The sequence below is a fragment of the Eretmochelys imbricata genome, chromosome 26 (assembly GCF_965152235.1).
Source record: "Eretmochelys imbricata isolate rEreImb1 chromosome 26, rEreImb1.hap1, whole genome shotgun sequence".
Lineage (NCBI taxonomy): Eukaryota > Metazoa > Chordata > Testudines > Cheloniidae > Eretmochelys > Eretmochelys imbricata.
Window position 1 is genome coordinate 466498 of NC_135597.1, and position 109130 is coordinate 575627.

Genomic DNA, 109130 nt, shown 5'->3' on the forward strand with positions numbered 1-109130 from the left:
CTGCACAGCAGCCCTGCTCACTGACTCCATGTTGAGCAATCCACACACCCAGTGCCCAACTCTGGGGCTTTGCAGGATGGGAGTGGAGTAGATTTCACCCACCGAACTCAATAGGAGCATAGAAGTTTCTGGACGGGATCAGACCAGGGCTCCAGTTAGCCTGTGTCTGGAAGTGACCAGCACTAGCTTCGGCGGGGGCAGTGATGGGCTAACCTGCCCCCAGTGGCCATTTCTTCCCTAATCTCCAGTGGGTAGAGGGGGTGCATGCCTTGCCATAGGAGAGTTTGTAGCCCTTTCTAAACACTTATTTATCCATTTAATATTTTCTGTCACAACTCCGGGTGTTTCTGTCATCCATGTGCATGGTACAGTCTCAAGCCTGGTGAATCTTGCCCTGAGTTTTCCTGTGGCAATTATTTCTGCTTGCTAAATTATATGCTGTGTGAGAAAGTATTTCCCCCTCTGTGTGGGGATTGCCCAGCCCAGGTGGCAAAGCCCTGTGGAGAGGCTGGGCTTCGACAGCCTGCTCTCCGATGCACGACCAGGTGGGAAAGGGTTTGACAAAATGCAAAGCAGCACCATATTTATAAAGATGGCTTCTTTCCAGCTGTTTGAACCCATGTGACCCAATAAAGGGGCCCTGGTTTGCAGGACCCGACACCCTGGCATGTTGCAGGCCTAGAGAATCCAGGAGGATGTGTGGAGAGTAAAGGAATATTAGGAAGGGCTTGAGCCCACCTATGGGACTAGTCCTGAATCCTGGTTCTCCATTGCTCCTGTGGAGAGTTCCCACTCCCCTTCCTGCAGGAGTGCGCGAGGAGCAGGTGCAGGTGGCGTCTCGTGTTCCTTCTGCACCCTCAGGATTCCCAGTCTGCCCTGCACGCCGGCGTACAGCATTCCCGGCCACCAAGAGCAAGGTGCTGGCCTTCCGTTCGTCTTGAGCTCTCCAGGCAGGCATGCTGTCTGAGCACCCAGGTGCAGCTGTAATCTCTCCAGTTACAACAGGACCAATGGATCCAACCAGGATCAATAGCTGGGATCAATTAACTGCAGGCTGATGAGGGGCTCAGCATGTCTCTCAGACTGGTGGCTGTCCAAGCAAAAGCATAAACCTGCACTGTAAGCAGTAATTAAGAAGCAGTTTGCCCTTGGCCCATGCTGCTGGGCACAGTGCCAAGCTCTGCAAGTTCCCAGAGCCGGGATTTTTCAGAAGAGACTCAGACTGAGACAGGTGCCACTTGGCTCTCTGACTAGCCTGGCCTCTAGCTGGGAAACAACAGTGGGTGTTCAACCTGGGTGTGGGCTGCTCCCTGCCACGGGGGGATGGAATGATCCAATGGGCACAGTTCTCTACAACTACAAAAATTGTCTTCTCCATTCAGGGCGACTCTAGAGCTGAGCTAGCGGCATAAATGCTTATCCGTGAATATTCATTTGACTCAGGCAGCAGCTGGGTTTGTGCCCCTTTTGTGTTTGCATTCTGTGAACATGTGAGCGCTTGAGTTTTACTTGCACAAATTCCATGTTACCCAGATGGTATGTGCAGTAGTAAAATTGACAGTTTTCATTAGCTAAGTCATCCAGTCAGGGAACAAAGAGAATAGCAATGTGAGTCATGTAACAAGCCAATGCTGTGCATATTCTCAATGTGCTGTGTACGTACAATTCCCAGACCAAGAACTATCCACTAGAGAAATTCACAGAGAACATAGAATATTTCAGGTGTTTGAAAACGTCACCGTCTGCTTGTAGTTGGTTCATGAACAGGCACAAAAAGGAGCGATGTGCCAGGAAGTGGGGTGTTGTGAATTATTTGCTCAGTTCTAGGAGAATTCTTTTGGCCTTGGAGATATCAGCCAACCCAATTGGTATAATGTGCTATGATGTATTAGCAGCCAGGTGCTGGTGAGGAGCCCACTGTCCCCAAAAGAAGTCAAACACACCGGTCAAAAGATTTAAAAAATAATAATTAAAAAACAATTCAAACTTCAGACCCCCAATCCATGTGTATTTGGTATCAGTCAATTTCACACTGAGGTCTGTCCCTTTTTTATAGACTTTGTCAGCCAGACTGTAATGGGGACTGGCCTCACAACATTCCCTCTCCTAAAGCCCCAGCTGCTCCTGACTGGCTGTACAAGAATACCATCATATGTATTTCAGCTGGGATTATTTTTAACCATCGTAGACACTCTCTCTTCTGGGGTACACAAGTGGGGTGAGGTGATGGCCTCCCTCACTCCACTCAAGTTCTGGAGAAATCCTTGATATCACAGTAGCATTTAAAGCTATTTAAAAGGCATCACTCTCCTTTTTGCTTAGCCTGGTCAAGTGGTGTTTCATTATCATCATTCATGTATTGTGCGTATTACAGGAGTGCCTAGAGACCTAGCTAAGATTGTGCTGGGCACGTTACCTCCTAGTAGCATGTTGTCCACAGACATGGAAATGCAGTTGTCTGTATGTCTGTCTGATTTATTGCAGTTCTTTTTATTATACATAATTTACTAATCTACTGAGATTTTAGAAGGGTTAAGGAGGTGACATCTCTCCAGGCCAATGGAGGGAGAGAAAACAGCAGGAGCAGAGAATGGGAGACAGTTACATGTTAGCCTTTGTCTTGGAGAGATGTTACCTCCTTGCCCCCTCAAACCCTTACTCCTGAAAGTAACGGCAGCTCTTACTCACTGCAGTCAGTGGGACTGTTTGTCTGAATCAGTGATGCTCATGTGAACAGTGATTTGCAGGGTCAGACCCTAGATCTTGTGCTTTAGGGGACATTATTCTCTTGGTGCTTGCTGTAATGAAGGGTTTGTGAATGGCAAAGATTCGATTTATCACTGAAATTGCTCCATGCTCAGCTCTGTCAAATGTCATTTAATTCCATCAGTTCATATTGCATTAGAGTTATGTGTGTTATGATAGTGCCTTGGGACCCCAACCCAGAACACAACCCCTTGAGCTGGGTGCTGTACCCTCACAGAATAGGAATCTGGAGGCCTTATAATCTAAATATTGCCTGTGAGGTGCCTGCCTTTTAGCTGGATTTGAGTGATAGAAGAAATCTATTTGGGGGCTAGGGGGTTCCGCGCCTCTGGATTTTTCCCTGTTGGTATCCTTGCCAAGAGGAAGGACAGGAAACTCTCCTGTTTGTGTAACTGAAAACTTCTGCCAGTGTTGGGACTGATTGATTGATTTGGAAAGGTTTTTGCAATTGGCTCAGACTATCTGGCCCTGCAGTTTTAAGTTTCTCAGTTGTTACTGCTCTTTAATATCTTTTATTTACTGTATAATTCTGTAATGTGTTTCTGGCTTTCAAATGTGATCTGGTGACTCAGTATATGTACAGTTGAAAAGTCTGGCTTTCGTGTTCTAAGGCTGTGTTACTGCATACAGAGTTTGTTGTAAACCTGAGTGAAAGCTGATTGATTTCTCAAACTTTATTCAAATTTCTCTTGTCTCTTCATGGCTGTCCCTGCCACTGTCTCTTTACGTCTAGCTGCAGGACATCAGTCAGTGCAGGAACCTGTGAGTTCATGTCACGATCTAGTTATGCCTCCGTCTGTGCAGCATGTCTCGCACAGCTCCTCATGCATTGTCCCAGCTAATTGCTATCAGCTCCAAAGTCCCAAAGCACCTGGTTGGCCCATTTCACCTTTCGCCTGCCTTATTCTCACGGAGAGGCCTTCTCTACTCCCACAGCTGTAAAGAAAAACTATGCAGTTGGGGAACTCTTCACAGCACAGTCAGATCTGGTACTGCAAGAGCCATTAAGGCAGCTGTCAAGGTTCCTTCCCCACTCTGAACTCTAGGGTACAGATGTGGGGACCTGCATGAAAGACCTCCTAAGCTTATTTTTACCAGCTTAGGTTAAAACTTCCCCAAGGTACAAACTATTTTACCTTTTGTGCCTGGATTTTATTGCTGCCACCACCAAGCGTCTAACAAATATAACAAGGAAAGAGCCCGCTTGGAAACATCTTTCCCCCCAAAATCTCCTCGAGCCCTACACCCCCGTTCCTGGGGAAGGCTTGATAAAAATCCTCACCAATTTGCGTAGGTGAACACAGACCCAAACCCTTGGATCTTAAGAACAAGGAAAAAGCAATCAGGTTCTTAAAAGAATTTTAATTAAAGAAAAAGTAAAAGAATCACCTCTGTAAAATCAGGATGGTAAATACATTACAGGGTAACCAGATTCAAAACATAGAGAATCCCTCTAGGCAAAACCTTAAGCTACAAAAAGACACAAAAACAGGAATATCCATTCCATTCAGCACAACTTATTTTATCAGCCACATAAACAAAACAGAATCTAACACATATCTAACTAGATTGCTTATTAGCCCTTTACAGGAGTTCTGACCTGCATTCCTGCTCTGGTCCTGGCAAAAGACACACACAGACAGAGAGAACCCTTTGTTCCCCCCCCATCCAGCTTTGAAAGTATCTTGTCTCCTCATTGGTAATTTGGGTCAGGTGCCAGCAAGGTTATCTTTAGCTTCTTAACCCTTTATAGGTGAAAGGGTTTTTCCCTCTGGCCAGGAGGGATTTAAAGGTGGTTAGCCTTCCCTTTATGTTTATGACAGCAGCATTTGCTGATAATGACTGTGCAGTTACTGTGGCTATCTGCTATTCTAAATAGAGCGGAAAACTGGTAACCCTGCGGTACCACTCTGAGCTAACTCCTGGTGAATAGTGAGCCCCAGATCTCGCTATGCCCTGCTCCGTCTTTTACCCTCTGCTTTGCACACCTGGGCCGGCTCTGCTGTAACCAGAGCATTCAGCATGAGGTGGGTAACGTCCGTGAGCCTGAGTCTTCCAAGCCAGTGGTTCGCACCCAGGGGGATGTGTATTCCTGGGGGGACGCAGGGCTCTTCCCGGGGGTCCATCACCTCAGCTAGATATTTGTGTCGTTTTACAACAGGCTACATAAAGAGCCCTAGAGAAGTCAGTACAAACAAAAATTCCACACAGACAGTGACTGGTTTATACTGCTCTATATACTATACACTGAAATGTAAGTACAATATTTATATTCCAATTGATTTATTTTATAATTATATGGCAAAAATGAGAAAGTAAGCCATTTTTCAGTAATAATGTGCTGTGGCATGTCTTGCTTACAAAATCAGACATAAAAATACAGTAGTTTTTAAGTGAGGTGCAACTGGGGGTATGCAAGACAGATCAGACACCTGAAAGGGGTACAGTTGTCTGGAAAGGTTGAGAGCCACTGCACCAAGCCACCTGCCCAGCTGACAAACACAGCAGTAACTTTGGTATCTGCCAGGTGTGCAGAACCCCCAGGAGAGCAGCTGGGCAGCATGTGTAGTTTCTGACATTGGGCGTTCACACTGGATGTTGCACTGTTCAGGGTGAGCTGCCAGCAAGAGGCTCCGAAAACCAGGTCCAAATCACAGAGTGTCTTTCAGATTTTCCTTCTGGGTTATTTCTGGAGGGTTCTAGGGGGTTTATGGAAGTTGACTTGGAGGGGAGCCACCCAAGCACCTCAAGGTGGATGTAAAGCAGCTTACTCCTGGGGGAATTCTTGCCACTGCACGTGTGCAACATTCATGTCCCCCACAGACTTCTTTGCTTCCCCACAGAAAAATGACTTTCTGACAGGGAAGAAAGGGAAGCTGCAAGAGCAGTGATGCACCACTCCCTAGCAGTGCAGGTACATCGTTTCAGGAACCTGGAGCAGCCAGTGGAGAGGTAAATCAACACAGGGCTGGGGACACCCCAGCCAGTGGCTCCTACGCTGAGCCGGGATCAGCTGCTGGGCTGGAGGCAGGAGAGGACAGGACTTCCTCTTCCCCTGCAAGGAGTGGCTGGGGCTGTGTCAGACCCACCCCAAGAAACCTCCCCCAGCTGCAGGAAGCTCAGCACCCTCCCCTGCTTCCTGCTCCCATCGCTCTTCAGCTGCAGGCGAGGGGTCATTGTACAGGGAGCTGCTCCCACATCTGCCCAACCGCCATGCATCTAGACCTCCAATACCCAAACACCTCTGCCAAGCCTCACCCCATACACCCAGAACCCTTCTAGCCCCCCAATTCTCAAACCTCACCTCACTGAACCTCAACCCCTGCATCTGAAGCCTCTATCCCCAGACCTCCTGCCTCTGGACCCCCACCCAGACCACTCCCCACTGAGCTCCCTGCACTCAAACCCCCACCCCGATGAGCCCCACCCCCTGCACCATCCTGAGCCCCCACATCCAGACCCCCATGCCACTGACCCCCAATTAGGTACACCCAAACCCCCCACCCACCAAGCCCCACTCCCCCAGTACCCAGACCCCTCCGCTGAGCCCCAACCACTTTCACTTGGAAGCTCCTGCAGAGTCCAGTTGCCCCTGTACTTGGAACACCCCCCCCAATGAGCCTCTGTGCATCCAGAGCCCACCACACCCACACCCCGCACTGAGCTGCCTGCACCCAGATTGTCCCACACAGAATCCTCTCACCCCTCACCTGGATCCCCCCACACTGAGCCCCTCCGCACTTGGATCCTGCCTGGTTGAGCCTTCCTGCCCCACACCTGGTGCACCTGGCACAGAGGGGCAGGGCCCCAGGGTGTTTCTGGGGAAGGCCCAGGCCTTGTGCTGTGTCAGGGTTGGGTGCAGCCTCACCACTGAGTCCGTGTCCCCGGGGTAGGGGATGGGGACACTGGGGAGGCTGCAGGGTGATCTCCAACCTTCATGCAGCCAGTGGCCTGTGCTCCCCACTTCCATGCTGGAGCCTCTGCATTTATTTATTGACAAATAAAACTTCCAGGATTTTGTAGAATTTTTAAAAAAAGAAAAGGAGGACTTGTGGCACCTTAGAGACTAACCAATTTATTTGAGCATGAGCTTTCGTGAGCTACAGCTACAGCTCACGAAAGCTCATGCTCAAATAAATTGGTTAGTCTCTAAGGTGCCACAAGTCCTCCTTTTCTTTTTGCGAATACAGACTAACACGGCTGTTACTCTGAAACCTGTAGAATTTTAAAACGTGAGCAGAATTTTTATTTTTTTGGCGCCGAATGCCCTCAGGAGTAAGCACAGTAAAAGGGTTTGTTAGGTAAAGGGAGAAGGGGAGAGGTTTCCAGGCCCTGGAGGAAAGTGCCCCTTACTTGCTGGGGTGAGTAAGATTGGCCCAGGCTTTTTCCAGGAAGGTGTGGCCTGCCCCACGTTTCTGGGAGCTGGAAATCGGCCTGGTTTGGCTGAGGCACTTGTTGCATGGTGCTGTCTCTCCATAAAGGAAAGAGACCAGAAGGAGGGGTAGTAAGAGCTATCGTCTCTCCTGTGTTTGGCAGGTGTGTGTGTGTGTTCATCACTAATGCAGAACTAATGCAGAGCTAACCGACAGACGTGGAACGGGCCAGGTGTCCCATGCGCGTTGTCAGCAGTCTGCCTTGGGTGGCTTTTTGGAAGTGGAGGGGCTGGTTGTCAGAACAGCAGAGCTGCGGCCACACCCATTGTGGTCCCTTGGAGCTATGCGTTCTCAGTACCTCCCAAGACTAACTAATGTAGCAGCAAAGCAGGTGGCTAGACAAGGCTTGTGGGACCTTATTCCAAACTGCAGAGGACCTGCAGCCTGCAAAGAGCCTCCTGTTCTACATTAAGGGGCCGTATGCAGCACTGCAGGGCATTGCTGATCTGCTCATCCCTGCCTGCGTGACTGCTGCACTGTTTTCCATCCCAGCTCCCTCTGCACCCCAAGCTGAGTACCTTTCTGTATCCAGGGCTAGGCAGCAGTAATGGAATTGCTAAGGATTTAAATTATTTAGCATCAGCTGCTGATTCAGCTTTAAAACAATATGCATGTCTCTTACAGTAACAGCCTGGTGGCCAAAACCTGAGGTGCTGGTTGCTCCCTGAAGCCAGAGGCGGGTGAGTGGAAAACAGGGATTATCACCAGACAGGACTGAAGAGGTAATACAGTGTAGGGACCAGGTAGCTGTTGATGCACTGGTGCATGGTGAATACATGCACACTTTGCAGTCACCTGCCCCAAACTTACCCAACACCCAGGATCCATTGCAAATGCCTGATGGGAAAAGTGCAATCACCTTCCGAGTGATTCAGATCTGCACAGCTGTGGTTGCGCCAAGACCATAATGGTTCAAAAAAGAACTAGATAAGTTCATGGAGGATAGGTTCATCAATGGCTGTTAGCCAGGATGGGCAGGGATGGTGGCCCTAGCCTGTTTGCCAGAAGCTGGGAACAAGCGACAGGAGACGGATCACTTGATGATTCCCTGTTCTGTTCATTCCCTCTGGGGCACCTGGCATTGGCCACTGTTGGAAGACAGGATACTGGGCTAGATGGACCTTTGGTCTGACCCAATAGGGCAATTCTTATGTAAATACAAAAAGCTGCTGCATACCAGTACCCCTCAGTGCAGCAAAACACATGGCTTCCCCTAAATACCACAGCAAGCTGTTAAAGGAAGGCATTTACTCTTCCCCAAGGCAGTGTGTTTAAGAGCTCTTTGCCGCATGGCCTCCCCATTCCCTTAAGTGAAAGAAAAAGAACAGCTGAGGAGGGTGTCTTGAACATTGGCACCAGGCAACAAACAGTAAAGTGAGCCAGATTTCTCTGCTCTAGTTACAGTACACGGACAATAACAGCACAGTCAGAGGAAGGGGCCTTGCATTCTTTCGGGACTATATCTGAGCACAGTTGAAGGTTTTCTTCAAAGTCTCTCAAGAGAAACTCAGGGACAGAACTTTGCAGCTTTAAAAAACTCTTTGTAGCTAAAGAAAAAGTTATCTTTGCAGGTCACCTTTTCCTTCTCACTCCTGTCACAAAAGCCAGGATCTGATTGTTGGAGTCCTGACCAAATCCTAATCTGGTAACTGCTTTCTGCTACCCTATATTCCCCCTGCAGTTGTAACTGGAATACAGTATTCTTCTCACTTCCTACCTAAAACTGTAGTGCAGCATAAAGGTGGCAGAACGGCTGCGGTGTTCAGCCCAGATGTGTCTGCATTTCAGTGGGGGAAGAAATGAATTTGGGGGAAGTTGAATGGCCTCTGTGTGTGTGTGTGTGTGTGTGTGTAATAAGAAGAGGAGTACTTGTGGCACCTTAGAGACTAACCAATTTATTTGAGTATAAGCTTTTGTGAGCTACAGCTCACTTCATTGGATGCAAGCTCACGAAAGCTTATGCTCAAATAAAATGGTTAGTCTCTAAGGTGCCACAAGTATTCCTTTTCTTTTTGCGAATACAGACTAACACGGCTGCTACTCTGAAACCTGTGTGTGTAATATGGCCATATCCTAGCATCAGATGACCATGGCTGAATTAAGGGAACTGTATGTTTTTCTAGCCCAGGTTTGTATCCTAGTTTGCGAAGTGTCTGGGGGCAGAGGGGACAGTGTAAACCGGAAATGATAGCTGGTACTAATTGTGAATTTTCTTGAACTTCTGTTCCGGCCACGAGTTTGACCTTCCGTAAAGGGCATCTTGTTGTGTGCATTGTAAATGGCTTTCCTTTGCAAACACTCAGCTCCTTGAGGGTCTGTAAGGAGAACTCCAGGTGCTCAGTCACTAGAGATAGAGGCATTGTATAGAAGCTTAGTGAAGGATTCACACACACACCCATATGGGGCTTAGGGTCTGGAAATAGACAGATGAGGCCTCTTAGGGCATGTCTACACTGCAAGTAAAAACCTGCGGTTGGCTTGGGCCAGCTGACTCAGGCTAAGGGGCTGATTAATTGCTGTGTAGACGTTTAGGCTCAGGCTGGAGCCCGGGCTCTAGGGTCCTGTGGGGGGAGGGTCCCAGAGCTCAGGCTGCAGCGAGAGCCCAAACACTGCAATTAAACAGCTTCTTAGTACGAGTCAGCTGGTAAGGGCCAGTTGCATGGGTCTCACTGCAGTGTAGACAGGCCCTCAGTGTTGGTGAATCTCCTGAGGAGAAACACCCTGCCACCAGCACTGGCTTTGTTGGGTGGTTGAATGGGGGTGGAGACTGCTTCCAGGCTCAGACCCCCAGCTTTATTGGGACACTCATATTGTGAAAGGTTTAAACCCTTCTCAGCCCTGGCTGTCCGGATGGGATTGCTCTCCTGTGCGGACGGTAGCCTTCCCCAGAACCTGCAGCATTGGAGCTTTTAACTTGTCTGTATGGAGAGAGGCTGCTGATGGCAGGTTTCTAAGACTCATTGCCATTCACCCCCTGTGCTTACCCACAGAGCTAGCCACTTGCAGCCGTAGTCCATCTGCAGTGAGGGCAGGAAGGAGTTTAGAGATGGAGTTTGTTGCAGCTACCATGCTAGTGGGTGAGGTGAGGTGTAATACAGGGTTGAAAGATCAGTGGGAAGTGTTAGGAAGTGTGATTAAAATGGGAATGCAATTAATGTAGCAAGGAGAATGGTTCCACTGGGAGCGGAGCCTGCTTCATCTACAAATAGCAACAAAAACAATTAGGGATTAATTTATTAAATGCGCTGAACCACAGAGCTGACTCTGGTGAGAAGAGAGAGCCAGGAAGGTACAAAATGACAGAGCCCATCACCCGTTACCACTAGATGCCTAGTGAATTTCATAGGCTAGCAGGAGTACAGATAATGGCAGGATTTGGCCCTAAGAGTCTGCAAACATCTCCTCCAATCACTGCACATAATAGAATCGGCAGGGCTGGTTCCAAGCTGCCCGGGGTTGGTTCTGGGGCACACTCCGAGGAGGACAGGGTGCAATGCTGAACGGGGCTGGTTCTGGGGATGGCTGGGTGGGAGGTTACGTGGCACTGGCTCTGGGCAGAGGTTCAGTTTTTAATGGGGTGAATGAAAGATTCAAATGATGGAATTCGAGTTGCCTCCCGATCCTGGCCAGGCCCCAGTGAGCGCGGAGCCTGGGGGTGAAACACTTGGCTTTCTCAGAGGAGTTTCAGCCTGCCAATGCCCCTGGGTGGGACCCAGTTTGTGCTGCCTCCCCATTTTCGCAGTCCAAGGAAGGCTCTTGTGGGCTGGTGGTACTAGCGGCAGTGACCCTCACTTTGCTCTTGGCCACAGCTTGCTCCAGAGACTTCTACAAATCCATCCGGTTGTCACCATTAAGATACCACACAGTCACCGCAGTTATTTCCTGCTCTGGGCACTGTGGGCCTGGAGCGTCCCATTCACTGCTGTGCCCTAGCTGTGGGCCTTTAAGAGAATTCCGAGGGGATGAAGGGCTCTGAGAGGAGGCTGCGTGTTCCCTGCTTCCAGCTGCTCACTGGGCCTGAAGGAGCTGCAGGCCGCAGTGACTCTGCCCAGTACAGCCACGGTACTTCATCGTGCAGGAAGTGACTTCCTGAGCGAGCAGGAAAACCCAGGCTCCCATTCTGGTGTCCCAGTCTCCAGCTGGTGCCCTGCTAAGGAATGAGTTCCCTCACCAAGGAAATCATACCCAAGAGATGGCCTGTCCTCTATGGGCCTCTCTGCAGCAGCGGAAAAGTTGCTCTTCTGACTGTTAGTGGTTCTGGTGGCAGCCATAATATGCCGGGTACTATACCAACCCCAGATAAAGGCCTGGCCCCAAGCCTGCGGAGCTCACATTCTCAAAGGACACAGCAAAGGAGAAGAGGAGAGGATCCAATGGAGTAGCGGCCAGGCAACGAGCAGGCTCAAAGGGATGGTGTGAGGTGATATGTTTGCGTGGCTGGTGGTGTGTTCCTTAGAGGCAGGTGGGTTAGCCCCAGCCATATGCACGTGCCTGTCTCTGGGGCCCTTTCAGCAGTGATTTTAAAGTGACTTGGTTTAAAAATGGTTTAAAAGTGAGCTTTAACTTGTCTGTGTGGAGAGAGGCTGCTGATGACAGGTTTCTAAGGTCATTGCCGTTCACCCCCTGTGCTTGCCTACAGAGCTAGCCACATGCAGTTGTAGCCCTGGCCTTGTAGAAGGGTGTTTTGCATGGGTCCATGTAGCCATGGCCTTGCAGAAGGGTGGTCTGCATGGGGCTACTCCTGGTGTTTTGGAGTGGCCCGTCCCAGACGCCACCAGCCTTCAGACTCTGATCTACATTCATGACATGCAATTATGCAGAAAAAAATGCAGCATTGAATAAACTTGTGATACTGCTTCCTAGGTTTGGGGCAGCAGCATCTACCACCAGGCAGGAACCATGGACTTTCCGGGATACATTTAACTTCTCTAGCATTTTAAGGCAGGGGCCAAGTGTGCTAGGGAACAAATTATCCCTATTGGCAGAGTGAGCACAGAGCCCAAACTGCCTCACCCCCCAGAGGTGGTTGGCTCAGACCCGGGGGGAGGCTGTTGGGGGAGGGCGTGAAGCCCACTGTGTTGCTGCCTGCTCAGTATCTGTCCTGGGATAGGTAGTGGTCTTCAGCTCCTAGGCGTTCAAGCAAACATCTTTCAGCAGCCCGACATTAACTTACTAACCAATGCATCACCCTGGGCTGGGAGCGTGCTATGGCCGCAGAGCTCTTCCTGGCACTCTGCATCCCATCGTTTCCTCTGCTCTTCTAGCGCTCATTGCACACAACCGGTCAGCTTGGAAATTACACGCTGTGCATCGTTAACGTGAGAACATGCTTCAGTCTCCGTTGGGTGGACACTGTGGGGATGGTGTAGCATGGAGCAGCACCTAGTTATGTATTTGGAGGAGTCTGTACCTTACCAAGTTCTATGTGTATACAGAAGAGCCAGTGGCCACTGGTAAAACTGGACTTCCCCACAAGCCTGTCCCGAATGCTCAGTCCCCCTTTGCTCTTTATATTCTCTCTTGCTTTTCCTCCCACCAAACAACTCAGAAATGCAGGTGTAGGACCTTTGTGGGGAAATGGGCTGACCCTGAATCCTTGGATAGGACTCTGCACAGATCCACAGTTCAGTAACAGCTGGATGGCTGGCTAGCTAGCTTCTTCTACAGCACCTGTCAGTGCAGGGATCAATGTACTCCAGTCGTTCACAGAAGAAAAGGAATGTGAATGGAATACAGGGGAAGGCGTGGTTCTGAGGGACAGGCCCACTCACTGTTTTGTTTGTGCCCCACTCACACACAGAGGATATTCCTGCACTTGTATCACAGTGGGGGATTGTCACTGAACTGAGGGACTGTATTGATTGATGTGGGACGCAGGACGCTAGACACCATGGACGGATTGGGGTCACCAGCCTGCACTGGTGTCGGCAGCCTGTGTGGTGACAGTGACAGCGCTGTGCATCAGAAGGGACTCCGCAGGGCTGTGATTCAGAGCTGCACGTATGTTGTGTTATGCAGCAGGCAAGTGGTTTAATTTCAGTTCCTGGTTCTGGCCTCCCAGACCACAATGGGCTCCCTAGAACCACATTCCCTGAAGGTTTGCTCAATGGTTCTCATGCATTTCCCCTGTGTCTCCCTGAGCTATCAGGCCCGCATCTGGCAGAGCATCTTCCACCCAATAACCTCTCTTGGGCAGCAGAACTGGGCAGTGTCTTCTGCTCATTTGACCCTGGGAAGTTAATGAACACAAAGGGCTTTTGTAGCCCTTTCTTGCTCTCTCCTCTGTGTCTACATGAGAGTCTGCAAACTCCTGCAGACTGTGGCAATGTCTGCAAAGGATTCCTGGCTAATCTCTGGAGAAATTGGAACTGGTCAGTGGAGCAGGATTAGCTGCCAATGAAGAGGGGAATAAAAATCTGAAGGGGGGCCCAAAAGGGGGAGACATTTGGCACCAGGGAAACCATGCAAACAGGTCCTGCCCTTGCTAGCAACTGTTCATCTCCACTGGTGTTACTGATGCAGGGTGGCTGGGGGAAGATGGTCCACAAGTGACAGCATTTCAAGCACTGTGGCATCTGTCCTGGCTAGACAGGAACACGGAATATGATGTGATGCTGGCAGGCCAGGTGCCAGCTCAAGCCAAGGTCTCCGTGCCTCAGGTGAACAATGACAAATCCATTGATGGAACAAGTCTGGCTCACTTGTGTGTTGGTATTGTTATGATAGATGTTAGGATTATAAGAATGTGTTTAGTGTTTAGACTTTATGGAATGCTGATCTCATAGCATCTGTATCCCATATTGTATGGTAATATCTGAGCATTTGCATTGGGACCCTTGGTAGCTGTGTAAATCACTGGACAGGAGAGAGGGATTAAGAAGTGTGAAATGCTGGTCTCCAACAGAGGGTGTTCTGTCCTGCCCCACAAGGAAGGCCCCTCAACACCAGCCAGACTAGAGAGGGACATTAAAAAGGACAAAAGACCTTGTTGTTTACTCTCCCCCTCCAATGAAAATGGGTCTTGTTTACTTTCCCCCTCCCATCAGCTGAGTTTGCAGCGCAAAGCAGAAGAGGGGAAGGGAATAAAACCCCCTACCATGGAGGAACTGGAGCTCCTGAGCTGACTGCATACCTGTGTCAGGGTGGCACGTACACAAGAATTACGCTCTGGATCTAGGAACCTGCCTGCTGCATTGTGGCACCTACTGCTAGAGTGAAGGCTCTGCCAGTGATTCCATCAGAGCCGTGGGGCCTGGCGTGCGCGTGCACATGTCCGAAGGGGATTGTTTTTTAAAGGAAACCTTTTCTAATAAGGCCTGAGCTCTGCTGCCACTGCTGTAACTTGGAGCACAGCCCCTGCTGGGGTTAACCCGCATCTCTCCATCATACAAAGCATTTGGCAGGCTCCATTTTTCATGCCTGCATCTGAGCACATCCCAGAGTACTCGCTGCGATGAGCGCTTTCCCAGGGACGGGCTCAGCTGACTTGCAAGCATCCAGGTGGGTGCAGCTGGCTCAGCCATTGCTGTGAGCACCCCAAAGTCATGTTTGTGCTCAATGGCCTGCCCACATGTAGTCACGTCAGGTTCTGAGGCATCTGTTGGCATGGCCCCAAGGCATCCAGATCACCACAGGTCTGCAGTCAGCACATGGGTTCCTGATGAATGGGAGCTAAAAACAGAAATGGAGCACTGTGCTGTCTTGTGTTCACCTAGCGCTTTGCAAACACCAGCTAATTAATCACCAGGCACCTGAGCAGGGTGAATAAAGCCACTGGCACCCTTTAATGGAGAGCAGAATCTGGTCTTCCAGCCTGGAGTGCCAAATAAATGCTCGCCCGTCAGTGTTCATAGTGCACCCATTGTCATGGTATTGGAGCACAGACCAATAGGGGCTGTTTGGGAGGGGTCTGTTCTCATGAGCTGTGCCGTAACTTCCCGCTTCCTGCTCCAAGTAGCTTAGGGCTAACTTCCCTTCTCCCTGCATGCAGGAATCTCCAGGAGGGAAGGCTGGAGCTGGCATCTGCCCTGTGACTAGGAGAAGGAAGTTTCATTGTGTTGCAGTAACATGTAGGGATCAGGTCCCCTTGTGATGGTGCTACACGCACAAGGTCAGAGGCAGTCCTGTCCCTGAGCAGCTTTCAGACGAGGAATTCTGTCCTTACTGTGTCTCATGTTTCCGAGACCTGCCCTGCACTTTTCCTGTTTGAAAGGCAGGGTTCAGGTGCCTGAGGTCGGAGCCCCATTCACCTGCCTGCAGACGTGTTTAGAAAGCATGTTCCAGACACCCTGCCCTCTCAAACGCTCAGAGAAGAGCCCAGCCGCTGTTTACCATAGGCCCTGGCATGGGGCAGCCCCCGTAATCTCCAGTCCCCAGGCAGGAGCCTCCCCTCAGCATCTGCACGTGTGAGAGGCGATAGGGCAGAGGTCTGCTGCTGCTGATAAAGCCCTGTGCCTGCTGGGATCTTGGGCACTTGTTCTGGAGGTAGAGCTCACTGTGCATCTGTGCAGACCCCAAGCACGGAGATGGGGGCTTCCCTTTCACCAATAGGGATGCCAGGCCTGCTGCACCTACGGAAAGTGAGTACTCGGGCAGCCTCTAAAGGCAGTGGGGGACTCTTGCAACTCAATTCCTAGGGCAAGGATAGCTGGAAGGCTGTTTACCTATCCTGTCTGGCGTGTGTGTCTGTCGGAACTGGTAGCATGGGATCAGGGCCCCGTGGTGCTGGGCACCTGTGTGTGCACATGGTGAGACAGCCCCTGCCCCAGAGAGCTTGCAGACCAAACAGATGAGAGACACAGGATGAATCATTGTACAGATGGGGGACTTGGCCAAGGTCACACAGGGAGTCAGTGGCAGAGCCAGGAACTGAGCTGAGCCCCTTGTTTCCAGGCTGGAGAGTGAGTAGCAAGACCATCCCTGCTCCCCACGCCAGCGTATTCTGAGCTGATATAGCTGAGGGGGGAGGGAGATTGGCTGCCAGTTTTCTTTTTTAACGGTAAACAGCAGCGGCCAAGTTGTCATCTTTCCTGCCCACCTAAAGCACTGGGTCAGGCGCACTGGGTGGGGTTTCCATGCAGGCTCCATCTGCCTTTGCTGATGAACTGGGGGCTGTGCTGCCTTTGGAGCCAGGCTAGCAGCAACTTCCCTTCACTAGGTGCAGGTGTTGCTCACAGGGTCCTAGCACAGCTCCCCTTGCCAGTGCAAGGGGGGATCTTTTCTAAGAGCTGTGCTGCAGGCAACCTCCCTCGGGGCCTTCTTCCCTTGATGGCTTACAGCAGTGGTTCTCAACTAGGGGTCCGGGGCCCCCTGGGGCACTGCAAGCAGGTTACAGGGGGTCTGCCAAGCATGGCTGGCATTAGACTCGCTAGGGCCCAGGGCAGAAAGCCAAAGCCCTGCCCCACAGGACTGCAGCTCGGGGCTCCGAGCCCCCCACCTGGGGCTGAAGCCGAAGCCTGAGCAACTTAGCTTTGCGATGCCACCTGTGGCATAGGGCCCTGGGCAACTGCCCAGCTTGCTACCCCTCAACGCCAGCCTTGGCTTTTATACGCAGAAAAAGCGTTGTTGTGGTACAGCTGGGCGGTGGAGTTTTTACGGCATATTGGGAGGAGGCTCAGAAAGGAAAAGGTTGAGAACTGCTGGCTTAGAGAGCTCATCACACGCACAGCAGCCGGGCCAGCATGAAGCCCCTGCGTGTTTCAGCCACAGCGCAGCGCCTTCCTCTCCCGCAGTTTCAGCACAGTGATCAGCCACAGCTGTACAGATTCTAACAGACAGTTCTCTGCTCAGGCCTTTGCCCACTGCATCCAGGCAGAGCGGGTGCGAATTAGTCCTGCTGAAGCAGGGCTAGAAAAAATGAGGGGGAACAGATTGTAGAAATTAGAAGCTGCTCACAAGCAACATTTAAAAGCCTTCCCCTGGGCACAGAATGAATCTGTTCGGAAGGAACCGGATTTGGGTCTGGAGCACTGTCGGTGGGTGCTGGAACCCAGCCCCTCTCCTCAATGCTGGGAGCCATGTGCAGTGTCTGGGATAGATGAGGCTGGGTGCACCATACGTGCCCTTTGCTGGAGAGGCTGCCCCCACTCTCTGAGCTGCACCAGGCAGGCCCAGAATTTGTCCCTGATTTTTACCAGCAAGTGGAATCTGTCACATACCTTCTGTGCACTGGGTTTTTCTGGTGTGTTCTCTGCACATCCCCATCTGCGCAGACTCAGCTACATTTATTTGCTGTCATGGTTCAGGAAGAAAGTGCATTAGGAGAGTAAGAGGTAAAAAATCAAGCAGTCACGTTGCTGCTATGTCTCTCTAACCATCTGTAAGCCCTGGCAGGTTGTAAATAAGAGGTGTAATGCATGAACAGCAAGCTCTAGAGGTTTGTCTTAAATCAGAACCTGGTGATATAAAAATAGCATTCCCCACTCAGGAGGCACAAAGAGCGGGGGCTTCTGCTAGCCTCAAGAGGGAGTGACAGGTGTCACTGGGGTGTGCCTGGCCCATGCTGACAGGAGCTGCAGCCATGTTAACTCTTTCATAGCCTTGGCTCCCCAGTCTGCAGCTCCCTGGCCAGACACCGTGGGATGCTGTTCCATTGACACCTCTGCTGGTGCTGGCTGCCCGGCTGTTGATCAAGGGCGATCGTGAATTTGTGAATAATAAGACAGACTCTTAATCCTGCTTCTCAGAAAACCCAATCGTGTCAAATGGGTGTAGTCTGGGAACAAATTTGCTCAGAGCAGCAGGATTTACGCCCTTATCAAAGGGATTTGATGCCTGCGGTGTGGGCTGTTCCCTGCTTGTGGCACCCTCCCTCTCTGTGTCCCCAAAGCTGCTCTGGCTGCAGCTGCCAGCCAAGTGGGACCCACCCACAGGGGGAGCTGAGGAGCATTTCTAATCCTCAGCCACAGCTGCTGTTTAAGATCCTAAATGGCTAACCAGAGCTCTAGCTAACCCGGGCTCTGAGTGCGCCGTACATTGGTGAATGGCAGGCCGGAAAGCAGTCGCCAAGAGCTGGGGTGCGTTATTGTGCTTGTCTGTGTCGTTATTTGTGCGTTATTTGTGTTATTGTGCTTGTCTGTGTCGTTATTTGTGGTCGCAAGTGACTACACATATACGACTGAGGTGACAAACTAGAGGTGGTTCCTGAGAATTTGGCCCCAAAATGAAATATTTGAAATATGGTTTCCTCTCTCACATCCCTGCCAGGGTCTGTGTTCCAAGAGAGAGGGAGCACGGTGGAGTGGGAGTCATGGGTCCTGAGCTCTGTTCCTGGCTCTTTGACTGAGCCGCTGTGAGACCTGGAGCAAATCACTTCATGTCTCTATCTTTGATCTTCCCCCTGTAACCCGGGACAGTTGGGAAGGTTTATCCCTGATCCCTATAGGACTTGTGGTCTGCCTTAATCCTTGACCTATGTGTTGGCTGTTAAATGGTTCCTGGAGTCCTAAGGATTAATGGAATCCCTTTGTAGATGAGAACAATGTGGTCAATGGATGATCTGGGGCTCTGGGTCTTCTCTTGTGTTGGTGAGTACACAGAATCCTTGGGGCTAGCCTGGCTCATGCACTCCAGAGGGTCTCTAGTAGCTAGTTGGGTTTTATTTGGCACAGTCCTCAGCAAGCTGGGTCAGCTAGCAGCCTCCCTCGGTCTCTGTGCCAGTCCCTCCCCCCGGCTTGCTGCCTCTGGTTCTGAAGCTGTGCGAGAGGAATTAAGCTGATGCCACATGTCTCTCTCTGATTGTGAAGGGGAGCGTGCTGGGGGCCAGAGAAGTGCTGCTGATGGCAGTGATCCTTTGCTTGCTGTGGAACTGCAGACAGGCCACAGCGGTCATGCCCCAGTCCAGCCAGCCTCACTGCCTTACGCTAGTGTCTGGGCCAGTTCAAAATACCATTTCCCATTAAAATGGTTAAACTGGGAGCATTTAAGGGGAATGAAAAGGCATCCCAGCTGGCATAAACGCCCGGGCTGCAGATGTGGGGCTAGAACGTTTCAGATACAGAAGGTGCCTATAACCTAACAAATGGCGGGAAAGGTAACGAAAGCAGCAAAATAAAATGTTTGGAGGTTGAGAAAAGCTTCAGCCCCCCTTTCACCCTAAATGATTTTCCATAGTTGGGGAAGTGCAATATGAATACATTGTACAGCAGTAAAAAAGGAGGACCTGTGGCACCTTAGAGACTAACCAATTTATTTGAGCATAAGCTTTCATGAGCTGCAGCTCACTTCATCGGATGCATTCAGTGGAAAATACAGTGAGGAGATTTATAACACCCATTTTTTCATGTTCTGTGTGTATATAAATCTCCTCACTGTAATTTCCACTGAATGCATTGGATGCAGTGAGCTGTAGCTCATGAAAGCTTATGCTCAAATAAATTGGTTAGTCTCTAAGGTGCCGCAAGTACTCCTTTTCTTTTTGCGAATACAGACTAACACTGCTGCTACTCTGAAACCTGTCATTGTACAGCAGTGTTAATGCCATTTCTTCCTGGGCCCGTTAGCATGGGTGCTGCGTGCCAGGTCGTGATCACAATGCTGGGTTTGGACCAAAGAGGTTGGTGTCAGGCCCCTGTACTAGGGAACCTGATGAGGGAGCGAAGCAGCCTCTCAGCGCTGTTTACAGGGGGAGGGAGTGGACACTCGGGAGGCCAAAGTAAAACAAAGGGACCCACTGCGGGCTTAGAAACATGGGAAGAAAATAGCATCCTGAGGGAGGTGCAGCTACAACATCTGGGAAGCTCTGTCCGGATGGCAGACATGCCACTCGGAAAGGCAGTGCACTGGACGGCAGTGGAATGCCAGTGGGGGAGAAGCTTTTGGGGTGATATGGCAGCCACGTAAGACAATGCTCTTTGTTTGGCGCTGCCTGTGCAGAGGCACTGAGAGCCAGGAGGTGGCGGTGGGGGTTTGTCTGTGCTGGGAAGTTTCATTGCCTTAGAACAGGCCGTAAAAGCTGCCAAAGCGCGTAGTGTAGACAAGGGCTGACCTGTTTCACACTCTGTCAGCTGGCTGTGTGTAGCCCTGGGGGACCATAGAGGGCAAGCCAGGACCTGACAGCCCATATCTCCCAGGAGTGCTAGACAGCATGTGTTCTAAGGTGATGCAGCTTCTCAACATAAGCAGCCCGGTGGGAAAGGACTCGGTTGTTGATCTGGGCACCTTGATATCAGCAAGGCAGGGAGGGGCCATGCAGAAGAGCATGATGAGGTCAGAGAGCAGGTGGGATGGATTTATGGAGAAGATTAGAAATGCTACTTGTGTCTAACTTGGCTAAATGACCACAGGGACTATGGCTACGTTAGCCTTCACCTCCCCCCAAACCCAAGGAGGGAGCAATAGGCCAATGCTGCCAGCATGTTCACCACGCTGTAGGTCTGCTTTGAGCAGAGTTACACAGCACAGCCCCCCACTAGCAGAGGCCCTGTGCTGTGAGACGCAGTGCTGGAGATCTGGAGGGCAGAGGCTGATAGACCCAGCCGAAGGGATCTGCGATAACTGGCCAGGTGGTGAAGGCAGTGAACACAGGGAGAGGATTGGTTTAGGGGGAAGCTAGGAGCACTGGATGGAAATGAAGAAAGGGCTGAACCTCAGAAACCATTTCCCTCTGTAGCCATCTATCTGATGGCAGAGTCATACCCCAGGGAAGCGGTGGAAGCCCCGGCTACTGGGACCACTTAATCCCAGTGTTAATTAGTATTCCAGTGAGTGGCAGGTGTCAGCTTCTTGGAGCAGGGGCCTTCTCTGTCTGTTTTCTGTACAACACAGCTGCATGCCAGTGGCAAACCATACTGCAAGGGATGAAGCCCATGCTAATGTGCTGGAGGGAAGTGTCTTGCACTGGTCTCCAGGGAGTGGACAGGAGTCCTTCCTACCCCTGCTCCGTTTCTCACTCCAAGTTTCCGAACCTTTGGCTTTGTTTCACGTCATTGACAGGCTTCTCTGGCCACTTTGTGTCCAAGGCCAGCGCTGTCCAGCAGCACACAGGGTTGGCTGTCCATCAGCTTGGCTGTGTGGCTGGCCATCACTCACCCCTGGTGCTGTTGAGCAGTGGGGATACCCACACGCAGGCAAAGGCAAAACTGCCTCTTCCCCTTAGCACTGCAGCCTGTCTCTGGGAGGGGGCTGCTGCCCTGCGATTGGCGACTCCGTTACATGCCCAGTCCTTCACTGGTATGCATAGTCTGTCTGTCAAGCACCTTACATGGCAGGGACAAGGTGAGTTTGGGGCAGTGGACTGTCCTGACCTGGTTCCTCCAGGTTGACTCATGCCTGTGATGGGAGCAGCTTTACATCCTGTCTTGTGTCTGATTTAGCTGAGATAAAGCACGGCACATGCTGCTCCTGAGCCTCAGACATGTGGATTTGCAAGCAGATGTCAGCAGGACGCTGAGCAGGGGCTGCTAAGTACCTTGCTGATAGGAGCACATGGCTTTCCAAAGGAAGTGGAGGAGACAGGAGGTTGCATCCGATGAAGTGAGCTGTAGCTCACGAAAGCTCATGCTCAGATAAATTGGTTAGTCTCTAAGGTGCCACAAGTACTCCTTTTCTTGAAGCTGTAGTGTTATCACAAGTGGTAAAACTCAAGAGACAGACGTGCATTAGTGGATTAACTGGGTTGAATTGCTTTCAAGTTCTCCGCCTGAGAGCAGCCCAGGGAAACTTCACTCAGCAAAGCCCTATGATAGAGACGGCTCTGCTGCGTGTGCTTCCTTGCCAGCAAGGACTGCAGAGTCCTAGGATGTCTACACTGCTGCCTGGCCATGACTGCCCTGACTCGCAGACCCTGCAAGGGGGGAGCGTCTCTGAGCCCAGGCCCAGCCCAAATGCCTACACTGCTATTTTTAGCCCTGCAGCCCCAGCCTGAGTCAGCTGAGCTGGGCTCTGAGACTTGGTGCCGCAGGGTTTTTATAGCTGTGTAGACATACCCCGAGAGTTCAAGGCCAGAAGGGACACCAGGTCATCTAGGCTGAGCTCCTGTATTTCACCAACACCCGCCCACTAACCCACCAACTTGTGAGACCGAAGTGTCACAGCCCACAGGAGACTAGACTGCTGTGTACCACAGGCAGCGAACAGGGAGGACCAAGGTGCCCCAGTGCTTGAGCCTTCCCCCTAAGTGGCAGGGAAATGATTAAATGAGGTACATCTACTTGCACAGTAGAATCCTGGTTTCAGAGTAACAGCCGTGTTAGTCTGTATTCGCAAAAAGAAAAGGAGTACTTGTGGCACCTTAGAGACTAACCAATTTATTTGAGCATGAGCTTTCGTGAGCTACAGCTCACTTCATCAGTGATCACTTAAGATGATCACTTAAGATCACTTAAGGACAGTGATCACTTAAGATGAGCTAATACCAGCAGGTGAGCAGGCTCATCTTAAATGATCACTCTTCTTACAGTGTGTATGATAACACCCATTGTTTCATGTTCTCTGTGTATATAAATCTCCCCACAGTATTTTCCACTGCATGCATCTGATGAAGTAAGTTGTAGCTCACAAAAGCTTATGCTCAAATAAATTGGTTAGTCTCTAAGGTGCCACAAGTACTCCTTTTCTTCTCACCTTCTTGTCAACTGTTGGAAATGGGCCATCCTGATTATCACTACAAAAGGTTTTTTTCTTCTGATGATAATAGCTCACCTTAATTGATCACTCTCATTATAGTGTGTATGGCAACATCCATATTTTCATGTTCTCTGTGTGTATATATATATATATCTTCCTACTGTATTTTCCACTGCATGCATCTGATGAAGTGGGTTTTAGCCTATGAAGTGGGTTTTAGCCTACAAAAGCTTATGCCCAAAAAAATTTGTTAGTCTCTAAAGGTGTCACAAGTACTCCTCGTTCTTTCTTCCCACAGAGCTGGGCTTGGCTAGCTGCTTGCTATGCTCTGGCCATTCCACTGCAGGTGGTGGAGGGGCCTGGGGAGCTCTGCAGCATCAAAGCACTGGGGTCACACAAGAAAACCCATGGGGATGCGCCAGAAAAACGGATCTGGGTGCAGAATTGCTTCCTAGAGAGTGACCCTGGGAGCCATCTGGCAGGTGCCAGCGCTTTCCCCAGCACTGGGAAGCAGCACTGGGGTTTGCTTTTGGTGGATTCCTCAGGCACCTTTCTCTGGGGCTGCCAGCCTGGGAAGAGTGAGTGCAGTGCGTAGATGTGCTGGACGGCCGGGGGATCCCTGACTCGGTTCACAGGCCTTGGGATCTCTTCTCTGCCATGTCCCTAGCCAGGTCATCTCCCTGGATCCTCTATGTGCACATCTCCCCTCCCGCACAGGGAAGGTCCTCAGCAAATTGGAAGCTATAACAATTATTCCGCTGCTGCTGTCCACCGATAAATATGACAGATGTGCACCATGCCATTGTTATTCAGCGTTTCCAGTGCAGTCTGGCAGACGGAGGGAGGAGGGGGCTTTGTGCTTGGTGCTGTACAAACATCCAGAAGTGACAGTCCCTGCCCCAAGTCGTGTACAGTCCAGCAGACAAGCAGGCAGGGAGAGTGGGGTCACAAGTGTCGTACACGTGCCTATCCTTTAGTGTGTCAGGAGCAGTGATCGCTACGCGCTACCTGCCTAGCTCAGTGGCTGAGGCAACGTTGCTGAAGCAGCCTTAGCCTCCAGTGTTCCTAGCAGCTGGGCTGAACTCACGTTGCTGGGTGTTTGCCTGGAAAACATTATCTGCTCAGAGCTCCAAAGGCAGCAGCGAGCTCCCTGGGCTGATATAAATGTGTCTGTGTTTCATGGAACAAGGTGGAGTTACTAATAACCTCCCTTCCTTTATCAGCCTTGTGCAGAGCTGCCTGGGCGGGACTGAAGGGGAGGAGATGAGAGTAGGACTCCGTCACTGTCCAGTGTCCTGAGCAGTGAGCTGGGACATCCATCCTCTGATCACGGGCCTGGAAACCCAGCCTGAGCCCAGGCTTAGGGACTTGCACAGTCACTCACGTATGATTTGTTAACTACAGGAAGTTTCTAGCCTTTCTGTTTGCAGAGAGCTTCAGTAGTGCCCAAGAGCAGCAGTTACTGCAGGGGACTAGGTGCCAGGGCTGAGGTTGCCCCACTGGCTCTTCCAGCTGCTCACTGCGGGCTTTGGGCAGATACTTGGGCCTGTGTTTCAAAAGCGGCTTCCAATTTGGGTGAATCCCACAGAGGCTGGTTCAGTGAGTGCAAAGTGAGTCTGAACCGAGAGCCTAATGTGTGTGTTGCATTGGGCTGGACTGCTTGGAAGAGCCCAGCGCTCGGGACTGGAAGGGAAAGCCAAGTGCAGGGGAGGGACAAGGGTGAGAGTAAATCGTCAGCAGAAAGCAGGTAGAATAAGAGTAGTGTCAAGTGCTCCTCTCTGGCCGTTCATCCTGGGAGTTGCAAAGCCCTTGGCAAAGTCTGGGTCTGATCCTTCTCCCATCAAGTCTCTCTTGTTGTTGCGTTCAGTGGGCAATGCCATGCCCAGCATCTCATGGGATCAGGGCCTGTATACGCATGATCCCCTGGAACACAGTGCGTCTGGGGAGGATTCGGTATCTGTTTCAGAGTGCAAGTGCTGCAGGACAGGGAGTCAGGAAGAATATCTCCGCCTACTGGACTACACTGTCCCGGAAAACTGCCCGGGAGACGGAAAGGGACAGAGACTCGGTCCAAACAGTTTGAAGACAGAAAAATACAAATGGCTTCTCTGTGTATGGAGACAGTCAGTGGGTGTGTGTGTGCAGCCGTGCAAGCACTTGTGTAAGTGGCAAGCGAACATCCTAAGATGTGTCTGTGTGTGCAGGGCTGATGGCAGACACACCCTTCTGAGCTCCTCTCGACCTGCCTGCCCTTATTTTAAGAATGATGCAGAAGGTCCTTTTGTTGGAAATTAGCCCTGTTGTGTCATCCCCTTGGTACTTTTTCAATGGCTTAGTTCATCTGCTCTGGCCTCTGACATGGTGACTCACTGACGTAGCAGAGAGTCGCCATGAAAAGACACCCAGAAGTGACAGACAGACGCGCTGTGGCACCAAGAAGACAGTAGAGTCACAGATCTGTTTCCTGTGCCACTCACATCCAAGCTGAGCCGTCCTCTCTTCTCAGGCTGTCCGCGTTGTCTGGCTGCTGCTGTCTGACATCCTAGGATGCGATATGCATCCCTGAGACATGCATGAGGGTTGTGGGGAGAAAAGCCACAGTTTGCCTGGCTCCCCCAGGCCTCAGCCTGGTCTGCAGGGCCCTGTCCCCCAGCAGTTGGGGGCCACAAGCACACCGTAGCCCCCCTCCCCGGTGGCATGTGTTGCCCATTGAATGCTAGGCTCCTTGGCATGTCTTCTGAGCTCATCCTCTCTGCTGTTCTCAGGAGGGCACCTGCAGCTCCGACCCATGCCCTGGCCTGGGCAGCAGTCAGCTGCTTTCTGGAGGAGGCTCAGTAGTAAATATCCCAACTGACAGAATAATGGAGAGAAAATGAACCAATTCCATTAGTGTCTGGCGAGCCCTGCAGGGCCCATGCTGGAGCGAGGAGGGAGCCTGTATTTTTAGCCAGAATGCAGTCTAACTCACTGGCTTGCACAAAGCTGGGGAGTAGCTAGCAAAGGAGGGGGAGAGGGGAGACCAGGTTCGGGTTTCAGCTCAAGTGCTGGACTATGGCAGTTCGACAGGGCAGGTCCGGTCTAGATGCGGCTGTGAGTATTCAACATGCCTCTCCTTTGTGCACCAGGCGAGCTCTGCTTTGCTTTTCTGTTTGCTTTCTAGCTGCATTCCTGGCCACCTCCCTGCTCTGCTCTGTGCTGGGGCTTTGGCAGCCATGGGCTGTTGGAGCCCGTGGAGTTATCTCATTTTAATCTTTGCAGCGCTATGTGTGAGTTATGGACAGGGAAGCTGTACTGTGCTCTGCTCTTCCAAGGGGATTTCTCTGCAAGGTCTCTGGGCAGTGGCTGAAATGCCCACACCAAGCTGAGGTGCTGCCCTTCCGTGGCTCCTGACTGAGCAAAGGAGGCTTCTAGCAGGATTCAGAGCTGGAAAATCCCTCTGCATTGAGGCTGCAACATAAAATGCTCAGCTCTGCCCTGTTGTGAATCGTGGGCTCTCCAGCTCAGCACCCTGGGCTCAGCGTGCAAACTGTGCACTGCTGAGCATGGCACAGGGACATCTCTGGCTGCAGGTCCTGTCTATCACAGTAGATAAACCTGATTGAGCAGAAGGCATCTCAGTGCCACGTGATGCCTTCCTCGTTACTCTGCGCCATAAACAACGGGTCGGTCCCTGGAGTTGGGTCTTCCTCGGAAGGCTGGAGGGAGCCAGCAGGCAGGGGGGTTCACACAGACTGTACACGCTCGCCTGGCATGAGGAGGCTGCTCTGCTGTGATCGGAAACCGCAGCACGGCCTCCAGCACCTCTTCCCTGTAATGCCAAGTATGCTAACACCAGGAGCCTTGTTAGCCAGTTTTGGGTCCAGTGGCTCCCGCAAGAAATGCGGCTGAGGATCTTGCTGCACATCCTTTTGGGGCTGAATGGTAGCAAGGACTGGGTGAGCCTGGTGGGCTGGATCCTACTGGGGGCAGCCAGTGCTGCTTTGACGGGACCTCCGCCCAAGTAGTAATCAGACTCTTGTTTCTCTGGTGCATGGGATTGGATCAATAGCCGGGGCTTGGCTGCATTTCCCTGGAGCGGGAGCAGAGAGGTCAGTCGGTACTGGGTTATCGGACCAAGAGGCTGCAGTTGGAGTGGAGAGAGAGCTGGGTGATGTCCTCACTCTACTGAGCTAACCCACAACTACTGCAGAGAGAGAAGAAGAGAGCCCCAGGCCCAGACACTGCTTCAGCCTACAGCCATGGTACCACTGGCTTGTGTAGCAGCACCCAACACTGTGCATTGTGCGTTCCAGAAGGAACCGTCCCTGCCCTGAGGGCCTTGCAGTCTCAGGGTAGCACCCAACGGAGCTCATGGACCGGGCTGAGCTGGGCCAGGCCCCTGAAGGAAGCAGCACTGGTGATTATATGCCACCTCTTGCTGGGTCAGAACAGAGCAGTGCCCCGTCTGACATGAGGGGTGTTATGCTGCAGAAGCAGCTGCCTTTCCACTGAGTGGGCCTGCCCACTTGCCAGACATATTCCAGCGCACCTTGTGAAAGATGACTCTAGGGGTCAGATTGCTAAGAGCTCAGACTCAGTGTGCCATGCTTACCTGAATATCTGGCCCTAGGTGTGTTAACTCTGGTGTCCTGAGCAAATCCCAGCCTGGGTCATCACCTACTGCCACTCAGTGTTTGCCCCATAGTTTCAGCTGGTTTGCCTCATAGTTTCCCCACTGTTCTTTACTTCCTATCCCAAGTTGTTGCATAGTGTTACTTAAACAGGGGCTGCATCACCCCAGAGGTGGCTGCATTTCAGTGGTGGCTGGATTCCTAGTTCCTGTTTGTGAAATGTTGTGTGATCCTTCGGGGTGCAAGGCGCCCAGTAAATGTGTGTTACCGTCATTACTTCCATTGATTTAGTACAGGTTTCAGAGTAGCAGCCGTGTTAGTCCATATCCGCAAAAAGAACAGGAGTTCTTGTGGCACCTTAGAGACTAACAAATGTATTAGAGCATAAGCTTTCATGGGCTACAGCTCACTTCATCGGATGCATAGCGCTGCGACACTGTGATCCCTTCTAGACCCATTTGAAGGTTTTTCTTCAGATAGCAGAGTTGGTTTTATTATAATTGTAGTTTAACCCACACCAGTTGTTGTAGTTTCTGAGCCAAGAGACCCGGCTCTTTCCAAGTCACTTCTCACATCCTTTGAGCATCTCCGCCCCAGTCTCGCTTTGCTCTGCTGCTAACAAGTCATGATTTGCTTTGAAAATGTTACCGAACCGTGGCTGGGGCCTGCCAGCTCTGGCAATAGGTGCTCGTCCGTAGAGAAAGGATGGCCGTGAGCCTACAGCTCTGGACTGGAACACTGGAGATCTGGGTTTCTGGCTCTGCCATAGATTGCCTGTGTGATTCTGGGCAAATCTCTCTAGGCCTGGTCCCCGTATGCGACAGAAGGGTGGTTATCTTTCCACCCGGCCCGTCTGGCCTGTCTACAGCATAAGCTCTTTAGGCAGGGACTGTCTCACTGTGTATCTGTGCAGAGCCCAGACCCCTGGGTGCTGCCATAATACGCACCCTAATGCGCACAGGCAGTTCTAGTATCGAGGGAAGCCGCCAAGTGTGGTCTGGGGATGGGATAAGCCAAGGGTTTGACCTGCTAACCAGCTCTCTTGTCTTTCCCTCATGTTAGCTAAAACACCTCTCTTCCAAATGCCGACACGGCAGCAAGCCGCAGCCCCATGTGTGCACTCCTAGGGGGTTCTGGTCAGAGGCTCGGGGTCTGCATCAGTGTGCGAAGCGCTTCTCCCTGCCCCCTGCCCTGTGCTCTGTCGCCTCCTGCTTTATGACCCGTGACTATATTAGCATCACCCTGCACAGGAAGTGCAAGGTTAATAATAGCCCAAGTGTCTCAGTTAGCCATGTCTCACCGGGGGCTCTGCCTGCTTTGCTTCCTGAGGGGCACTACGTTGCTGCTCAGGCTGGGGGCCAAGGCCAGAGGCTGCACCCCAGACAAGCACACTGAGCTGGGAGAGGGCCCCGCAGAGCCAAGCAGGACCAATAGCGGCTGGAAATGGTTCTGGATAAACTGGTGAGATTTCTGGTGTGGAGAAGGAGGGCTCCGTAGCAAGCTTGGGTTCATTGTAGATTCGCAGCACTTTTATTTCAAGGGATTTTTAATTGATTTCCATGCCAAGAATGGAGAAATAGTCCATGTCCCACCCACACTGACTTTTCCTGGCCAGGGGAACAGGACCCTGGGCCAGACAGATGTGCCCAGCTGTGGGCAGGGCTATGGCTGGGTTATAAACTCTGTAGCTGTGGAAAGCCTGGCTGTGTGACTAGCTTCTCCATCTCTCCCCAGCTGCTTTGTGTCAGGCCAGCCTTGGGAGCCTCACCCAGGAAGTGGCCAGGGACCACGTCCCTCATGGCACCCCATCATCCATTCCCTCCCCTCCTGGTCCCAGTGCAGCCGCCACTGCTGGGAGGTGCAGCCCCGAGCAAGCTGCTGGAGCTCCGCTATCTGGTGCTGGTTCTTTAACTCCCTCACACCAAGATTGTGATGATGGTGGATTGTTTTCACTGCAGTAGCACCCCAGGCCCTCTTTCTGCTACATGCACAAACACACTGGGCGTGACAGAGCTCTCCTCCCATCCCTCCATTGACCTGATGCGATCCCCGCCCAGCACAGCAAGGGGGAGCCTGCCCTGCTGGCAGGGGCCGGGAGGGGAAGCTGGTGCTGGGACAGGTACAGTGGAGGGTTTGAATGGGGCATTGCATGCATGTTGTTGCAGCACTGAGAGCCCTGCTCCCTTTTCTTGCACATCCAGTGGCCGGCTCAGGGCTTTCAGCGCCGGTAAGAGCCAGGCGGGGTGAGAGCACTGGGGAAGGAAGCCGTTTCCCTTGTGTTCCTGAGCTGGGTCTGCATATAAATGGCAGCTTTGCTGCACAGCATTTCAGAGACAGCTCCTTCTGCTTCAGCACAGACCCCCAGCCAGGCTCCAGCACTGAAGAGGCCGCCTGCTAGCGACAGTTCCCTGTGCTGGTGTGGGACGGGGGCAGCAGGAATTGGGGGGATGGGGTGATTGAGCCCACTGTTGTTGCAAGGTCCCTGCTAGGTCCCCTGGAGCTGGGTGGTGCCACTTGTTCCCTACAGCATGTGCCCAGTGCTAGGAATGACTCATGCCCCTAGCGCTGCAATGGGCACCCTGGGCTGGTCGGAGCCAGGGTATATGCTGACTCATGTGCTCTCTTTTCTCTTCCAGGCCGATGCTGCAACCAGCTTTCTGAGGGCTGCGAGATCCGGGAACCTGGACAAAGCCTTGGAACACCTGAGGAATGGGGTAGATATTAACACCTGCAATCAGGTAGGTTAAGGTCACTAGGATTCTGGTACCAGCCCCTGAGGTCCTATAATAATGTGCCTCTTAGCCCATGTATGACCGCCCCAGAGTGGGGGTTTTTGCTGGGTAGCAAGGGGAGCGAACTGGTAGGCAGAGAGCGTGGCTGGCGGCTCCCCTGAAGGGTGTGAGGAGCTGAGGCCGCTGGGTGGGCGCAGAGTGCTTGTCACAGGATAGAGGGCAGATCAGCAGTGGCGGGTGCAGTCTGTGGGCCTGGAGGCCCATCCTCAAGGCCTTTTATGGACCTCCCCCACCCCCAGCATTTGGTCCCCTGGCTCTTAGCAGCAGTAGATGAAGGTGGAGAGGGGTGTTACCAGAATGCCAGGCCCTTAGGGCTCCCTGGAGGTGCTGGGCTGGCGGAGCTGCTCACACTGCCAGGCCCGGCTCCTCTGTCCAGGCAGTGAGAGCTGCAGTCTCCAGAGGGATTGTCAACAACAGCTGGGCATCTGCCAAAGAGCAGGGCCAGGGCTGAGCAGGGGGAGGGGGAGGGGGCGGGATGGCCCAGGCTGCAGTGGGTGCTCTCAGAGGAGGCTGGGCTAGAGGGGGGTGAGCCCTGACGCACAGACTCTGCTGTATGAGCACCTGCTTCGTGCTGAGCCCCAGAGCCGCCCCGTTCATACTCACCACTCCCGTCGGTCCAGCCGCTGCGGCTACGGGAGCAGCGGCTACAGGCAGGTGGCACCTGACGGTGCCTTTTCTGCACCGCCGGCTGGAGGGGTACATGTACAGCGCTGCTGTGCCCTGGCTCCAGCGAGCCCCTGGGAGCACATCAAAGGCCATGCTCTGCTCCCAGTGACACTGGGGGAACGCCATTGACTGCAGGGGGTAACTCTTGTCACTGAGAGCCCAGCCCAGCCCCAGCCCAGCCCCAGCTCTCTGTAACAGAGTTTGCTCCTAAGGGGGAGCAGGCATCTGCTGTCTCTCCCGGCTTGGAGAGAACTCCTCCGCTCCCGGCATCCGGCCCTGGGCTGGGCCCCTGCAGCACCTTTGCTGACCGGCATCCAGCAAGTGCAGGGGCGGTATGTGGCCACTGGAAGGGTAGAGGAAGCATCGCTGTGGGCAGAGGAAGGCGAAAGTTGTAATGTCTCTGTCGCAGCTGGATGAGCCACTGTTCTCTTCGGTCTGTCAGACACATACACGGCTCATGCAAATGTACACGCTCCCCGCAGCTGTGTGTTTGTGTGTGGTGCTAGGGAGGTGTGCGTGCGCTGTGTGCATGGTGCTGTGTGTGGGGCTGTGTGTGTGTGTATGGTGCTCTGTGTGTGTGGGTGTGGCGGTGGGTGTGTATGTGTGTGCGCTGGGTGTGCTGGGTGTGTGTGCGTGTGGCGCTGTGTGTGTGTATGTGTAGCGCTGGGTGTGCGGTGCTGTGTGTGTTTGTGTGTATGGCGCTGCGTGTGTGTGGCGGTGGGTGTGTATCTGTGTGCGCTGTGTGCATGGTGCTGTGTGTGGGTGTGTGTGTGGGGCTGTGTGTGTGTGCGTGGCGCTGGGTGTGTGTATGGTGCTCTGTGGGTGTGCGTGGCGCTGCGTGTGTGTGGCGGTGGGTGTGTATGTGTGTGCGCTGGGTGTGCTGTGGGTGTGCGCGTGGCGCTGCGTGGGTGTGTGTGTGTAGCGCTGGGTGTGCGGTGCTGTGTGGGTTTGTGTGTATGGTGCTCTGTGTGTGGGGGTGTGGCGGTGGGTGTGTATGTGTGTGTGCTGTGTGGGTGTGCGCGGCGCTGCGTGTGTGTGTGTGTAGCGCTGGGTGTGCGGTGCTGTGTGGGTGTGCGTGTGGCGCCATGGGTGTGCGTGGCACTGCGTGTGTGTGGCGGTGGGTGTGTATGTGTGTGCGCTGGGTGTGCTGTGGGTGTGCGTGTGGCGCTGCGTGGGTGTGTGTGTGTGTAGCGCTGGGTGTGCGGTGCTGTGTGGGTTTGTGTGTATGGTGCTCTGTGTGTGGGGGTGTGGCGGTGGGTGTGTATGTGTGTGTGCTGTGTGGGTGTGCGCGGCGCTGCGTGTGTGTGTGTGTAGCGCTGGGTGTGCGGTGCTGTGTGGGTGTGCGTGTGGCGCCGTGGGTGTGCGTGGCACTGCGTGTGTGTGGCGGTGGGTGTGTATGTGTGTGCGCTGGGTGTGCTGTGTGGGTGTGCGCGGCGCTGCGTGTGTGTGTGTGTGTAGCGCTGGGTGTGCGGTGCTGTGTGGGTGTGCGTGTGGCGCTGTGGGTGTGCGTGGCGCTGCGTGTGTGTGGCGGTGGGTGTGTATGTGTGTGCGCTGGGTGTGCTGTGGGTGTGCGCGTGGCGCTGCGTGGGTGTGTGTGTGTAGCGCTGGGTGTGCGGTGCTGTGTGGGTTTGTGTGTATGGTGCTCTGTGTGTGGGGGTGTGGCGGTGGGTGTGTATGTGTGTGTGCTGTGTGGGTGTGCGCGGCGCTGCGTGTGTGTGTGTGTAGCGCTGGGTGTGCGGTGCTGTGTGGGTGTGCGTGTGGCGCCATGGGTGTGCGTGGCACTGCGTGTGTGTGGCGGTGGGTGTGTATGTGTGTGCGCTGGGTGTGCTGTGGGTGTGCGTGTGGCGCTGCGTGGGTGTGTGTGTGTAGCGCTGGGTGTGCGGTGCTGTGTGGGTTTGTGTGTATGGTGCTCTGTGTGTGGGGGTGTGGCGGTGGGTGTGTATGTGTGTGTGATGTGTGTGTGCTGTGTGGGTGTGCGCGGCGCTGCGTGTGTGTGTGTGTAGCGCTGGGTGTGCGGTGCTGTGTGGGTGTGCGTGTGGCGCCATGGGTGTGCGTGGCGCTGCGTGTGTGTGGCGGTGGGTGTGTATGTGTGTGTGCTGTGTGGGTGTGCGCGGCGCTGCGTGGGTGTGTGTGTGTAGCGCTGGGTGTGCGGTGCTGTGTGGGTGTGCGTGTGGTGCCGTGGGTGTGCGTGGCACTGCGTGTGTGTGGCGGTGGGTGTGTATGTGTGTGCGCTGGGTGTGCTGTGTGGGTGTGCGCGGCGCTGCGTGGGTGTGTGTGTGTAGCGCTGGGTGTGCGGTGCTGTGTGGGTTTGTGTGTATGGTGCTCTGTGTGTGGGGGTGTGGCGGTGGGTGTGTATGTGGGTGTGCTGTGTGGGTGTGCGTGCGGCGCTGCGTGGGTGTGTGTGTAGCGCTGGGTGTGCGGTGCTGTGTGGGTGTGTGTGTAGCGCTGGGTGTGCGGTGCTGTGTGGGTGTGCGTGTGGCACCGTGGGTGTGCGTGGCACTGCGTGTGTGTGGCGGTGGGTGTGTATGTGTGTGCGCTGGGTGTGCTGTGGGTGTGCGTGCGGCGCTGCGTGGGTGCGTGTGTAGCGCTGGGTGTGCGGTGCTGTGTGGGTGTGCGTGTGGCGCTGTGGGTGTGCGTGGGGGGTGGGGCTGTCTGGGTTCAGCAGCCCACGGTGCCCTCACATGGGGCTCCGTGACCCTGCCGTGCAGTGCTCTGTGTGTGGGGGTGTGGCGGTGGGTGTGTATGTGTGTATGGTGCTCTGTGGGTGTGTGCGGCGCTGCGTGGGTGTGTGTGTGTGGCGCTGGGTGTGCGGTGCTGTGTGGGTGTGCGTGTGGCGCCGTGGGTGTGCGTGGCACTGCGTGTGTGTGGCGGTGGGTGTGTATGTGTGTGCGCTGGGTGTGCTGTGGGTGTGCGTGTGGCGCTGCGTGGGTGTGTGTGTGTGTAGCGCTGGGTGTGCGGTGCTGTGTGGGTTTGTGTGTATGGTGCTCTGTGTGTGGGGGTGTGGCGGTGGGTGTGTATGTGTGTGTGCTGTGTGGGTGTGCGCGGCGCTGCGTGGGTGTGTGTGTGTAGCGCTGGGTGTGCGGTGCTGTGTGGGTGTGCGTGTGGCGCCGTGGGTGTGTGTGGCACTGCGTGTGTGTGGCGGTGGGTGTGTATGTGTGTGCGCTGGGTGTGCTGTGTGGGTGTGCGCGGCGCTGCGTGTGTGTGTGTGTGTAGCGCTGGGTGTGCGGTGCTGTGTGGGTGTGCGTGTGGCGCTGCGTGGGTGTGCGTGTGTAGCGCTGGGTGTGCGGTGCTGTGTGTGTTTGTGTGTATGGTGCTCTGTGTGTGTGTGTGTGGCGGTGGGTGTGTATGTGTGTGCGCTGGGTGTGCTGTGGGTGTGCGCGGCGCTGCGTGGGTGTGTGTGTGTAGCGCTGGGTGTGCGGTGCTGTGTGTGTTTGTGTGTATGGTGCTCTGTGTGTGGGGGTGTGGCGGTGGGTGTGTATGTGTGTGTGCTGGGTGTGCTGTGTGGGTGTGCGCGGCGCTGCGTGGGTGTGTGTGTGTAGCGCTGGGTGTGCGGTGCTGTGTGTGTTTGTGTGTATGGTGCTCTGTGTGTGGGGGTGTGGCGGTGGGTGTGTATGTGTGTGTGGCGGTGGGTGTGTATGTGTGTGCGCTGGGTGTGCTGTGGGTGTGTGCGGCGCTGCGTGGGTGTGTGTGTGTAGCGCTGGGTGTGCGGTGCTGTGTGGGTGTGCACGGCGCTGCGTGGGTGTGTGTGTGTAGCGCTGGGTGTGCGGTGCTGTGTGGGTGTGCGTGTGGCGCCGTGGGGGTGTGTGGCACTGCGTGTGTGTGGCGGTGGGTGTGTATGTGTGTGCGCTGGGTGTGCTGTGTGGGTGTGCGCGGCGCTGCGTGGGTGTGTGTGTGTAGCGCTGGGTGTGCGGTGCTGTGTGGGTGTGCGTGTGGCGCCGTGGGTGTGCGGTGCTGTGTGTGTTTGTGTGTATGGTGCTCTGTGTGTGTGTGTGTGGCGGTGGGTGTGTATGTGTGTGCGCTGGGTGTGCTGTGGGTGTGCGCGGCGCTGCGTGGGTGTGTGTGTGTAGCGCTGGGTGTGCGGTGCTGTGTGTGTTTGTGTGTATGGTGCTCTGTGTGTGGGGGTGTGGCGGTGGGTGTGTATGTGTGTGTGCTGGGTGTGCTGTGTGGGTGTGCGCGGCGCTGCGTGGGTGTGTGTGTGTAGCGCTGGGTGTGCGGTGCTGTGTGTGTTTGTGTGTATGGTGCTCTGTGTGTGGGGGTGTGGCGGTGGGTGTGTATGTGTGTGTGGCGGTGGGTGTGTATGTGTGTGCGCTGGGTGTGCTGTGGGTGTGTGCGGCGCTGCGTGGGTGTGTGTGTGTAGCGCTGGGTGTGCGGTGCTGTCTGGGTGCGTGCGGCGCTGCGTGGGTGTGTGTGTGTAGCGCTGGGTGTGCGGTGCTGTGTGGGTGTGCGTGTGGCGCTGTGGGTGTGCGTGGCACTGCGTGTGTGTGGCGGTGGGTGTGTATGTGTGTGCGCTGGGTGTGCTGTGTGGGTGTGCGTGTGGCGCTGCGTGGGTGTGTGTGTGTAGCGCTGGGTGTGCGGTGCTGTGCGGGTGTGCGTGTGGCACCGTGGGTGTGCGTGGCACTGCGTGTGTGTGGCGGTGGGTGTGTATGTGTGTGCGCTGGGTGTGCTGTGGGTGTGCGTGCGGCGCTGCGTGGGTGTGTGTGTAGCGCTGGGTGTGCGGTGCTGTGTGGGTGTGCGTGTGGCGCTGTGGGTGTGCGTGGCACTGCGTGTGTGTGGCGGTGGGTGTGTATGTGTGTGCGCTGGGTGTGCTGTGTGGGTGTGCGTGTGGCGCTGCGTGGGTGTGTGTGTGTAGCGCTGGGTGTGCGGTGCTGTGTGTGTTTGTGTGTATGGTGCTCTGTGTGTGGGGGTGTGGCGGTGGGTGTGTATGTGTGTGTGCTGTGTGGGTGTGTAGCGCTGGGTGTGCTGTGTGGGTGTGCACGGCGCTGCGTGGGTGTGTGTGTGTAGCGCTGGGTGTGCGGTGCTGTGTGGGTGTGCGTGTGGCACCGTGGGTGTGCGTGGCACTGCGTGTGTGTGGCGGTGGGTGTGTATGTGTGTGCGCTGGGTGTGCTGTGGGTGTGCATGTGGCGCTGCGTGGGTGTGTGTGTGTAGCGCTGGGTGTGCGGTGCTGTGTGGGTGTGCGTGTGGCGCCGTGGGTGTGCGTGGCACTGCGTGTGTGTGGCGGTGGGTGTGTATGTGTGTGCGCTGGGTGTGCTGTGTGGGTGTGCGTGTGGCGCTGCGTGGGTGTGTGTGTGTAGCGCTGGGTGTGCGGTGCTGTGTGGGTGTGCGTGTGGCGCCGTGGGTGTGCGTGGCACTGCGTGTGTGTGGCGGTGGGTGTGTATGTGTGTGCGCTGGGTGTGCTGTGGGTGTGTGTGTGTAGCGCTGGGTGTGCGGTGCTGTGTGGGTGTGCGTGTGGCGCTGTGGGTGTGCGTGGGGGGTGGGGCTGTCTGGGTTCAGCAGCCCACGGTGCCCTCACATGGGGCTCCGTGACCCTGCCGTGCAGTGCTCTGGTTGCAGCTTCTTCAGCTGGGCCGAGGTCTGGGGCTCTGGCTGCTCCCATGTGCCTGTGCACCCTGCCACTGGCCCCAGCTGTGCCTGGGGCCTGTCCCTGTGGCTGCTGTTTGAAGGCAGCTGCCAGGCGGTCCTGCTCAGCGCTTGTCCGATCCGGTGCCCTGCACGGGAGGCTGCTGCAGTGTGTCTGGTAGCCAGAGTCCAGGGTGGTGCTGGCTTGACAGCAGCCAATGATCACAGGAGCCCAAACCAATTCAGGGAATATAAGGAACCGGGGGGGAGCGGGGGAGGCAGATTCTCACTGGGAAAGAGCTAAAAGGCTGGGGGCAGGGGCAGAAGGAGGTGAGAGCAATGTGTTCTCAAGCCAACAGTATCTGGAGGGAGCCCCACTCGTGTCCCAGTCCCAGGGGAGTTTCCTAAGCCAGCAAAGAGAAGGCCAGAAACCAGGCTCCTTGGTGGTAATGGCTGTATCCTGGCTGATGAAGGGGCCAGGCTGGAACTGTGATCTCTGCATGCTCAGGGGGCACCCCGGGGGGCTGTTGCTCTGACACGTTGGAGCTTAGGACTGGTGGCATGTTGCTAGCCGGGGAGGGTTTCCCCAGTTGCGGTGGCTGTAGGAGGGTGAGTGTGGAGGGCTGGGGTCTGTGCAGTCACGGCTCCAGACCCTGCAGCAGGGAGTCCATCAAAGGCACCGGTCTCACAGCAGCAAGGGAGTATCAAATTAGCAGCCCCCAGCTCGACACTTGGACCCATCTCCAGGAAGCATTGTCATTGCAATTTATGCTGTGTGAGCCAGTCACATCGGGGCCCATCATCACACACACAGGCTTCTAGAGCTCATGCTCTGGTCTGCTCAGATTCTCATGCCCATCACCGTGGTATCTGAGAGGCTCTAGCCATCCGGCTCATGTTCACATGCTGCCTGTGACTGCGCTGGGCTTGCAGGGGTGGAAGTCAGAAGTGAATTGGCCCAGAGTTGACCTGTAGAAAGTCTGTACCTTTGCTGATCCTTTAAACTCTTTGAATGAGAGCTGTTCCCTTGGGCTCTCCCCTTTCCTGGGCTCCTTCCTCTGGGACAGAGACTCGGACCCCTGCCCAGGTCATGGCAGGTACGCAAAGCAGGAACTGATTGTGTATTTTGCTACCCTGTAAGTCTCCATGGGGATGCTGCTATTGAGTGTCTGGCATGTGATGGATTTGTAGATCTGAACAGTTCACCCTCACCTTAGTGCCAGGCCCCTGGGCTTTGTGCCAGGCTCCATGCTAAGTGGATCACAGACTTACACCGAATCCAGGCAGGATCTTCCGAGCGGGTGTGCTTTCGTTTCCGAATCCAGCACGCTCATTAAACCCAACTGCTGCTCTCTTCTGTGGGCTCCCTGGTGGAGCGGAGCCCCTGATATTGAGCTGCAGCATGAGGCCGGTTACTTGGCATGCTCGCCCTGCTCCTGGGTACATTCACTCACTCCTCAGTGAGGGTATTTAACAGGCCCGCTGCTTTCTCAGATCACTGGGAATGTGGGGGGGACGGGACGTTTAATTCTGAGTCACGTTCTTTTCCTATGCGTTCTGGAGCTCTCCCCCAGTGCAGCACGGTGTCGCTGGATGCAAAGGGAAGCTGGGATCTGTTAGTTCTGCCTGCTCTGTGCTCAGCTTTGGGCATCCCCAAGGCTGGGGGGTAGCAGGTGAGAGTGAGCTGAGGGGGCTGTGGCTACTTCCAAGGTGTGAGAAGTCATGAATAGAGGGTGACTTGAACCGTGCTGCTACTTCACCTTTGAGAATAACTGAAAGCTCCTGAGGAGACCTGAGAATGTGCCCAGCCCCACCGCTTTATTCCCAGAGAGAAGGAATGCTGGGGTCTGGAGGAGGCTGTGCGGGCAGAGAGCAGAGCTCACGCGGCTGGTTCTGGACGGCTCTTTCCTAGCACGATGGGGGATGCAGGTTCCCATCAGCTAGAGTCTCCGTTCAGCGATGTGCAGGGAGCCCTGCCAAGCCTGCTGCTGGTGAGATGCTGTAGTGCCTGGACTGGGAGGACCTGGGAGCGTGTGACTGCGGCAGTCAGGAGCCTCCGTCAGTGATGTCTTCAAACTGGTTCCCGTTTGCTTTGTGCCATCTTGCTGTGGTTAGATGGCACCTTTGGGTTTCCCTCCTGGGGAATATCAGACCTGTGGGAAAGGTCCAACCTCACATGTCCTGTATATAATAAAGGGGATATATGTGGTCAGACCTATCCCACAGGCCCTGTATTCTTACACAAATGCAGAGACCTTAACATGCCATCTGATCTTCATCCCCATCCTTCTGATTCCATCATCATCGTCGGCACCAGTACCAGCATCTTCACTGTGCATCTCCTTCCTCCACGTGTCTGTCCGATTCCTGGGTACTTCACTGCCCTCGCTTTCAGTTCAAGACCTGAGAACAGGCAAAGCCCGTTGCTGCCAGCTTCCTGGTCAATAGGAGCTAGCATTACCTGCTGCCCTCCTGCCATCTGGGCTGTCCAGGTGTGCAGCCAGGTCAATCTCCTAATCTGTAACCTCGCCCAGGCCCTGTACCTCGCTCCCTGCGGAGAGCAAAGCCCCATCTCTCACGTTTTCGGAATGGTTGAGTGTATTGTGCATGCAGCCACTGGCCAGAGTATTTCTGGGCAGCGTTCTCAGCAGTTAGGTGTGGGAACAGGATGCCTTTCCGATTAGGTCACTGCATAGGCTCTGGTCCTCCAGATTGGTTTGGGTCAAATGCTCGAACAGACTGCGTTGTTCTCGAGGCTTGAATACAGCCTCATCGCTCTGGGGCCGGAGAATAATGATTTTTCACAGGTTTCCCAGCATCTGAGAGGATATAAACTGGCCATCGGGAAGTTTAGACAAAGGTTTCTAACCATCAGAGGAGTGAAGTTCTGGAATAGCCTTCCAAGGGAAGCAGTGGGGGCAAAAGACCTATCTGGCTTCAAGATTAAGCTCGATAAGTTTATGAAGGAGATGGTATGATGGGATAACATGATTTTGGCAATTAATTGATCTTTAAATATTCATGGTAAATAGGCCCAATGGCCTGTGATGGGATGTTAGATGGGGTGGGATCTGAGTTACTACAGAGAATTCTTTCCTGGATATCTGGCTGGTGAATCTTGCCCACATGCTCAGGGTTCACCTGATCACCATATTTGGGGTCGGGAAGGAATTTTCCTCCAGGGCAGATTGGAAGAGGCCCTGGGGGTTTTTCGCCTTCCTCTGTAGCATGGGGCACGGCTCACTTGCTGGAGGATTCTCTGCACCTTGAAGTCTTAAAACCATGATTTGAGGACTTCAATAGCTCAGACATAGGTGAGAGGATTATCGCAGGAGTGGGTGGGTGAGATTCTGTGGCCTGCGTTGTGCAGGAGGTCAGATTAGATGATCATAATGGTCCCTTCTGACCTTGATATCTATGACTCTGTGAATCTATATTTACTGACCCTGAACGTGACAGGATGTGTGTGTTACAGAGAGAGAATCTGAGTGTGTTTATCGCCATGTGTGTGTGTCACAGACAGAGTGCCTATGTTCATGTGTCTGGTATGCAATCGTTCCAGAATGTGTGTCTATAGCCATGTGCTGTGTGTGTGTGTGTTAGTTAGTTACAGAGTGAATGTGTCTATGGCCGTGTGTGTGTTACAGAATCTGCTTTCACTGCACAATATCCGTCTCTCCATTTCAGCTTGTTTTCTAGGAGCTTTGCGTCCTCCCAGGCTAGGTGCATTTCCGCTTGGCATGATGCCTCCTCCCTCATGGGATCTGAAAGTCTTTTGAGTCAATTTTCAGCAGATGTGTGTGGATTTGTAGGTTTTACTCTGGTACGATTGGGGCTGTCTCCAGAGAACAACAGAAGAATATTTTACAAGGAATAAATTCATCTCTTGGCTCTGGTACTTTGCAAGGGGCTTTTCTAGCAGGAGATAGAAGGAAAGACTCTGTAGTAAAATTACTCAACCATGAGGGGTTTTTTAAGTTGAATGTTAGTGTTGAGTGTTTCCCAGAAGCTGGATGGAGCTGGAACCCCAGGGATGCTGCTGGGAGCCCTTCCTTGTGTCTCCCACGCAAGCCGGATTTCAGTGGAGACAAATCAATGCCCTAAAGTGACCTTTTACTGCTTTAGAGAAGCACCAGCAGACAGCCAGCACGTGTGATGCACCAGGCAGGAGTGTGTCCCCACAGGGGATGCTCACAGCTCAGATGGTCTCCACACACCCAGCTGCAGGAACAAAGAAGCACCCACGTGCGGGAGGCATTCTCTGGGGGCAGAAGTCCCGGTTGAAACAGCCTATGAGGGTTTAAGCCCCTCCCCACCCGCCGCCCCAGCCCTGTTGGTCACCCCTGGGATACTGAACTGGGCACCAGAAATAAGAGCAGAAGCTGCCTCAGTGGCCTCTCGGGTGCTGACTGTGCTGACAGCTGGATGTGGTGAAATGCTAGCTGCATACCGAGGCTGTGTGTAGGAGAGATGCCAAACCGAGCACTAGTAGAAATGTCCATGGGGGGTTTGTTTTATTGATGACACAGTTTCCTGGAGTGTGTGCAGCTTAACAGCTGCACAGTCTCCTCCTGACCCTGCACTCTTCACTACCAGTGAAGACAATGGAAGCTGTAGCTGAGTGAGAGCAGCATGCCTGGGCCCTCACTGTGCAGCTTGCAAAGCAAGGAAGAAACCAGCAGCTTGTTTGCGTTTTGGCCTCTCCTTGCAGAGTTTGCAGCCCCAGTAGTGCAGCGCTGCGGGGGGGTGGGGGTGGGGTGCATGGGAACCACAAGGCAAGGTTGGCTCGAAATGGGCTCAGCTGAGTGAAGGGCAGAACAAACAGTATCAAAGGGGAAGGTGAATGAGCTGCACATCGTGTCGGGCGCTGCAGGGTAACAGAGACGTGTAAAAGTCATTTGCCATTGGACATAGGCCTCTGCAACTGGTTCTTCTGCTGATGAAAAAAATGACCTCATATTTGCACCTAATGTTTTGTACAGTAACTTCAGTGAAAAATGTTCCCCTGGGGCATTTCCTCTAATACCTGGTGGGTTTTGTGTGCCTGTGTCTGGAGCCAAGGTTAAAGGCAACTGCTGTTTCTGGTACGATCGGTGGCCCAGACAGAGTGCCAAGATACATTTTAAGTTTTTATTTAAATGTTGCTGAATGTTAAGGCTTCTGCAGACTTGTCCTACCCGGCTGGCCCGATGCAGCTCAGTCCTGATCTGCAGCCCCCGGCTAGCCGAGCTGTGGGCGCGTGCCACCCACCTTCGCTCTGCTAATGCACTGTAACGCTGACCTGCAACACCTAATGCTGGGTCCTCTTCAGCAGGGGCAGGAGGTCATTCCCCATTGTGTGCTGTGGGGACCGAGCTGAGCCCATTGTATTAATGTCATTGTGCCAGGGTGGGAATTTGCCAGGACCGCCGAAGTGAGCAGATAAGCCCTGGGCAGGGAGAGCTGCATTGTGGCAGAGTCGTTCTCTTTCTCATAGAGCTGCTGATGGCTCCCGGCGTTCGTTGAGCCCCCTCACGGTGCCCACGGCTCCCAAGTAAGCTCCAGCACCATGCACTAAGTCAGCCTTTGTCACGGAGTCCCTGGGCGATGCTCTGGAACTGCTCCCTACGGAGCCAGGCAGGACTCTGGGGAAGTCTCCTTTCTGGGAGCAGACTGACTGCAGGACACACAGCTTACACAGCTTCCATCTTCCTGGGTCTGACCTCGGAGCCTTCAGCCTCCTCTGCCCCTCCATGTGCTTCCCACAGCAAGTCCACCCAGACGGGCTCCTGGGGCAGCCAGAGGGTCCTGCCCCCCAACTCTGCAGTCGGATGTGACTCTTAGCCAGCCAGAAAAACAGAAGGTTTATTAGATGACAGGAACATGGTCTAACACAGAGCTTGTAGGTACAGAGAACAGGACCGCTCAGCCGTGTCCATTTTGGAGGGCAATGAGCCAGAAAACCACGTCTGCACTTCACTCCTCGTCCCCAGCCAGCCCCCAACTGACTCACTCTCCGCCCCCCTCCTCCTCTGGGCTTTGTCCCTTTCCCCAGGCCAGGAGGTCACCGGATTCCTTTGTTCTCCAAACCTTTAGCTCTCACCTTGCGGGGGGAAGGGCCCAGGCCATCAGTTGCCAGGAGACAGAGTGTCGGCCATTTAAGTACACTGGCCCTTTGCTCTGCAACAATTACACGCCCTTATTCCACCACCTAGAGACTTAAGAAATGCACAGGGGAAACTGAGGCACCCCTACGGTGTTCAGAGGAAACATTAAGAACAGTCGCACTTCGTCACAGCCTTCATCCTCCAGTGCAAGGTGCAGGGAGAAGACTGCATCAGCTGCTGCTGTGTGGTGCCTCGGCATCGGGCTCTGACAGCAGGGCAAACACTCCCACTCCTACAAGGGCACCAGCCCTTGGCCTGCCTTGTAAAGACACCCTCTGGGAAGGGGCTCTGGCAGGGCTCCCCAGGATAGGGAGGGCTGCTCCCAGCTAGGCTTTGGAGCCCACAGCTCTGGGTCCAGTGTACTGGGAGTGGGTTGGGGTTTGTACTGTGCCTAGCCCGAGGGTTCCTGGTCTCTGAGCGGGGCCTCTGGGTGCTGCTGCTGTGCTGATACTAAGAGCGAATGCCTGGAGGAGTGGAGCATTGTGCTGGCAAAGGGAAAACAGTCGAGGCGCTTGTGTTCACCCTGCAGCAGCCAGTGGCATCCCAGACGCCAGGGGCCGGGGGAACCTGACGGGCAGCAGGGTGTGTGTGAGCAGAACAGGCAGCCGTGCGCTGTGCTACTCAGAGCAGCACCACAAGGTGTTCGTCCCAACTGGGGTGGTGGGTGTCGCTGGGAGTCCCGGTGTTGGCTTGGCTGGTGGGGTTTTGTGCTAAACCTAGCAGCCTGCTGTGCAGAGCATTGGCACTGGGGCATTGCTGGAAGAACGATGCTGGGGGTGGTGATGCTGCTGCCAGATGCTGGTGGGTTTGTCTGGCACAGGAGCTCTGTGGGTGGGCAGATGGCGGGCACCAATACATCAGGTGCCAGCAGATTCCCCCTGCTCCATCTGGATGCTGATGTGAGCTGATCTCCTGAGGCAGCAGCTCCTCACAGGGGTTTATCGCTCTGGGATTCTGATGTCCCTGCTTAGAGAGGAGCATTTCGCAGGGAGAGTGAACTGGCTGGACACCAGCAACTGCTGAATCATAGTCCCAGCTCTGAGGCCTCGAGCAAGTTACACCTGCCTCTGTTTCCCCATCTGTATCACAGGGCAGCGAGATTGATCTGCATTGGGTTTGGGGTTGCTGATCTAAAGGCTCAATGCTGTTAGCAGCTGGTGGCCCAGGGCTTCGCTCTGCTCTGTGCAGCCTCGTGGGCTTTGTGTTTGCAGCCCTGGCTCCATGGCAGGGGGGTTCCCCTCTGCTGCCCACAGCTTCCACAAGTGTGTTCCCCAACCTGGCTAACCAGCCCGCCACTCTGCTCTTTCCAGAACGGGCTGAACGCCCTGCATCTGGCCTCCAAGGAAGGCCACGTGAAGATGGTGGCTGAGCTGCTGCACAAGGAAATCATTTTAGAAACAACAACCAAGGTAAGGGCTGGCACGGGCAGGAAATGGGGGCTCAGCACATTCTTTGCCCACATTGTACCCGGGAGAGGCTGGGCTTGTAGCAATGGCACTGGGCTGATGCGCAGGAGATTTGGGTTCTGTTTCTGTCTCTGCCACAGCCTCTCTCTGCAGCCTTGGGCAGGTTCCTTCCCCTCTCTGCTCTATAAACTGGGGTGGGTGAAACTGACCTGCCTCCCGGAGCGCAGGGGCCTTCTCCATGTCATGTGTAAAGCAAAATGGGACTCCCAGTTGGATGACAGGGCTAGAGGAATCATAGAATCATAGAAGGTTAGGATTGGAAGAGACCTCAGGAGGTCATCTAGTCCAATCCCCTGCTCAAAGCAGGACCATGGAGACATCCCTGGGTGAGTAGGTGCAAAGAAATCCAGGCCTGGGTTCAGAGCCTGCCAGGGGAGCACAGCGGGAGAACCCACTCCAGGAGCAGTGAGGGGCTTTCTGACCCTGGGAAAGAGGAGACCACGTCACTGCGCATCCAGGAGAAGGGCAGCAGCAGGTACCTAACCTGTGAGAGCTTCCTCCTGTCCATATCTCCTATCCCAGGTCCAGCAGAACCCCACAGTCCCTTCCTCCCAGCCCTGGGCTGAGCTGCTCAGGCCCAGCCTGGTCCCTGCTGCCCCGAGGCAGCTCCCTGCAGTCGTAGTTCAATAATGTGTCATTGTCACCTTGCCTCACCTGAAAGTCACCGCGGAGGAGAGCAGTGCTCACTCGTGACAGGCGGGACAAAGGCTTTAGCGAACAGGCTGATGAATGTGCAACCTCCAGCACAATCTGTGTCTGCATCTCCCTGCCGGCGCGTTCCCAGCACTTCTGGGCTAGGAGGGCGCTGACATCCGTGGCGTGAGACCCGCAAAGGGGATGCAGCAGAGCCTGGCGTTGGATCGGCTAAGCTCCTGCTCCCCCCTGCTAGGGCTCTGGCTGTTGAGGCCCGTTGAGCCTGACTCAGGATTTTCTGGCTGCACTGCCATTGATTTAATGGGGAATACAAAATCCTCCTCCTCCTTGTGCTGAAAAAAAGGGTGTGGGCCAACCATCCTGTGCGTGCTGCACGGAGCTGCAGGGCCATCCACGGGGCACAGTGGGTTCAGGAGCATCCGCTCCCAAGGGGGCCAGGCCCTGCTCTCCCCTCCCTACCCAGCGCTGCGGGGCTGGGCCCTGCCTGCTCCTGTACTCGCTCCTAGCCACGGCGGCTGGCTCTGTCCGCTGACTTGCCTTTCCTCTGTCACTAGTGGCCAGCTGGTGAGCTGGCTCCAGTCACTTGTTCTCTCGTTTATTGTCTCCCTTTCTCTGCTCCTTGCCCTCCCTGCACTGCCTTCGTCCCTTCCTGCGTTGTCTGACCCCCGTCACACCTTTGCCTTTTGGCTCTTGTGTCCCACTCCCCTGCTGCGGCCTTGCTCCCACACGAGCCCTGTTTCCCCTGGCTGGCAAGGTGCCAGCTGGCCTGGTCCAGCGGGGCCCCTCTCGCTGGCCCAGGGACTCAGGCAGCCTGTGGCTCTGCAGAGCTGCTCATGGAGCAGATGCAGTCAGGGCAGCAGGAGCAGCTGGGGGCATAGGGAGAGCAGCCTGCCGGGTGAGTTAGCAGGGGGACAGCCCTGATCTCAGGCAAACCCAGCTCAGCAAGGGGCACCTGAGATGGGCGTTCAGCAGCCCCCTGTCCCACACTGAACTTCCCCAGGAAGCAGGGTCTCCACAGCCGCCTGCACACAGTGAATCCCTCCCAGTCACCCCCTACGCACCTCTCCAGCATGGAAACAACCACCAGCCCACGCGGCCCCAGCATGGCCTCCTGGCTCCCAGGACCAGGGACACAGAGACATACACACTTCGTCCCCCTCCCTGGTACAGAGTCCGTGCCCATGGCTAGTGCACACAGCCTTCCTGTGTGTACGCTGGGTTTGCCTACCCTGGAGTGCTTGTTTGCTAACTAACTCTCTGTGCCCTCCCTTGGGACATGTGTGGAAATGCCATGGCTTGTCTGCACATGGGGTCTGCACGTGTTGGTTAGGTGTCAGCTAGGGCATGTTGAATTACACATTTCCGTGAGTGCAGACTTGGCCTGTGCGGACAGGGTGCACGCTCCCCAATAGCTCGCAACCTCTAACACCAGCTCCAAGCACACCTGCCTGGCTTCCCCATGCACAGCCACCCTCCGACCCTGACCCGTATGCTGCAGGCTGCTCTGTGGCGTGCCCTGACTCACCCTGTCCTGCTGTGTTTCAGAAGGGAAACACGGCTCTGCACATCGCGGCCCTGGCAGGACAGGAGGACGTGGTCCGGGAGCTGGTGAACTATGGGGCAAACGTCAACGCACAGTCGCAGGTAAAACATGCTGTCTGGAACTGGGTCTGGGTGTTAAACAGCCCCCAGGCAGGTCCGCGGGCTCCTAGCTGGGGTGCCCTGACAATGCTGAGCAGCCATGCCCCAGAGCCCGCCTGCTTCCCAGCTCCACAGTGCTGACGGCCACTCCTTGGCTGGCTTTTCTCTTCCCATTTTCCTTTGAGCCATTGGCAAGCCTTGTGCCTGAGCAGACACGGCGCCTCTGTCCGGCTGGGGAGGGTTAGAAATGTCATGGCAGGGGGACACAACCACGCTACCAGTGGTGGACTGCAGCTGCTGCTCTTCTGGAGGGTCAGTAAGAGCTAGAGAGAGAGAGAGAGAGAGAGGGTAGAAAGGAGGAAAGTGAAACATCCAGGGCCAGGTTTCTGAGGCTCAGCACCCAACTCTGTGGCCACAGGTACTCAGCCTCCAGCGTACACCCAGCATGCTGAGCGCAGCTTGAACTCGGCCCCTAATGACTAGGGGCGGGGATGGGGAAAGCATGTTACCACACTTCATGCACAGAACCACCCAGGAACTGGGTATGTGACAGGGAGATGGTATCCATTTGATCGCCTCCCTGTCACTGATCACCTGTCTGGCGAGGCACTGAGCCCTGCAGGGCAATAGTATAACTTGGCTGTGTCTGTGCAGTGCCCAGCACAACAGGGCCCCGTCTGGAGCTGCTGGGTGCTACTGGGGTGTGGATATTTACTAGCACTAGCGAATAGAGACGCTTTCCCATCTTGTACAGACCAAGCTCTTGACCCTTTGTTCTCCTCAGAGATCCTATGGCACTTTCTGAAGAGCAGGGGTGTTACCCCTGCCAGGTTTCCTGGGACAGTCCCAGCATCCATTCTGCCCCCCAAATGCCACTGGGGTTTCACTCCTCCTCCCACCCCTGCTGTGTTTCGCCATGTGGGGTGGGGGTTGCTGCAGGCGTGCAGGGAGCTCTGGATCCTACAGGGTGAGGAGCAGTCCGTGATGGTGTCATGGAGTCCCTGGGCGATGCTCTGGAACTGCTCCCTACGCAGCCAGGCAGGACTCTGGGGAAGTCTCCTCTCTGGGAGCAGCCTGTCTGTAGTACACACAGCTCACCCGGCTTCCACCTTCCTGGGTCTGACCTTGGAGCATTCAGCATCCTCTGCCCCTCCGTTCGCGTCCCGCAGCGAGTCCACCCAGGCAGGGTCCTGGGGCAGCCAGAGGGTCCTGCCTCCCAACTCCACAGTCAGACGTGACTCTTAGCCAGCCAGGAAAACAGAAGGTTTCTTAGACGACAGGAACATGGTCTAACACAGAACTTGTAGGTGCAGAGAACAGGACCCCTCAGCTGGGTCCCTTTTGGGGGTCAGTGAGCCAGACAACCCCGTCTGCACTTCACTCCTCATCCCCAGCCAGCCCCAAACTGAAACTCTCTCCAGCCCCTCCTCCTCTGGGCTTTGTCCCTTTCCCGGGCCAGGAGGTCTCCGGATTCCTTTGTTCTCCAACCCTTTAGCTCTCACCTTGCAGGGGGGAAGGGCCAGGCCATCAGTTGCCAGGAAACAGGGTGTTGGCCAATCTCTGTGTCCAGACCCCTGCACACACCTGCCCTCTAGGGCTCTGCAACGATCATACACCCTTACCCCACCACCTAGATACTTAAGAACTGCATAGGGGAAACTGAGGCACCCCCACAATATTCAGAGGAAACATTAAGAACAGTCCTGCTTCATCACAGACAGTCATGCATGGCTCTGTGTTTGCAGAAAGGCTTCACGCCCCTCTACATGGCAGCGCAGGAAAATCACCTGGAAGTCGTCAAATTCCTGCTGGAGAGCGGCGCCAACCAAAATGTAGCCACAGAGGTGAGACCCTGCAGGGGGTGGTGCCCAGAGCCCGTGGCCAGTGCTGCTGTCGGGCTATCATGTTGTGCACAGGCTTCCCCTTGCTCTGCATCTTACCTGCCCCTCTGTCTCTGGCAGGACGGCTTCACGCCGCTGGCCGTTGCTCTGCAGCAGGGGCATGAGAATGTGGTCGCCCACCTCATCAACTATGGGACAAAGGGGAAGGTCCGTCTGCCTGCCCTGCACATTGCTGCCCGCAATGATGACACCAGGACGGCCGCGGTGCTCCTGCAGAATGACCCCAACGCTGACGTCCTCTCCAAGGTACCATGGGCTCCCCTGCAAGGGCTGGTGTCAGCTGGCACTCCCATCGGAAGCCATGCTGCAGAGGCTGCCCAGAGCCCGGCACTCCCGCCTTGCTCCCCTCTCTGTGCTGAAGGGTTTGAAAGTCCCATTTCCTTCCAGGCCCTGCAGACCTGGGCTGGCTCAGACTGCACCGTAGAGCATGCTGGGGCAGGGGATCGGCAGCTGGCCCAGGTCTCTGGGACAGGGGGCTGCAGTCAGGGTCAGAGCCTGTCTGCAGTCGGTTGGTCTGTCTGGGGGGCTGCACTGACCCGCCCTTTCTCTCCCCAGACCGGATTTACCCCCCTGCACATCGCGGCTCACTATGAGAACCTCAGCGTGGCCCAGCTCCTGCTGAACCGCGGTGCTAATGTCAACTTCACCCCACAGGTAGGTCCCAGGCAGCCCAGCGCCCACACGCTCGGGGGCAAGGGGCAGGGGCTCAGGGGTGTCTCACTGTGCTGCCGGGATGGCATGATCCGCCTGGAGTCTGCCCGGCTGCTCTGGGGCGTGCGGACTGGAGGGCAGAGATCCCATGGGCTGGGCAGACGGCCGCCTCGCCAGGGGCTCCAAATTGCAGTCAGCAATTACTACCCCAACCCCTCCCACCTGTCCCAGCCGCCTTCACCCCACTGGGGACCTCCGGCCTCTCTCGGCTCTGCTGGGAACTGGCCCCTCACAGCCCCGTCTTCATGCAGCGCACGAACGACCCGTCTCCTCACGACAAGCGTTGGCCTGGGGTCTCCCAGCTCTGACTGCTCCGTGGGGCAGTGGGCTCTGACAGCCCATGGGGTTCCCAGCTCGACGCTCTCTGATGCTATTTCTCTGCCCCTAGAACGGGATTACTCCACTGCATGTGGCTTCCCGCCGGGGCAATATCATCATGGTGCGGCTGCTGCTGGACCGAGGGGCCCAGATAGAGACAAGGACCAAGGTGAGACTCACCGTGTCCCCAGCTTGTGTCCCCCCACCTTGCGTGCATGGGCCAGAGACCCCCCCCGGGGGTGGAGCTGTGCAGAGCCCCCGCAGACCAGAGCCCTTGTGCAGCGGGAGCCACTGGCCATGTGCGTGCACTGTGCAGACGGTCTGGTGAGCGGGTGTGTTGCCGGTCCCTGGGAAGGGGGCAGCGTGATGGAGAGGTGTGGCTGGCTCCTGGAGCGTGCAGGGAGTGTGAGGCTGGGACAAGCCTCCTGCACCCTGTGCGCTTGATTTCACATCCCTGAGTTCCCCAGAGTCTCTAGACACACCCGCCCGCCCCGAGACCCTGACCTCCCTCTCTGTTCTCTAGGACGAGCTGACTCCCCTGCACTGTGCAGCCAGGAATGGACACATGCGAATCATGGAGATCCTGCTGGACCACGGGGCTCCCATCCAAGCAAAAACCAAGGTGCCTGGCCCTGGCCTGTGGGGCTCTGAGAGTTGCCTTGCCAGTTGGCTCTGCCTTGGAGCCTGGGCCTGCTCCCTGGGCGCTGGGGAAGCTAGGGCTCTGAGAGTCCCATGCTAGCTGGGCACTGCCAGTGGGCAGAGACCTGGGAATGCCCCACACTACGGAGGCTCCCTGAGCTGTAATGCATGCTTGGGCCTGCCCCAGCAGCCTGGAGTGGGCTCCTGGCACTCTGCGGGTGGGGAAGAGCAGCTCTGATTTGACGCACAAGGCAGTGTGGGCTTCCCCAGCCCACACCGAGCAGTGCCCCTCACTCACACCCGCCTGCTGCCTCCCGGGGCCAGGCCACGAACATCCCCTGCAGTGGGAACAAGGCTTCTGAGAAAGGTGCAGTTCCCATACCGCAGCCGGCCAGGCAGCAGTGCTGCAGCTTGTCCCCCAGCCTCAGCCCAGCACCATGCATCCTCTGCCCCTTTGCAGGGATCTCAACGCCTGTGCATGGCCCCCAGGCCCTTTCCCTGCCCTGGGTCTCCGGCAGGGGCCAGATTTGTGCCCCATTGGCCCAGGGGAAACCCCTGTGTCCTGCCTGGCTCCGCCCTAATGCCCAGGCTGTTCCCTGCCCTCAGAACGGCCTGTCGCCCATTCACATGGCGGCTCAGGGAGACCACCTGGACTGCGTGCGGCTGCTGCTGCAATACAAGGCTGAGATCGACGACATCACCCTGGACCACCTCACGCCGCTGCATGTGGCCGCACACTGCGGGCACCACCGCGTGGCCAAGATACTGCTGGACAAGGGGGCCAAGCCCAATGCCCGAGCACTGGTGAGTAGCGTGGGCTGGGCAGGGGGGCCTGGTGGGAGGGCTGTGCGCCGAGGGTCTGACCGGACGCCTCCCTGTCTGTTCACAGAATGGCTTTACGCCGCTGCACATCGCCTGCAAGAAGAACCACATCCGGGTGATGGAGCTGCTGCTGAAGACTGGCGCCTCCATCGATGCTGTCACGGAGGTACGCGGCCCTGCCCCGGCTGCGGAGACGCACTTGCCTTGGCTGCCCTTCCTGTGTTCAGGGTGTTGCTGCCGGCATGCAGCAGGAGGGGCCAGCCCGGGGGAGGCTATGCTCCGTGGGGTGGTGGCCCCGGCCCTGCCAGGTGCCTTGCTCTGGTGGTGCTGCCATCTCTGATGCAGTGAGCAGAAAGGCCATGGCCTAGCAGCACCTTGGAGCAGCGGCACAGGTTCACTGCCCATGGTGGGAGGGAGCAGGGAGCTCTTCTCTGCCAGCCTGGCCAGGGGGCCCGGGTAGCCGGGCTGGGTGTGCTGGGCTGCGGCACCTCCCGGACCTGGGAACCAGGAAACCATTCTCCCTCACCCGTGGCCTGTGAGTTTGGGCACCAGCATGAGACACCCCAGGGCTTCTGGGCCTGATCTTGGGGTATGTGGGAAACTCCCCGTCACTGAGCCAAGGTGACAACCCTGGAACGGGCAAGGCCATCGTTGCTGCTTCTGTCAGTGGGGGGCTTCCCCATGCTCCCTGCAGAGCTGGGAAGGGCTCCCCCATGCCACAGAAGGGGCTGCTAGTGGCCTGGAGCAGAGCTGTTTGCAGGAGCTCAGACACTCTGCCCAGGCTCTTCCCAGCCCCCTGATCCCCTCCCAGGGCCATCAGATACACACGGGGGATAAGTCCACCGGGGGGGCAGAGGAGGAGGGCAGGTACTCCTCCCCCCAGCCCTTCCCTGGGGCTAGCCTGTCTCATCTGGCAGCAGAAGCCTGGTCTGTCGGTGATGGTGTCAGCTCCTGGAAATGCGGGGTGGAGGTGGACTCTCGTCCCCCATACGCGGGCACCATGCCAGCTGTGCTGACTTCCTGCCTGTCTCTCTTATCCCCCATGTGCGGGAACCGCGCCGGCTGTACTGACTCTGCCTGTCTCTCTTATCCCCCGTGTGCGGGAACCGCGCCGGCTGTACTGACTCTGCCTGTCTCTCTTATCCCCCGTGTGCGGGAACCGCACCGGCTGCACTGACTCTGCCTGTCTCTCTTATCACCCGTGTGCGGGAACCGCACCGGCTGTACTGACTCTGCCTGTCTCTCTTATCCCCCGTGTGCGGGAACCGCGCCGGCTGTACTGACTCTGCCTGTCTCTCTTATCCCCCGTGTGCGGGAACCGCACCGGCTGCACTGACTCTGCCTGTCTCTCTTATCCCCCGTGTGTGGGAACCGCGCCGGCTGTACTGACTCTGCCTGTCTCTCTTATCCCCTGTGTGCGGGAATCGCGCCGGCTGTACTGATTCTGCCTGTCTCTCTTATCCCCCGTGTGCGGGAACCGCGTCGGCTGTACTGACTCCCTGCCTGTCTCTCTTATCCCCCGTGTGCGGAACCGCGCCGGCTGTACTGACTCCCTGCCTGTCTCTCTTATCCCCCATGTGCAGGAACCGCGCCGGCTGTACTGACTCTGCCTGTCTCTCTTATCCCCCGTGTGCGGGAACCACGCCGGCTGTACTGACTTCCTGCCTGTCTCTCTTATCCCCCGTGTGCGGGAATCGCGCCGGCTGTACTGATTCTGCCTGTCTCTCTTATCCCCCGTGTGCGGGAACCGCGCCGGCTGTACTGACTCCCTGCCTGTCTCTCTTATCCCCCGTGTGCGGGAACCGCGCCGGCTGTACTGACTCTGCCTGTCTCTCTTGTCCCCCGTGTGCGGGAACCGCGCCGGCTGTACTGACTCCCTGCCTGTCTCTCTTATCCCCCGTGTGCAGGAACCGCGCCGGCTGTACTGATTCTGCCTGTCTCTCTTATCCCCCGTGTGCGGACATCGTGCCAGCTGTGCTGACTCCCTGCTTGTCTCTCTTATCCCCCGTGTGCGGGAACCGCGCCGTCTGTACTGACTCTGCCTGTCTCTCTTATCACCCGTGTGTGGGAACCGCACCGGCTGTACTGACTCTGCCTGTCTCTCTTATCCCCCGTGTGCTGGAACCGCGCCGGCTGTACTGACTCCCTGCCTGTCTCTCTTGTCCCCCGTGTGCGGACACCGTGCCAGCTGTGCTGACTCCCTGCCTGTCTCTCTTATCCCCCGTGTGCGGGAACCGCGCCAGCTGTACTGACTCTGCCTGTCTCTCTTATCCCCCGTGTGCGGGAACCGCGCCGGCTGTACTGACTCTGCCTGTCTCTCTTATCCCCCGTGTGCGGGAACCGCACTGGCTGTACTGACTCTGCCTGTCTCTCTTGTCCCCTGTGTGCGGGAACCGCGCCGGCTGTACTGACTCCCTGCCTGTCTCTCTTATCCCCCGTGTGCGGGAACCGCGCCAGCTGTGCTGACTCCCTGCCTGTCTCTCTTATCCCCCGTGTGCGGGAACCGCGCCAGCTGTACTGACTCTGCCTGTCTCTCTTATCCCCCGTGTGCGGGAACCGCGCCGGCTGTACTGACTCTGCCTGTCTCTCTTATCCCCCGTGTGCGGGAACCACGCCGGCTGTACTGACTTCCTGCCTGTCTCTCTTATCCCCCGTGTGCGGGAATCGCGCCGGCTGTACTGATTCTGCCTGTCTCTCTTATCCCCCGTGTGCGGGAACCGCGCCGGCTGTACTGACTCCCTGCCTGTCTCTCTTATCCCCCGTGTGCGGGAACCGCGCCGGCTGTACTGACTCTGCCTGTCTCTCTTGTCCCCCGTGTGCGGGAACCGCGCCGGCTGTACTGACTCCCTGCCTGTCTCTCTTATCCCCCGTGTGCAGGAACCGCGCCGGCTGTACTGATTCTGCCTGTCTCTCTTATCCCCCGTGTGCGGACATCGTGCCAGCTGTGCTGACTCCCTGCTTGTCTCTCTTATCCCCCGTGTGCGGGAACCGCGCCGGCTGTACTGACTCTGCCTGTCTCTCTTATCACCCGTGTGTGGGAACCGCACCGGCTGTACTGACTCTGCCTGTCTCTCTTATCCCCCGTGTGCTGGAACCGCGCCGGCTGTACTGACTCCCTGCCTGTCTCTCTTGTCCCCCGTGTGCGGACACCGTGCCAGCTGTGCTGACTCCCTGCCTGTCTCTCTTATCCCCCGTGTGCGGGAACCGCGCCAGCTGTACTGACTCTGCCTGTCTCTCTTATCCCCCGTGTGCGGGAACCGCGCCGGCTGTACTGACTCTGCCTGTCTCTCTTATCCCCCGTGTGCGGGAACCGCACTGGCTGTACTGACTCTGCCTGTCTCTCTTGTCCCCTGTGTGCGGGAACCACGCCGGCTGTACTGACTCCCTGCCTGTCTCTCTTATCCCCCGTGTGCGGGAACCGCGCCAGCTGTGCTGACTCCCTGCCTGTCTCTCTTATCCCCCGTGTGCGGGAACCGCGCCAGCTGTACTGACTCTGCCTGTCTCTCTTATCCCCCGTGTGCGGGAACCGCGCCGGCTGTACTGACTCTGCCTGTCTCTCTTATCCCCCGTGTGCGGGAACCGCACTGGCTGTACTGACTCTGCCTGTCTCTCTTGTCCCCTGTGTGCGGGAACCGCGCCGGCTGTACTGACTCCCTGCCTGTCTCTCTTATCCCCCGTGTGCGGGAACCGCGCCGGCTGTACTGACTCCCTGCCTGTCTCTCTTATCCCCCGTGTGCGGGAACCGCACCGGCTATACTGACTCTGCCTGTCTCTCTTGTCCCCCGTGTGTAGGCACCGCGCCGGCTGTACTGACTCCCTGCCTGTCTTTCTTGCAGTCTGGCCTGACGCCTCTGCACGTGGCCGCCTTCATGGGGCACCTGTCCATCGTCAAGATCTTGCTCCAGCGCGGCGCGTCCCCCAACGTCTCTAATGTGGTGAGTCCCATCATGGCAAGAGGGCGTGTTGTGTGGGGTCCTGCCATCCCCATTTGGGCTTCCAAGCTGCAGAGGCTCCCGAGGTGTCTCCCTGGACCCTCCCTCGCATGAGTCCGGCCTGAGGCTGCTCTCCGCGGGGTGAAGCCTGCATGCAGTGACTGACAGGCTGCACTGGGGCAGCTCCCCGGGGAGCACGGAACCCCTGATTCACTCTCCTCTCCCTTGTCCCTGGATGCAGAAGGTGGAGACACCCCTGCACATGGCGGCCAGAGCTGGGCACACAGAAGTGGCCAAGTACCTGCTGCAGAACAAAGCCAAAGTAAATGCAAAAGCCAAGGTATGTCTGGCAGGGAGGGGGCTCCGGCCAGCTGGGTCCCCTCTCTCCTTCCACCTGCCTGGGGCTGAGCTGGGCCAGAGGGTTGTGCAATGGCAGGAAACGGTCTGTGGGTTCCTCTTGTGGTTGGAGCTGCCACTTGCCATGGGGAGCTGCAAACGTAGTAGGTGCCTGTGGGGCAGGGCGCACTGAGGCCAACCTCCCTGGGCAGGTTGGTGTCCCCAGCTCTATGGTTCTCCCCTTTTCTCTGAAGCCAGGCTGGGTGCTGGGGGCAACGGGTGCTGGTCTCTCTCCAGAGTGCCGTGCAATGCCCCAGTGGCAGGTCTGAGCCCTGAGGGCTGTCACTCAGTGGGAGGGCTCCAGACTCTGACAGGGCACATCTGTCCCCGAGGCAGCTGTTCCTGGCCTGATGGAGACGCCTGCCAGGTGAGCGAGAGCTGTCCCGAGGATCACCCTGCCTGCTGCTGAGGCACAGAGCTCAGTTGGGAAGGAGATCAGACCTGTGGCCCGTCCAGTCTGAGTTGGGCCAGATCCTGCCGAGCCGGGGAGGGTGGGCTCCCCTCCATGCCCCTGGCTGGGCTGGGAGAGAGCAGTGGGTCCCCCCCAACCTCTCTCTGCTCCTCTCCCAGGATGACCAGACCCCGTTGCACTGTGCTGCACGTATTGGCCACACAAGCATGGTGGAGCTTCTGCTGGAGAACAATGCCAACCCCAACCTGGCCACCACAGCTGGGCACACACCCCTGCACATCACTGCCCGGGAGGGGCATGTGGACACCGCCCTGGTGCTGCTGGACAAGGAGGCCTCGCAGGCCTGTATGACCAAGGTAGGCTGGTGCGGCCTGTGCCCACAGTCCAGGCAGGGGTCCCTGGGCGGGGCTGAGGCGGGGCTGGGTCAGGCCGCTGCTGGGGAAGCCTGGGCCATGTATCTCCTCAGTGCCTTCCTGAGAGGGGAGAGAGGAGGGCTCCCTCGTACCCCAGCTAGTCTCCACGCTGCGTCTCGGGTCCCTCCCCAGCTGTGCATGGCCCTGACGCTCTGTGTTTCTCCTCAGAAAGGATTTACCCCTCTCCACGTTGCAGCCAAATACGGGAAGGTGGATGTGGCCAGGGTGCTGCTGGAGCATGATGCCCACCCCAATGCGGCAGGGAAGGTGAGTACCGCCTGGCCATGGGAGCCAGGGAGCCGGGGGGCTGGGCTGCGACTGACCTGTCTGTGCTTCCCCCCAGAACGGCCTGACACCGCTGCACGTGGCTGTCCACCACAATAACCTGGAGATCGTGAGACTGCTGCTGCCCAAGGGGAGCTCCCCGCACAGCTCAGCCTGGGTAAGGCACCGGCGGGGCTGGGGCTGGCGGCCTTGGGCTGTATGTGGTTGGGAGAACCCACATGGTCCAGCCCTGTTGTGTGCAAGACCGGCCTCCTCCGGCTGCCCACGGCCCTTCCACTGTGACTGGGCACGGAGCCACAGCAGGGACCAGCAGGCCCACTTGGGAGCAAAGGGTGCTGAGCCAATTAACCCTGAACATGCCCTGTCCCTCTGCCAGCCCCGTGGCACCCTCCCCCTTCCCCTTTCATCCACAGCCTGCCCAGCTCTCTGCCCCTCCTTCCCCTGCAGCCTGCCGGGCTCCCTGCTTTGCCACTCCCCCCAATGGCCAGAGCCCTTTGCTGGCTCTGGGCCCCCGGGCTGGGGGGTGGGAGCTGGCTGCCACATAGGAGGATCACCCACAGACGAGAGCCCCATGCAGGCCGTCAGCGAGGGATGTGGTCTCCATGGTGACCACTGTTAGACATGCTGCTGTCTGGCAGTTTGGGAATCGCATGTGGCCTGTGCATTGGGGAACCACCAATGTTAGAAACCTCCATGCTGGCAGCCACTGGGCCAGGCTCGCCCCTGCTCTGAGCCACTGGCCAGACCTGGAAGGGGCCCCATACACCTGTCCAGCCACTTCAGAGACAGGGTCATTTCAGAAGCAGTATTCTCTGAGTGTGCACGCGGCCTCCTATGCCTGACTCTCCCACCGCCTAGCCTGCACGCCAGTACCCTTCTGGCCTGACAGCCCTGCTGACACCCCGGCGAGACGGGTGCTGCACTGGATGGGCTTCCGCTCCACGCTCACACATGGCAGAGCACAGGACAGCGAGCGGGGAGGCCTGGTCTGCACCCCATCCCTAGGACACTGGCCAAAGGCTGAGCCAGAAGCAAGCAGGAGCAATAACTGCCAGGTCCTGGGGAGTCCCTGGCTGGCCCCAGTCAGTGTTGGAACAGGTGGTCTCTCAGATCCCTGCCCTGCTTTGAACTTCGGCTGACCGGCAGGGAGATGTTGGCTCTGGCAGAGAGAGATAAGCCTCGGGGCTCTGGACATGTGCTGGGGGGAGTAGTCCTGCCTGGAGCCTGGCCCGTGGGTGGACTGGTTGGGACCTAGCAGGGCTGCCCAGCATCTGCCAGGTGAGTGACTCCTCTCTCCCTGCAGAACGGTTACACCCCCCTGCACATTGCGGCCAAGCAGAACCAGCTGGAGGTGGCCAGCAGCCTGCTGCAGTACGGGGCTTCTGCTAACGCTGAGTCCATGCAGGGTGTGATGCCTCTGCACCTTGCTGCCCAGGAGGGGCACGCGGACATGGCAGCACTGCTCATCTCCAAACAGGCCAATGGCAACCTGGGCAACAAGGTGAGCAGAGCAGAGCTAGGGACATGGGCTCTCGCCTGGAAGGCTGGGAACAGCCCACTTCGCCAGGCTTTCCTTGCACACGGGGAGCCCTCCAGGGTGGGAAGGAGTCAAGGAGGCAGCAAGAGCCAGTGGCTGGAGAGCAGGGCCCCCAAGTCCTGACCCCTGCACTGCCCTGCTGGCTCTGGGCAAGTCCTGGCACCTGGCTACGTTGGGGAGCCCACTTCCCCCGTCGCCCTCCCCTGGGGCAGGGGCAGTGGTTGAGTCCAGGGGGACCTGTCTTGCTCCTGCCCCAGGGGAGCTTTAAAGGTGTCGCTGGGTGTGCTGTGTTTGAACCACGTATTTGGATGCCAAATTCAAACTGACGTTCCCCAGAGCCGCTCCGCCAGCTTCTCTGGGTTACACTGGGGCTGGACTCGCCTGCCACCTGCCTCCGTTGTTGTACTGCGCTGGACGGCAGTGCCCACGGTCGTGTATGTCTGACATGTTGATAACCGACTCTGCGTCGCGTCACCCTGACCCCCATGGAGGTGGGAGGAGTGGCGCAGCCCTGACCCCAATGGAGACAGGGGGGCGTCACAGCCCTGCCCTCCACAGAGGCAGGGTGCCACGGCCCTGACCCCCATGGAGGTGGGTGGCCTGACCATAGTATGTGACCTGGCTTTCTTTTCAGAGTGGCCTGACTCCTCTGCACCTGGTAGCCCAAGAGGGGCACGTGCCAGTCGCTGATGTTCTGATCAGACATGGCGTCACAATGGATGCAGTGACCCGGGTAAAGAGGGAGGCACAGGCTCTCACTGCAGAAGTGCGGGGCTTAGGCCCCCCCGCACCCCCCCGGCCCGCCCAGACCTGCTCTCTAGCTCCCAGTTCCTGAAAGCCAACAGCAGAAGGCATTTCTCCTTCTGACAGTCTCCTCGGCTTACCTCTCAGGGCTCCTGCCCCACTGTTCCCCTCCTGCCCCAAAGCACGCTGATAGGAGGGGGCTCCTGGCACAGCCAGGGGGCGGGGTGCTTGGGGCACTCTGCAATGGCTCTGAGCTCTTGGCATGGCACTGCCAGGGCACAAGGTTGGTGCCAGGAGTGGCTCCAATCTGATGTGCCTGCTGCACTGTGGGCCCCCCAGCCCCATGGGGATGGTGCACCCTGAGTCAGGGCGAGGGAGCGGGTTGGCGTGCGATGGCTGTGTGAGCCCGGGTCCCTGCTCTGCCTTTCAGATGGGCTACACACCGCTGCACGTGGCCAGCCATTATGGGAACATCAAGGTGGTGAAATTTTTGTTGCAGCACCAGGCAGACGTCAATGCAAAGACGAAGGTACAGAGAGCCCTCTAACCCTCCTCTGCGCCCATATGCCACGCCTGCCTGCAGTGGGCAGCCATGTCCGCCACCTCTCTGCTCTGTGGAGTGCCTCCAGAGGCTGCGGGAGGGGGCAGAGCACCTGGGTTTTGCTCCATCTCATGCCGTGGCTGGGTGGCTGCTGCTTGCAGGGGTCAGGTGGTGGCTGGGCCCAGCACAGACTATGGCTGACTGAGCCTTCCTGGGAGCCCAGAGCCAGCAGCTGGCTCTGCTGGGCACCTCCCCACAGCCCAGCTGCTTTGAGCAGCCCATGTGTTTCTGACTGGGAGGGGCAGTGTGGGAGAGGGCAGAGCAGCCTGGGGACCATCCAGCATGTCCCGGAGAATGGGCCCAGCCCCCTGTGCCTCTCTGACCCCGGGCATCCGGAGAGGTGGACAAATCCCTCTCCCTCTGGGTCACTGGCTGCTGGGTGTCAGTGTCCTGGGGGTTGCATTTGTCATTGTCTTCTCAGATAGATGCTCCATTGACCTGGGGTTAGCCTCAGCCAGTCCTTTCGAATGACCCATTCAGGCTTCAGGCCAGGAGGTGACATTCCTGCCTGTGTCTCTTGTCCTGCCCTGAGAGCACAGTCCCCCACTGCCCCATCCCATCGCCCGCAAGGTAACAGTGCAGCTTATAAGGGAATCTGAGGCACACTCAGGGATCATAAAACCATTGCAACCTGTCGCTTTGTCACAGTCCTCTGCCTCCCTTTGCAGCTAGGCTACACCCCTCTGCACCAGGCTGCTCAGCAGGGTCACACGGATATCGTCACGCTGCTGCTGAAGCACGGCGCCTCCCCCAATGAGGTCAGCACGGTGAGTACCGCGGGTGATGCCAGCCCCGAGGCTGCTCTCTGAGATGTGCCACTCACACTCACCCTGCACACTTGCCCTGCCCTGCAGCTCATGCCCTGCCGCCCCTCGCTCACACGCGCTCTCTCTTACAAGCGTCCTCTCGCTTGCCCCCTCCGCCACCCCTCACACTCCCACTCTCTGGGATCCTGCCACCCACACCAGTGCAGTCCCGCCCCACGCGGCTAACCCTGCCCCCTCTCTCCCTGTGCAGAATGGCACCACGCCCCTGGCCATCGCTAAGCGCCTCGGCTACATCTCTGTCACGGATGTGCTAAAATTAGTTACAGAAGAAACCAGCACCCCGGTGAGTCCCTGCCCCTCCCTCGCAGCGCGGGGCGCTCCCTGCACACGCTCCGGGATGATCCCTGGGGCCTGGCCTTGGGGAGAGGATCCCATGGGGGGTTGGCTCAGCCAAGGGGAGCTCTGGTGCCGCCTGGTGCTGCCCACAGCGGCCCAGGCTGGCGAGGCTCCTGCTGCCCAGCTGTGGTGTCAGCTTCTGCCCTGGGTGGGTCGTCGGTGGAGAGGTTTGAACCCAGGCTTCTGGGTCTGAGTCCCTGGGGTGAGCCGAAGGCCCAGCTCCATTAGCTCCAGGCTGGCCCAGCAGGCTGCACTGGGTGGGCTGGGTGTGCCCGGCTGAGGCTCTGGGGCCAGCCCAGCTCTGACTCTCTCTCCCTCTCACAGTTGGTCAGTGACAAGCACCGCATGAGCTTCCCTGAGACGGTGGATGAGATCCTGGATGTGTCCGAGGATGAAGGTGAGGGCAGGACAGCAGAGCTCCTGCAGGCCAGGGAGCCCCCTGGGCTGGGGGCTCTGCCAGGCACAGTGTCTCTGGAGGGCAGAGAGGAGATGTGCCAATGGAAATAGGGGGAGCTCTGCCAGGAGGGATCTCCCTGGAGGTGAAGGGGGGAGCTCTGCCAGGCGGGGTCTCCCTGGGATCAAGGGGGGAGCTGTGCTGGGGTGGGTCTCCCTGGGGGGTGAAGGGGGGAGCTCTGCCAGGCGGTGTCTCCCTTGGGTGTGAGGGGGGAGCTCTGCCAGGCGGCGTCTCCCTGAGGGTGAAGGGGGGAGCTCTGCCAGGCGGGGTCTCCCTGGGATCAAGGGGGGAGCTGTGCTGGGGTGGGTCTCCCTGGGGGGTGAAGGGGGGAGCTCTGCCAGGCAGGGTCTCCCTGGAGGTGAAGGGGGGAACTCTGCTGGGCAGGATCTACCTGGGGGGGTGAAGGGGGGAGCTCTGATGGGCAGGGTTTCCCTGGGGGTGAAGCGGGGAGCTCTGCCAGGCGGTGTCTCCCTTGGGTGTGAGGGGGGAGCTCTGCCAGGCGGCGTCTCCCTGAGGGTGAAGGGGGGAGCTCTGCCAGGCGGGGTCTCCCTGGGATCAAGGGGGGAGCTGTGCCGGGCGGGCTCTTGGGGGTCTGAGACATCAGAGATTTGCACACTTCCCCAAGGCCACCAAGGAGAGACACCCAGACCCCTGTAGCCCCTGCCCAGGCCCAGGGGCTCTCGCCATGGGTGCAGAGCTGCCCATGGCTGAGGCTGCCCAAGGAGGGTGGGGTCTGGCAGCACACACCACTGCCCCCGTCAGGCCACACCGTCGGGGTCCCAGCTGCAGCAGTTCCCAGTTCCCCGCTGTGGGGAGCCCTGGTGAGCTGCCCCCACGAGCGTGGCAGGGGCCGTGCCTGGTATCCACAGGGCAGTGAGCGTCACATGTGGCTCACGTGCCTCTCCCGCCCGCTCCTCAACTCTGACTCTTCTTGCTTTGCAGGCTCCACTCAGGTCACTGTCATGGGTATGGACTGTGTGTGTCACTGTGGCCCCGCTTCACCGCCCCATTTCACCCACACGTGCTCACTGACCCATCCCACTCCGCGGGGCGTCCCATCGGCCCTGGTTGCTGCTGGGCTGGAGCCAGCCTGGGCCCTAACACCTTTGCGCCCTGCCCATCTGTCTGTGCCCATGCTGCCGTCCTTGTGCTGATTGCATGAATGGGCATTGTCTCCTCCTGACCACCCCCTCACTCCCAGGGGCTCCCAGGCCAGCCAGGGACAGGCAAAGTGCCTGGACAAGGGGTGCTCGCTGGAGGAAGGGAGCCTGAGCCTGTGTTTTGTGGGAGATGGGCGCCCAGGTTTGCCCAGCAGGGACTGCCCACTGCAGCACTCCTGATTTCATCTGGGTGCCTGGGTGCTGAGATGTTCCTGGGCTGCTGTGTCCGGGCCCCTCCTGCCCCAGGGGTTCTGGCCTCTCAGACACCAGAACGCTGGGTTTTGTTCCCGGGGGAATCCTGTCAGAGTGGGCTGAGCCCCCTGCCCCAAGTGTAAATTGGGCTGGTGATCGGGAAGCACGGGTCTCTCCCGTCCCATGCACCAACTCTTCATCCCGTTGCACCATGCCCTCGGCAGGGCGCTCAGGGAGCAGGCCGGGCAGGAGAGCACCCGTCAGCAGGAAGGGTAAGGATCTTCTGGGAGAGGGGCCGGCGTGCTGCCTGGGCAGCTGTAACATCAACCACAGCTCATGTCATGCTAACCCGCGGCATGGGCCTCGCACCCAGAGACAAGGCAACCCAGCTGGCAGATAGCGTGCCCTGGAGACAGGCTGGCCAAAAGTGGTGCAGTGACGGGTGGGGCAGTGTTGCTGGCTGACACCAGGAGCCAAGAAACAAGCCCTGGCTTGGGGGTGGAGATGCCAGCCCATGGGGAGCTGGGCACAACCAGCTTAGCTCTGTGCCAGCCCAGGCCGGGGCAGGGAGAGGACCTGACGTCTGGCCCTCTGCCATTCTGCCCCGGTGGGCTGAGCCATGTCTTGGTTCCAGGGGAGGAGCTGGCTGACACCAGGCCTGAGAAGCAGGATTCCAGGGAGCAGGATGAGGAGAAGGAGATGGAGTTTGTCCCCAAGCTGGATCAAGTGTAAGAAGCACTGCACGGTGCTGTGGTGGCAGTCATGGCATAGTGGGGCAGATGCTGTGAGGCAGAGGTGGCGTGGTGCTGCGGGGGTGCTCTAGGGCAGAGCTGGCATGGCAGGGCAGGTGGGTGCTGTGGGGTGGCCATGACATGGTGGGGCAGGTGTGGTGCTGTGGGGCAGAGGTGGCATGGTGGGGCAGGCATGGGGCTGTGGGGTGGGTGCTGTGGGACAGGCATGGGGCTGTGGGGCAGAGGTGGCATGGTGGGGCTGTGGGGCAGACATGGCGTGGGGGGGCTGGTGAGGGGGTTCAGCCTAGCTCAGTATACAAGGCCCTTTCCAGCCTGAGCTTTACATCCCTGCTGCTGTCCCCAGGGTAATGCTGTCCCCCTTCTCCCCAAGCCAGTGGCTCACACCAGGGGTGCTGGGAGCATGGAGCCCACTCCCCAGAGATGCGGTGGGGTCAGGCCAGCGCCAGGGAGTGCAGGTCACTCATGGCGTGGTCCTTTTGCGAGAGTCGGTGCTCGTGGGCCTGGGGTCTGTGCAGAGCCCTCTCTCAGGGACACCTCACGCTCGGCGGGTGCTCCAGGGCCTGGGGCCCACAGGGGAATCGTAGCACATGAGCGTTGCTGTCAGAGGCTGCTTGTGACCGTATCCCTTGTCACCTGCCCAGGGTGGAGTCTCCAGCCATCCCGCGGATCCCCTGCGTCACACCTGAGACTGTGGTGATCAAACCGGAGGAGCCTGAGCAGGTGGGTTCTGCCCCACCCAGGGCCAGGGAGTCCTGGCTGGCTGCACTGCAGGGTAATGCCTGGCACAACCGAGGTCTGGCCCGGTCCATTCCAAATGCCTTGTCTAGCGAGAGAACGGCTGGGGAGGGCAATCAGAAGCCAGCTGGAGACGTGAGGAGCAGGAGCTGCAGAGAAGCCTCCTCCTTCACCTGCCCTGGGGAAAGGGGGCTTGCAACCACCACACCTCCGCCCTCATGCTGTGCTGGCCATCCAGCTCTTGTGGGGTTTGGCTCAGAGCTGTCCTCTGGGCAGGGGCTTTCCGCAGCCAGCCTGGGCTTGGCAGACCCCCTCTCTCTTGTGTCCCCACCCATGCAGAATGGGTGCCGTCCTGAGCTGCACCCCTGACAATGCCTGTGGGCAGGGCTGGCCCAGGCTGGGAGGTCAGCTGGGGCAGCTTTGAGGGGCCTCTGGCAGACAGGGGTGCTGCAGCTGTATCTCTGGGTGCATGCTGGGTTCCAGGGGCCTTAAAGGAGGCTGGAGCTGAGGCCGGGCCCTCTCTGGCTGGTGGCAAGAGGCAGAGCTGCTGGCAGAGGCAATAAGGGTGCTGAGGTTCCAGGCCACAGGGCCTGCAGGAGTTCAAGGCCACTGCTTCTTGATTCCTCAGGTTTCCAATATTCGGGGCCTTCCCAAGCTGGCTCTGAGCCTCACCAGGTCCCAGTACCAGCCCCTGGCTGAGGTTTTGTAATGGGCTGTAATGAGAAGGGACATTTTTGACATTGGTGAGGCCTCATCTGGAGTACTGTGTCCAGTTTTGGGCCCCACACTACAAGAAGGATGTGGATAAATTGGAGAGAGTCCAGCGAAGGGCAACAAAAATTATTAGGGGTCTAGAACACATGACTTATGAGGAGAGGCTGAGGGAGCTGGGATTGTTTAGTCTGCAGAAGAGAAGAATGAGGGGGGATTTGATAGCTGCTTTCAACTACCTGAAAGGGGGTTCCAAAGAGGATGGCTCTAGACTGTTCTCAGTGGTAGCAGATGACAGAACGAGGAGTAATGGTCTCAAGTTGCAATGGGGGAGGTTTAGATTGGATATTAGGAAAAACTTTTTCACGAAGAGGGTGGTAAAACACTGGAATGCGTTACCTAGGGAGGTGGTAGAATCTCCTTCCTTAGAGGTTTTTAAGGTCAGGCTTGACAAAGCCCTGGCTGGGATGGTTTAACTGGGAATTGGTCCTGCTTCGAGCAGGGGGTTGGACTAGATGACCTTCAGGGGTCCCTTCCAACCCTGATATTCTATGATTCTATGATTTTCTCCCCTTGAACTTCAGTGGGCCTGGCCCTTTCCCCAGCAAGGTCTCAACTGGCATGGGAGTGGTGATAGCCCACCGTACAGGAGCCAGGATTTTGCCAGGAGCCCCAGCATAGCAATTGGGATGGGCAAGCAAGCTGTGTCTAATGAGCTGTTTCCTATTCGCTCAGCCGTCCAAGGAGTTCGACGAAGACTCCTTAATCCCCAGCAGCCCCGCGACAGAGACCTCGGACAACATCAGCCCTGTGGCCAGCCCCGTGCACACAGGGTGAGTGCCCAGCTCCCATGCGCACCCTCATGCCAGGCAGTTGGTGAGTCTCGGTGGGACACCTGGGTTTGTCTGTCCTTGCAGGTTCCTGGTGAGCTTCATGGTGGACGCCCGCGGCGGCTCCATGAGGGGCAGCCGTCACAACGGGCTGCGAGTGATCATTCCCCCCCGGACCTGTGCTGCACCCACCCGCATCACCTGCCGCCTGGTAAAGCCGCAGAAACTGACAACACCACCGCCCCTGGCTGAGGAGGAGGGTCTGGCCAGTAGGATCATTGCACTGGGACCCGCTGGGGCACAGTTCCTGAGGTGAGCGGTGGGGAGGTGTCAGTTCCCAGTTAGAGCCCCGATCTCTACCCCCCTGGAGGGAGCAGGGAAGGTGACAGCCAGGCCTCTGCTTCCCTTTGCTGCTAGCACTGGCAGAGAGAGGGGCCTGGCCCTCCGTTGGGGTCGACTGGCACAGCCCCACTGTAGCCACAGGCATTGCTCAGGCCAATGGTGCCATACCACCCTGTGGCCAGTGGCACTGTGGCAGTTTACACCAGCTGACGGTCAGGCCCAGGGATTTTACACCTTCTGGTCTGTACCCCGTGTCGAGCTGCCCTTCAGTGACATGGGAGCGTGAGTTCTGATCTCAGGGCACCTGGGTGCAAGCCCCCATTGGTGGTGAGTTCTGCCCTTAGAATCAGCCAGTTATCAAGGTTAACTCCTCGGGCACTGTAACAGCCTTACCATGAGTCACAGACTGGTCTCTTGTCACCCAAGGGGGCCTGCCTTTGTGGCTGATGGTCCCTTACAGCACCAATCACAGCAATGCAGGTCACTCCCAGTCCCAAAGGCCAGTCTCTTACCCCAGATCAGTTGCACCTGGAGCTCTCACCAAAGCCAGTGCTCATAGCCAGTCCTGTAATAAATGATGTATAGATTTGTTACCAGGGAAAGGAAACAAGAGTTATTTACAAAGTTAAAGCAGATACACATAGATATACACATACAGAGTTCCAGTCTGAAGTTTCAAAAAGTATTAGAAGCTTCTATAATAAGCAAGAAGGTACGTCCTTTAGGGCTAACCCAGGCTGAGCAGCTGGGGAGCCCTAGAAACCTTGCCTCCAGAGTTCAAGCAGCATAGAGATCCAGTTCCTTCTTGTCAGAGGTTTTTATTCCCTTCCCCCAGTGCTCTGAGCTGAGAACTCAGCTGCTGGGAGAAATCCACTTGTGTGACTCATCTTCATGGGGGGAAGAACAGAGCTACAAACACTTTTGTCCTCTTTAATGTCCCTCTTTAGTCCGTCTGGTGTCGATGAGTCTTCCTTGTTGGCCAGGTCATAACAGCTCTTGTTGGAGAGCAGCACTTTACACTAGTTAATGTCTCTCTCCTGTCTAGTGCTTTGCAGTGGCAGAGACACTTACAAAACAAATGCTCAAATATTACCGTACAATATGGGATCCAGAGGCTATGAGACCTATGCAGGCAGCCGCTCACCAGTGTTCTTAAAGTCTAAACACATGCTAAGAATCCTAATGCCCATTTTAACAATACTAACACCCAGGTGAGTCGGACGGGTTCCAGCCACGTATTTGTCCGTGTGCATCAGAGACATGGGCCCTTGGCATGAGCTGGCACCTGGCCTGCCAGCGTCACACCCCATAGGCAGGTGCTTGGCCCTTGGAGCCCAGCACACTGATACCAAGTGCCGCAAACAAGCAGGCCCCATTATAATGGGCCAGTGGGACCTGTGGAGTCCTTTGCAAGCGGCCAGTCCCATGACCCCTAGGGAGGATTGGGGCGGGGGAGGCCGAGGATCAGTGTGAAGAGACTAGCCCAAGGCCACAGAGTGAGTCTCAGACCACAGATGTCCTGGTTCCCTCTCCTGGGCTTTACCCACTAGGCTCCCCTGCCCTCCCCCGTCTGGGCAGCTTGATTCCCTCCCGGCGAGGCCCTGCTGAGAGGTGCTCCGTGCTGTGTCAGCGGCACAGCTCAGCCCCAGGCCCCCCTCAGCGCCGTGCTCTCCCGCAGCCCTGTGATTGTGGAGATCCCACACTTCGGGTCATACGGGCGGCGGGATCGGGAGCTGGTGGTGCTGCGCAGTGAGAACGGCTCCATCTGGAAGGAACACCACAACCGCTACAGCGAGAGCTACCTGGACCAGGTGCTCAACGGCATGGACGAAGGTGAGTGCGCTAGGCCAGGGGCAGGCTGGAGGGGCTCTGCCACGGCAGAGCAGCTCCCTGTGGGGCAGGGCAGCCGTGCCTGGCTGCAGCTGACAGGCAGGGTGGTAGGCAGAGTGTGCCTGGGCAGGGCTGGCACATGCAGGCAGGGCTGAGGCTTGGTCGGGCAGAGTGGGGGCAGGGATGGGGCATGGCCGGTAGGGGTGGGGCTGGTGGCCAAATGGGGTGGGTTAGTGGTGGGGCTGGTGCAGAGTGTTGGCAAGGCTGGCATGGGGCTGGGTGACATGGGCATGGGTGAAGTGGAGGCGGGGCCAGTGCATGGCTGGGCCCTGCTTTCTCAAAGTGGGGCTGCTGTTACAGAGCTGGAGAGCCTGGAGGAGCTGGAGAAGAAGAGGATTTGCCGTATCATCAGCACCGATTTCCCCCTCTACTTCGTGGTTATGTCCCGTGTTTGCCAAGACTGTGACCTGATTGGCCCCGAAGGGGGGTGTCTGAAGAGTACGCTGGTTCCCATGGTGCAGGCCACCTTCCCGGAGACAGCTGTGACCAAGAGAGTCAAACTGGCTCTGCAGGTAGCCGTCTCCATGGCCCTGGGGACGGACAGAGGGACGGGGCCTGGGCCAGCAGTGCAGGTACCGGGTGTCCCTGCCCCTGGGGATGGACAGACGGACAGAGGGATGGGGCCTGGGCCAGCAGTGCAGGTACCGGGTGTCCCTGCCCCTGGGGACAGACAGACGGACAGAGGGATGGGGCCTGGGCCAGCAGGGCAGGTACCGGGTGTCCCTGCCCCTGGAGACAGACAGACGGACAGAGGGACGGGGCCTGGGCAGGCTGTGCAGGTACCAGATATCCCTGCCCCTGGGGACAGACAGAGGGATGGGGCCTGGGCAGGCTGTGCAGGTACCGGGTGTCCCTGCCCCTGGGGACAGACAGACAGACAGAGGGATGGGGCCTGGGCCACCAGTGCAGGTACCGGGTATCCCTGCCCCTGGGGATGGACAGACGGACAGAGGGACGGGGCCTGGGCAGGCTATGCAGGTACCAGATATCCCTGCTCCTGGGGACAGACAGACGGACAGAGGGACGGGGCCTGGGCAGGCTGTGCAGGTACCAGATATCCCTGCTCCTGGGGACAGACAGACAGACAGAGGGACGGGGCCTGGGCAGGCTGTGCAGGTACCAGATATCCCTGCCCCTGGGGACAGACAGACAGACAGAGGGACGGGGCCTGGGCAGGCTGTGCAGGTACCGGGTATCCCTGCCCCTGGAGTGGATGGGCAGACGGACAGAGGGACGGGGTCTATGCCAGCAGTGCAGGTACCGGGTGTCCCTGTCCCTGGGGACAGACAGACGGACAGAGGGACGGGGCCTGGGCAGGCTGTGCAGGTACCAGATATCCCTGCCCCTGGGGACGGACAGAGGGATGGGGCCTGGGCAGGCTGTGCAGGTACCGGGTGTCCCTGCCCCTGGGGACAGACAGACGGACAGAGGGATGGGGCCTGGGCAGGCTGTGCAGGTACCGGGTGTCCCTGCCCCTGGGGACAGACAGACGGACAGAGGGACGGGGCCTGGGCAGGCTGTGCAGGTACCAGATATCCCTGCTCCTGGAGACAGACAGACGGACAGAGGGACGGGGCCTGGGCAGGCTGTGCAGGTACCAGATATCCCTGCCCCTGGGGACGGACAGAGGGATGGGGCCTGGGCAGGCTGTGCAGGTACCGGGTGTCCCTGCCCCTGGGGACAGACAGACAGACAGAGGGATGGGGCCTGGGCCACCAGTGCAGGTACCGGGTATCCCTGCCCCTGGGGATGGACAGACGGACAGAGGGACGGGGCCTGGGCAGGCTATGCAGGTACCAGATATCCCTGCTCCTGGGGACAGACAGACGGACAGAGGGACGGGGCCTGGGCAGGCTGTGCAGGTACCAGATATCCCTGCTCCTGGGGACAGACAGACAGACAGAGGGACGGGGCCTGGGCAGGCTGTGCAGGTACCAGATATCCCTGCCCCTGGGGACAGACAGACAGACAGAGGGACGGGGCCTGGGCAGGCTGTGCAGGTACCGGGTATCCCTGCCCCTGGAGTGGATGGGCAGACGGACAGAGGGACGGGGTCTATGCCAGCAGTGCAGGTACCGGGTGTCCCTGTCCCTGGGGACAGACAGACGGACAGAGGGACGGGGCCTGGGCAGGCTGTGCAGGTACCAGATATCCCTGCCCCTGGGGACGGACAGAGGGATGGGGCCTGGGCAGGCTGTGCAGGTACCGGGTGTCCCTGCCCCTGGGGACAGACAGACAGACAGAGGGACGGGGCCTGGGCAGGCTGTGCAGGTACCGGGTGTCCCTGCCCCTGGGGACAGACAGACGGACAGAGGGACGGGGCCTGGGCAGGCTGTGCAGGTACCAGATATCCCTGCTCCTGGGGACAGACAGACGGACAGAGGCACGGGGCCTGGGCAGGCTGTGCAGGTACCAGATATCCCTGCCCCTGGGGACGGACAGACGGACAGAGGGACGGGGCCTGGGCCAGCAGGGCAGGTACCGGGTGTCCCTGCCCCTGGAGTGGATGGGCAGACGAAGATGAGGCGGGCTCTTCCCAGGCAGCGTGCTGGTTCCAGACCAGCCATGCTGGGCAGCAGTACTCCATCATCTCCCAGGGCAAGCGGTGCCAGCCGGTGACTGCTCCCGACCTGGGGGAGTGGGGGGGGCTGGCCCTCATGGCCCTGCCTGTTCTGTCCCGCAGGCGCAGCCCGTGCCGGATGAGCTGGTGACAAAGCTGCTGGGGAACCAGGCGACCTTCAGTCCCATCGTCACCGTGGAGCCGCGCCGCAGGAAGTTCCACCGGCCCATAGGGCTCCGCATCCCGCTCCCGCCCTCCTGGAAGGACAATCCCCGGGACAGCGGGGAGGGTGACACCACCAGCCTGCGCCTGCTCTGCAGCGTTGTCGGTGAGAGCACCTGCCCCACCCTGCTGCAACTGCCTTCGGGCAGCGCAGGGTGGCCATGCTGGGGCTCTTTCCCCTGGCACTGCTCCCCCACCTGCCCCAGGGCTCCTTCTCCTCCCCTTCCCCTCTGCATTGCTCCCTGGGGTCCTTCCCCCTTCCACCCTGTGCTGCTCCCTGTTCCCTGGGGTCCTTCCCCTCTGCGCTGCTCCCTGGGGTCCTTCCCCCTTCCATCCTGCACTGCTCCCTGTTCCGCAGGGTCCTTCCCTCTCCCTGTGCGCTCCCCTGCTTTGCTGCAAATGAGATTCACTCCTCCGCAGCTAGGTGGGGGCTGGGGGATGGAAACCGGTGTCTCCAGGGCAGTGGGGTCTCTGTGCAGACAGGCGGCTCTGGGAGTCGCTTGATGGGGGTGGTGAGGGGAAGGTGCTGAGGGGCTGGGATGGAGCTAAAGAAGCTGGGGGCAGGCAAACAGGATGCATCCTGGGCAGTAAGGGTGCTGAGGAGCAGATCACAGTAGAGTAGGGGGCAGATCACGGGGCACTGGGAGGTCATATTCCAGTTGATGAGGGAGCCAGGGGGCAGAGCCTAGGGGACGGAAGGGGCCAGGGTAGATCACAGGCAGCAAAGGGGCCTGGGGAGGATCCTGGGGGACAAGGGGGTGAATCGTGGGTGGTGATGGAACGCGGGGCAGATCCCAGGGGATGAAGCAGCCAGGGGCAGATTCCAAGCAGCAAGGGGGCCAGGTGGTGGACCTCGGTGGGGCCAGGGGCAGATCCCAAGCTGCAGAGGGGCCAGGGGCAGATTCTGCGGGCTGGGGCGGTGCATCAGGTCCTGTTGTGTCCTTATAGGAGGCACAGCCCAAGCGCAGTGGGAGGATATCACAGGAACCACGAAGCTGGTCTATGCCAACGAGTGTGCCAACTTCACCACTAATGTATCCGCCAGGTGAGCGACGGGTGCACGGCGCCTTGTCTGGCCTGGGGGCTGATGACCCGGCTGGCGCTGTGGGGCATATGGAGCTTGGCCAGAGCCCATCTAGGTGCCAGGTCACAGAGCAGGGCTGAGGCGCAGGTGATTCAGTGACTCAGCTGCAGTCCCAGAGGAGGCTGTGGCAGGGCTGGGACCTGAACCCAGCACCCCTGAGTCCCAGCCCAGAGCCTGGATCACAAGGCCAGCTCTTGCTGCCTGAAGGGAAACGTGCCAGTGTTCCCCAGGGTTCCCCTCTGGCACCTCAAGCCCCTGGGCCACCAAGCCCCGGTGGCGTCTGAACAAAGATTCCCATGTGCCTAGGCCACTGCAAGCCTCACACACTTGTACTGTCACATACCTGCAAACGCAGGCCTGCCCTGTCTTCTGTGAACACAGCAATGTCCAGCAGGGGGTGCCCTGGGCAAAAGCAGGGGCCAAGCAGTCCCCCAGGGCGAGTCTGCTCCGGGCTGCTCGCGAGCGGAGAGCCTGCAGTCATGCTGGAGGGTTGTGTTGGAGTTCATTTTATTTTATGGGGTTTCCCCCATTTTTCTGTTCTCTTCCTTTGTCGCTCTCTCGTGACCGACCAGTGCCCGGTGTGCCTGCTGTGCCGTGCACTGCGATGCCGGCCTGGTGCCCCGGAACGGCCCGAAATAGCTGAAATCTTTGTTCTTTGGATGTGGTTTATGGGAAGCCAGCAAGAGCCGCTGGTGCTCAGCGCTGGGGGAGGCCTGGCCTGGGTGCGTCAGGCTCGAGGGGCCCCCAGCTGTGCCGTAATGACCAGCTTGGGGCTCACGCCCTGCAGGTTCTGGCTGGCGGATTGCCCGCGCACGGCCGAGGCCGTCCATTTTGCCACCATGCTGTACAAGGAGCTGACGGCCGTGCCCTACATGGCCAAGTTTGTGGTGTTTGCCAAGATGAACAATGCACGGGAGGGGCGACTGCGCTGCTACTGCATGACCGACGACAAGGTGGACAAGACACTGGAGCACCACGAGAACTTCCGCGAAGTGGCCCGCAGCAGGGACATCGAGGTAGCGCCCCTCCCTCCGCCTGGTGCGCGGACGGCCCTCGGGGAGTCCCAGCCCTCCCCTGCTCACTGCACAATAAGGCCTGGTTTGTGCGGCCCCCGCCCACTTACCCAGCTTCAGTGCTGGGGGTTTGGGGGGGCTGGGTCCTGCCTGCTCCCTGGCTAAGGGATGTCGGGGAGGAGTCATAGAATCACAGCGAGTCCACCCAGGCGGGGTCCTGGGGCAGCCAGAGGGTCCTGCCCCCCAACTCCGCAGTCAGACGTGACTCTCAGCCAGCCAGTAAAACAGGTTTATTAGATGACAGGAACACAGTCTCAAACAGAGCTTGTAGGTACAGAGAACAGGACCCCTCAGCTGGGTCCATTTTCGGGGGCAGTGAGCCAAACAACCACATCACTCCTCGTCCCTATTATATCAGAATATCCTAGAATATCAGGGTTGGAAGGGACCTCAGGAGATCATCTAGTCCAACCCCCTGCTCAAAGCAGGACCGATCCCCAATTTTTGCCCCAGATCCCTAAACGGCTCCCTCAAGGATTGAACTCCCAACCCTGGGTTTAGCAGGCCAATGCTCAAACTGCTGAGCTATCCCCCCCACAATATGCCTGAAGTTTCTGCACCCAGTTTTGCCTGAGCCCCCGCCCCCCACCGCGCTGGGGCCCTGTGGGGCAGGGGAAAAGGGAGCTCTGAGCGTGACCCCTCCCTGCTCTCCCAGGTGCTGGAGGGGATGCCCCTGCATGTCGAGCTCTCGGGGAACCTGGTGCCTGTCAAGAAGGCCACGCAGCAGCGCAGCTTCCACTTCCAGTCCTTCCAGGAGAACCGGCTGGCCATCCCCGTCAAGGTAACAGCCGCCTGAGGGTTTGAGCGGCTGGGCCGGGCTGGGCCACGGGCCCGTCTCTGCTCCATGCTGCCCACCTGTGTTGTGGTGTCTAGGTGAGGGACAGCAGCCGGGAGGCAGGTGGCTCGCTCTCCTTCCTGCGCAAGGCCATGAAGTACGAGGACTTGCAGCATGTCCTGTGCCACTTGAACATCACCATGCCGCCATGCACCAAGGTCAGTGAGCGCTGGGCCAGGGGCCCGGGCAGCTGGGGAGTTACTGGAGGATCCAACCCAAACCCCTGGGGTGGGCTGGGCTCCCTGGGCCTTGCCAGTTCCCGCCAGGGAGCTCCCAGACTGAGGGGCTGGATGGCTCCATTCCCTGTGGGGCAGATGACCCATGGTGGCTTCTCCTCCAGGGGACTGGCAGCGAGGAGCGAAGGAGGACTCTGACACCATTGGCTCTGCGAGAGAGATACAGCATCCTCAGTGAGAACACTCTGGGTATGCAGCCCACCCTGGTATCGACTCCTGGCCGGGCACCCGGCCCGCCCTGCCTATCCAACCCCCGAGTCTGCCTTGCCTGTCCAAGCCCCGAGTCTGCCCTGCCTATCCACCCTGCCGCGCGGCTCCCGCACCCACCCTGCCTAGTCACCCCCCAACCCACCCTGCCTATCCATGTCCATCCTGGCTTCCCGGCCCGCTCTGCCTATCCACACCTGGCCCTCTACAGCCCACTGTGCTTGGGAAGAGCCACAAGAGGGAAGGGCTGGGCCCAGTGGCTAGGCTGCCCTGCCCTACCCCACACTGAGGGGAGTGCAGTGCTTGCAGCTCCCCTTTTCACTGGGTTCTGGCCAGGTTCCCTGCCTGCGACCACACCCGGGCTGCGAGTAGGAGCAGGGCCTGAGCAGACACTGCTGTGACGTGCTCATGTCTCCTAGGGCCTCTGAGCGGCACGGAGAACGCTGACGTGAAGATGGCTGTTATCTCGGAGCAACTGGGCCTCAGCTGGGCTGGTGAGTCTGTGCCTGGCGCTCTCTGCACTGAGGGGGTGCGGACCCCTGCTCTCTGCAGTTCAGTGCACCAGGGCAGGCTTTGCTCACGCTGCTCCCAGCTGCCGGCGGGGCAGTGCCCGGCCCAGCTCACTCTGACATCGAATCAGGTAGCTGGGCTGACAGCAGGCACGAGTTTACGCTGCCTGTCCGGCGGTGGGACTGTTCTGGGGGCTGTGGAGCAGTTGGGGGCTGAGCTCGGGCAGCCTCCTACATCTGTGTGCACCCCAACAGCAGCTCACTGGCTAGGCTGCTGGTGGGTGTGTTCACTGGGAGCACCGGGTCCACATCCTGCTCTGTCTCCCTGACAACGGGGCTAGGAAAGAGAGTACAGTCCCAGCCAGTCTGCATGCATGCTGGTGCACCGTTCCCTCGCACGTCTCTGCATGCCAGTGCATCGTCCCCTCGCACATCTCTGCATGCCGGTGCACCGTCCCCTCGCACGTCCCCGCACGCCAGTACACCTCTCCCTCGCACATTCCCATGCACACATGCCTGTGCACTACCTTTCGGTATGCATGCACACCAGTGCACCACCACCTTGTGTACCCATGCACACTGGTGCACTGCCCCTTTGCGGGTTGTGCACACACACCTTCGCATGCACACACTGCTGTGCACTGCCCTGTGGCATGGATGTACACTGTTGTGCACTGCCCTCTTCCACCCATGCAGGCATGCACCGGTGCACCCTGCACATCGCTAGCATGCACACACACCCCATCTCTGTGCCAGCCAGGACAGGATTTTGCTCTGCATTTGTAAGTTTTCCTGCTTCCTGAAGCAGGGCAGCAAGGTCTTTGGGCCTGGGGCGCAACCCAGCAGGGGCAGTGCTGATATCGCTTGTTACGTTACAGCCACGGCTACCAGGAGGCTCAGGAACCATCCTTCCAGGTCGGAGCAGTTTGTGACCCAGCTGCAGGCAGCCAGGCTGAGCCCAGCGGGCCCTGTTTCACATCCAGTGACACTAAACTGGGGACCTTCTGCCCTTTTACTCCCCCCGCATTATTCTGTCGCATGGGCGGGATGTACACGCTCTGGGTGGACGTGGGTGGAGACACATGGGGGACAGCTGGACCTGGGTGGCATCCGCAGGGCTACTTGCCTAGAAGTGTCTCGAGCAGAGGTGGCCGCACCCGTGATGCTGGTGAGTGGGTGCTGTCCCCTGCTCTCTGTGCTGCACGGGAGCTGGGACTGTGCCTAACGCATGCGCTGTGTTTCCTACAGAGCTGGCCCGGGAGCTGCAGTTTGGGGTGGACGATATCAACAGGATCCGGGTGGAGAACCCCAACTCCCTGCTGGAGCAGAGCGTGGCCTTGCTCAACCTATGGGTCAGCCGTGAGGGCAAGAATGCCAAGAGTGGGTATTTGCCACCTTCTGCAGGGGCGAGGGCACAGGTAGCACCCCAGGGGTTCTACAGGCGGCCTGTGCTGCCAGCCCGGGGCTCTAGCAGGCATGCCAGGCAGGGGGTGGATAGGCAAGGTGGGCCGGGGAGCTGCGCCGGAGGAGGGTAGGCAGGGCAGGCCGGGAAGCCGGGCCAGGCATGGGTAGGCAAGGTGGGTTGGGGAGCTGAGTTGGGCGTGGGTAGGCAGGACAGGCCGGGGAGCAGGGATGGGGTGGACACACACACGAGGCCGCAGAGCCGGGCCGGGCGTGAGTAGGAAGGGCAGGCCAGGGATCCGGGACAGGCATGGATACACATGGTAGGTTGGGGAAGAGGGGATCACTATATCCTATCCAGTCTTTCCCCCCAAAAGAGGCTGGGCCATCCACAGACATGCAGTGCTTCCTTGCACACGCCATGCTATGCTGGCTCATACGTGTGCAGATGGGCGCTGTTGGCTCCCATGCACAGCTGGCCTGCGCTGGGTCACAGGTCTGCATGCGTATCTGTTCCCAGGGGGATTTGCAGCGCAGTTTGAGGGTGGCTGAGTCCGTCGGGCTGGGCCCTCTTTCCAGAGGGCGGGTGAGGCTGGCATGTCATGGGTGGGGGCAGCGGGGATAGATCTGCCTGGCAGGGGTGGGCCTGTGCTGCCTTTTGATGACACCGGCTGCTCCCCCTGACAGTGGAGAATCTGTATGCAGCCCTGAGGAGCATCGACCGCAGCGAGATTGTCAACATGCTGGAGGGCTCGGGCCAGCAGAGCCGCAGCCTGAAAGGCGACCGGCATTACGCTGACAAGGACTATTCCCTCTCGCCGTCCCAGATGAATGGTGAGTCCCTGGCACTCGGGTGTGAACCAACTGGGGACCCCATGCTCCCGTGGGTGAGCCTGAGCCGTGAGTCCCTCGGCAGGGCGGGCGTGACATTGCCCTGGGGACGGACGGCAGCCAAGCAGAGACAAGACACCTCAGTGAGACCAGCGGCCCTGCCAGGCTGTTCTGCTCCAGCCATGCGGAGAAAATCCGAGTTCCCACTGACGTAAAGGCTGGGGGGCCTGGGGCAGGACGTTGAGCCTGTCTGGGCTGCCCACAGACTAGCTGACTGTGGGCAGAGAAAGCAGCCTCAAACCAAGGGCCCGGCCTGCATGGCTCTATGCTGTGGCCAGGTGTGAGTGCGACACAGGTAGACATACCTGCCCCAGCACAGCTAAGAAAGCGGTGTCAATGCGACAGCGTGAGCTGTCCAAACTGGGCACCCTAGGTCCATAGCTGGGTTGCTAGCCCATACCGAAGTCTGCACCACTGCGTCTGCACGGTCTGAAGCCTCCCATGCTGCAGGCATGCCTTGGCGAGCAGTGCGGCCGCAGGGGACGTCGGCAGTGGGGGTGGGCGTGCCCAAGCCAGCGCTCTGGGGGAAGTGCAGCTGCAAGGAGCTCAGCGCCCCAAGGCCAGCCCCAACCAGGCTCTCGGAATAGCTGCTCCCGCCGCCCAGGCTGCAGCCGCCACATGGCTCCTTTTAATGTGCCCATACGTCTGCCCGTGCTGGAAACGACCCCTCCAGCTCCAGTGTAGACGTGCTGCACCCTGCAAGGCCTGACCCCAGCTCTCTAGCCTGCACGCCCAACCTCCCTGGCCCCTCAGCCGCGAGGTTGCACGGCTCTTCAGGCTCAGCCCGGGTTGCAGCGTGTTACTAGTGAGCAGACTGCCCTGCCGGCCCCACCCGTCCCACCCAGCTGACAGGTCTCTGCCCTCTGCCTGCCTTCTGCTGCAAGTCGGGCTCACGCAACTTCCCTTGTAGCCTGTGACAACCCTGGGCGGGGCAGCAGCTTGTAATCAGACAGCCTGGGGTGTCCAGGTGCGGAGGGCTGGGTGCCGGGGGCGTGGTCAGGTGCCTGCAGTGAGCGTAGTGGTCCCGTGTCCCTTTGGGCCCAGGCAGGGGTGTGTGGTCGGGTGCCAGCCTTGGCAGCAGGAGTCCCTTTGGGCCCTTGTGCCTTGCCTGGGGGAGTGGCTGTGAGCTCTGCATGCTGAATGCTCTCTCCTTTGTTCTGTTCTCTCACACATGCCATTCAGGGCTGCCGGGTGCAGGCCGTGTCAACCTTTCTCCTCTGACCTCCTCTTGACCTCTTGTTCTCTCCTCCTCCTCCACTGCCTGTCTCCACTGTCTCCACCTCAGCTGAGCCCTGGGAGAGCGGCCGTCCTGAACGGGCGCGTGCATGGCACCAAGGCACTGCCAACACCTCATGGCTGTGTGCATCCGCTTGGCCCTCTGTGGGCTTCCCCCAGCAATGCCCCAGGGCCGGCTCCGCACGGCACCCCCAGCACAGAGAACAGTGTCTCTGAGTTGGAGCCAGGCGAGCAAAGCCACCTGGCCGGCGAAGAACCCCGGGTGCTGCTGTGCTGTGCCAGGCCTGGCCCTAACTCACTCTGTGCCCAGCCCAGAGAGTGATGGCCTGTGCCCAGCACTGAGCCCATGGCACAGAAGGGTTAATAACCAAACGCCCCTCGTAGGGAGTCGTGCCCCCTGCAAGGAAGTGTTGCTGGACACCCAGGAACCACTGTGTCTCAGTTAGCAGTGAGCTGCCAGCGTAGCAGAGCCCTCAGAGGCAGAGACCTGGGCAGCACTGGCTCTGGGCCTAGCCAGCAGACCCCCCAGGGTTTGTGTGGGCAGCAGAATCGCAAGGGCTGTGCAGGCTGAGGAGGCAGGTGACACGTTCTCTGGGTGCTGACGTTGGGGGAGAGGAGGTTGGCGTGGCTCAGGGGAGCTGTGAGATGGGAATGGGGCAGCCCAAGGCCAGAGCCATTGCAGACTGGCCAATCTGTAGGGAGCGACCCTGAGTTGGGCTAGAGCTGACCAGTGGGGATTCTCTGGCTCTGGAGGTCTGGTCAGGGTGTGCCCAGCATTGGGCAAGTCTTGGCTAGTGCTGGTGAGTGCCCTGCTGCAGGGTAAAGACGTCTCTATGCTGCAGACACATGTTCAGATCAGAGCCAGGGTCCCTGGCACCTGGGGAGAGCAGGGCATGAACAGGCTGAGGTGGCATGATGTGCAGGGCCGTGGTGGCTGGCACTCCTGCCTCTGCCTCTTCAGCTTCCCTGGGCAGTCAGCCACAAGGTGCAAGGACCTGGCAGCACTCGCAGCCACAGAGCGACCGGGACGGGGCCCTTCGGGCCGGAGCCCCAGGGCTGTGTGTGCAAACAGCACGGATGTGAGCCGGTTTGGTTACAGGGCAAAGTGTCGGTGCAGCCACAGCGCCAGGGCACAGGTCCCTGTGGAAATATCCGCGACGTGCTCTCCATGGGTGTGCAAATGGCAGCAGGGGTGCCACCAGGATGCCCCCCTCCCTGCCCACCACAGGTGCTACTGGGATGCCCCTACCCTGCCCCCAAGTGTCCCCAGGACATGCAGCGCCCCATGCCCGTCAGGGCTGTTGGGTAGGAGAGATATCCAGAGCCCTCCAGTGCCTGTAGGGTCTCTGGCCATGGCCCGTGCATGTCCCACCGCTGCCCAGCTGCATCTCCATTTTAATGCCCACATGGGGCTCAGCAGGTGGCTCGGGAAATGAGCAGCTGCTGCCGGGGTGTTGGGTCCCTGTGCACCCAGCCTCCTCCATGCCTCCACCCCTTAGCACTGCGCTGCGCCTATAGGGCAGGAGGGGCCTGGCTGGCTAGCTCTGCCCGCAGCCCACAAACCAGCCAGCCCTGATCTGAGGGGCTCCTGAAGCCCCCACCCTCCTGATTCTGCCCCATTCTGCTTGGGAGCTGCAGTCCAAGGGAATCCTGTACCATCTCTCCCAGAGCCAGACCGGAGTTGAGCCCGGAGGCTTAGCTATGTGGAGGCACAAGACTGGCAAGGGGGCTGTCATAAATATAAAGGGAAGGGTAAACACCTTTAAAATCCCTCCTGGCCAGAGGAAAAACCCTTTCACCTGTCAAGGTTCCTTCCCCACTCTGAACTCTAAGGTACAGATGTGGGGACCTGCATGAAAACCTCCTAAGCTTACTTTTACCAGCCTAGGTTAAAACTTCCCTAAGGTACAAACTATTTTACCCTTTGCCCTTGGACTTTCGCTGCCACCACCAAATGTCTAACACCGGTATTATTATTATTAGGAAAGAGTTCGTTTGGAAACGTCTTTCCCCCCAAAATCCTCCCAAATCTTACCCACTTTTTTCTGGGGAAGGTTTGATAAAAATCCTCACCAATTTGCATAGGTGACCACAGTCCCAAACCCTTGGATCTTAAGAACAATGAAAAGAAGGAATCAGTTTCTTAAAAGAAGAATTTTAATAGAAGAAAAAGTAAAAAAGAATCACCTCTGTAAACAGGATGGTAAATCCCTTACAGGGTAATCAGATTCAAAACATAGAGAATCCCTCTAGGCAAAACCTTAAGTTACAAAAAGACACAAAGACAGGAATATCCATTCCATTCAGCACAGCTTATTTTACCAGCCATTTAAAGAAATCAGAATCTAACGCATATCTAGCTAGATTACTTACTAAATTCTAAGACTCCATTCCTGTTCTGTCCCCGGCAAAAGCATCACACAGACAGACCCACACCCTTTGTCCCCCCCTCCAGCTTTGAAAGTATCTTGTCTCCTCATTGGTCATTTTGGTCAGGTGCCAGCGAGGTTATCCTAGCTTCTTAACCCTTTACAGGTGAAAGGGTTTTTCCTCTGGCCAGGAGGGATTTTAAAGGTGTTTACCCTTCCCTTTATATTTATGACAGGGGCACTGTGGGTTAGAATTGAGAGATCTCAGCAGAGGCAGGGAGGGAGCCCAGGCAGGGCTAGCAGGGAGCTGGGGGGCACAGGCAGAGCTGTGGGCGGGGAGCCCAGGGCAGGGCTAGCAGGGGGCTGAGGGGCATCGGCAGAGCTGTGGGGCAGGGGAGCCTGGGGTGGGGATAGCAGGGGGTTGGGGGGCACCGGCAGAGCTGTGGAGGGGAGGGGAGGCCAGGAAGGCTAGCAGGGGGCTGGGGGGCACCGGCAGAGCTGTGGAGGGGAGGCCAGGCAGGCTAGCAGGGGGCTGGGGGGCACCGGCAGAGCTGTGGGGCAGGGGAGCCCAGGGCAGGGCTAGCAGGGTGCTGGGGGGATGCAGGGAACGCAGCGCTGCCCAGGGGATGGGGACAGTGTGGGCCTGTCCCATCCTCTCCGTGTCTGCACAGAAAGGCTGCTGGAGCTGTTGCCTCTGTCTGCCCCTGTAGGTTACACTTCGCTGCAGGATGAGCTCCTCTCCCCTGCCTCCCTGCAGTACACGCTGCCGTCCCCGCTGCGTGCAGACCAGTACTGGAACGAGGTGGCCATCCTGGATGCCATCCCCATGGCCCCCACCGAGCAGGACGCCCTGCTGGAGCTGTCCGACATGCAGGTGTGGTCCTCGGGGCTCACCCCCTCGCTGGTGACTGCTGAAGACTCCTCTCTGGAGTGCAGCAAGGCTGAGGACTCGGACGCCATGAGTGAAGGCCGCTTCCCGGGGCAGCTGCTGGATGATGTGCACGGCCTGGACCACCTGGGCTCGCTGGATCTGGCTGAGGACGACACAGTGGATTCAGATGCCATGAATGGCCTTATCGACCTGCTGGAGCAGGAGGAAGGTCAGAGGTCCGAGGTGAAGCTGCCAGCGTGTGAGCGCCAGGCCGGGCTGGCGGGGGAGCAGGGCTCAGAGGATGAAGTCTCTTTTGTTTCAGGCCAGCAGAGGGTGCAGGCCGGGATCCTGGAGTCGCCAACTGTGAGCCGGGTCATGGAGAGGAGCAAGGGCAGGTAATGCTTCCTGGCCAGGCTGCTTGGAGCTGGACAGGGCAGCCCAAGGGACCCCTGGGGTGTCCACGCCGCAGGGCAGAGCCACGCTTGGCCAGGGAAGGATTGGATCGGCCAGGGAGCTTCCCACGGCTTTGGGGAATCCCTCAGCAACCACCTGGGGTGCCAGCCCAGCTCCAGGCTCGGGGATGGCCGTGGTGCTCTCGTTGGCAGGGAGCTGAGCTCCCGATGAAGGTACTCTGCTGGGGCTGAGGGCTGCCTGGCAGTCCCTGCCGCTCCTTGCCATAGTGCCTGGGGCAGGGCGAGCACGAAGGGCCTGGCTGGCCTCTAGGCCAGCTCCCTCCCCTTCCTCACCCGCTCCTTGTGCCATCAGCCTGCTGCTGTGCCCAGACAGGGCCAGGCCGCCCGGGCGTGTCTCTGGAGGGCGTTCTGTTGCTCCGTGGGTGGGGTGGGATGTGGGGCTAGTTCGGGATCCACGTTACAAAGGGGGGCTCCGAGTGCAAAGGCCGGTCAGTGGGGCCGACAGTCTGTGTGTGGGCAGGAGAGTGAGGCTGGGCCCACACAGGGGGCAGCATGCCAGAGGGTAGAAACTGACCGTGTCTCTCTCTGTCCTTGTTCCTCTCTCTGCTGCCCAGGCTGAGGGACTGGAATGCAGAAGGCTCCTTTGTCTCCTGCCTGCAGGACCTGCCTGAGGGCTCCTGGCAGGAGGGGGTTCCCAGAAGCCCACGTCTGCTGCCCAGAGCAGCCCCCGGGGCAGCCCCCCAGGGGAGGGGCCAGGAGCAGGTTCTGGGGCCCCCGCCCGAGCGTCTGCGAATCGATCCCCCTGAGGAGAGCGGCTGGCAGCCCCAGCACACGAGGAGCCAGGACTACAGCCAATGGCTGGAGGAGGCAGATAGCAGCTTCTTCAGGCAAACGAGGGTACGAGGGTGACAGCGAGAGCCGGCCCCCGGGGGCTGTGCATTGCAGTGGAGCCACTGGTTGGGGCCCCCTCGCTGTGCGTGAGGCCCATGGCACCCTTGCCGGGGCCAGAGCGCACACAGGAGTGAATGCCAGGCTGCCCTATCTGAAGAGCCTGGCCTGGGAGCCTCCGCTTCTTGAGCAGAGGCACCAGAGCCTGGTGACCTGCCCACCCCTGCCCCCCACCCAGCAGCTGGGGTCCCTCAGCAGAATACCCCATGCTTTGGCACAGAGTGCTGGGCAAGTGCCTCCTGCTGCCCTGCCCCCAGCTCCGGGCACTGCCCCCTGCCAGCCTCCCTGCCCGGGCTCCTGCGGGGGAAGGGGCCCAGAATAGCCTGGCTTGCACTAGGCCCAGGGGTTTGATTTCACATATGAGCCTCTGCCTCTGTTCTTCATTTATAACCCAGACAGCCACCTGCATGCTTCCTAATTGGGTAGCTCCCAGGGCGCCTGCCCTCTTCGGGTCGCCAGCACCAGGCATGGAGAGTCCAGAAATAGAGCTGGCCCGGATGGCCAGGGGCAGGGCTGGGGTTTTGGGAATCCTGCCATGGCCAGGCAGAGCTGGGCAGGGCCAGGGAAGGGCTAGTGCAGGATGGCACATGGAGCAGGGTGGGCATGGCGTAGCAGGCCCTGGGGTGCTGCGGGGCGCCCTGGATCAATCCTCCCAGAGCACTTCCCAGGAGCCCCAGGGTGGGGGACGGGGAGGAAGAGCCCTGCGGTGAATGCAGCGATGCTGGGGGCTGGCCGGCTTGCAGCCCCTTGGCTGGAGTCACTGAGGGGCTGCGTGACTTCTCCACACTCCTCAAAAGTCTGCTGTGGGTGAGACTATGAGTCCTGGCTCGTATCGCCCACGCTGCCCTCCTGCCCCGTCCGCAGCCCGCCACAGAGACACTGCGGGGGGGCAGCTCCCCTCTGCCTGGGGGGAGGGGCCGCGGCTGTCAGTCTGAGGCCAGATGACTTTGACAGAGCTCCGAGTGCAGAGGACAAACCCACCTGCCTGCCCGGCAAGTGGTGCAGCCGGCTGGTATGCAGGAGCTACAATTACAGCAGCCTGCCCAGGCTGCGCACAGAGCAGGGGGCAGCCGAGCCAGAGGCAGCGTGCACGCCCCACTGCAGAGCGACGCCATGGCCAGGATCTAGGCGCTGGGCTCGGCAAGTGGCCATGCGCTTGTGGCCCTAGCAGACGCACCATGTTGGCCTTCCTGACCCAGCTGCTGATCACCCTGGTGCTGCTGGGCTTCTTCCTGGTCAGCTGCCAGAATGTCCTGCACATTGTCAAGGGCTCCGTACGCTTCCTGCTCAAGCACGTCCACCAGGAGCTGGACAAGGAGCTGGGTGAGAGCGAGGGGCTGACGGACGATGAGGAGTCCATCTCCACCAGGGTGGTCCGTCGGCGCGTCATTGTGAAGGTAACACAGGTGGGGAGTGGGAGCCCTGAGGCATCAGGCACTGCCTTGCCTGTGGGGCTGTCGCTGGCCCCAGGGGAGCCATGCAGAGCCATGCAGAGCCAGCCTGGCTCGTCACCTCCTGTTCCAGCTCAGGGCTCTGAGCCTGGCTCGTTCCTGCATGCCCGGAGTGTAGCACTCGTGTGCCCTGGTGCTGGCCCTGCCCCTGCGCTTCCAGCAATGGCTGCTTCCCAGTGAGGGGTCTGGCAGGGCTAGGAGCTGGCGTGGTGTGGTGCAGGGGTGTTGTGCAGGGGGTTGTCACATGGAGTTGGCAGTCAACGGGGAAGTCGGATTTGGTGTCACTTATGCAGGGGCTGGGGCTTTTGCCCCACTTGGTGCCCTGAAGTGAACACAAGGGGCTGCCTGTGGGGCTTTGGCTCCCTGCCCTCCCCCTCACTGCCTCGCTCTGTTCTCTCCCTGGTGCTGCAGGGCAATCAGGTTCAGGATATTCCGGGGGAGCAGGTGACCGAGGAGCAATTCACTGACGAGCAAGGCAACATTGTCACCAAGAAGGTGAGTACGGGCCAGACACAGAGCCCCCCAGTCTCCGCGCAGCGTCTGCCCTGCTCTCCTTGCCCCCAGGGCTGGATATTCTGGGGCCTTCCCTGGAAACACCTCTCACCCAGTTCTGTCTCGGGGGAGCAGCATGCCCCAGCTTGGGGTGCCGATGGCAGGGCAGGGCAGAGCGGGAGTAGGACTGGAGGGGTGGTGTGGCTGAGTCCCTGGGGGTGTGTGGGGCCTAGCCTGGCCAGTGGCAGGCAGCTCTAATGCCCACTCTCTACAGATCATCCGGAAGGTGGTGCGGCGGATCAGCGCGGGCGATGAGGAGAAGGAGGTGATTCTTGAGGGCTCTCTGCAGGAGCCCCAGGAGCTGGAAGCCGAGGCAGATCACTTTATGAAATATGCCATCCTGCATCAGGACAGTCTGGGCAGCAAGGTACAGAGCCTGTTCCTCTCCTGGCCCTTCACCAGCTCTGGGCAGCACAGCCGTGCGCCTGGCCAGGCAGGGCTCCTAGAGGGCTCTGGCTGGATCCTCCCTGGCCTCCTTTCCTTCCCTGTGCTCTTCTTCTGCTGTACCTCTGGGGCTGTGAGGGGCCATGCTTCCCCCCTCGCTGCAGCCTTCTCCTTGCCAGCCGGCTCTCCCGTCCTCCTCCTTGTCCTCTCTGTGTGTGTCTGTCTGTGTGACGCCTCCTGCTTCCTCTCTCTGCTGCTCTCCCCAGGAGGAGGCGCAAGGGCACATCCCAGAATCGGAGCTGATCGGGGGCAGGATGGGGGCTTACATAGTGAAACGAGCCAGCCTGAAAAGGGGAAAGCAGTGACCCCTCCCAGGGCCTCTTCCGAGGTAATGCCACCTTTGTTCTGACTACAGATCCAGCTCTCTGTGCTGTGTGCCCTGTGTGGAGCCCACCCAGCCACTTGCGCTCCCCCTGCCCAGAGGGGAGACTCGGTTGCTCCATTAGGGCATGCTGGAGAACAAGCCCAGCGCTGGCTGCCTCTTCGCCACTGCTGCCAAGCCTGCGAGCCCCATGCTGCTCCTGGGGAAGGGGGCTGGCTTCTCTGCACACTGCATGCCGGGGAGCCTGCCATTGTAGCACCTATCTGTCTGGCTCACATGGCATTCTAGGGGAGGAGGGTGTCAGGCTGTCACCACGGTTAGGACAGCCAGGAGGATTGTTACTGTGGGTTACAGTGTACTGTGGGGACCGTGATGGTGTCACTGCAGTTACAACAGCTACGGGGCTTGTTACCCCTAGTTACAGTGCACCGTGTGGACCACAGTGGTGTCACCATGGTTATGACAGCCAAGGGCATTGTCACCCTGGGTTGCAGTGTACCGTGGGGGCTGCGATGGTGTCACCGCGGCTACGACAGCCAGGGGGATTGTTAGCCTGGGTTACAGCATACTGTGGGGGCTGCGATGGTGTCATCACAATACCGACAGCCAAGAGCACTGTTACTCCAGGTTACAGTGTACCATGGTGGCCACAATGGTGTTACCACAGTGACAGCATTCCAGGGGATTGTAACCAGTAGCTACAGCTTGCAGTGCTGTGAAGATTGCCCTTGGCACAGTCCTTCCCTGCCAGCTCTTGGGCTGAGCTTTGCCCTGGACCCCATTCCCTAGTGCAGCTGCCCCATTCCCCATTTCTCTGCGTGCTCACCTTGCCCCTTGCAGAGGCCCCAGTGCCGCTGCTATAAATAGCCCCTGAATGCTGCCCCAGTGACAGGTTGCTGACATTCCAGCCTGTCAGGCAGTCCCTGCGCTGTCAGCTGTGCCCCAGAGCTTGTCCTGGAGCCTGGGTCTGGGGTTGGGTTTCCTGGAATGAGGTGCCAAGTGCCCTGGAGCATGGGGCTGACCCACGGCGGTGCCTCCTCACGTCAAACGCCCTCTCAGCGACTGGGTGCTGCAGGGAGCTGCACATTGCACCTGGGGGAGGCCAGCCCCTGCTCATGGCACCCATAACTCACAGCCGCCTCCACCTGCCACATAAGCCGCGTTCACCCGCAGCACCCCTTGGGCATTGCTGCCTGGCAGTGCTGCTAACATGCCATGCAGGGCCTTCTTGGTGGGGTCATGAGGGGCTCTGAGCACCAGAGGGCAGCAGAGAACCTACAGCTTGCAGGCGGCTGCAGGTAGGGATGGGGGAGCCGTGGTGGGAGGAGGGCGCAGGCAGTGTGCCCAGGGTGGAGTGTAGGGAGCTGACAGCAGTGAGGGAATAGGAAGATCAGTGTGCCCATGGCAGGTATGTGTGCAGTAGCGATGGGGGGGGGGGGGGGGCTGCATGCCCATGGCAGGGTGTCCAGGGCATTGTGCCCGGGGGGTAAAGGGGCAGATGGGGCAGCGGGCAGTGCGTGCCTATGACAGAGAGGGTTGTTTTGGCTGGTGGGGTGGACGTACCAGGCTCCAGTCCCACCAGGATCTCCTGGCAGCTCAGGGCCTGTCTGCAGTGACGTATGTGCGGGTCTCAGAGGCTGAGCCAGATTGCCAGCTGGATGCCAGGGCCATGGGGCGACCACAGGACAGGTGCCTCCTACTCTCGATGCAGCTTGTGCGCTGGACACTGTGACTCTGGGTGTTGGGTCGTTTCCTGGCCCTCGGACATGGCTGGATGCATGCTTGGACACGGCGTGCCTTGCTGTCCCTCACGCGCTTGCACCCAGGAGCCCTGCAGTGCTGCGGTTCCTGCTGAGAGGCCGGGGGCTGATCTGCAGCAGGAACCTTTCCTGGCTGCCTCTATCCTGCTAGAGCGCAGCCGGGGGGATGGGTGCCTGCCCCGCAAGGACAGGCCCTCCCTCGGGTCTCTGTCGTTTGTGCATGAGACGCATGGCATGGCCTGTACTGCAGGAAGACAGGTATCCAGCCTAGCTCATTTCTCTGCAGTGCTCTGGGGAGGGGGTCCTGGGGCTGGCTGTCCCCAGGGGTGGGGCCTCCCTGCTCCCTCACCCGTGCTCTGCGAGCTGCAAGTCTGGCCCAGCCAGCTGTGCAGCCTGCATTGCAGCGCAGGACACCTGGGTTCTTTCCCTGGAACAGCACGGGCTGAGAGGCAAGGGCTGGTGGCTGCAGTGGTGGCTTTGCGGTGGGGTGTATGTTCCTGCACAGAGCGCTCGTGGGCGGGCGTGGCAGGGAAATAACCTGAGAGAGCCCATCTGGCCCCTGCACAAGGCTGCAAGTAACAGTTAAACCTCTGGTGACGGGGTGGGGACACTCACCCCCCTGTGCATTCGTCATCACACCCTGCCCAGGGACCACCTCCCCTCCCAGACCACCACAGGGCAGTAATCCCCAGTCCATGCGTTCTGCCTCACGCCTCTGCATCCCCCACACGGCCGCCCCGGCTGAGCACATCTCCAATGCAGAAAGCCATTGCCGGGGCCTGTTCCCTCTGAGCAGGCAGCTGACTCCCGCTGTTCACAGCTGCGGCTCCAGCACCCTCCTCACTCCAGACCCTTGGCAATGAACAGACAGGGGCTGGTTTCAGCCAGCATCTCGCCCTTTGCTGGGTGCTGCAGCGTTGGGTGCCAGAGGGTCTCACATCCAGCACCAGGGCTTCTGCTTTCCCAGTTGCCTCCTACCTTTGTCCCTGCCCTCAGCATCAGCCAGTGCCTGGGAGCTGCTGTCTTCTGGTCCAGTAGCCATGCCTGTAAGTGGAGCGTCGGGTCATGCCCCCAGCTCTGGCCTGCTGCCCTGCGGGGGAGCCAGCAGGGCGCTGTTTGTAACCCAAGCTCCGTCTTCTCTGTCCTTCAGGATCTCACCTCCACCCCGAACCACTGACTGCAGCCACGTGCGGCCAGCCCCGCAAGGAGAGGCGAAAGCGGACAGGCGACGGGCGCAGGGCTGGCTGTACACGTTGCTCTAGGCTAATGGCATGATTTCTGTAAGAGACTTACTTCCCGTCCTATTCGCATGATTGACCGACTGCCAACGCATGACTACGGACGGGGACCCCAGGAGCCAGCAGCACCCGGGGCAGCGTTTCTCTGGCAGGGACGTGACTCTGCTGCGCACACCCTGACTCCGGACAGGAGGCTGCGGCTATGAAGGGCTGCCCAGGGTGGGGGCGTCGGCTCCCACCTATCCCTCATGCTGTCTCCTGGCTGGATTTTGCTGCTTCATCCCCTTCCAAGGAGTGTGTCGGGAGGGGAGGATGTCAGAGCCTAAGGGGGCGGTGGGAGGAGGGCAGAACTGCAGCTCTCGAGGGAGCAGCCCCAGCAAGGGCAGGGGGCGGGGACTGGATTGTGGCTGCCTTGCCCCTGTTTCTCCAGCAGTTTCCCCCAGTGTGAGCGTGTGGCTCCCAGCAGCACTGAGCTCCTCGCTTGTGTTGAAAGTGTAAACTGTACAGTACTCAGCCTTGTGTATATGAACAAATAAATACTATGCAACGCCCGAGGGCACTCAGCGGTGTGCAGAGCACTGCCCGCTCCGTGCCCGCATACCTCGCCGGCTGTAGGACAGGGATGGCTCATCAGCCCCCGCCAGGGAGGAGCTCCGGCCAGTGCAGCTGGGAAGCTGGTGGTGTCAGAGAGCGACAGAGCCAAACCTCCCAGTGTCAGCCTGGCGCTTTTACTCCCCTTGGCCTTGTTCATTTCCTGACACCCACCCGGGGCCAGGCAGGGGGCTGGGACACCTGTGCCAGCCCCTGCCCACTTTGGTTACAGATAGGGCAGAGCTGAGAGCCTCCCACCAGGCCCTACTGCCCTGGCACGGGACGGGCAGGTGGTGAGGACTGGCACAGCCCAGCACCTGCCTCAGCCCATGCTTGGCTCTACCCAGCACAATGGCTGCTCAGGAGAGATGCAAGGAAACAGCAGTGGGGTTTGCACCCCTGTCCTCTGCACCATTTGTGAGGCCCTCCAGGGTCCCTCGGCCTCTCTGAAAGGCCAAAATCAGCACAGCCCCAATGTCCCCTGACCCTTCCAGGACCAACCCCCAGTGCCCAGGGCAAAGGAGGCGCGTCAGAGCAGCTCTCCCAGGCTCTTGCACTGCGTCGGCACCACAAACCCTACTGCTGCAGCCCGGCCGGAACAGAGAGGGTCATGCTGCGCCCTGGCGTCCCAGCCCCGGGAGCTTTAACTGGGGACAGCAGAGCTCTGCCCCAGGCTGGCCCCTTGGCTCAGCTGTTCCTGCCAACAGCTCTGTCCTGGCAGGAGGCAGGGGGGGTGGGAGCTACCTGGGCCATGTGACATGTGACCCCAGGCGGGCTGGTTGCAGGAAGGGGGTGCTGGCTGCCACGTCCCTCACCTCCCTTAAGGGTGCAGGAAGGAGCCAGGCAGAAACAATTGGACTTGCGCTTTCCCCAGGACGTCGCCATGGCCCCATCTCAAAGGGGCTGACATGTTTCCCGGTGGCAACGCCCAGGCCAAGCCCACCACTGAAGCCAGGCTGCAGCCGCCATGCCCAGCAGGCCTTGGCTGGGGGGCAGGTCTCGTTGCAAAGCCCTCTGCTCCCCGGCAGGCTGAGGAGGTGGAGTAGATGCAGAGGCGCGACTAGGCCAGCCTTCTCCTCGGAGAGCAAAGCAGCATCACTGCAAACCACGTAGGGTACAGACCGTCCATCCACAACCCTCCGCTCTGTAACATAATGTCCCTAGAATGGCTGACTTTGATAGCATCTCCGCAGAGTCTAGTGCGGCCCCCTGCTTTGGCCTCTATACTCCGTAGGGAATGCTCCACTGCACTGTGCCGGCCCCGCGGGAGCCGTTGCTTCGCGCTCTGATTGCTAGTAGGAGCTGGTAGGGGCAGGGGCGCGCTCGACATGGCGCCTAGAGAATGCTGCAGGCTGCGCACTAGACGCTTTTTAGAAGTTTTAAAATAATTTTATTTCCTTTTTTTACTGTTATGACGACGAGCCTTTTGGCTCTCCCTGCCCCCATCTTAGCCGCTGATGTATAGACCATTCTCCCTGTACACAGCTACCAGACTACAACTTAATAAAGAAACCAGCAAGAGCTGGGCCTTGTCTCTGCTTTTCTGCGGGGGGCCAGGGGTGTCCTGGCCAGACAGCAGCTCCCTCCCTGGGGTCCCCATTGCCCAGGCTAATGGAGGGAGGGGTAGCAAGGCTGCAGATCTGGTGGTCAAGTCCGTGTCCTGCCATGAATGCACACCACTGCCTTCCCTGCTCACCAGGGTGGGTGGGAGGGAGGGAGAGGGAGAGCTGCAAACAGAAAGGTGCCCAGGGCAGTAAAAGATTCAGGTCTGCTGCCCCAGCACAGGGCTGTCCCCTTGAAGGTGGGACCCAGCAGTGGCAGCCTCTGGGGATGTGCCGAGGCCTGGAGGCTCAATATCCTGGTGGGACACAGGCGGCCAGCACCAGCCCTGTGCAGGGAATGACATCACCACCCCTGCTTCTCCGTGTCACTTGCTGCCTTGCCAGAGCTGAGCGCTGCCCCTTGTGGGAGGGCCGCCCGGAGGCACACCCAGGTGCACTGGCTGCTTTCACTGTGGCTGCCTGTGACCTTTGCCCCCCAGCCCCCAGCCCCGTCACAGAACAGTGGGGAATAGCCCATGGCTTTGGCCATGTGGGCACCTGGGCACAGAGCCCCGTTCACACACACAGCAGGTGTCTGGCTGGATTGAACAGCACTGACTCAAGGGAGGGAGATGGGAACCAGCTTCCCAGTTGGTGCTGTTTGTTAATCGTTTTCCTGCCTGGGCAGGGGAAGGGCATATTTGCATGTGTGCACGCATGACTGTGCATGCAGGGACAGATGTATGGGGCGGGGGGGGATGCAGGGACAGGTGTGGTGGGACATGCATGCAGGGGGGCACATGTGGCTGGGGGGGCACGTGCAGAGACAGGTGTGTGGCTGGGGGGGCATGTGCAGGGACAGGTGTGGCGGGGAGTGCATGCAGGGACTGTGGGGGGGGCACATGTAGGAACAGGTGTGTGGTGGGGGGCACATGCAGGGACAGTGTGGGGGGGTGTCACGGAGTCCCTGGGCGATGCTCTGGAACTGCTCCCCATGAAGACAGTCAGGACTCTGGGGCAGTCGCCTTCCTGTGAGCAGCCTGTCTGCAGGGGACACAGCTCACACAGCTTCCACCTTCCTGGGTCTGACCTCGGAGCATTCAGCATCCTCTGCCCCTCCGTGTGCTTCCCACAGCGAGTCTGCTCAGGCGGGGTCTTGGGGAAGCCAGAGGGTCCTGCCCCCCAACTTCGCAGTCAGACGTGACTCTCAGCCAGCCAGGAAAACAGAAGGTTAATTAGACGACACGAACATGGTCTAAAACAGAGCTTGTAGGTGCAGAGAACCGGACCCCTCAGCTGGGTCCATTTTGGGGGTCAGTGAGCCAGACAACCACGTCTGCCCTTCACTCCATGTCTCCAGACAGCCCCAAACTGAAACTCCCTCCAGCCCCTCCTCCTCCTCTGGGCTTTGTCCCTTTCCCAGGCCAGGAGGTCACCGGATTCCTGTGTTCTCCAACCCTTTAGCTCTCACCTTGCAGGGGGGAAGGGCCCAGCCCATCAGGTGCCAGGAAACAGGGTGTTGGCCATCCTCTGTGTCCAGACCCCTGCACACACCTGCCCTCTTGAGCTCTGCAATGATCATACACCCTTACCCCACCACCTAGATACTTAAGAACTGCATAGGGGAAACTGAGGCACCCCCACACTATTCAGAGGAAACATTAAGAACAGTCCTGCTTCGTCACATCTCTCCCCCCTTCGAGATCGAACTGAGCGGGGTCACTTTAGCCAGTGACCTGGGGAAGTTCGAAGCCACCAACGTTCCCACTGATGCCCCAGTATCTCTCCCATTCCTTGGTAGGAGTTACACCTGGCCCTTCCAGTTTCATGCCCTCCCTTAGGTCGGGGGTGGTCAATAGCACTCGCAGGCTGCATGTGGGAAGGTTTATGCGGCCCGTGCCCTTTGGCCACCCCAGAACCCCAGGGGGTCAAACTGGGATTGGGTCTTCTCCCCAACAAGCTGGCCAAACACAGCCACTTGGTTATAGGACTGTTTAACTTTAACAGCTTTCACTTCATCTGAGATCTTCTCAAAGCTCTCCACACTGGGTCTTTCAACAGGACAGTCAGTGGATCCATTCACAACAGAAAATTTCTGGCTGTTAGGAACTGAAACTTTCTTGATTAAATCACTTTCACACCCTTCAGTTGCAGTAAACTGCTTGCAAAGACTCCATGAGGATTCCTTTCCCTAGGGCTTTTCTATGCAACAATTCACCCCTCACAGAAATTCTGCCCTTACTCTCTTTACCTAGGGCTTGCTCTAGAGGAACACTTTCCTGAGCAACAGACTCGTTCTGGGTCTCCCTTACATCCAGAATTACCTCTGGCCCATCCAGCGGATTCCTACACAATCCCCTTTCAGGCAAACTGACAGACTTCCTAGATAAAAGGTCAGAAGCATTCTCCTTTCCTTTGTCACACACAAGTTCAGGAATCTTTTCCTTCTTGCTACAGGTTTCCACACCCTCAGTACGTAACAGAATCACATCATCTTCATGCTCTCCTTGTGCCCTGGCTAGGATCTCACCCTGATTAGACAGAGTTGCGACACCCTTTCCCAACAACACACTAGCAACAGGCAAAGTACAAGCACCAGAATTGTCTGGTCTCTGTGATTTTACATAGACACTAACTGGATGCGACCTAGTTACAGGGCCATTCTCCCGATCAAACACAAACTTAGGGCCCTTCCTTTCCTGGGCTTTAGCTGAATCCAGAATAAACTCTGAGACAACTGCACGACCCTCAACCATCACAGGCTGAAAGGCCCCTTCTGTCTGCTCCACAGACAAAGAAGAGCCGGACACACTTTCTCCTTGACCAGACACACAGCTTGGGATCTCTTTCCCCTTGTCCCAGCACACAAGGCTGGTCACAGATGACTGCTTGGAGATCGGGGTAGCTCCCTCCAGAGGCAAGTCAATACCCCTGACAGACACAGGCACATTTCCTTCCCTGTCCCAATTCTCCACCCAGCTAACAGGTAAGGTCCAGGGACACTCGTCTTCCACTCTCCTCCCCTTCCCACCCTGCTGACTGGACACAGCCATCAGCTCACAAGGCTGCCTAGGCTCATCCAGACTTTCCTTACCCAGCGCCTTGCCACTCCCAACAGATCCCCTGCCCTGCCTGTGTCTCCCCCCCCTCAGCTGGGGTCTCAGCTCCCCCTGTGCTCAGCGCTGCCCTTGCTGTCCCAGTGGGGGTAGGCAGCGAGCTCGCTGCTTTCCTCACTGCATCAGAGCCCGTGAGCCCCCTCTCCACCGATTGGTTCCCTGGATTCAAATTCAAACCCTTGGCAGTTACAGGAGCAAGGCTTGGATCCTGTCCCAAAGAGACACAGTCACCCCACAACAGGGTCTCGCAGCTGGTATCCTGGAGCACCCCAACAGCCAGCCAGCCGGACCCCTCCTGGGTCTGCACAGGGATCTGGGCCATAGGCAGGGCAGGGGGCTTCGTCCCTGGGACCCTCACCCAGCTCACACAGCCCCTCAGCATCTGAGGCTGCACCATCCAGGGCCTGACACCAGTTCTCTCTGTCCCAGGATCTCGCCACCCCAGGAATGTCTCCCCATTGACCATCCCCTTCCGCTCCCACTGGAGGTCCGAGGGGCCTGGCCCCAGGAAACTCCACACAGACATACAGGTTGGGGTCAGGAGTGGGAGCCTGTCCACCTCCCCACCCATCTGGCAGATGGAGTCTGTGTCCTTGGGACCCAGCAAGGGAGCTAGACACCGGGGCTTTTCCGCAGGGTCCCCTTGGTTCAAATCGCCAGCCTGCTCAAAGGCAGTGAGGTGACATCCACACACCCCCCTCCATAACCAGGGGCAGCAATATAGTCTCGAGGCTCCCTGCGGAACTGGCACCCCGGGGTCTATCCCCACTCACCCCGGGGAGGTCCCCTAGGCCTCTCCGCTCCCCTACCGCCAGTTCATGCTGCAGCTCTTTCTCGGGCTCTCGCTGTCTCCCACAGTCCTCTTGCTCTCTCAGACTCAGCTCCAATCCCGTCCGTCTCCGATCCCCTGATGGGGAACCCGATCGTGAAGACCCTTGTCTGGTCAGGGACAGGAGTCTTGGGGGTGCCTGGCTCCCACTCCAGCTGCTCCCAGATCCTGCTATAGCCCCATTTGGGGTCAGGAATCTGTTCCTTAGAGCGGTCATCCTCCTCCAGCTGCACGATGAACTGTGCCTTGGTGAACTTTCCAACGCTCAACCCTCTCTTTCTGCACAGGGTTACAATGTCCTTCTTAAGGAGACAGTGACAGGCCGTCACTCCGCTCTTCCCAAGTTGTTGTGGACTCACAGACCTGTGTGCTCTCAGCTCCCCACGGTTTCCAGGGAGAACCCCTAGTGTGCCAGCCCTTCTCGAGGTCACCACCTCTTTGCCAGGGTCGAGTGGCAGACTCCTCTGCCCCTTGGACTGCTCGCTGCAATCCCCCGGGGAACTCTGTTACTGCAAAAGTCCTTCTCTCTCCCAGGGCCAAGCTGCAGGCTCCTCCGCCCCTGAGACTGCTCACCGCAGTCCCCAGGGGGACCCCATTACTGCACAGTCCTTCTTGCTGGTCACACACTCCCAGGGGTTAACCGCCCCCCGAAACCGCTCCTCTCTGAGCCTTCAGCACGCCTGGTCCTCGTCAATCCCCCTTTGTTTTACTGCTCCCCCGTCACTTACTGCAGGAAGCGCTGCCCATGGGGTGCAGTACATCCCACCTCTGCCACCAGTTGTCACGGAGTCCCTGGGCGATGCTCTGGAACTGCTCCCCATGAAGACAGTCAGGACTCTGGGGCAGCCGCCTTCCTGTGAGCAGCCTGTCTTCAGGGGACACAGCTCACACAGCTTCCATCTTCCTGGGTCTGACCTCGGAGCATTCAGCATCCTCTGCCCCTCCATGCACTTCCCACCTCGAGTCCACTCAGGCGGAGCTCCTGGGGAAGCCAGAGGGTCCTGCCCCCCAACTTCGCAGTCAGACGTGACTCTCAGCCAGCCAGGAAAACAGAAGGTTAATTAGACGACACGAACATGGTCTAAAACAGAGCTTGTAGGTGCAGAGAACCGGACCCCTCAGCTGGGTCCATTTTGGGGTCAGTGAGCCAGACAACCACATCTGCCCTTCACTCCATGTCTCCAGCCAGCCCTAAACTGAAACTCTCTCCAGCCCCTCCTCCTCTGGGCTTTGTCCCTTTCCCGGGCCAGGAGGTCACCGGATTCCTTTGTTCTCCAACCCTTTAGCTCTCACCTTGCAGGGGGGAAGGGCCCAGCCCATCAGGTGCCAGGAAACAGGGTGTCGGCCATCCTCTGTGTCCAGACCCCTGCACACACCTGCCCTCTAGGGCTCTGCAATGATCATACACCTTTACCCCACCATCTAGATACTTAAGAACTGCTTAGGAGAAACTGAGGCACCCCCACACTATTCAGAGGAAACATTAAGAACAGTTCCACTTCGTCACACGGGGGCTGGCAGGCTGGAGCGGGAGGACACTGCTTGTACAAGTAGGGACAATTAATACTACAAAATGGAGCCCGCCAGGCTGGGGCAATCACACCCGCCCAGCCCCATTCATTGAGCTGACACATCACACGAACCAGGAGCCCTGCGCTGCAGCCCAAGGGATCAGGCCTGTTGGCTGCTCGCACCTCCCCACAGCTGCTGTCCATCAGTGTGGGCGGCTGTGTGGGCCCTGGGGTCAGAGGGAGCGGTGCGGCCTCTGCCCTGGAACCCCTGCAGGGCCCGGGCGCCATGTGGGCTAAGGCCAGGCAAGCCCACCAACCACAAGCCAGCAGCCACGGGGCACTGCACCGCAGACACGAGTGCTCCCGCTCCATACACACAATACCCCCCATACGCAGCTACACAACACACAATAGCACCCCCCGCACACACACTCTATCACATGCAGCCCCACCACCGTCTCCACGCCCGCCATGGCCAAATAGTGGCGCGCACAGGTATGGACCCCCACGGCTGGGGCTGGGGCGCTGCACACACAGGCAGCCCGCGCTCTCCGGCATGTGTGCAGGTGCACATAGCCAGACCTGCACGCTCACCCAGGCCCCGCTGCGCACACGTGGCCTTGCACCCTCTGGCCCAGGCAGTCCCCAACCCCGTGGCCGCTGCACACACCTGCATGGCCCTGCCCCGCCCAGCCCAGCCTGGGCTCCTGGCGCAGCGTCCCTGGCTGGGGTATGGGGCAGCCCCAGGCCTGGGCTCTGAGCCCCGCAGCAAGCAGCTGATAATTTTTTACAGCTAATCTTTCAAATTGCAATTTGTCTGGGCTGAGCCAATCCAGGGCCTGCCCTGTCACCCAGCCAATGGGAGCTTAGCCCCAGCAGCTCAGCCAATCGGGGTCCAGTATTCTAATGGCCCACATCTTTATCAGAGAAATGTTGCTTCTCTTGAAGTTAAACTTCTGTGGCAGGGGCCTGGGCGCAGCGTCTCTGGGGGCACCTGGGGTCAGCCAGGCAAGCCGGCCCTGGCATTGCATGGGCTGGGCCTGAGCCCTGGCCAGCCCTGGCAAGGTGCTCCTGGACCAGTCTGCCCCCCGGGAGCCCACCGGGGCACAAGGCTGCTGTGACGCCCGCTGCCCGGGCGGTGCCAGCAGCTGACGCCCAGGCAGGGCTGTCGGGAAGCGGCAGGACTGTGGCCAGCGGGCACGGCCCTGCACCGAGGCCAGGCTGCCTGGGATGGCTTTGCTAGCAGGCGGCATGCAGCCGGGGCGCTAGGGGCCGGCTTAGTGCATTCACCGGCCTCCGCCGGGGCGAAGCGGCGCCATGGACGCCAACCTACAGGGGACGTTCCTGCTCAACAGCCCCTCGCTGGCCCCCTTCCCGGAGGCGAAGGCCCCCATGTGCCAGTACTCAGTGCAGAACTCCTTCTACAAACTCAGCCCACCAGGACTCAGCGCCCAGCTGGCAGCCGGCACGCCGCACGGCATTACCGACATCCTGAGCCGCCCAAACAGCAGCCTGCTCTCCGCCTACCCCCACACGGGCGGCTTTAACAGCCTGGGTTCCCAGCCCGTCTACTACGGACCCCAGGTGGGGCCCTTCTCCAAGGGAGGGAGCGACTATCCATCCCGTGGCAGGGACTGCTGGGCAGAAACCAGCCAGGACTGGCGAGGAGGCCGACCATGCGGCAGCAGTAAGTACCTGGCTTGGCACCGCAGCTGGGGGGCGGGGGGGGGCAGGGGGCTCGGCAGCACGAGGCCAGACACAGAGGTTTGGCTTAGCAGGCCCCACTAGCCCATGCTCCCCATGCCCCTACCAACTGCCCCAGCCCACCTGCGCCCCATAGCCCGTGCTCCGCTCCCTGTCTGGGCAGCAAAGCCGCTGCTGCTCCCAGCCTGGGGCAGGTGCCGGGCACTTGGGGCAGGGCCACCCTCCGCGGGACCATTCTGCTGGGGAGGTCAGAGACAGCTCAGAAGGGCCCTGCCCTGCCCCCTCCACTCTGCCTGGCCATGACCCACTCGGAGGCAGAGCTGGGAGGGTCCCAGGGCTGTGCTCAGAGGCTGGTGAGTGTCTGTGCTGAGCGCCAGGGAGGATGCCTGGGAAGGATGGCAGGTGACGGCACAACTGCTTTCCTGGGCCACTGCTGCTGGGACCCAAGTCACTTTACGCACCCGCTGGTGGGTGGAGGGGAGAGGTTAGAACCGTTCTAGGGCAGGGCAGAAATCAGCGTCCTTCCCCCCGCAGGGACAGAGCTGAGCCCGCTGCAGGGAGAGGGGCTGAGCCCCAGAATCCCGAGCTGGGGGCAGAATCCCCCTGCCCCAGCTGGGCGCCTTGCTGCATGGGTGGGAACTCTGCTCTCTTCGCCAGCAGCGCGAGCTCCAGGGCGTGCTACATTCAGCCCACGGGGCAGGGAGAGGAGCCAGCTCAGGGACCACCTGGCTCAAGGGAGAGGGTGGGACAGCAGGACTGGGGCAGAGCCTGCAGGGACCTGTCAGCCTGCCCTGCCCACCCCTCCAAGGGATGTGTTGGATGAGTGCTGGGAGGAGTGGGTTGATTGATCCCCAACCCTGTGGGTGTCCTTAGGGGCTCAGCACCCAAAACACACCTGACATGTGGGTGCCCCGGAAAGCCTGGCCCTGTAGCCACAAGCCCCTGTTCCAGAACCCCATGGCGGCCAACATGGGGGGAGCCCAGGCCCTGAGGGACAGGCTGCCCTGGGGCACTTCCCCACTGCTCATGCTAGCACAAGCCCTTGGGCCACGAGTGGCTGCTTTAAGCCAGCCACAGCAGCTGGCCTTGACTGGGGAGCAGCCGGGATGGGCACCATGCCCCTGGCTGGCTGGGCAAGGCAGCGTGCGTGCCCCACTTGCTGCTGGGCACCGGGGTGCCATGTGGCACAAGGGCCACTGGGCCTCTCAAGGGCATTTGATGTCACTCGTGGGGGTGGGGCTGGGCCTCCGTTTCCCTGATGGAGGCGTGGGGGGCCCATCCCTTGTGGCTGTGATGACAGCATCTGAAACAAGCCCAGCAGGTGCCAGACCCCACTCAGGGGACAGAACAGCGTGCCCAATACAGGGCGTTACGGTCACCCTGAGGGCTGGGGGGGGCACAGGGAGCAGCCCACTGTGGGGGGAGAGTTACTGTCACCCGGGGAGGTTGTGGGGAATGTCCAGCTTTATGGGTGGGGAGTTATTGCTCTGGTCAGGGCATGGGGAGCATCCCACTCAAAAGCAGTGTTACCATCACCCTCGGGGAGGCACGTCTTGCTCTGGGGGGGTGTCCTGCTCTGGGGGAGGGAGGTGTTACTGTCACTCCGGGGGGGGGTGGTCCTGCTCTGGGGGGGTTACTGTCACTCTGCAGGAGAGGGCCTGCTCTGGGGGAGGGGGGGGTGTTACTGTTGCTCTGGGGGGGTTACCAGCTCCCCGGGGAAGGTTGCAGGGCACATTCCCCTCTGGGGGTTACTGTTACCCAGGGAGGAGCATAAGGCATGTCCTGCTCATGGGGGGGGGAACTGTCACCCCAGGGAAAGGGGGGACAGTGGGGCACAACCCACTCGGCGGGGGGCTGCAGGCACAGCTCCCACTGGGCTCCGCTAGGGCTCTGCGCGTCCTGCCCAGCTGCGCCCTCTGGGGCAGTAGGTGCCTGGCTGGTCAGTTCAAGCTGCGCCAGACCCCCTGCACTGACCGGTCCCCTCCCTCCCCCAGCCCCGGCTCACCTGGCCGACAGCATCCACAAAAAGAAGCACACGCGCCCCACCTTCACTGGCCACCAGATCTTTGCGCTGGAGAAAACCTTTGAGCAGACCAAGTACCTGGCAGGGCCCGAGCGGGCACGTCTGGCCTATTCCCTCGGTATGACCGAGTCGCAGGTGAAGGTGAGTGAGGGGCGAGGGCCAGCCCTGGGACTCAGGGGCCGGGCCACTCAGGGCCGTTTTGTTAAAGGGGCCAGTGGAGACTGACCCGAGCTCCCTCAGGGCCGGGCTGGATCCTTAGGCAAACTGGCCTGTGGGGGGTGCGGTTCACTGGGCACTGAGGGGCTTGGCCAGGGCAGTGGGGGCTGGTCACCCCTCAGCAGCAGTGGGGATGAACAGGGAGCTGGGAGGGGGGCCCATCAGCTCAGTGCAGCCCTAACGCACTCCCCATCCCCGGCCAGGTGTGGTTCCAGAACCGACGGACCAAATGGCGGAAGAAGAGTGCGCTGGAGCCCTCGTCCTCCTCACAGCGGGCGGTGGGCGAGCGGGCCGCCTCTGAGACCGAGGACGACGAATACAACAAGCCCCTGGACCCTGACTCGGACGACGAGAAGATCCGCCTGCTGCTGAGGAAGCACCGGGCTGCGTTCTCGGTGCTCAGCCTGGGCACCCACAGTGGCTGAGCCACCGGCCCCCTGCAGTGCCTGGCACTGGCCCCATGCCCGAGATGCCTGTGCACCAGCCTGCTCGGAGCCAGAGACACGCAGAGCAGCGCCCGAGCTGGCAGGGGCTGCTCTGAGCAGGAGGGGTCGAGCCGTGAGGTACAGGGTCCTGGAGCAGGGTTGCTGGAGCCTGCCTCCTCCCCGGCTGAGTCGTGAGGGGACAGGAGCAGCCCTGACCCAACAGGAGCTGCTGGTGCAGCCTTGGGCCATAGAGCCAGGCTGCAAATGGGAAAGGGGGGCTCTGCCTCTGTTCCTGCCCCATTCTGGGAGGGTGCTGCCCCCACCCTGGGCAGGAGGAAGCCGGGCTCCGGTATGTCCCGGGCTGTTGGTGTTACAGACCATGCCGTGCCATGAGCAGTGATGAAATAAAGGTCCCAGCCCCCTCTGCATCTGGGCAGTTATTTGACTGTGGCGTGTCCGTGGGTGCAGCTGGCTGGGGCGGTAGCAGAGTGTTGATGGCTGAGCTGCCTGGTGGGGGTGTTAAGCACAACCCATTGAACCCCCCACTGAGCAAAGTGTCCCTGCGGGACCTGCACTGAGTGTTGGCTGGCCTGGGCCTCGGCTCAGTACGCAACCAAGGAGAGGCGCTGGGGACACTCACTGGGGCTGAAAGACAGTAGCTGAGCTGGGGAGCCGCTGAAAGGATGCTGGCACTGCCGTGGTGACGCTGGCAGGCAGCCTTGACAGCGCTGCTGTGGGAAAGGTCGCAGTCCTGGAGCCACCAGCACTAGATTCCTGCGGGTACATTATTTATTAATTAATTTGAAGTTTGACCTGGGGCGTTGCCCCATCTTTCCTCATTAGCTCAGCCCTGCTCTCTGCCCCATGGACTCAGCAGGGCCTGCGTGCTGTCACCCTGCTCCTGCCTGAGTCTGTGCTGGTCACTTGCCCGGGCAAACCTGATCCGCGCAGCTCCCTGGGTCGGGCGAAGCCGACCCGCGCGGCTCCATGCAGGGCGGGTACCCCAGCAGGCGGCATTTGGAGCCCTCTGGCCAAGCATTAGTGTCCGAGGCCGGCCAGCACGGACGTTCACGCACAGGCAGTAACGCTGTGAGGGCTGCTGCCCTGAGCCATGGAGAACCGTCCAGCTGTACGGGGCGATGGCCATGGGGTGCTGGGGGAGGGGTCCAGACAGGCCAGGAGCAGCGTGACCAGTCACAGGTGGGAGGTTAGCCCAACAGCCGCAGAGACACTGTTGTAGACCCGCCTCATACAGCAGAGTGCTGAATGCAGCAGGAGCACCCAGCTACCCCAGTGCCAGCCTCTCCCAGCCGGGGTGCTGTGGGGAGCAGGGTCAGTGCCCTGGAGGGGAGGGGAGCTCGGGGTTTCTTTGCAGCTTGTAGCTCTCAGGTGCTCAGCATACCCTGAGCTACTGCATGAGGCACCAGTTCAAAAGTCGCTCGTTAGGCCTCTTGTTGGAACGTATTAGCAGCAAATAAATACCATTTATCTTGGGGCAGTGAGTGAAAGCCCATTCACCTGTCGCAGCCACACGATTGATGGTGCGTCAATAGCAAAGGAGTGTTTACTGCCACTCCAACCTGCACACGCCCTCCGCCCACCCTATGCGTGGGTCACAAGCGAGTGTGCCCGGAGCAGCATGGGTGTGCCCTCGCCCATGCTAGCCCCCAGGCTGGCTTCCCCAGCCCCTCCTGGGCACAGCACTGCCTGTAGGGCGCATATGGGCTGCCCCAAGGGGCTGGGCTGGCCTGCGCTCAGAGTCGGAGCCAGGCTTGCTCTGAGACGCGCCGGGGCGGGCGGACTGCATACCATGTGTTCAGTTAAAGTACGGGCACAGCCCCTGCAATAGGGGACGAGTGTGCACTTGTGCACGCATGCCACGTTCCCATGTAAACATGGTTCTCCTGCTCCTACTGCACCAACCACGGGCTGGCCAGACTCTGACCCTGCCTGGGTGTGGTAGCCCTGGGGTAGCGGGTATTTCGGGGTTGGGAGGGAGAGGGAGGCTGTTGTAGTGCAAGCCAATCCCCCTGCAGCTCTTTTCCTGTGGGTCTGGGCTTTCCCCTCAGTGCCAGGCATCGCAAACTGGTGCAAAGCTACTCAGATTTGGCCTCCGTCCTTCACAACAGCATCGCTGGCGAGCTGGCCACAGCCCCACAGGCCAGGAGCTGCTGCTGCAGGCTGAGGTGGGACAGGCTCCCGTTCCACCGCCCGGGAGGAATTAAGGTGGCCGTGCCAGGGCAGAAGGTGCTGCAGCCAGTGGCCACTGGCCCCTCCCAGGAGGGCGAGGCAATGGTGGAGAAGGACGCTGGCCTGATTTTAGGTGCCACCCTGCAAAAAATTTGTCCCGCGGGTGGATTGCAAAAAAGACAAAGTGCAGTTGGTGGGTCACCCTGGTACAAGGTTTGGGCCTCACTGGATTGGTGATGCCAAGGAATGGGGACAGGGTGCCCTAGCCAGGCCACATGCGACGGGCCTGGGCACCCCCAATTGTGAGCCATGTGTGCGAACTCGCGCACGTCACTGTGTGCTAGCAAATAACCCAGCCCCTGATAAGCTCTCCTACTTACCAAAGGTGAGAGCCAATTACATGGTGGCCAGCTGTGAGCAAACAAGCTGCAGCATCCTGGGGAGGAAATCAATAGGAGATAAGGTGGTGTGGGCCTATCATAGAGTGATTAGTGTGGGGGGGCACCTTTAACCAGGTAGCCCAGCCCAGCTGCCATGACCCATTGGGGTCTAGACCCCCAACAGACCTCCAGCAGTCCCTGCCTGGCATCAAAGCCCAGCGCTGCACCGTCCGCCAGTCCCCACTGTTGTGAAACCATCACCAATGCAATGCAGCCCCGGGGTCACAGCACGGCCTGTCTGCTGGCACCACGGTACGGCCCCCCCAGTCCAGCCCCTCCCAATGCCACGGCATGCCTCCCCCCCACACACACAGCCCAGCCCCCCCCCAATGCCATGGCATGGCCCCCCAGCCCCTCCCAACGCCACGGCATGCCTCCCACCCCCCGCACAGCCTGCCCACCCCCAATGCCACAGCATGGCCCCCAGTCCAGCCCCTCCCAATGCCATGGCATGCCTCCCCCCCACCACAGCCCAGCCCCTCCCAATGCCATGGCATGCCTCCCCCATGCACACAGCCCGCCCACCCCCAGTGCCACAGCATGGCCCCCGCCAGCCCCTCCTAATGCCATGGCATGCCTCCCCCAGCGTAATTGCCCCACCCTCCCCACCCCCAATGCCACGGCATGGCCTCCAGCACCACCGCCCAGTCCCCACCCCCACGGCATGGCTGCCCCCCACCCAACCGCACAGCCCCCAGCGCCACTGCCCATCCCCCATCCCCAATGCCACAGCCTGGCCCCCAGCCCGGCTCCCCCAACGCCAAGGCATGCCCTCCCCACGCCACTGCCCATCCCCCAACCCCAATGCCACAGCCTGGCCCCCAGCTCCACCAGCCCCTGACCACTCAACCTGTCTCTACAGCAGCCCCCAATACAGCCCCAGGCCCTACAGTGAGCCCCACACCAGCACAGCCTGGCTCCCGGCAGCACAAGAGCCCTTCCCACTGAATGATGACCTATAGCAAATCTCTGCCCTGGCGCTGTGGGGGAGCAGGGCAGGATCCCGTGGGGTGGCCCCAGGGTACGCCATTGCGGGAGGGGGCTCCTTCGGTGACAGGCTGAGGCCTGCAGCGTGGAGACTAGCATGGCCCCATGAGCCTGGAGCCTGGCCGCCCGCAGGCCAAGCCCCGGGCCCCAGGGCACTGCCGCTGGCTACCCAGCCCTGGTGCCAGGAAGGACTCTGGCCCCGCCAGGCTCCGGGCACAGGGGCGCGCCGGCTAGCCCTGTGCGGAGCCTAACAGGCCGCACGGCCCCATCTGCAGCCTGCAGGTGCCTGGCCGGCTGAGTCGTGACCCTCCGCTGGGCCACAGCAACGTAATGTCCTGAGCCACAGGCCGCCTGCCCCCTCCCCGGAGCCGGTGCCCCCTGCCCGCAGTGCCTGGCTGCCCGCTGGCCCTGGCAGCCCTCCCGCTCGCCCTCGGGCCCTGTCGCCTGCATTCACCTCGCTCTCCTGCTGCCAGCCTCTCCCCGGCTCCCTCAGCCTCTCAAGGGAGGGGCTGAGCTCAAAGCCAGGCGCCTGGCAGTGTGGGACCCTCCCTGTCCTGCAGGCCTCTTGGCAGCCCTGCCACTGCAAAGCGCAGGCCCCTCGGCTAGCCCCACTCTGACCCCAGTCCCCACCCCCTCAGTGGGGTCCCCTGGGTGTCTGGGCCCAGCAGCCCCTGCCCTCTCCCACAGAGCGAAGAGGTGCCAGGGGCGGCAACACTGCCCAGGTTGTGCCACCCCCTGACTCCTCCTGGGGGGCAGGTGGGGAGGAAGGAATGCCAGCGAAAGAAGCAGCCCTGAAGAGAGCCAGGGGCCAGGCTGGAGGCCTCACACCAGGGTGCCAAGAGCATCAAGGCCTGGTCCTGTCCAGCGACTCAGGTAAGCTGGTGGTTGGAGAAGCCAGGCCCCAGGAATATGGGGCTCCCCCTGCAAACTCCTCTGGTCAGTGGGTTCTTGGGGGTCTCAGCAGCCCTGAGCCCCAGAGGTAGCCGCTTGGCTGGGAGCCTGGGCTCTGCTCTGCGAGGAAGCTGGCGGGATATTTTTTTGACATTTTCTAAGCTGCCCGGTGTGGCTGACAATTTTTAATGTACTAACTGCCTGGTCCAGTGAGCTGATTAATTGGTGCTGGGGAGATCAATAAAAAACAGAAAATTAAAACAATTTTAAAGTGATTAAGTAGTTTAACACCTGTCTGCTGCCACGTCAGCACCAGGAGACAAATAAAGCAGGTGGCAAAGGGCCTCCTGCAGCCAGGGAGAGTGACAAATAGTAGCTGTAACCAGCCTGCCCCAACTTGGCTCCTCTGCTGCAGCCCTTCCAGAGGGGGCCAGCTCTGCCCCACAGACCCCTGTGCTGCCAGGGAGGGCTAGCTCACTCCCTTCACCCGCCCACCTAGGCTCCCGCATCACCCTCTGGGCTAGCCATGCTCATGTCTCCAAGCCAGGTGACACAGTGGGGCCAGAAGCCTCTGCACACACACACACTCAGATCTAGAAGCGCAGCCATCGAATGGGTGCTGCTCTACCTGCTCTGGGTTACACCTGGCCAACAGGGTGCCAGCCTCTCCCCCAGCTATGGGGCTCAGACAGTACCCATAGCCAGGCAGGCCTCCCCAATGGGGGACACACCACTACCCTGAAAAAACTAGTCATCCCTTTGGTTCCCTCGGCCCCCAGCTCCTGCACCATCCACTGGTTACCCACAGGGAGCTCAGATTGCTGGGGTGGGCGAGGGGGGTGTACCCTAGCCCAGACTGGCATGGACAGTCTATTGCCGTTCTCAGCACTGGGGCCTGGCTGGGCACAGACAGGGCACTGCTATGCAGAAGCTCACAGCACAGGAGGCCCAGTGAGGCAGTGCAGGGCACTGCTGCAGAGAAGCTTACAGCACTAGCATCTGAGCTGGGCACTGTGCTGGGGGAGCTCACAGCAGGCTCTCAGTCCTTTCTCTCCCTGAGTTTGCTGGTTCCTCCGTTACCTCCCGATCCAATGCCGCAGCAGTTGTCTGTGCTTGGGCCTGCAGCCCTCAGAGCAGGACAGTGGGATGCAGACGCTGCCCAAGTTAAGCGTTCACAGAAACTCAGGCTGGCAGCTGCTCCGAGCAAAGAACTCTGACGCAGACAAAGTTTCCCTGGCCCCCAGCTCCCTGGCCGGCTGGGCTGTTTGTGTTAAAAGGCAATTGTTTGCAGGTGGTGAGTGTGGGCAGGCAGGCCAGCCTGGCAGGCAGATGGATGGTGTCTCCACTTCAATTCCACATCCCTTTTCTCCCAGACAAACCCCGTCGGATTTTCATAAATCAAAGCGCCAAACTGTTTAATAAAAATTTATTGACTTACAAGTGATTATTTATCAAAAGGCCATTAATAGCAGCTCCTGGAATGATGTGCTACAGGGTGGTGCAGGGAGACTAATAGGAAATCAATGCCGGCAGCAGGGCAGAATGTAGATGAGGGGCCAAGTGCCCCTCGTCCCCATCTCCCCACTGCTGCACCAGCCAGAGCCAGCAGCAGCTGCCTTGTGGGCTGCCCAGAGCGCCCCCTGTTTATTTATCGTTTACAAATGAAATGATCGATACTTTTAATCTAGAGCTAAATTTATTAACTTTCCCATCGGAGAGAGACGTATTGACTGGGGCCACGGGAAGGGGGAGCGTGGCAAGATGGATGTTAACCTGGCCGGCACGCACCTTGCCTGCCGGAGTCTGCCCAGGCAGCAGGAGGGAGCAGCCAGCCTGGCCGCCTGGGGAAGATATGGTGCGTGGCTCTGCAGCATGGGCACTCACAGAGACACTCGCAGCACCTCAGAGCTGAGGGCAGGAGCAGGGACACCCAGACATCACCAGCGCATCCTGTCTCCCCTCCTTACCCTAGGAGGAGCAGGACCAGGGCTCTGTAACAGTGAGGAGAATGATTAGGCACTTCCGGGGACAAGGCCATTGTCTGTAAAGAGCCCCCTACCACCCCTGAGAGCAGGCACTTCTAAGCCCCAGCTGGGGCCTGGCACCAGATCCCTGGCGCCCACGTAACTGCGCTGGTTTAGGTGGTGCTGGAAGGCTTTGGCTGTCCACGTGTTCAGAGCCCAGCCCCACTGCGTGGAGGGAAGGATCCAGCCACTGTGCTCCCCAGCCCCAGGGGCCAGGCCCACACATGAGCAATGCCTGAGAGCTGCAGGAGGCCTGGAGCAGGCTTGGGGATCTGCTGTGGAGAGACCTGGGAGAGGCCCAGCAGGGGGGTGGGCACCAGGGCTGGAGCTGCAGGGGATTGGGCCAGGCTGGGGGGTGCTGCCGTAGGCAGGGCAGGCTCTGTGCCTGCCCCCCCCAGAGGATGCTCCTCTCCCTGCATCAGCTAGTCCCCTCTCCTCCCCAAGCCCCCCGGGGCAGGGGCTCTGGCGTGTGGTGAAAGGGCACCCCCTGTGGGGCCCGGACAGCGTGACATGACCAGGTGTGCACATGGAGGGCCCGATCCCTGCAGCAGTTCACAGCTCAGGCAGGGGAGCCTGGGAGACAATGAGAGGCCAAGGGAGGGTGCCTCAAGCAAAAGCCAGCAGCATGGCCAGCAAGAGCTGAGCCTTTGTAAGGAAGCCTCTGTGGGACAAAGGCCTCGCTCATACCTGTCAGGAAAGGGGTCCCAAGCAGGCCTGCTGCTCAGCAAGGGCCCTGCCCCTTGCACCTGGGTGATCTGCACTAACCCCTTTAAGTACTTGGGCCCCAGGCTTACGCCAACCGCCTGTTCCATGGGAGTCTGGATGGGGGGCCTGGCACTCATGGTGAGGTGGCCAGACAGCCCGATATTAGGGGCTTTGTCTTATATAGGCAGTTCCCTCCCCCCCCACCCCCCAAAAACAAAAAGTGCCCCAATTGTTCACACTTGCTGTCCAGTCACCCTGGCTGCTGGTGGCCCCTCTGGGTACACAAGTGCCCTGGCCAGGGGTGCCTGGTGCTCATGGTGACCCCCTACGTACATGGTGGGGGAGCCTGGTGCTCATCCCAACCCCCCAGGGTACCCAGATCCTGGGATGGGGTGGGCCTGATGCTCACACCAACCCCTGTGCATACATGGGCCCTGAAGTGCTTCAAAACACCGTGCAATGCAGCTGGAACTAGGCTGCAGCTGGGGCTAGAGCCTCTGCCTTGAGGTGGGGGCCACGCAACATGAGGAGAGCAGCGGGATCCCCCAGAGAGAGCCTAGAACCTGGCATAGGGGGCAAAGACTCCCCTTGGAGTGACTTCCAGTGGCTGTTCCTTCCCCCAGGTTAGAGAGGCCCAGTGGAGCAGCGCTGGAGCCCCTTGCCTGGGTTAAGCAGGCATGTTGGTGTGTGCAGTGCCCACGCCAGGGTGCTGGAGCACAGCCCCCTCCCAGCTCGAGGGGAAAGACTAGGGTGCGGAGGGGCTGGGCCATAGACCCTGTGTGGGAGGCTGGCTGAAGCAGAGCCTGGGGGAGGCACCCAGCACAGCAAGGACTCATGGTGGGGCTCCAGGTCTCAGCATTTGGTGGTATCACTGCAGGGGACTGGCTAGTGGCCCAGCACTGGGGCAGAGGGAAACAGAAGCCAGGCCCTCCAGCCCCCATGTGGGAGGAGCAATAAACCAGCCCAAGCGCCAGAGGGAGGAGAATGGGGCTGTGGGCAACCTCTAGTCAGGACCCACTGCAGCTGGCCCAGGGAGATCTGGGGGCTTGAGCATAGCACCCAGAAGCTGCAGTGACTTTAGGACTAACATGGGCCTGAGCCCAGGCTCACAGCACAAAGGGAGAACAGCCCCTGCGAAGCGGAGGCCTGGGGCGTGCTCAGAGCCAGAGACCACACCAAGCTCTCCTGGTGGGCAGATGGCTCACCCAGGTGGGAACGGCTCTAAGGCTCCCATGGGACTAAGCCCATGGGTCTGGGGATGCACAAGCCTGCCAGGCCCACTCCTAGGTTGCACTGCCAGCATTCCCCATGCCACCCATGTGCTGATCCTGTGAGCACCCACTGGCCCATTGCAGCTGAATCAGCACTTCTGGAACTTCTGGACACCTAACTTCCAATTCATAATCGCCAGCAGCCTCATCCCATCATGGAACATATTCAGAGCACATGGCCAAGGAATCAGCCAGAAATCCAGCCAGCCAATCCCCCGCTTAGGCAGCAGAGCCAGGGCAGGGGGGGGCTGGCTGGCTGCTCAATGGCCAGGGAGAGCAGCCCAGCACTTTTCACTCTCCCATTCCCAGGCTGCTGCTCTCCAACCCATGCCTGGCCCAGCCTTCCCTGACTCTCTCCCCCTTAAGTAAGGCGATAGGCCCCCGCAGTTAGGAAAGCAGGAGACAGTGCTAGACTGTAGCTTGGAGGATGCACGGCCCAGAGCAGAGGAGAACGGGCTGCAGCGGAGCAAGGCTGACGGCTCCATGCCCTGGCAGCTGTGGTCACAGCACTCTGCTCAGACAGCGATTTGCAGGGCTGGTGGTTCCACGGAAGGCCAGAGGCAAGCACACAAGCAGCACTCAGCCCCTGGCAGGCTCCACCGGGGGCCCTGGAGACTGCACTCTCCTCTCACCCTAGAGGTGGTCACGCCATCTGTCTCACCGACCAGAGGAGAGGAGAGGTGGTGCTGCCATGCACAGGCTCTCCTTGGGGTGCTGTGGGCTGTGAAATGGCTGATGCCCTCTACCCCAGAGCTGGTTGCATGGGTGGGGCTAAAAGAAGGTAGTGCAGGGTGCAACCCTGGGGCTGGA

The 109130-nt window shown here is 58.9% G+C and overlaps 2 protein-coding genes across 9 annotated transcripts; both read left to right on the plus strand.

Annotated features, from left to right (window-relative positions):
• Positions 1–15628: 15628 nt before the first annotated feature.
• ANK1 (ankyrin 1) lies at positions 15629–89968 on the plus strand. 8 transcript variants are annotated; one of them, XM_077805851.1, is made up of 45 exons: positions 15630–15778; positions 30010–30111; positions 43844–43942; positions 46199–46297; positions 48040–48138; positions 48256–48441; positions 48751–48849; positions 49295–49393; positions 49748–49846; positions 50470–50667; positions 50753–50851; positions 54522–54620; positions 54859–54957; positions 55584–55781; positions 56007–56105; positions 56182–56280; positions 57427–57624; positions 58295–58393; positions 58835–58933; positions 59674–59772; positions 60023–60115; positions 60493–60565; positions 61565–61588; positions 62609–62702; positions 63368–63446; positions 64908–65005; positions 65090–65314; positions 67023–67177; positions 67535–67746; positions 69918–70122; positions 70965–71061; positions 71888–72116; positions 72829–72954; positions 73047–73166; positions 73349–73433; positions 73871–73945; positions 75209–75340; positions 76049–76195; positions 80568–80957; positions 81051–81123; positions 81756–82038; positions 83952–84035; positions 84307–84459; positions 84743–84864; positions 87769–89968. In XM_077805851.1, the coding sequence occupies exons 1-44, from the start codon at positions 15725–15727 to the stop codon at positions 84839–84841; spliced, it is 5673 nt and encodes a 1890-aa protein (XP_077661977.1). In that variant the 5' UTR covers positions 15630–15724; the 3' UTR covers positions 84842–84864; positions 87769–89968. The 8 variants fall into 8 exon arrangements, with proteins under 8 accessions (XP_077661979.1, XP_077661978.1, XP_077661977.1 ...); XM_077805845.1 differs by having other exon boundaries at positions 80568–81123; XM_077805846.1 differs by lacking the exon at positions 15630–15778 and adding an exon at positions 18677–18724 and having other exon boundaries at positions 80568–81123.
• A 6451-nt stretch (positions 89969–96419) lies between these two features.
• NKX6-3 (NK6 homeobox 3) lies at positions 96420–100238 on the plus strand. The gene is made up of 3 exons (XM_077805701.1): positions 96420–97131; positions 99143–99312; positions 99591–100238. Exons 1-3 carry the CDS (start codon positions 96762–96764, stop codon positions 99810–99812), a joined length of 762 nt encoding a protein of 253 aa, XP_077661827.1. The 5' UTR covers positions 96420–96761; the 3' UTR covers positions 99813–100238.
• The last annotated feature ends 8892 nt before the right edge of the window (positions 100239–109130 follow it).

Bases quoted from the DNA above. Each gene is read 5' to 3' on its own strand.
- ANK1 (XM_077805845.1), top strand. From the start codon at position 15,725: ATGGGGGCTTCCCTTTCACCAATAGGGATGCCAGGCCTGCTGCACCTA. The intron at 15,779-30,009 runs GTGAGTACTCGG...TTTCTCTTCCAG, and splicing joins GCCTGCTGCACCTACGGAAA to GCCGATGCTGCAACCAGCTT. The intron at 81,124-81,755 runs GTAATGCTTCCT...TCTGCTGCCCAG, and splicing joins ATGGAGAGGAGCAAGGGCAG to GCTGAGGGACTGGAATGCAG.
- NKX6-3 (XM_077805701.1), top strand. From the start codon at position 96,762: ATGGACGCCAACCTACAGGGGACGTTCCTGCTCAACAGCCCCTCGCTG. The intron at 97,132-99,142 runs GTAAGTACCTGG...TCCCTCCCCCAG, and splicing joins AGGCCGACCATGCGGCAGCA to CCCCGGCTCACCTGGCCGAC. The intron at 99,313-99,590 runs GTGAGTGAGGGG...ATCCCCGGCCAG, and splicing joins TGACCGAGTCGCAGGTGAAG to GTGTGGTTCCAGAACCGACG.